Raw genomic sequence first — 144,179 nt, 5'->3', positions numbered from 1 at the left:
TCCCTGCTTCTGGCTTCCGTTGTCTGTTCTAACAACAGAAGCATCGGGAAGATGGTTGGATGATGCTCCCCCCCCACCCCGTGGATGTCCTCATCATAGTGAAAGACCTAACCCTTCAGGCTTGCACCCTCAAGCTCCAGGAAATGAGAAACTAAAAATCTAGTTCCAAGGGCAAGCTGACTCAATCATTATTCAACCACCCCTATAACAATGTAAAAAGATTTCTGTTAAGAGATGTGCTCAACTGTGACTGGGATAGTTGCAAGTGTTCCAGGAAGGACCTTTGTGTAAACTCCACTCCTGCCCTGATACCCCCCTTGAGGTTTCAGGAAGAATGTACATGTGGACGTGACTGTACCCACTCTGTGATCAGACCATGATCTTGTGAAACGAAATTGTATGGGAATTGTAATCTTGTGGCTTTTGTGGGTTTTTCCTTTAAAAGCCCCCATGTGATTGCGATAGGCACGACTCTTGCTTTCTGGAGCTGAGTTTGCCTGACTGTACAGCCGCAACAATAAACACCTCTTGCTGTTGCATCAGCTGGATCAGAGTCTGGGTTCTTGGGGAGCTCCCTTGAGAAGGTAGTACCCTGGGTCTGGGGTCTATCAATAGTAACGTCTGTGATCTGCTGGATCACATGACCCTGTTGGACTCATCTCCTATGAATCTCACTCTCCTTGGCTCTTCTCCAGCCTTCTTTCTTCCTGTTCTCTCCTCCACCTCACCAGCTGCAGGACTTCTCTCTGCCTTGTTTCAGCTCCCAGGTACCCTCAGGGTTCACACCTCACTTTCTACTTACTGTCTGAGTTTAAACATCTTTAGTGAGCTCTTATAAGCTCTTATAAGGCTCCAGTGCCAGGAGAAGAGGAGAGTCACAGGAGAGACTAGAGAGATTGAGAGGAGCAGGGAACAGATACATATGCTCTATTCATCAGCATACAGGTGTTATGGAATATTACTTTAACTAGGAAAAAGTGTGTTACATTTGTTTATGCTTGATTTATTTAACTATGCAAAGAAGTGTTACATTTGTGTATGCAGTATTTGCTTAACTATTTGCCCAAGGCACCTGATTGGTTTAAGAAAAAGCTGAATAGCCAATAGCTAGGCAGTAGAGGGATAGGTGAGCTTGGCGGGCAGAGGGAATAAGTAGGAGGACAGAGGAGAAAAGAGAAGAGAGAATGAGGGGGAAAGAGAGGGAGATACCCAGGGACAGGCAGTCACCAGCCAACCAGACACGGAGAAGGAAGAACAGAATGGAAGAAAGGTAAGAAGCCTCGAGGCAAAAGCTAGCCAGAAATGAGCAAAAGCTAAGGCCGAGCATTCATAACTAATAATAAGTGTCAGAGTCACGATCTGGGAGCTGGTTGTGGCCCAAAAGAAAGCCTGCTACACACAAGCCACTAGGCAGACAGCTAATGCCTCGGCAGATTCTCAGATATATGCCAACACACATGGGCTGCACACACTGACCAGCATACCAACTATACAAAGTAGGTGCACAGCCCTACACACACACACACACACACACACACACACACACACACACACACACACACACCCATAGTCTCAGTGGTAGAAAGACAGAGACAGGAGGATTTTGGGGCTTGGTAGGCAACCAATCTAGCACATGAGTAAACTCCAGGCCAGTGAGAGACCCCCATCTCAAAAACTAAGGTGGGCAGTGATGAGGAAGGCACCTAAGGTTGGCCTCAGGCATACAGACACAATACATACACCTGTCCACACACACGCGCGCACACGCACGCACACACACACACACACACACACACACACACACACAGCTGTGTGCCCACACATGCATACACTATGCACATATAAAATAAATATAAGATAAAATACCAACACACAACACCTCTGCTCCCCTACCCCGACTTTTCTCTCCTCAGCCTGTATCACTGTCTAAACTAGTACAGGTCTGACTTACCATCATCCCCTGCAGGTGACCTCGAAGAAGCTGCAAGTCTGTTTCACTCACAGCTCCCTTGTCCTGAGGTTCGGTACAGTGCCTGGCACTTAGTAGGTGCTCTATAAATGATTTTGGAATTAATGAATAAGGAAACATAGCCTCAAAGAGATGGCGGAATTGCCCTCGCTTCAAGAGGTCAAAGCAGGCAGGCTTATTGACAGGCCGAGGTTCATATCTGTGAGGCGGAGGAAGAGGGGTTCAGACACTGCCTCTGAGCCCCTCATTCCTGAAAGTCCCCGAAGGGCTGTTCTTGCCAAAAAACCAAAACCAGACCAAACAAACCTAGTTTCTCAGAACTCTCAGGGAGATGCCCCAGCCTGGGAAGCTGGAGCAGGAGGAGCTGACACCACTACCTCCTGGAGTTCTGAGGCTAACCCACATTCATAGCCCTTGACACTGCCTGTCAGACGCCACTGCCTTCCTGGCTAGGTTTGTATTATCTTAGCATAATTAGCCCCGTTTTTGTCATTCCACAGCTGCTAAGTATGCAGGGGCTGTGTCGTGGTATGGCTCCTCTCGAAAGCAGATGACATATCATGAAATATTTATTATGGAAAAAAAACAAGTGCGGGCTTTCTTAATTATTACCACTGACGGCTTCCCCCTGGAAGTCCCAGAGAGCAGACTGCTTGAAGGCGCCCCCTCCCTCTGGGTCTTTGACTTCTCATGCATTTGGGTGCGTTTTATGACTTCCCTCAAAAGCTCCACTCAGCTGGGCTGGCTGCTTACCTGCTTGTTTTGCCCACTCTGTAGAGCCTTCTGTTCCAGCATTTCCATTTCATAGGCTGTTCCAGATGAATAATATTGCCCCAAAAGCTGTAGCTTCATAAAACTATTATTGCTCATTGTCTCTCCTGGCTAGAATTAGCAGGAAACTATACACTGGGGTTCTTTCCTGGTTTGTGTGTTAATATGAAAAAGTAATTTCTTTCCCAGGGACTCGTAGAGTGTATCCAAAGGGAGTGGGGAAAGAGGTCTTGGGGCATGGGTTAATGACTTTGTGTCATTGCGAAAGAGGAGCGACTTGTTGCTGAAGAAAATTGCTGGTTAGTTCTTGGGTGGGCAAGTCAGTTGGGAAGTGTGCTGTGGCTCTTTGTGGCCCTGGAAGCTCTTGGAAGGGAGTAAACCTAGCAGGTCACACTCCGCTGACTCCCTCTGTCTTTTTCTGTTTCTCCTCTCTTTGTTGTCTTGGCCCTCCTGGGCCCTCCTGGGTGAATATGAGGGAGTCTCATAATGAATTGTTGCAGTAACAATGCCCAGGGTGTCACAGCTCCAGCAGTGGTTCCAGAGGGAAGATGGAAAGTCTTAAGTGTGAGAAGTCCATCAGAGGGTTAACTAGGTAGCCATGTCGCAAAAGGAATGCAGCAATCTTGGGCTCTCTACACTCCTGAGTCTGTGTCGTCAGAGAAACCAGGGAACTGGAAGCTTTTCTCATTCCTCCCCTTCATTTCTGACAGACTCTTGCTACATAGCCTGGGCTGGACTCTAACTCATGATCCTTCAGACTGCTGGTGTGTGCCACCATGCGTGGGCAGCAGCTGAGGACTCCGTTTTAAGTCTGAGTCCAACCCTGTGAGCAACACAAGACTCTTAAAACAACACCAGGAATTCAGGAATAACCGGGATGTTCTCTCACATCTGTAAATGGGCGTGTCAGCAAGAGTACATTGTAACTTTTGCCTTTAAAAGTCCTCCTTCCCTTTAAATTTCTTTTGTTATTTCTTTTCTTGTGGGGATTATAATAAAGTCACATCATTTCCCCCTTCCCTTTCTTCCTTTGCTTATTTGATCTAGATGCTCTTCTTTATCCTGAGCCCTGCTCTTCCATCTTCTTGATTCCTTTGAATTTTCTAGTTGAGTTATTGGGACTTCTTAAGGTCCATCTACATTTCAGCTTGCGCTCTCTTCAATGTTTCTTTATTACATCTATTATCAAATCCTAGATTGTCTTGGTCATTCCCAACAGTCTTCTGTTTGTGTTTTGTTGGACCTCACTCAAGTGTTAATTTTCCTTGGTTCCACTGAGTTGTTTCTTTGTGTCTTCTTTAAATTCCATGGATTTTTTGATGGCGTTTATGATTGTTCTTTTAAACCATCTGGTTCCTTTGGGTGATTCTCATCAGTAAACATTCTATAGGACTGGTAGGTTCTGGAGAGAAGATGCTGGCTTGATCATTCATTCTGTTGTTATTTTTGTGATGAGATCTAGACGTGTGAACCTCTGTTAGTTCAAAGTCTGATATGGACAGAGCAGGTTGTGCAGGAAGAGAGGATGTTGCAGCAAGTCGGAACTAGAGGTTGGAAATAGCTTTGGTGGAATGAAGTCAGGTGGACTGAAAAGATTGGCCCAGTGTCCAGGATGCTCCTCCAGATTCAAGCCTGGGATATTGGGGGTAGATCTAGCTGGGTAGTAAGGTTGGATGTGTTGTGGGAGGGCCTGTGGGTTGGTGGCAGGTAGGGTGGGTCCTGGAAAAGGCTTAGAGATTGGTTGCAGATCAGGCAGGGGTGGCTGGGCTAGGCTGGGGCACTGGATATGGGACCTTGGCTAGATGTGGTGGATTGGGAATGGTACACTACAACCCGTGCAGGTGATCCACAACATTTCAACTCATAAAAGGCAAATCCAGATTTTTTTTTCCAGGTAAGTGAAATGATGACCAGTGATCTGTAAGTGAGTTGGGTAAAAGCTGGAGGTGGGAATACACGGTTCCAAGCCACCCTGGTCGTTAGCACTCCTGGATGGTGGCTGCACATGTGGAATACCGGAGGGGACAGTTCTGAAACATATGTCAACGCTGGGAGAGTGATCAACCAGAGTTAACTAGCCTTGACTGGATTGTCACAAGCAAGTTCCGAGGCCACAGTGAGTTGAATTGTTTTGAGCATCTAGTTTGTGTTAGCCTTATCAGCACAGGCCTTTTCTATTCCAAATGACATTTTTCCTCTCCATATTTGTGCATTCTCTCTTTTTCCCTGGATTTGCATAGTAGCTAGAGATAGATTGATGTGTGTGTGTGTGTGTGCAGGTGTGTATGCATGTGAGTGCATGGGTGTGGAGGCCAGAGGTAATGTCATGTGTCTTCTTCACTTGTTTTTCCACATTGATTTTTGAAACATGATGTCTCACTGAACCTAGATCTGACCAATTCAATTAGACTGGCTGGCCAGTAGGCCTGGAGAGCTGCCTTTTCTGCCTTCTCATGACTGGGGGACACGTGATAGTGTACCATGACTTTTTTTCCCATGGGTTCTGAGGGCTCTAACTTTGTTGCTTGTGTTTGAACAGCAAGCATGTTACCCCATGATCCATCTTCCCTGACCATTAGTAATCCTTTGAAAGGCCTGACTTTGGGCCTTAGAAATAATTTCTATTTTGCTGCTGTTGTTTTTGTTTTGTTTTTATTTCACTTAAAATGTCCTTCCACTTTGAATTTGGTTGTGGTGTTCTATTTTGCTTGTTTGTTTAGTAATTCCCTCAGTTATTTGCTTGGTTCTCAGATCTCCAAGCATCTCTCATTTTCTCACATGGACACCAAATACCACGAACTTCCTGCAAGTGCCGGTTTTGATCTCTTCTTGACTCCTTAAATCCGTCAGTGTGGTCTGAGAACGCTGCTGTAATAATAACAGCTCCAGTTTCTCTGCTGATGAAAACAGCAAAGATTACTGTGAACAAGTTCCCAGCTGATGCTACCAATAGTTGTTCATGTGCCACACTGTATAAAGCATCCCTTTTGTTCATATTTTCCTTTAAGATAATAAGCCTTAACCTAAGTAGTTATCCTTCAACACCAAAGTCACTTAGTCCTTTTGTTATCTTTTTAGGAGCTCTCTGAAGGCTTGTTTTTATTCAATCTTCCTTTTCAGGCAGGGAGTTTTCTTACTAAGGCACTATTGTGAATTTGACTCTGGATACTGACCTGGCGTGGTCTTATTGAACTGCCAGAACACATGGAAAAACATTTCGGAGAGATCATCTACTATGCCATTCCAACAGGCCTCATTATTCTTCCTTGAAAGTGCTCAACAGATTGAAATTCTAACGTATAGGATAACCTTCACTATAGCTGCTACACCAACCTTCTACTTCAGCAAAGTTCCTCCCATATGAGTCACCAGCAAGGCATGCCACACAGAGAGAGCTGCCCCACCACTTTCTAGGCAAGAGTTAGACAGCCTACTGGGAAAGCTCCATTCAACAAGAGTGGTGAAGATTACTTGCACCAAGCAGATGCTCATCCCATGAAGTCGGACTGTTAGAGTTCCCATTTTTCTCATGATACCAGGTTATAAGGCTCTTCGTGAACAAGAGGTTGAAATGCTTCTGTGGCAAGAGGGAGTTAATAAAAGTGAATGTGCCTTTTAAAGCAGGTCTTAGAGCACTTGATTCCTCAAAAGATGCCAGATGCTAGAAAGGGAAGTGGGAACAATTCACACCAGGCAGGGTGACCAGAAGAAGTAGGTTTGGAAGTTTAATTACTATTTTCAGGTTTTCTGTAGCTGAGCCAACCTCCAAGCACCTGTATCTGGAACCTGTACCTCTCACCAGCCATCCTGGGTGTGTTTCTGTCAAAAAGCCAGGCTCCCAAAGGTTGAGAGTTAGAGTCTTATGAACCAGTTCTAGGCTGCCCGTCACTAGGATTAGAGGCGAGGGAGCAAAGCCTCCACACCAGCACCATGGCAGCAAGTGTGTGTATAGCAAGTGAGAACTGTGTGCTGACCACTGGAAGCCAGATCCGACAGGAAGCACATGTCATGAGCATCTTGGAATGGATTTTAAAGATTGACTCAGTGGAAATCAAGGCATGGGATGGTTCTTATATCTTCGAGTCTAGAACCCAAACTGTACCTATTAAGCCACCATACTAATTTCCATCTTGATTTTTGTAACAACCACCAATGGCCTAAGGAAACTTGAGTGGGCCTTCATTGATTGCAAGAAGAAAACAAAAGAATGAAACTGTCCCAGAAACATATTTCAAAATGAGTCTTTGCCCAAACAGTTGTTCTCTGCTTCCAAATAAAGGAGATGCTGTAGAATATTTATTTAACTTTGCAAAGATGTGTTGTATTAGTTTAACTATGTAAAGATGTGTTGCATTTGTTTATGTTGTGGAATATTTGTTTAACTATGTAAAGATGTGTTGCTGTTTTACCTTGACCTGCCTAAGGCATCTGACTGGTCTAGTAAAAAGCTGAATGGCCAATAGAGAGGGAGAAGGCCGAGGTGGGAATTCTGGGCATGGAATGTAAGTAGGAAAAGTAATTTAGGCTGGTGGGAGGAATTCAAGGGAGGAGAAGAGAAGAAAAAGGGACACCAGGGAGACATCAGAGGAGAGCCAGCCAGACATGGAGGAAGCAGGAAAGTAGGACCTATAGAATGAAAGAAAGGTAAAAAGCCCTGAGGCAAAAATGTAGATGAATAGAAACAGGTTAAATTAAGTTAAAAGAACTAGTGGGACAATCCTAAACTAAGGCCAGGCATTCATCATTAATAATAAGTCTCTGTGTCTTTATTTGGGAGCTGGTTGGTGGCCCAAAGAAAATTCCAACTAAAAAGGGGCTTGGAGATTTCTCTTCTAACACAGAAGGGAAATCATCGAGTATGGTGGGCATGATCCCTGAATGATGCCAAACTCATTCAGGCCACTAATGAAAAGATCTCAATGCTCACCCCCTTCACCAGTGTGTTTGATCCACAGGATGGAGATTTAACTGCAGCCTAGATGACTCAGACAATCACTTAGACAGGATTGAGAAGTATTTCCAGAACTCATGTTTTTAAAGAAGGTTCCTTTGGTGCAAATGCTGTCTGTTTCCAACGGGACAATGAGACAACTCACTCCCTATGCTGACCTTAACCTTTCAGAAATGCTTTCTTCCCCAAAGACACATTGACAGTATTGGGGTGACCCCCACAATGCTGGTACCCATTTAAGAATAGATGTTTACTTATTATTTCCATCCAACCAAACGATACTGACTCAAAATAGCAATGAAGAGGGGACCAGGCATACAGTTCTCATTTGTATCCTCATTCAGTTTCAGTCCTTGTTATGGTTTGGGGGTGGGGGACACAGCAATCTGAAGGATAGACTGCCATGGAAAGATCTGTTTCCAAAATGACATGGTCACTTGCCTAGCAACATGGAGCCAGTCCTCAGCTGGGGGCTCCACATCCTCTCACAGAGCTGCTTAAGTGTCACGTCTTTTCATGGACATGAGTGGGTGTTCCGTGTGCAGGGAAGCTGGATTCCCTAGATCCTACCTGGATCCACGAGAAAGGTAAAAGTTGCAGGGATTTTATGATCTAGTATCAAGGTTCCCTCTGCTTTCACCGTGTTCTATTGGTTAAGGCAATGAAAGTCCAGCCAGGTTCAAGGGGAGAGAGAGAGACTATCTCTCGTTCTGATGGAGTATGTGGGATGGGATGTATTTCCTCACAGCCAGTTGTGGAAAGCAGAGTCTGACATAGTAGCTGGTAGACATTCATCGAGTATCCCAGAGGTCATTGTTAGGAACTGGGTTTCCTAGATTTCTGAGCGTTCACAACCCTCTCACGAAGTCTGAATATATAAAGGCAGAAAAGTTACCCCTTGAAGAAGGATCTAGGGCAGCAGATGTCAGCTGCACGTGAGGTGTTCAAAAGTGAGCAACATGGAGCACCTGACTTGAGAGCTATCTCCCGTGTGAAAAACGCAAAATCGGGTAGTGCTTAAGGACTCTCTCCTTCTGCACAAGAGACTTCTAACCTCCCCAGACTGATCTTTGAGCCTTCACAGATAGAGCTTGGTGATTAGGCTTGACGGGGAGGTGAGTGGGGATGTAGAGTCCAGCGGAAAGCAGGAACAATGCAGAACCACCGATGTGAGCTTGTGAAGCTGAGCCCAGAGGAGAACACGTGTCCTTCAACCTGAGAAGAAGGAAGCACTGGAAATGCAGTGTCACAGCTGTCACCGGGCAGCTGTGGAAGGTAGATGCAAGTAGAAATTCTAGTTTCCTGCCCTGGGATTCTTGATGGTTTTGAACAAAGAAGGGGGTTCCCTATAAGTCAATTCCTTCCATTAAACTTGAATTCATCTCCTTAACAGGACTACTGGGGTATTGGGATTCAAGACCACAAAAATGAGAGATGTAACTGAAAGTGAAATCACTAATAGAACACAGTGGTTTATACCTGGAATCCCAGTATTTGGGGTGGAGTCAGGAGGATCAGAAATTCAAGGTCATCCTTGTTATGGAATATTCCTTTACACTGTGTGAAGATATTTCACTGTGATTGGTTCAATAAAAAGCTAAATGTACAATTGCTAGGCAGGATTTGGGGGGCACAGAGGACACTGAGGAGAAGGATAGAGTCACAAGGAGATGCCAGGGCTCAGAGGAAGCCACATGGGCAATACAGAGTAAAGGTAATAAAGCCACGAGGCAGAAAGTAAATTAATAGAATTGGGTTAATTCAAGCTATAAGAGCTAGTTAAAAACAAGCCTAAGCTATCAGCTGAACTTTTATAATTAATAAGTCTCTGTGTCATTATTGGGGAGCCAGTAGTCCAGACAAAAAGGTCTGACTACACATCCTTGACTACATACCAAGTTTGATACATGAGGCTCTCTCTAAAAAATAAACAAAATAAAACAGAGCTGCAATGTCTGAAGTCACCTGGGTCAGTGGTCAAACCCTCCCCTGGGACACAGTCACAGTGGGAATCAGAACAAATCACTCACAAGCTCTTTCCCCAGTCAAATGAGGTAATGCAGTTCCGAGCTTCCTCTTCGGAACGCCAAGTCCTCAGCAGCATTTTAAATACAAAACCTGACGCTGTAGACTCAGCTCCCAGTCATATGGCTTCCTATAGTTTGGCATCCGGGCAAAATCAGAGCTTTGCAAAAGTTTCTGAAACAGAATAATAAGAGGAGCTGCTTAAAATAGAGGTCCGCCAGTGAATCCGGGCCACAAGACTCCGCTTAAGACAATTAGAGTGTCTTTGCCTTTGTTGAGGAAACTGGGGCATCTACCTGGTTCTTCTGCCTCTGTTTGACACAGTTCGAACATCAGGGAGGAAAATAAGGTGTGAAAGAATCAACTAGAACTTTGCTGACATCGTAATTCTTTCTAAAGCATCCAATTTGGGTTGGACTTTAACTCTTCTTTAGAGCTGTTTAAAGGGAAATTGGAAACTGAGGCACTTATCAATGCCCCCCTTATATCATTTTTCCTTTTTATGGAGGCTTAGATGCAGCTTTGAGCTTTTCTCATGATTTTTTGTTATGAAAAGGGAGGAATTTCAACAGGGTTCACCTGCCACTGGAGCTTCATTTGCCTTCACTTTTCCCAACCTGTGCGGTTGGACTTGACTCTGGAGTGGTAGGTGGAGGAGCTAATGATAGTAATTGGAATGCCAGATGTCTACAGTGTTCCTCTAGTAATTCTCATCTGTCCTCCTCTTGTTTATTTATTCCTGCCCCCACTCCTTAGTCATTCCCTGTCTGCTCATCTATCATGCTGTTTGGTTAGTTGTTTTTTTTGTTTGTTTGTTTGTTTTTGTTTTTGTTTTTAACCACTAGAACTTTCCACGTATTCTCTCATTTAACTCATAACAATCCTTAGGGTCTTTGTTGTTGTTGTTGTTAAAAAAAACTATTTCTAGCTCTGAGAAAACACAAACCCAGATCTTAACCTCTGTAAGACTCTGTGGCCATTCAGATGGCAGACAGAGTTTCCAGGTTGCCAGTCCTTTTCTTATAACGTGAAGTAGGCCTCACCATGTTCTTGCCTCACTAGCCCTTCAGATAGCTTTTGCCCCCACAGCACAAGAATAACACTTTTCAAGAGGTAGTATACAAAAAGGACCAAGAGTAAGTAATAATTGTTCTATAAATCTTTTCTTTTGTTTTTGGGGAAAAAAAAGGCCAGGAAATTTTAGTTTAACAGGAAACCTCTTCACACTTGCCTGTTCTCTTGGTAGCGGCTGTGTCCAGGTGGCTGCTGAGCCAGTACCAACTCATCACTATTAACTTGTGTCCTTATTCTACATTAAGGTTCAGTGCTGTGTACTTCTTTGGATTCATGACTCCACACTTAAAGCATAATATATACTATTTTCATCACCCTAAAAATATCCTGTCTTTATCTCATCATTCCTGGCCCCACTCCTGAAAGAACTTCTGGTATCTCTACTACTTCTGGTATCTCTACTACTTCTGGTATCTCTGCTGCCTCTGGTCTCACCTTTTCCAGAACCTCTTGTCCACAGTAAGCTGACAGGCTGGAGACCTGTTGAAGGATGGATGGGGACAGATGAGCAGTTCAAGTACAAAGGCAGTCTGCTGGAAAATTCTCTCTTCTTCATAGGAGACTACTCTTCATTTTTTCTGCTCCTCCACTACTTAGATGGGCTCCACCCCCACTACAGAGGGTAACCTGCTTCAGCCAAAATCTACTGACCTAAATGCTAATTTCATTTAAGTAGGGCCTGACTAAATATCTAGAATAATGATTGTCTGGGCTTCATGCCTGTTCAGGTTAACCCATGAAGTTAATCGTTGCATTTAATAACGTGAACTTGACACACCACATCTTTTGGGGACTTGATAGCTCACTTCTTTTCAATTTTGTAGAAGAATAATGTTGCATTGTGTGGACCTGTCATAGTTTCTGTATCCATTCACATATTGAAGGACATCCCAGTTCCCTTCAGTTTTTGACAGTTGAATGTTGGGCATGGAAGCATTCTATAAATATCCATGCCTAGGTTTTGTCCTACAATGGGTTTTGAAGTCAAGTGGGTGGATACTTAGGGTTTTGAGTACTTGATGTTTGCTAAGACTTTGTAGAGTTTAAAAAAAAAAACAACTAAACAAACAAAAAATGGCTAGGCTGTCATCCCATGTGCTCGTGACACCCTCCATCCCTATTCCTATGAACAATGCCTACATTTCCCTAATGTGCCTGTGCTGTGGATATCACTCTATATAAATAAAACACTGATGGCCAGTGACCAGGCAGGAAGTATAGGCGGGACAAGGAGAGAGGAGAATTGGGGAAACAGGAAGAAGGGGGAGAGACACTGCAGCCACTGCCAGGACAAGCAACATGTAAAGACACCGGTAAGCCACCAGCCACGTGACAAGGTATAGATTTATAGAAATGGGTTAATTTAAGATAAAAGAACAGTTAGCAAGAAGCCTGCCACGGCCATACCGTTTGTAAGCAATATAAGTCTCTGTGTTTACTTGGTTGGGTCTGAGCAACTGTGGGACTGGCGGGTAACAGAGATTTGTCCTGACTGTGAGCAAGGCAGGAAAACTCTAGCTACATGCCCGTCATCCATAGAGACTGTTGTCAATGTTTCCAATCATTCTTTTCAAGTTGTGGTTGCATCTCATGGCTGCTTTAAATTACAATTCTTTAATCATGTCTGATGCTGATTTTCTTATTTGTTTGTTCACTGTTTGTGTATAATATTTAGTGAAAGGACCTAGAGTTCACTGTTTCACCCATTTTTAAACTGAGTTGTTTGTTTTCTTGTTGAGTTTTATTTGCATAGTATAAATACAAGACATATATCAGACATATATTATGCAAGTGTTGTCTCCTAAGTACATGTTAATATGTGAAGCCCAAGCTTTAGTCTTCAGTACTGAAAAGAAAAATCTTTTTAACAAATGTTTGCAGTTCAAAAAAATTTTTTAAACTAGTAATAAAAATACCTGCCAAACTTTTGAAGCCTATGTTCAAACCCATTGCTTCATCCACATAAACTGATATTGGTCTTTGAAGATTGTGCGTCCCCCTACCACCTGCTCTCACTCCACAATTACTAAAGAATTCCCAATATGTATATGGAGTCTAGGCTACAGTCTACTGAATAAATAGGCCCTTGACCATTGTTCATGAAGGTAGTCTGTAGCAGGAATCTTAACAGTTCTTATTAATAAAATCAAACCTGAGCCAGGTATTGGGGTGAACACTGGAAGATCAGAGAGACAGAACAGGCCACAGCTACCTCACCTCACCAGTTCCTCAGTTGGTGGAACTGTTTCTTCTTTCCTCAGACTGGAAGCCTCTGAGTCCTCATCCAGAATGGATCTCAGTTGAACTGTGCTGCTCCAAAGCCTGAAAGCTTAACCAGTCAAATGCTTAACCAGCCAAATGCTTAACCAGGCCAAAAGCTTCTAGTTTCTGGTCCTCACGCCTTATATACCTTTCTGCTTACTACCATCCCTCCCTAGGATTAAAGGCTCGCTTTCTGGGATTAAAGGCATGTGTCACCATGCCTGGTTGTTTCCAATGTGGCCTTGAACTCACAGATATCCCAGATGGATTTCTGCCTCTGGAGTGCTAGGATTAAAGGAATGTGCTATCACTGCCTAACTAGTGGCTTTTCTGTTCTCTGACCCCAGATAAGGTACACAATATTTTGGGGAACACAATACCACCACAGTAGTCCTCAAGCTTGCTCCCTGCTCTCTCTAAACAAATGTCAGAGACTCCCAGTTCTCAGTTAATGAGTTACTGTCTCTCCTTTTTAGATAAGGCAAGTCTGACATCCTTCTAGTTCACTGTAGTGGGTAGCTGTCCCAGCTTTGACCCAGAGGTACTACCCTCATTGAGGCTTCTGGTAACTGTCATACCTATGAGGTGGGGCCGAGACAGTAGTCCTTAAGACCTGAGATCTGCATCGGCCAGCTCTCTTGGTTCCTGGATCCTAGACGCTGGAGGAAGACCCAGCAGAATCCTCCAGAGAACACCACTGGACTGTGCTTCACCTCTCCCAGACTCTTTAACCTATCCCTTCACTTGTAAGTTACCCCACAAAATAAACCTCCTTTTTAACTACATGGAGTAGCCTTAATACTTCCACCAATAGTACACTGTATGGAAGGGGTTATCTTAGGAACCCTTCAATGTTCTGACATTCACCTATGCCCTTTTATTATTCCATCTAGGTTAGATGAGAGTGCAGAGACAGAAGTCTCAAAAGTTCTAAAGTTATCTGTCATCCTCAATATCTTCCATGCCCACCAACAAACCGTATCTCCAATAGTGAAAGCTGGTGAGGTTTGAGCCATCGGAAACATTGGCAAAAGCAATGGGAATATGGAAATGAGACACTTTTCCTAAAGTGTTCAACCCACTCACCTCCAACTTTCATGACAAAGAAAATGGAAATGGCAACCTAATCCATGCCTTGCATGAATTATTCATAGTGGCCCTTTATACCCTCAAAAAGGACAATCCAGGTGCCACATCATTGTGATATGTAAAAAGCCAGCATCTAAGAGTCACTAAGACAGTGGTTCTCAACCTGTGAGTCATGACCCCCAAGGAGGTTGAACAACCCTTTCACAGGGGTCTTCCTACGACCATCAGAAAACACAAATTGTAGTGGGCAGCTGTTCCAGCTTTGACCTGGAAGTACTACCCCTAACAAGGCTTCCGGTAACTGCCACGCCTACCTATGACTTGCCTCTGGAGCAGGTTCGAGACGGGAGTCCTTAAGACCCAGGATCTGGATGTGCCGGCTGTCTTGGTTCCTTGTGATCCTGGATGCTGGATGGTAGATTGAGTGGAGTTCTCCAGAGAACCCTGCTGGACTGTATCTCAACTCTCCTAGATCCTGTAACCAACCCCTTTACTGGCTATAAGTTACCCCAAAATAAACCTCCTTTTAACTGCGTGGAGTTGCCTTAATAAATTCCCCAATAACAAATATTTACAATTCATAACATTAGCAAAATTAGAGTTATGAAGTAGCAATGAAAATAATTTTATGGTTGAGGGTCACCATGACATGAGGAACTGTATTAAAGGGTCACAGCATTGGGAAGGTTGAAAAGGACTGTACTGAGACAATCTTAGTAACCCCAATGGAGTGCCACCTCAGAGAGCTGAGCTGGGGAACACTTCAGGAACTTGCTTCTCAGACAGGCCAGCTTTGACAGTTCATGGCACCAAATGTGAAGTTCTTCCTTCCTTCCTTCCTTCCTTCCTTCCTTCCTTCCTTCCTTCCTTCCTTCCTTCCTTCCTTCCTTCCTTCCTCCTCCCTCCCTCCCTTCCCTCTTTCTTTCTTTCTTTCTTTCTTTCTTTCTTTCTTTCTTTCTTTCTTTCTTTTCCTTCTTCCTTCTTCCTTCCTTCCTTTTCCTTCTTTCTTTCTTTCTTTCTTTCTTTCTTTCTTTCTTTCTTTCTTGGTTTTCCAAGTGTAGTTTCTCTGTGTAGACCTGGCTGTCTTGAAACTCACTCTATAGACCAGGCTGGCTTTGAACTCAGAGATCTGCCTGTCTCTGCCTCCCTAGTGCTGGAATTTAAGGTGTGTACCACCACTGCCTGTTGTGAAGTTCTTATTTATTTATTTATTTATTTATTTACTTACTTACTTAAACCTCAGTGAATCAAGTCTGTGAAATCAGATCTGTTCCCTATAATAAAGACAGCCCATATTGTTATAGAGATTTCTCACATAAAAAAAAAAAAATGCTTTTATAGCTTCCCCCCACCCCACCCCCGCTCCTTACTGATCCTGTTAGCAGCCTGGGAGGTATATAAGGGCAAATACTGTTTTTTCATATCTTACATGAAGAAACCAAGGGTTCCAGTGTCTAGGAGACATATGGTCAGTGAGTGGCTCTAACAATGCCTGGTGTCCAGATTGTCTGAGTTGCTTAATGTTCCTTTGATTGGCATGATGCATTAAGACCACAGCTTGAGAATTCAGATACTTTGCTGACAGGAAGGGAAGGTGGATTCGAAGGAACTTTGACAACCAGGTACAGAATAAGGTAAAAATGAAAGTGTTGCTCATGGTGGAATCTTTGATCTAAATGCATGCAAATCCCCCGGGTGTTTCTCTTTTAAAATCCAGACCTTTTGGCTCTGAATTTCAAGGCATGTGGCTCAACATCCTGCAGTTTAACAAAGTACTTCATTTGAATGGATGGGTCAAGGACACTGAGCCTTCACAATTCTGTAGCAACCTTTTATCTACATAGGACTTGCTGGGAGTGGGCCACAGTTTTCTAATTTTTTTGAAAATATTACTATAGAATCCTACAACTATGCAGGAAGTCATGTTGGATTCCTGAGACAATAAGGTCAACTTCCAGACAGCTGCTTCTGCTCCTGTCCTGCCTTCCCTCTGGCTGGCTGTACTGAGACCTTTGAATTTAGCAAAGGTGTTACTCTCTCCTGTCTGAGGAAAATAAAAGATTAAAACTAAACAGATGCCAGAGCCAGGCAACTTAACCCAGGTTAGGTAACGCTCATCTTACAGTCCTACAAAGGCATCAACACATTGCTTTGACAGGATGCTGTTGACAACCTGATTTAGATCTCAGTAACTTATTATCTATAACTGTCTCTCTTTCCTCAGTTTTGTGCTCAGAAGAAGCATCCAGGTTCTCTCCTGTCATAGGCTCAGTGTGAGGAGAATATGGGATGTGATGTGTTGGCCATTTTTGATTGAGACTGTGCAGTATCAGAGGTGGGAGAGGGCTTGGTCAGGGAGGGGCTGAACAGCCTGCCCAGGCCCTCCCCTTGCCTTTCTTCTGAAATATCCATTCAGATCCACATCCCGCCCCCTCTAGCCCCTTCCTACCCTTAGCCTCAACATTTTGCAGGCTATAAATCATCTTCTGTGTCTTGATAGAGGTGGCTTAGCAGGAGGCTATAGCTGCAGAGGAGCTAGAAAAGCTGAGCAAAAACAGTGGGAAGGGGAGGTAACTGGAGACTTTAACAGGTATAAGAGGCTATGATTACTGACAGGTTTGGAGGGGCAAGAGAGATCTAGAAAGATCTTGAAGCCTAGAGGCAGTTTTAGCTAAGAGTCTGAAGCTGTGACAGACAAGAGTCCTGAAGACAGCTGCTCAGAAGTAGCTAGAGGAGCAATTGTCCAGAGGGAGTAAGGAAAGTGGGGAAGTAGGAGTCCAGCAAGGGTAGAGGGAATGCAAGAGACACAGTCCCTGGCGGGACGCTGCCTGGGTAGGAGAAAGAGGAGCAAATACCATCCCCAGGTTCTTTCCTCCTCCTGCTTCTTTTCACTGCCACCTTCCATTGACTGAACTTAGCTGAACCAGTTCGTGAAGGAGCTGGGAATTGCAGCATTCAGTGATCCGGAGCAGAATGGGAAAAGTTAGTTGTGGATCTGACAGAGCCAAACAGAAAGGGAAGTGACTTCTAAGTGACATCATGCTTACTGAGGAGCCAGAAACCTGGAAACAGAATATGCACAGGATGGCTTTCAGATATAACATTATGCTGCATATGTGTCCATTGCCATTTAAATATGTTCAGTACCTTGCCCCTGTTTAGTAGATCATGCCCTGTGGGAATTGCTGTGATAATTGTGCATGAATGGATTCCATCAGTCCTTGCACAGCCACCTGAAAACTGTTGCTTACTATGATCTGAGACTGCTTTAACAGTGCATACCATCTGTGTGTGTGTGTGTTTGTGTATGTGTCTGTGTGTATATGTCTGTATGTGTGTATGTGTCCCTCTGTGTATTTGTGTGTCTCTGTCTCTGTGTGTGTCTATGTCTATGTGTCTGTGTGTATCTGTATGTGTGTATGTCTCTGTGTGTGTGTCTATGTGTATGTGTCTGTAGTGTGTCTCTCTGTGTGTATTTGTGTATTTGTGTATTTGTGTGTGTGTGCGCGCGTGCGTGCGCGCGCATGCGTGTGTGTGTGCGTGCTTGTTAGTTTAGAGAGATGGCTTCAGTGATTAAGAGACTGGCTGCTCTTCCAGAGGACCCAGATTCAATTTCCATCAAGCACGTTGTGGCTCATCGCCATCTGTAACTATAGTTCCTGGGAATCTGGCTTTTGCAGGCCCCAGCCATGCATAATAGCACACAGACATACATACAGGCAAAACACCCATACATATAAAATAAAAATAAATAAGTCTTTCAAAATGTCTATTTTTGAAAGTGTTAAGTCTATAAAGAACATGTCTTTCTGTTAACTTATTTAATTATGTACTCTTGGAAATCAAATTTAGTGCAGAGAGGAAAATCAAGGAGAAATTATGGCCGAGTAAACTTCCATCCTCACATGCCAAGTTCATGGCCAGCTATGGAGGCTCTAGTCCTCAGCCTGAGTGAGAGAAATAAACCAGACAGAAATGAAGGCTCGAAGTTTGCCTAGAAACAAGGACATGATGTTTATTTCTCTCTGGCCAGTAAGGAAGAATGCCATCAGGTTGTCAATCACAAGCTGACCTAAGAGCTGTCCCAGAATGCACACTCTCTCCTCTACCCTCTAAGTTACAAGTCTCGGCAGCCACTGGGTGGCTGTGCTGTCAATCATAGGCTCTCCTTAGCTCCTTTGCCTCACACTTTCTCCCACACAAGTCCTGTACATTCTCTTTAGACCCTTTCCTTCCACCTAACTTGCTGATCGCAAAGAGCATCACTTCATTTTAAGTGCACGTTTTACACCCTGTCCTCTGCACGAGTTTCTCACTCACTGGCTTCCCGACTTAGGTGTGTTCTCAATTCAACAAGTCTCTCGTCTACATGTCCACATGACTGCTGGAGTGACGGCTCTAAAATGCTGGTCTAATTGTATAATGCTGGCAAAATCTATAGAAATCAGTTTTGCTATTAGGCGCAGTCTGTTAAAACTTGTAAAAAGGAAGCTCTTTAGCAGGCAATCTCAAGAAAGTTTAATCAGTCTTCTTTTCCAGGCCTCTTCTGCAACCTTCCTCCACTCAAAGCTTGTTGTAATTCTGGGGACCAGACCCAGGTTGGGTCAGTGCGGATACAGGTTTTTAGCATGTCTTTCAGTACATAATGTTACACTGTTTGCCAACGTGTGTTGGCTTCTTTGCCTTGCCGACTTAGTGGGACTGTCTTCCCTCCGTGCTTGTGGCAGGCTGTGTGAGGAGTCCTGGGGATGAGCTTCCAGACTGCTGCATCTCCTTGCTGGTGCAGGGCCTGCTGGAGGCCTTTGCTTATGGTAAGGGGGAACGGTGTTGAGCATGGTGGCTGCTCTTGGTCTCCTTGATGAGGAGGTCGGCAGAGCCTGAAGATCACAGGCATGTGAGTGAGTGGCACAGGAGCCTTTGCCCCATGGGCTGTAAGTGGCTAAGATTCAGTCATAGTTGCTGTGGGATGATTTGTATGTCCTGTGGGAGCCCTTCTTGGGTTCTTTGTGGCGTTACCCAGCAGGTCCGTATAGAGGATGATTAGGACCATGGGCCTGAGTGCAGGTGTTTGAGATGGTCTGCACTTGGCTGTGCTGGGGGATGGTCTGTATGTCAAGTTGTTCTGATTGGTTAATAAATAAAACCTGATCGGCCGTGGCTAGGCAGGAAAGATAGGCGGGACTAGCAGAGAGGAGAAATAAAAGGCCCAGGAAGGCAGAAGGACTTGCTGCAGCCGCCGCCATGACCAGAGACACTGCAGCTGCCGCCATGACAAGAAGCATGTGAAGTCGCTGGTAAGCCACCAGCCACGTGGCGAGGCATAGATAAAAAGAAATGGTTAATTTAAGATAAAGGAACAGTTAGCAAGAAGCCTGCCACGGCCATACAGTTTGAAAGCAATATAAGTGTCTGTGTTTACTTGGTTGGGTCTGAGCGGCTGTGGGACTGGCGGGTGGCAGAGGTTTGTCCTGACCGTGGGCAAGGCAGGAAAACTCAAGCTACACATAGTTGTTTTTCCCTGGGGATTTATTTATTAATGTATGATTGATGAATTAATTTTTTTTATATTGAGGGTACACAACATGGTATTCTCGTATATGCCTACATTCTATAAGGTTTTACCTCAATCAAATTAAGATATATGTCACTTCTCATAATTAATTGTGTGTATATATGGGCATGTATGTGCATATATGTGTACATATGAATGTGTGTAGTGTGTATATATGTGTGCATGTTGTATATGCATGCATGTGTGTGTGGTATATGTATATGTGTGTGTGTGTACTGTATGTGTATGTGGATATATGTGTGATGTGTGTGTATGGGGGGTACATGTATGTGTGTGCATGTATATGTTGCATGCACGATTTCTGGCATATAAGACACCACTATTACCCAGAACCACTGTTCTCTGAATTAGGTCTCGGTGACTTATTCCTCTTATAACTAAAGGTTTATACCTTTGACTGAGATCTGCACTTCAAACCTATTCCCAGGTAACTGCCATTCTCCTGTTACTATGAATTCAACCTAGTTTTAGGTTTCCCGTGTAAGCCTTCTTGTTAAAAGCGAAACAATGTTCCTCTGCCCCCCCCCCATCTCTATGTGTGTCTGCTTCCCTGTTTATATCGCACTCTCCTTACTGATCCATCTGCCAACAGACACTCGGATCTCTTCAGAACTTGGGTCTTTTGCATAGTACTGCTAAGAACATGGGACGATAGGTTTCTCTTCAAAGCAGTGATTTTCTTCTCTTTAGATTTAGACTGAGACGTGAGATCGCTGGATCGCATCATGGTTCTATTTTTCACTTTTCGAGAAACATCCATATGGTTTTCCATAAGGGCAGGACCAGTTTACACTTCTGTCGACACTGAAACTGGGCGCCTTTCCTCCACGTTGTTAGTGGAGCTGGTCTCCTCTTGATGTTCTGATAAAGGTCACCACAGCAAGGGTGAGGCGACCCCTCCTGGTGGCTTTGACTTGCAAAACCATGCATGTTTTCATATACCGCTGGTCATGGCATGGCTTCCTAGGAGAGAAAGGAGCATGCAGGAGCTTTGTCCTCTGCGGTCGGCCACTGAGTTGTTGCCTGGCATGAGTCCCTCAGATGTTCTGAATATTACTCCTTACCAGGGACAGGACCCACAACTACTTTTTACCATTTCGTCGGTTGCCTTTTCATTTTGCTGACTGCTTCCTCTGCTGCACAGAAACTTTAATTCAACGTGGTCCCACTTGTTTAGTTTTTGTTTTAGTGCCTATAATTTACATATTAATTTGCAGAGGTTTTTTTTCACAAATATAGAAAAATTTGAAAATTCATATGGAAGTTTAAAATACCCCTGTAACTAAAGCAATCTTGAATAGCAAAAACAAAGCTAGAATACTTCTTCTTTCAAACCACATTGCAAACCTACGGGAGTGGAAGCAGTCTGCTCCTGGCCTCAAGACACATGGCATCCATCAGGACAGAACAGAGAGTTCAGAAATAAACACTCACACACAACTCTCTTTGCAGTAGAGGTGCTATGGTGCTTAACCTTTCCGACTAGGACCACATTTAGAATCACCTAGGGGATACACCCCCGAGTGTCAGAGGAAATTTCCAAAGAGATTTGACTGGGGAGGGGAAACCCACCCTGACAATGAGTGGCATCATCTTGTGGACTCACTGATGCAAAGAGAGAAAGGATAAAGCCAGCTGAACACTAGCATTCAGCTCCCTGCTTCTTGGTCGTGGATGGACTGTGAGCACTGCCTGCACCACACCTTCTCTTATGCGATGGACTCCTGCCCTCAGACTGTGAGCCGACACACATCTTTTCTTCCCAGTGTTGCTCCTGCCAGGTAGTTCGTTATGGCAGCAGGAAGAGTAACACAAGAGTCAAGAACACAGAATTGGATGAAGAAGGGCGATTTACTGAAGTGCTTGGGGGAGGTAGGCATCTCTGTGCAGAGTAGGGGGTGAGGTTGGACCCTTCTTTTATATAGTACATGAAAGTCAACTCCAAATGAACTACAGACTTGAACCTGAGATCTGAAACCATAACAAAGAAACAGGAAAGTAAAGCTCAGCTACTGGCGGTCATTGTTACTACATCACAGCCATTGGCACACGTTTTCTATAATAGCTTTGAAGGCGGGATAGGTCTCTGGCCTTCCTCCTCATCTGTGACTCTTAAGGCTGTGTGAACAATCCTTCACTCAGGATGAGCACAAAGCAGCCATAAACTGGATCCTCCCTAGGACCACAGTTTGCCATCCCATATACAGTGTAACTTGATGGACTGTGATTAACTCAACAACCCACCAGGCAACAGAGTGCCGGTAGTCTCTTTCTTCAGGGTCCTTTCAGCAAATCTGGTAAGGTCCTGTTTATACCTGGCTCAGCACCCCCTGTTTTGTTATTCTGAGGATGACCCAGTATAGACACCACAGAAGGGTCAGTTCTCAAATGGTTAGCCAAAGACCCTTCTGATTTGCCAGTTCGATTTCCCTCAGGACAGTCTCACTGGCTCATCAATAACCAGTGCAGTAGGTCAGGTATCCATCCTTAATCCAGTCAGCAACCATGGAGCAGGGGGCAGATTCACTGTTGCCACTTTTAGAAGCTGGGTCTCACTTGCCAGTCCTCTGAAAGGGACCGTATCCTGGGAAGATGTGTAGACTTTTCTAATAGAACACCCTCACATTTTGTTCACATGCATCCTTCTTCCCTCCTTCTTGTTTTTTACATAATGTAAACATGTCACTGCCTTCATCTGGAACTCTCCAATCTTTAAGACTTGACCTAAGCCTCATGTCTTCTATGAGGTGTTTTAGTGTCTAAGCTTAACAATTACACACATAGCTCTTTAAAGGAGTTCAGTGTAAGAGAATAGGCCACATGGCATTCATGGTCAGGACAGTTTTCTTTGCTGCTGGTGAGCTCCCTCTTCAGTCCTCCGTGGCCCCACTCAAATTTCCTCTCATTTGTTGTTGACATTTGTCTTTGCCACACCATATCTAAGGACATCGATTGTCAAAATGAATGTGCATTCAATGAATTTACACTTTTCTCTAGTAAAACACAATCTTGGTCTTATGGGGAGTTCATTTTCAGAAGCATAGAAATTGCAAAATCTATAGACAGCCATGAATAAAACTTAGCTCCCGAATGAAATTCTAGCCTGAAGGGTAACAAGAGTTAAATAACCGCGGCTCACAGCTCAGATTCACAGGATGGCTCTTTAGCCTCGAGTACTGCAGTGCTGTGTGCAGACTTTGTAGTGAGTTGAGGTATAGCTTCAGTTACCAAGTCCCTACCAGCTGGACCAGCTGTAATAAAACACTAAAGTGTTAAATATACCATGCCTGTTTGCTTCCAGCCTTGATTATGTGGACTGACTGACTACAGTTTCTAGATTGCAGAACAATGTAAATAAAGCAGTTTGTCAAAACACTAACGTATTTTGAATTACTACCTGGCAACATTTGAACCCCATAATGTTTTTTTAAATCCTTAAGAACTCTTTCATCAATACATAGTGGTATATTAAAGGTAGAGTTTGCACTCTTAAAAAATCATGGAAATTTTTTAAATGCTAAAGTTCATACATCAAAATTCCTTTTAGTTTGTCAGAGAATGGTGAAGAAGTTTTGATTAATGGCAAATCCATTTTGAATGTGGATTAGAATATATCTTTATTTGGCTCTCAGATGGGCAGGAAGATAGTCTATTAGAAAAAATTTATTTTGCTATTGTTGTTGCTGCTACTGCTGCTGCTGCTGCAGCTCAGAAGGGAGACAGGTTGGTGGGCAGTGGAACAGCCTAGAACTGGGGGAATCCACCAATGAAGGGCCCTGCAGAGTCTACTGAAAGAATAAGTGGGAAAGAGGGGAAAGCCAGTATTTAGAGGCAAAGGTTATGAGGAAGAGACTCCAGAGAAAGATTAGAAGTTAAGTAGAAATTGGTGGTCCATGAATATGCTGGACAGTCATCAAGTGGTAATTGGACCTGAGGTGATATGTGTTGGTCCCATGGGGAAAAGTCATACTAATTCTGCCTTGGGACAGCCACCCATTTTCCCGTGATTCATCACAAGAGCTAGATTTCTGAGGACAGTAATCAGTGTCTGGGTGACTAGGTATTTCTATGGTTGTGCCTAACACTGAGGAAGAGTTTTTATAAGAGAGATTGTCCCCGTTGAAGTTTGCTCTATTGGAAGCCAATTAAGATAAATCACCCTTAGATATAGCAAGTTGTAAAGATGGTCTAGCTCCAGAAGTGCTTGAGGTAAGACTCTACATCGATGAAATAAGGGATGCCCTGTGTCTCCCAGCTTTAGCCTTAGCTGGTCTGGATCCCTTCCCAAGCCACCTCAGAGGAAAGAAAGACCATCTAAGAGGACATTGGGATTCCAGGCCACTCTGGAATAGTGCTAGTCTCTTACCATCCCCCTGTGAAACAAAGAAAAGAGGGAAGAGCCATGCCCACGTAGACATGACCTTTCTCCCTCTGAAAGCCGTACCTTCCAACATCCATACACGCCAGCCACCAATACTAGGAACTCTGAATCAGGTTAGGTGAAGAAGGAAGAGAACAATCTTGATTTGCCCTAGGGAGCAACATTGCCTCACTTTATTCTCTGAACATACTGTGTACAGAATAGAATCATGTACTGAATACCAATATCCAAATACAACCAACGGTCAAGGCATCCCAGATTTTTGGAGTTGCCATTGAACAAGATGTGATAGTTTTGTGTATCAACCTGTAGCCTTTGGATCCTAAAAATTAGCACTATGTTATATTTTTACAGTGTTCCTAGTCCTGATACCATCATTCTTATATCCAGACTTTGTCTCTTAGTAAAGATGTCTTCTTTTAGAATATTGCCAGTCTTCTTGACCATGTGAAGATAGGGACCACATATTTAACTCAATATTCTGACTCTTAACTTTGAAGAGTATAGGCATTTGAATAGCTCATATTTTCCTGTTGGAAAGCTTTCTTTCTTTCTTTCCTTCCTTCCTTCCTTCCTTCCTTCCTTCATTCCTCCTTCCTTCCTTTTTTAAACAACTAAAGGGCTGTTTACAAGGGAACCAATTTAGCAACATTCATCTCCAAAGTAATTTTCTTTTTATAGGCTGTAAATATATTTGCAAAGTCATGTAACTTCATGGTAATAACATGACCTGGAAATTACAAGGTAATTAAACTCAAAGCATCTAAGTATAGTGCTCTAAGAATAATTTACTTCTTGTTGCCAAGAGTCAAGATTTTCCGCTGCTAAGCACTAATGCAAAATGAATTAGTACTGAATGTTCCAAGCTGCTGGGTGCTAGGAATGATGGGAGGCTGCTTCTGGAGCTGCAAAGTGTAAGTGATGGCTGCATGAAATGGAAACAATGGTGTTATATGTACGCCAGGAAGTAATGATGGAAACGTTGACTATGGGTTTTTATTTTTGTCTGTGCTGGGAATTTATGTGTTGGTATGAGTATGGGTTAGTGTTTGTATGTGTGTGGGTGTGTAAATGCATAGGAATGTATGTGTGTAAACGCATAGGAAGCCAGAGGTTGATATCCTGTGTCTTCCTCAAACACTCCCACCTTATTGTTTGAGACAGTCTTTCACTGGAGCCAGAACTCACCAATTGGCAAGGCTGGCTGGCCAGCAAGTCCTGTGGCTCCTCCTGTCTCTACCTCCTCAGTGCTCAGATTACCCTCAGAGCAGCCATGCTCATCTTTCTAAGTGGGGACTATGGATCCAGACCAGTGCTTCCATGGGAGCACTTGACTGACTGAGCCTTCTCCCCAGGCCCCTATTGTAAAGTATAGCAACTTCTGTGCTCCTTGGAGAAGGTGAACACAGGTTATCTGTGGCTTATCCAGGTGAGCATTGCCCTAGGAGTCAGTTTAGCTGAATCTGTATGAATGGAAGGTTTGAAAATAAAGGTAAAGGAGTCTGATGGTGTAACTTGACTATTCATGGTATTATAGGAAAGGCCTGGAAGGGAATTTTCCCCTAAGATAAAATGGAAATTATTCACATCATAGCTTAGACTATCTTATCCTGGAGGGGAAAATCTAAAGCCAAGTATTTACCCGCAACCCAGATGCCAACATGCGTCTGCCCTAGATGCAGTTGCCTAAGAGAAGTGTAGCAGCTCTGTTCTCCTAGATCAGTGCTTCTCAGCCTTCCTCACGCCGCAGCCCTCTTGTACAGTTCCTCATGTTGTAGCGACCCCAACCATAAATTATTTTGTTGAAGTCACAATGGCAATTTTACCACTGTTATGAATCATACTGTAAATATCTGATACACAACCCTAATGGATCATGACCCACAGGTCGAGAGCCACTGTTTTAGATTATCCTTATCAACCTCTTCAAACATCAGAAAATGTCTCTCTGTTTGCTGGAAAGAGGGAGGGAAGGAGGAAGGAAGAGGGAAAGAATGAGAAGGAGAGGGGAAGACATATGAGAAGACAATTAAGTTTACCTTCATATTGTCTGCCAAAACCTGATGAGAGGCAATGGGGAGATAGCTTTCCTCTAGCCTTCCAAAGAGCCATGGTGGTGGTTTTCTGTTGCATATTTGTGACTTAGTTGCTAATTAGCTGCAAATGGGTCAGAAAGGATCAATGTGGCCAACTCTTTAGGGCTTAAGGTTTGTGCCCTCAGCCAGGTCCTTTCTCTTCTCCAAATGCTCCCCCCCACCAAGACTCCTTTTTTCTCATGCTCACTATGCTTCAGAGTCTTGGAGTAGTAACTACACCCATACTCAGAGGATCTAAACTACCCTTTGAGGTCTTTCTCTGTCTGCCTACAATTTATAAAAAACCCTCCTTTGAAGTTTTCTTAGATAATTCAGATTTAAATGAACCACCTGCTGCCCGTTGTGAGCCTGATATTCATACTAATGTGTCTGTATGGACATTTTAGTTAAACATTTATCTTTGATATCTTTTTCAATTATTAGGAGCATGTAATCTGTGGGAGATTATTTCTTTGAGCTTTTTGAAAAATGATTTTTATGATTTGTGACCTAGAAGTATGGTTCATTTTTAAGAATGATCCCTGAGTATTTAAAAACAAACAATAATCTTGATGTGAAGTGCAGATTTCTATATGGATTATATTAATCTTTATTATTTATTTATTAATCTAAATGAGAATTACTAACAGTCATAATAAGAGATATCCTTGAAGAAACCTCAATTTGTAGTATTCTCAGAACACAAAAATTCTCTCATGAAATGCAGTGATCTGCATGCATTGGAAATTGTAACTCAATCTTCCCACCCTAACCCTGGTCCCCAAAGACAGAGATTATAAACTATAGTGAAGGGAGAATGGGGCTGGTGGACAGTTAGGCTCTGAAGAGTTGGTTTAGTTCAGAGGTTGGTGCACCTGGGTCAGGACTTGAGAAAAAGCTCACAGAGAAGTGCCACAGAACCTCCCAGAACTCAAGTAATAAGATATGCAAGTGTCAGACTAAGGAATACTAAATGACCTGTGTCCTCTGTCATAGCTGTGACTTGGGCATGGTCACTGCTCCCCAACCATAGGTAGTGCTGCTGTGACATACCTCTGTGTGACATGCACATGAGAGTAATTGGTCTGTAGGCTGCAGGCTCTGTCGGTGACACCTCTGGAGCAAGCCTCCAGGGAGAGGACACCTATGCAAGTGTAAACCACAGAGGAGCAGAAGGTGAGGAATTCACAGATTTCCATATCTGCAGTTCTTTATGCCTAGTGTCTAAAGAAACAAGAAAGGTTAAACTTTTTATTATGCTTGGATCTTTATACATTTTAATCATTTTGTCAGCTTGATTTACTAGTGTCCAGAGGAGAGGGGATAAAAATGTCTTCCTATGATGCTGCTCACCAGCTTCTACCTTAGGATTCTTCATCGACCTACCTGTCTTGTTTCCCATTTCCTTGATCTTGGTTTTCCAAGGTGACAGTTATTGTCTCAGTTAATTTACCCTAAAACATTATTGATTTAGAGTGAATTAATATTTTTCAGGATCCATAGGCTATATCTAGAAAGCTCGACTACTTGCAAATAGCTTCAGTTGTTTTTTTTAAATTCTATTTGCAATTCCAAGAGACCACTAATGCCTTTGCGGCCATCTTTAATGTGCTGCTGGTATGGCCTGTATGTCTGTTTGTATTTATGGCAGTTTTCATGAGTGAGGGTTCCACTGCTGAAAGCCTGTCATTAGAGGTTCTTCTGGATTAATTCAAACCCATATCTGCTTCACCAGGAGGGAAGAACTGAAGGCACATTGTGGGTCATGGCATCGGGGTGAGGTGCAGATCTCTTTTGAAGAAAACTGCAAGACGTGGTGCACAGTTAGGTGATAGCTTCCAACTGTTGCCTCATTCTGGGCCACCCTACCTTTTAGTCAAGGTCACCTTCTTTCTGAGGTAGCACTACTCAGTAACCGACCAACACAGTGGCTATGGGTTAGCCTTCCTGCTTAATGCAGGACTCTTCCAAAGGGCAGCCAGCATCTGCAGACATTCCCTCCACCTTAGGTCTCTTCCCTGTTTCTCTCTCAGAACTTACTTTCTGGTCAGCCTCTGTACCTCTAACCCAGGCTAACCATATGCTTCCCAGAGGAGCAAACAGACACCAGACTTAACAGAAAATGTCAATTCTGATCTCATTCCATACTTCCTCTCCAGGCTGCTTCTGTCACCCTTTCAAAAAGATGAATGATTTGGGGTGGTGAGAAGCAAAACGTTTGTTGTACAAGCCTGAGCATGTGTACCCCACCAAAGGTTGAAGGAGAGAACTAACTCCATTAAGTTGCTCTCTGACTTCCATGCCCATTCCATGGCACACATGTACCTACCACCTCTCTCTCTCTCTCTCTCTCTCTCTCTCTCTCTCTCTCTCTCTCTCTCTCTCTCTCTCTCATATGCATGCATGCACACACACACACACTCAATACATGTTTTAAAGATGAAGATTTTGTTTCAACACAAGAATCAGATTTTATTTCAGCTTATGAATTAATGGATCTAGCAGATTCATCACTAGGGTCATGATGCCCTCGATGCCCAGTACTCTTCAGATATCATAGAGCCCCACTTGGTTGAGCCCAACACCACTGAGCACAGTGTTCTAACACAGGTGCCAGCCACTTCTCTCCCAAGCCACTGCAATGAAACAACTCACCAGTTCCACAGGGTACCCATCTGTCCTCTGTTCAAGGAGAGACCACGCAAGGGGAAGCAGTATTTTCATCAGGCTGATTGCAGATGGAAGCATTTTCGAGTTTGGACTCAGTCTGCGCGTTTGTCACTTGTGACTATGCATGAAGATTTCAAAAAGCCTACTGAGGCTGAGAATGAGTGATAAGATGGGATGAGGTTATGTCCAAGCCAATAAACACCTCAATTATTATAATTAGAGAAGATAATAATGATCACAACAGCTAAATCTGTCCTTAAATCATTTGCATTGTTCAGAGGAGTGACCTAATATGTCCAAAATGCCATCATCCATTTCATGCATACCTCCAGACTTAGAATTTGAAGTCTTAGTCTGGTAGCCATATCCTAACATCACTCCGGCCACACCGTGCATATACCAGCAGGCACATGTCTTACAAGAGGATATCAGTAATGGTCCCAAGGAAAGATGACATCCTAGTGAGCCCCAGCCAGTGTTTTAAGGCCTGGAGTTTCTAAGAAGTAGATTGATTTGTTGCTCCCCACAACCTATCCCCATGGTGATGACCAGTGAAGCCAATTAGATCCATTTTCTTTAAGCCTTCTCAGTGTCTATGTTAAGGTAGCAACAGCCTGGCTGTGGTTCCTTCCCAGTTGGGAGCAGTGTGCACAGGAGGGATGTTTGGAGAGATGCTACACTGGTGTTCCTAACAGAAAGTAGTGAATTCAACAAGCAGGGATTCATTGACTTTGGGGACTCTGTTAAGATGTCCACTGGCCCTAGGTGATTTGAAGCTTGTCTCCTTCTCTCTCCATATGTCCTATAGATAATTCCAGATGCCCAGGTGGAGAAGTGCCTGGGAGAGGTGAGCAGGTCATCATGCTGTCATTAATCACTTGCAGACAGCTGGTCCTCGAGTTCTTCCAGCCCTGCCCTGCCCTGCCCTGCCCTTCCATGATCTACAGCATCTCACTGCAACAAGGTGGGAGAAAGCTCAGCTCTTCTTGGGTACCTTTCTTCTCCAGATGTCAATGTCAGACTGCTTTCCTGGGGGAGGAAAACACATCCATTGCTGTTCCTTTAAAACTAAAAAGCATCCTTTCCATGTGTGCCTTTTGAAAAAAGGACTATGGAATTACCACCTTTTTACTTAGAATATCCACTTGATGTGGTAGGGAGGACACAAAAGAGAGATAATGCATGAAAAAGATAGTGTATATTTTTATATTTATCTCCCTTACCTCCAAGGGTATATTGCCATTACACATCATGCCTTATACATCAGCATTTGCCCAAATGAGTTCTGTAGAATACTACTCTCCTTTAAGATTCATGTAAAACAAGTTTGTGTCAGTCCGGTTCTGGAGGTGCCATCCATCAAACCTCATAGGAGACTCACAGCATGGGAGGAATCTGGCCACCAAACAAGCCTACTTACCTTAGTTGAATGGGGTATTATTTGGTGATGGACTCCTTCATTGATATCCCTAATGCAGAATGTGCTCTCAGGACCTGTATCATAGTAGTAAAGCCTTCCCTGAGGACTTGGGTTTGAATTCATTTACTGGACAAGTCCATTTTCCTTTCTCTGCCTCATATTTCTCATCTAAACAATGAGAATGATACATCAGAAATGCTGGGTGTCTCAAACACATCACTATACATAATGAGCTCAGTACAGTACCTGCTGTATAGTGAGCATACCTAAGTTTCCTGTTAGTGTTTTGGCTTTCTGTCTTCAAACAACAGCTTGGGTCTGATAATAACAATACACGAGAATTAAATATTATGGTAATTAAGATAATAGTGAATATATTTTAGTCTGATAAAATTTTTCATAAATCCATACTTTGTTTTCATGAGTCTTATGTGGCAGGTATTGTAGGTATTATTGGTTTTTACCTAACTATTGATCAGAAGAGAAGACTAAGAAATTCGAGCATGTTTTAATGAGTAAACAATAAGGGAAAGACCTAAGGAGCAAACAGGAACCTTCCACATCAGAGTTGGAGCCTTCCCACAAATTGTATTTGATTTTCCTTAGACTCCAAGTTAAAATGTGAGGAAACATTCATTTGTAATAGCTGTGATCTGTCTCTCCTAGGAGCGTAAGTGCAGTGCAGGGGGTTAAATGCAGATGTTAATAATTAAACTCACCAAGGACAATGAGGCACAAGACAGGGTGACAATTGCCTTCAAGGTTACAAAGCTCCTGGCAAAGCCTTGTGGAGGACTGAGAAGCATGAAGCCAGGACCACACCATCCGATGGAAGACCTTGATGCTTCTTCTACATCAGGGACAAACCTGAGTTTCCTTGACAGCTGAATAGTAATGGGGGCCACACAAGGGAAGCTTTGAAATCTTGTTGTAGAGGGATTATGGTTACTGGTTCAGCATCATATGTGAACTCCACATAGTATTTGCAAATCAGGAAAACCCACTTTGGGGACTTAAAGTTACTTAGAAAAACAGAACGGTTTGTGTGTTAGCTCCAGACTCCTTGGACTCACCTGCTGGCCCTTCTTTGGGCCTTTGGTCAGCACCAGAGTGACAGGGAATCTTGGAGCATCTTGCCAGGATGACTTTACAGATGTGGTGTCAGACTCACCTAATGCTTTTTAAAAAGGCAATAGCAGAGGGTGGGAATAGACCCAGGATCCTGCTGGTTCGACACTTACTATCTTCATACCCAAGATAAAGTAATCATGATTTATACTCCAGGCTAAAAACATTAACAAAACAACAATAAAAACCCAGATGAGAAGAGAGGGGGAATATTTCCTCTCTCATATCACAGCCATCAAGTATTGTCACTACAGTTTACTGTCCCATCACACTCCAAAAACAAAGTGTGTCTTTCTCTTCAAACCATTTCTATATAGGAAAGAGGCATCTGTCTTTCCATTTGCTCTGCCAGCCAGGGAGAGCCGAGTCTGTCTTGATTGCACTTCTCCGAAGCTGAATTCAGCCATGGAGGCCAACAGTAAATTCTCTACTTTACCTTGGCATATCTGAGTGCTAACACATGTGTGGTCCCCACCCTCTCTCTCTCTCTCTCTCTCTCTCTCTCTCTCTCTCTCTCTCTCTCTCTCTCTCTCTCTCTCTGACTTCTTTTTCTCTAGAAAACTTACAGACCTGAGGAGGCAAAGTGCTTGCTGTATAAACACGGGACTCCAGGTCAGCCCCTAGAACCTGAAGAACAAACAAATAAATAGACAAAAACCCAAATCAACCAAATAACAAAACCTGAGGATGGCACTGCATCTATCATCCCAGTACTGGGGAGGCAGAGACAGGAGGACTCCTGGGGTCTCACTGGCCAGCCAGCCTAGCTTAAGCAATGAGCCCCAAGACCTTGTTTCCTTAAGGAACAACACCTAAGGCTGACCTATGACATCCACATAGATGCAAGGATACATGCATTCACATATGCACATACACATAAGAAAAGGAAATTTTAAAAAGGAAAAAGAAGGGAGAGTGGAGTGGAGGGAAGGGGAGGAGACTCAGAGCACTCCCCACCCCCAACACTTGACTCACAAGGCTCTGGCTGCAATTATCCTTTGAGTCCCACACTGGGAGAGAGCTAAGCATTGATGCTCCCATGGGAGATTAGGAAGGATGGGAAGGATGAGCCTCATCAACCCTCCTCACTTATTAAACCTCCAAATGCAACAGAGACCAAGCTTAAGCTTCCATCAGAGTCTGAACAGCCCTCTTCTTCCATCTAGCTGAGCCAAGGCAGAAAGGCAGACAGTTGAAGAGTGAGTTTGTGGGTGAAGGCACTTACATTACACATGTGCACATGGATGTCACTCTCCTGGTCACAGCTTTCTGAGACACTTTTCCTGGTTCTCAGAGCACTGCACATATTCGGGTGCATTTCAGCATGAAAAGTCTTGGGAGACATTTCCAGAGAGAATGACTATTTCTAAGAAATTAGCATCAGAAGCCAATCTGGGCTCACTGGGGCCCCTCTCAAATAACCTCAGCCCATAATAACCCCATGTTAGAGTTTGATTGATTAAGCAGCAATAAAAGGGGAAGATGAGCAACGTAGCCAGGTTTCCAATTTCCTCTAGGGTGGGGCATGCTGACCTGCCCCTTCCCAGTCCATGCTTCCTAATGCTGATGGTGTTTGGGTATTGGTATTTTGTCATTGTTTTGTTGGTGGTGTTTCGTTTTGTTTTTAACTCAGATCAGTTTGCAAGCTTGCATCTTTCTGAAGACCAGTAATTAACTATCCATAAGCCTCAAGTGTGTACATGTAGGCAAGTGGAATTGCTGTTGAATGCATGTGGTGAGTTGATTCACACCTACAATTTACATTTATTCTTGGGTATGTTTGGCATTAATGTTATGGCTGAAGGACTGTGATGAAGATTAAATGCATAAACATTTTTTTTGCTGATTTTGTAAGCAGCCATGTTGGTTGTCTGATTTGAATTTTCAAGCTTCATGTCTAATAGTATGATGGGGAGCATTTCTTTTTTTCCCAGCAATTTCATAGAGGAAGTATCCCAAAGCAATTTTACTTAATAAACTTTTGGGGCAAGGTGTCTGCTAACCTAGCTAAATAGACTGTGAAGCTAGAGGCCAAAGACCATTCAACTCAGTTTCAGGAATTTCATAAACATCTGGATTTGGGCAGGACTCCCCTGAATAAAATAAAAATTGAGCACATCTAAGACAGGATAATTTGTCTAGATTTTCTTGTTCAACTATTGATGTTGGCTTTGAATTTAGAGTTTAGATTACCAAAGGTTCTGTCTCCTTTGTAAGTGAGACTTGGTTCTGGTCTCTGCCTCCCTGCGCACTAGGGGCTACTCACCAGCATATCACTGGGACACAAGAAAAGTACATATTAGGTGCCCTAGGACAACACAAAATCTGTCACTGGAATGGCGCTTGGGATAGCTGATCATGGCATATGGGAACCTCCACTTTCCTTGAAGTTTCAGGGAAATCCTGGGGAGTTGTTGCATGGTCATGGTTCTTAAAAATGTCATTGTTCCCGCTGTTGGATTTACTGTCTGTGCCCAGAAACAGGGTATCTGTGCCCACACATCTCTGCACCTGCTGCATCTCATCCTGGCTGCTAATCACCATACATCATTTTAGATTTCAGCCCTTGTTGAGACTCAGCCATTCTATTTTATTCTAAATATAGACTTGTTAATGACACAGTGGCTAGATCAGGGGTATATGGGGACAGGGGTGTCCGACCTTCAACCTCAAGAGGGAATGTTGTCATCTACAAAGCTCACAATAGAGAACTGAGCAGTCCAATTATAAAAAAAAATTGCAAAAATATGTCATAATATTTTAATTACATCTGTGATTCTATGTTGGATGACATTCATAGCTACTCAGGGCATGCAGACACCAGCCAGCACTAGGCCAGACCCAAACCATTATTTTGTAAATAAAGTTTTATTGGCTCACAGCTGAGCTCATTTGTTTACATTTTGCAGTCTCTACTCTCCCATTGCAACAGCAGGTCAAGAAGTTTTGTGGCCAGCAGAGCCAAACACATTTATTATTTGGCCCTCCTAAAAAATTTTACAGCACTCCGAGCTGGAACACAGGGACAGAGTGGAGGCCAGTAGATCCAGTCTGTCTACTTAAGGTACATATGGTTGGGTCAGGGAGACTGACTGACAGGTACCTTAGAGCTCTCAACAAGAAATGCCAGCATGTCACGTGGGAAACCAAGGTGCTTTTGTGACTTCACATCTTTCAGAAAGGCATCTGTTTCCGCATAATTCAGGATTTGTTTTACCTGGAAGCAATAGAATGGAGCTTGGCATGTAAAGCAATATATGAATGAGAAGCAGGGCAAGAATAATTTACCAGTGTGCATTCTCCGGAATGTGTAGATGCTGAACTGGCACACAAGCCCACATCCCAGGCTCTGCAGAGGTCCCTGCAGTTCTTATAATAGTATGTCATCTTGCCTGTCTACCTGCAAGCAATAGGCTGGAACAGGCTTCCTCTCTTTCAACACACAGGGACCTCCTCTACCACAGCTGCCTACTGTGAATTTTGCTTCCCCGTGAGTAGCCATACATGATCCCAATGGAGAATGCCCCAGACTGGAGCTGCAGGTGGGGGCTTCCATTTAACATTGCTGGGCAGGGTTTGATTTCCCATGAGCTCCTGAGCAATTTGCAGAGGCTCAACATTTGGGCACGTCTATGAAGGAGGAAACATGCAGTGCCTTTCCTCCCTCGAATTGTTGATGGATTAAAGACCTGCGGGGTGAGGCGAGCAAAGAGAAGCTGGGGGTGGGAGGTGGAAAGACATTGGTAGAAAGAATCCCAGCCTTTGGGCTTACCTGGGGCGATCTCTGGGGCTTATGTGCTTTTGCTGGAACGCTGGTGGTTTCCTTTGAGCTATTTTCTCATCCCTGGCGGACATTTCAGTACTTCTGTCCTGTTGAGTTCATTTGCAGTTCTACAAGGCTCATCTCTACAGCTGGCTGTAGGGACAATTCTCTCAAAGCCTTCCAGATCACAGGCCTTTGAGCTTTGAGCTTCTGCTGGTGCCTCCAACCGCAGAACATGACTTTCTCTTTCTGAGCTGTTTGCTAAAAGGAACAATTTGGGGCATGGTGGTTTTTGTTTTGCCCAGAACAACAAACCTCAGAAAGATTGAGAATACTCCCAAGAACATATTCTACGTATGTTTAAGAAATGGGGACATATTCTGCATGTTTTCCAGAAACAAGGGCATCTTCCAAACAGCATAGGTCAAACCTCCAGACATAGTTCTGGGCACACAACTCAAACGTGTGCACATCTCAATAACCAGTTACCACATTCCTCTCTGCTAAGCCTGAACAAGTCTCAGGATCATTCTGAATGCTGTCTTCTGTCCACACTTCCAGAAAGTAAAACACAGCCCTAAACGGATTTGTGACTTCCAACACAAGTAGTCACTTTTGAGGAAAAAACAGATTATGAATAATAATAGCTGCCACGGATTGAGTTTTATTATATGTCAGACATTGTTCTGTTTGACAAGGCATCACTTCGTATACACCACATAAGTACAGGCTTTGTTTGGATTATTGTTCTATCACCAATGTTCATAAGAGTCTCTGGTGCAAGGTGGTTGTTTAAAAATGCTTATTTAGTAAGTGCGTGCAGCCATTAAACATATATTTTGAATGTAGAAACAGTGGGCCCAGAGAGTTCAAAATCACCTAGGTGAGTAAAGAAGGCTAGAGCCATGACTGCCTACAGCATCATGTTTTTCTTACACCACAGCTTCCCATGGCAATGGTTCTTATGTCCAAATGTCCAGCATCTAAGCTGTTCAGTCTCGTGGGCCTCTTCAGTGTTTTGACGTCCATCCTGCCTCAAAGTTCAGAGTGCTTTCTTTATCTAAGAGAAAAAAAAGACCGCACTAGAATTGAAATCCACATGCCTGTGGGTTTTATCAGAAACTGCACTGGAAAAGGAGACCAGGTGGGCACAGGGTAGGGGTGGAGAGAGTGTCAGAGAGTGTCTACTCCGGCAGCTGCTCCTCGGCTCCAGCAACTGCAGCTGTGGCTGATTCAAGCCAATACTGCCAGTTCCTCTCATTTTCCAAGGGAGTCTGGATTTGGTATGGAAGTACTTACATAAAATGGCTCATGTTTAAAATATTGACACTCAAGGGAAGTTAAAAAAAAAAAAAAAACCCAAACATTACATGCCAAATAAAACAGCTGTGTGGGGTCGTCTACCCCATTGATCTGTGCTGAGCCACCTGTGGAAGATATTACAGAAATGGGAGCAAGTCAAAGTGGCTTTGGGTAATTGGCCCTGTAGTTCTAGGCAGAGGAGAACCATGGGAGACAGGCCATAACTGTTTACATTAAATTAAAGGTCTTAGATTAAAGGCCTCTGGGGATTAGAGCTACAGTGATCACTCTTGACACTTGGCACAGTGCTTTCTATTTTTCACTTCACACACACACACACACACACACACACACACACACACACACACACACACTTGAATTTTCCCGCAGATCACGTTGATTGATGGGTGGATAACTCAGGCAGTATTCAGCAATACTGTCCCAGAGCAGATCCCGATCTTCCAGTGCTCCCCTTGCTTTTCTTTAGCTACACGAACCGTCAACAGTAATGACTAGTCACCGCTATTTGCTGTTCTCACGGGCCTGCACCGTTTCATCTCTTATAAACATGAAGTACAGCAGACAGAGCGGGTGCCCAATTACGGATGACTATTCAGAAAGGGGAAAAACAGGACCGTCGCTGGAGGATGCAGCATAATGGCTTAGGCTTTTTATTCTTGGCAGATGGAGGTTGTTGATTTTCACTTGGTCCTCACCAAATTGTCCCTAATTACCAAGATCTAAACCTAGCAAAGGCCAAATAAATCATATAATTGTGTCCTAATCAGTGGGCACATGCCCAGGCTCTCACTTATGACTACTAGTTCAGGGCTGTCGTTACTCTACACATAGCCGTGGCCTGTCCGAGCTGAAAGCTACATGCTTCCCATGCTCCAGAGAACCCAGTTAAAATTAAGCAGATTTGAAAAATCATTAGGTGGAGGGAGAATTTTCTGATCACTGGGTTTGTGTGGGCCTCTCAAGTATCAGTCCTGGGTGGGAAGGGTTGTTGGCATTTGATACCAGCCTGCCAGGTTGTGTATTTGACAGCTGGGATGTCTTTTTCTCAGCCACTGGCCTGACTACTGTCATAAAGCCAATTAGAGTCTCAGGCAATTAATGTTATTTTCCTCAAGGGCTGCTGGCAAGACTTCTATCATGTAGCCCTTCACATGACATCTGTGACCTTTGGAAATGGATGCCCAAGAGCCACCAAGAAACCTGGTTGTGCAGCCACTGTGCTCCATTAAATGACAAAGAATATGAGAATAAATGGTACTTGCTCTGTGTGGAGATTTCTGCAAAGCTCTTTATATCCTAGGATCCTAAGCAATGAAGATGTATGTCTACACCAAAACCCAGATAAACCATAAAAAACAGTAGATATACTGAACAGCAGTGTGTTTACATATGTTCAGCAAATTATTTGACAAAATTTATGAATTGGAACATGTTTAGAATTGGGCTTCATAACTTATAGTTTATACTTGTCTTAGCACATTTTAAAGGGGGATATTAACAAACTGAAAACAGTAGGATGTGGTGGTATTGTGTTCCCCAAAACACTGTGCACCCTAATTTTATCTGGGGTCAGAGACAGAACAGCCACTAGATACAAAGGCTAGAAAATGGTGGCACTCACACCTTTAATCCTAGCACTCCAGAGGTAGAAGTCCGTCTGGATCTCTGTGAGTTCAAGGCCACATTGGAAACAGCCAGGCATGGTGACACATGCCTTTAATCCTAGGGAGGGATGGTAGAAAGCAGAAAGATATATAAGGCATGAGGACCAGAAACTAGAAGCTTTTTGGCCTGGTGAAGCATTTGGCTGGTTAAGCATTTGACCAGTTAAGCTTTCAGGCTTTGGAGCAACATAGTTCAGCTGAGACCCATTCTGGATGAGGACTCAGAGGCTTCCAGTCTGAGGAAACAGGACCAGCTGAGATTAAATGTGACTCAGCCTTTAATCCCAGAAAGCGAGCCTTTAATCCCAGAGAGTGATGGTAGAAAACAGAAAGGTATATAAGGTGTGAAGATCAGAAACTAGAAGCATTTGGCCTGGTTAAGCTTTTAGACTTTGAGCAGCGCAGTTCAGCTGAGAGGCATCTAGTCTGAGGAAACGTGATCACCTGAGGAATTGGCCAGGTGAGAAAGCTGTGGCTTGTTCTGTCTCTCTGATCTTCCAGCATTTCACCCCAATAACTGACCTCAGGTTTGATTTTATTAATAAGACTCTCTAAGATTCCTGCTACAGTAGGAGGCGCTGACATTTTTGGAGGAATAGGAGAGAATGGAAGTGTTTAATCCACACAGACAAGACTCTGGGATACACACAGGGGACTTGTCCTGCAACCGATAAAATGAACTGTTTGCAAAGAAAGTTGTCTCTAGATCCTCCCCAGGGATTCCACATGCCCCTTGCTTGAGAAGAACACAATGGGCATAGTATATGCTTAATTAAAATGGCTGGAGTTTGTAAAATAAATAAATATAGAATCCAGCTAGGGCAGCAAGTCAGAGCCTTGCTCAGGCATCATCAGAGAAGCTTCCTCCTGAAGCAGGGGAGAATCCAGGGACTCACAGCCAGGCATTATATGGAGAGTGAACACTCAATCCTAAACAGGTTGTCTCCATCAAATTCCTCCCTCAGGGCTCAGGAAACCCTGTGGAAAAGGACACAAAAGGAGTGTAAGAGCCAGAGGTGATGGAGGACACCAAGGAAACAAGGCCTTCTAAATCAACAGGATCAACACACATATGATGAACTCATAGAGACTGAGGTAGCATGCACAGGGCCTGCCTGGGTCTGCACCGGATAGAGTTCTAGACCTGAAAGAAGTAGACACATGCCCCCATCCCTAACCTGGAAGCTATCACCAGTTGATAACCACTTGCAAATGAGCAAACTACTCTTAAGGTTAGGCTCCATGTCCAACAGTAGATGGCCAACAGAAAATGAACCCAGTGGCATTTTTGGAGGTTCCTTGTCTCATAGTGTCATGTCATGGATTTTCCCTTTTTAAAAAAGTTATCTTATTTTTTATTTTAACATATATATGTGTGTGTGTGTGCGCGCGCACACACGCACACACACACACACACACACACACACACACACACACAGAGTCTCTCCTTTTACCCTGTAGGTCCATTGCATATAGAATATGGTTTCCAGTTTTGTTTTTTAATGGGAATTCTCAGTGTATCTGAGTCTGTATCTGCTTCTTGTGCCTTTTCTTTGGCTCCTTCCCTTCCATTTGTTTGTTTTGTCCTATTCCGATGTGTTAGCTTTTGTTTTATCTTATTTTATTTTCCCTTAGAAGCCTATTTCTTTTATAATGAAAGGCAGAAAGGGGGTGGATCCAGATGGGAGGGGAGGTGGGGAGGAACTGGGAGGAGTAGAGGGAGGGGAAACGTAATCAAAATACGTTATGTGAGAAAAAAAATCTATTTTTGATAAAAGGGGAAAAAGAAAAATACATAATTACATAACTGAATGGGACCAATAGTGCAGGATGACTTGAAAAGAGATGAATACGATGAGGAAGCCATGAGACACACACATCAGGTGGCACTGTAAAGGTTCCTACCATCACAGGAACCAGGACTGCAAACTGGTAGCTCTGGGAAGTTTCACAGAGATGGGATCATTTATCCATTCAGTACTCTTTGAATTCTTGTTAATTTATGCACGTGCGTGTACACACACACACACACACACACACACACACACACACACACACACATTCCCCTCTGACTGCAGCTGCAAAGCTGGGCATTTACACCTTGGTTTTCCTCAGCCCCAACTATCTGCTATTTCAGACATAGCTCCATTGACTTCTTGCCTCTTGCAGTGTTTGAATGTAACATGTTTGTTTAAAGAAGCAGCAACAGCAGCCTCCTGTCCTGAGAGGAAGAGGCAGCTCTAGGTTGGAAGGAGAAATGACCTGTCAGCTCTCCAGCCCTTCAGTTCTAGGATGGTGTGAGTCAGTGACTAACCACGTCTGTTCACCACAGTCAGAACTGCACTGATGGCCAGTTTCTACCAACCCCAAAACTTCCTTTCAACGTGGCAAATCCCTGTTTCCTGGGTCTCTGCGGGTCCAAATGACACTCAGTATGCTCAGAAGCCCATTTTGTCTCTCCCAAGCCGAGTTACATCTTCATCTCACCTCCTCTTTTCTTTCTCCTTTCTCAACTGCACACCCAGAACTACCTCTCCAGGAACCAATCACGGGACTTCGGAGTAGAGTGCAGCACCTGATGGAGATCAATTGCGTCGCCAATTAATGACATGAGTGTTGAGAGAAGCTGGAATGGAGCAAGTTTGTGGGGAGCTGGGATCAGGGGCTCGCTAGGATTTGAAGGTTGCCATGGTTTTGCTAAGTGCTAATCACTTTCCGTCACCCTGGCCAACGGGTGCAGAATATTTGGCTCCATTACTTCCCAGCTATTCCAGGCTAGCTCCTCAGAGAGCTGCAGAATTCTGGCTCCAGCTGGGTCTTTTCCTTGTTGCACCTTTTAAAGAACATGAATTATTCTTAAATTTGGCTCCCTAAAATTTAGGTAATGACTCACAAGAGAGAGAAGGAGGCAGCTAGAACAGAAAACAAACCACCTGCTTAGGATTCAAGGCCCAATCATTGACAGCGCACCTAATCAGATTGAATTGGTACTAAAATGCTGCGTGTAAGTGCCTTCAGTACCTTACAGATGCTGCAGAGCCAGATTGGAAAAGGCCAAATTGTCTTATTACTCATCGGAGAATGGGAGACAGGGAAATTTCTCAGGTGAATGTAATTTGCATCCACCAAGCAAATGCTGAAGAAACACCAGCAATTCTGGAGAGGCCATTCTCGTGGATCCCAGAGGGTGGGTGTTCATGTGGGTTGAGACTTCTGTGCTTTCGCTGTCCCTCGGGTGCCATAAGCCAGTAGCCGAATGGTGTCCTTGGGCCACATACCTGTTGGTGCTCAAGTCAGTGTCCAATATGTCGGGCCATCGAGGCAGATGGTGAGTCAGACAATGACAGTGAACTTTGGAAAATATACCACTTGACAGCCCAGCTGGGGAAATGCCTGAAATTGGAAAATAATGTAATAGAATATTTGATTTGCCACAGAAGACCTTAACTGGGAAGATTGCCACATTGAAATGATAGGGCAGCTCGGCTGATTTCGATCTGGGTAGTAACTGCCTGTCAGCACACTGGGTCCTGGGCTCCCATTGTATCCTCAAAGTGGATTGCTTCACCTCTCCACCCCCATATGCTACATATCCACAAGCACACACCTGGAATAAGGCTTCTGGCTGCATCTGCTAAATTGAACCATTATTTATTAGCTAAGGTTTGGGTCTGCTTCACTCGTTAATTTCTTTAGAACACTAGTAGGTGGCCATCAGAGTAGATGGCCAAGTAAATGAAATGTCATTTCCGTTTAATTCATTTGCTGTGTCTCCAGGCCTTCAGCTACTGACCTGGCCTCTTGGAAGCAAACTTGGTTTTCTGTAATTTGCCAGAAGCTCTCTGGATAAGAATATCTTGGTCTTCCACGGGTTAGCTTCATTGACATGCTAAGAAGGATGGTCCCATGTCCAGGTAAGCCAGCGCTCATTTTCATATCTTCCTGTGGAAAGGTACTCAGTTTGAAACACCAGCAATTCTCTGCCCCTGACCTTCCCAACTAAAAGACCATAGGTGGCAAGTCTAAGCCTGTGGGTTGATGACTCCAAAAGCTGCCTTCAGCCAGAGAGAAGGCAGAAGGCCAGTAACAAATGCTACAGTGTCTTTGCCACCCACTGGGACAAGTCTCGGAATCTGGTTCTGCACATAGTGCTCATGAGTGCACATAAACTCATAGATGAGTAAGTTTCAGTTGTCCACAGTGATATCTGACCTGAGAACCCTTCAATGGGCAAGAGACAGGAAACATTTGTAGTAGACATCCTGCTCTCTACATCTGCTTGAGTGTAACCCAAATGAAACCAGACTCCATGCAGCAGAAAGGGTATGCAAGTTAGATTGTAAGATTGCACTTTGGGGGACCTTCATTTGGCCCCAGATCTGACATTATCAGGAAGCCTTGACTTCCCCTAATCCTCACACAACAACTAGAGATGTAATTGATAAGTGAACATAGGAAGAAGAAAGGTGGATGTTGATATGCAAGGCCAGCCAACCTCTCTGTGGTTGGTTAATGGCTATTTTCAACAGCAAAGTGTAAGTCCCGAGAGGACAAGTGTAGTGATGCCTTTGTTCAGCTCTGTGTTCCCATGAAATGGACAATGACATCAAGCAGTTCTCTTGCGACTGCAATGCCACTGGTTGATTGTTTCTGTGTTAGCAAGTTCATTCGTGCATCAAAGCTCCAGCTTTGGGTACCAGAGCTCTATCAGCTAAAGGTATGCTTTTAATTGGAGGAAAATGTTTGGGATTCATTTCTTATTGATCCCATTCTTTTTTGGTTTTGGTTTTGAATTTTGGTTTTTTGAGACAAGGTTTCTCTGTATAACAGCCCTGGCTGTCCTGGAACTCACTTTGTAGACCAAGCTAGCTTCGAACTCACAGAGATCCACCTGCCTCTGCCTCCCAAGTGCTGGGATTAAAGGCTTGTGCTACGATACTTGGCAACCCCACCCATTTTGTTCTATACTCCATGTGGACAAGTAAATGATTTCATTGTATCTACACCATCACTGCAGTCCCATCTTGAAAGGCTTCTATCACTCTACATCCATTTTACTTATCTTGTAACTAATCTTTGTTCCCTTTAAGTAATTACTGATGTTATTGCTCTACATATTTCCCCTTTCTGGATACTACAGATAAGTAAAATCATATAAATATGTTGGCTGACTGTTTTTTAACTTACAATATTTTTGGAATCGCAGCCATATTGCAGCATGCACTTGTACTTTATTAATTCTACTTTATTTTTTGACTGATTCTGGTTGTGTCTGTGTTCCTATTATCTATCCACTCATCACTGACTGATATAAAAACTGTCTTCTCCTTTTGGAAATGTAAATATTCTGAGTATTCACATAGAAGTCTTTACTCAGGCATGCATTCTCTCTAAGAATGGATTTGCTGAGTCACAGGGCAGCTGTATGTTTTCCTTTACGAACTCACTAAATGGTTTTCTACAGTGGATGCAAGGTTCTCCTCCCATCAGCAATGCATGAGGAGCCTCTCCACATCTCTATCACCACTCACTGTGGTCTGTTTTTGTGACTATTAATGTCCTCGAGGCTGTGTTTAGATTGTCACCTCCCCAGTTCCTGATGGTGCTGAGCATTTTTCCTGTGTTCATTAGCCATTTAAATATCTTACTTGGTGAAATATCTATTCATATCATTTGCTTATCTTGACACTCTTTGGTTGTAAGAGTTCTTCATATATTCTGGACATACCTTTTGTCAGATATGTATCTTTGAGATGTCTCTCATTTTCTGTGCATTTTCCCAATGATATTTTCTGAAGCATAAAGGGTTTGGATTTTGACAAAGTCCTGTTTATGCTAATTTTCTTTTGTAGTTTGTACTTTTGGTATTATATTTAACAGTTCTTTGCCTACATAAAGCTACAATGATTTTCCTGTCTTCTTATAAATAATGTTCTGTAGTTTCAGCTCTAACACTGAGAATCACAATGAATTGAACTCATGTTCATATATTTTCTTTCCTATTAACTTACCCTTCCATCTTTGCCTGAAATCATGTTATCACTTACACACTAGTTCAGGGTTCCCAGTTCTATTCTTTGTACCTACCCACATTGCCTCAGGCCAGTGTTACACTGCCTAATTAGAGTATTTCTTGGGAAGCAAAGTTTAGGGGCTGCCAAGACTGAGAATTGTGGTGATATATTGTGTATCAAATAAAGCTTCCCTGAGGGTCAGAGACAAAGGAACAAGCCCCAGCCACTTTCACCTCCCTTATTCCACCAATCCTCTGACTGAATGCCTGAGTTCTCAGCCAAAAAGGCCTCAAGTTCCTGTTCCTTCCTGCCTTATATACCTTTCACTGCCCAGCCACATCACTTCCTTCCTAGTGCTTGGAGTGATGATCATGTGACTCCCCAGTACTAGGATTAAAGGTGTGTGCCACACTGTGGGGCTCTGTTTCTCTCCTAGACTGATTCATTCCCATGTGGTCCAGGGTGGCTTTGAGCTCTCAAGTGCTAGGATGAAAGGTGTGTGCCATACTGCCTGGCCCCTACATTTAATCTAGTGGCCCCACATTGGGCACCAGATTTAACATGAATCGTGAAAGGTCTTATCCAACCTCATCTTGCAACTTCTCAGCTGATCTTGTCTCTTCAAACTGGAAGCTTCTGAGTCCTCATCCAAATAGATCTCAGCTGAACTGCTGCTGAAAGCCTAAAAGCTTAAAAAGTCTTTAGTTCCTGGTCCTCATGCCTTATATATCTTTCTGCTTCCTGCCTTCACTTCCAGGAATTAAAGGCATGTGTCTTTCCCAAGCAAGACATGAGATCTCAAGTGCTGGGATTAAAGGTGTGTGCCACCATGCCTGGCTCTGTTTCCAGTATGGCCTTGAACTCACAGAGATCCAGATGGATCTCTGCCTCCAGAATGCTAGGATAAAAGGTATGTGCTACTACTGCCTAACCTCTATGTTTAATATAGTGGCCGTTCTGTTCTCTGACCCCCAGATGAGTTTATTGGGGTGCATAATATATCAATCACAGAGAATAATTTAGAGACTGGAGCAGTGAGAGTGCCTTAGATATGGTGATTGGTTACAGCTTGACAGGAGTCATGTTCCAGTTCAGGACAAGCAGAAGAGTGTAGTACCTATGAGCCAGTCAAGAGACACTTTGCAAGGTGAAGATAGAGTTCTCTAGTCTCATCTCTAGAAAGTGATGAATCTGGAGTTTTCAACCCATGATACATCAAGTTTCCCACTTCATGCTATCAGTCAATAACTTTCAAACTAGTAGGGTAGCTTCAGAGTTATTTATTGTCGTAGCACAGGATACTCCATAGCATAGCCAAGCAGGATTCACTGGCTCATCCTTTCACTCATTCATTAAATATTTGACGGTATATCCTGTGTATAAAGCATTATACTGGAAGAACATATACTGAATGAAACTCTTGGTTTCATGGAATTTATAGGGCTCTTCCCTTGAATATTACTTGTATACATCATCTCTCATACTCACTTGCAAGATGTAAGTGCAGTGGTGCCAGAAGAAGGAATGAATGAACGAACACACAATCCACTACCAGGATTCTCAATTACTTACTTTTTAAAAAAGGCAGAATAAACAAAGGTATTCTCAAAGAAATAAGCATCATAGAGTGCTATTTTTTTAACAATTATTTGTCATGTGTATGTGTGTGGGTTTATACATGCCACACAATGCATGTGTGGAGGTCAGAGGACAATTTGTTTGAGTTAGGACCTGAAGATCAAACTTTGAGCATCACGCTTATAGCAATCAAGCATCTTCATCAGCTGAGCTACCTCACTGGCTCACAGTGCTGAATATTATACATGGCCCCTCAGCTTCAGATACATGCAGGTACTTGTTAACACTTTATTTTCTCTCAGCTCCAACATCGTCTGCACACTGCTTCTTGTGATACGCTTGCTGAGTCCTGTAAACATTTCTCTCAGCTAGCTGGCAGAATATAAGACATTATCAAAGCAAGGGGCTGGAATGATCCTGAAAAAAAAAATAGAGAGAGGAGGTAAGAAGATATTTCATTCTGGGTTTTGGTTTTCCATTACTGCTGAGCAATCTTGGAGAGCCCAACTCCCAGGCATCCTCGGATCAGACATGACTGTAGCTGATTCTGAGCAATGTTCATCCTCTTGAACCTCTCAGTGACACGCCAGGCTTAGAGATCATTCTAGTCTGTGCCTCGTAGCAAGATACTTTTCTGGAACCCATTGTGTTAGTGGCTTTTCTTGTTGCTCTGACAGAATACCTGACAGCCACAGCTTGGAGAAGGAAGGGTTTGCTTGAGGACACCGTCATCATGGTAGGGAAAGAATGGCGGCAGGAGCCCGAGGCTTCTGCACTCAGGAAGCGGCAAGTGATGGATGCGCCTTGGCTTCCTGTCTACTTTTATTCAGTCTGGGGCCTAAAACTAGGTCAGGTCTACACCCCACCCCTTTAAACTTTTCTGAAAACAGCTTTATAAACTAGTCTAATGGTATATTCCCATGGTGAGTTTAAATCCCACCAAGTAGACAGTCAAGATCAATCTTATATCTCCCAGGAGTCTGCCATGGCCTCCTTACCAGTCTTTCCACCCTGCCAGCCTCCTGTACCAGGTTTTCCTATAACCTCAGAAACCTGTTCCAGAACCCAATCCCATGCCTCCTACCACCTATAACCTCCAGAAACCCTGTTCCAGGAACCCAATCCCCATGGCCTGCTCTATCAGGCTTTCCTATAACCTCCAGAAATCCTGCTCCAGAAGCCCAATCCCCATGGCCTCCTACAGCAAGTAGGAGGTTCCAGATTCCCTTGCCTAGGCCTTTCTAGATGCTCCACTCCGGAACTTTCTGCACCAACCCCACAGAAGAAAATGTCATCTCAACCCTGCTATAACTTAGTCCTCCCCTGAACATAAACACCTCCACTAAAGAAGAAAGGCAGCTTGAGAAAAAAAACCTCAAGCAACAACAAACTACTCTAGATGTTCAAGTCCCAGCACAGCAACAAAAGAGCCAAGACAGTAGTATGTCTCCTATACATATGACTAACCCCATATTAGTGGTACCTAATAGAAATTACCTAGAAGAGCTACAAGACAAAGAATTCAAAAGAATGATTACATCCATGTTCAAAAAATTCTGAACAATAAAAGAACTGCTAGAGGTATCACCATATCTGATTTTGACTTCTACTACAGAGCTATAACAACATAAATAGCATGGTACTGGTATAAAAACAAATATAGTGATCAATGGAGTTAAGTTGAGGACCCAGGTATAAGTCCACTCACCTATGCTCTCCTATTTTTTTTTTTTTTTTGACAAAGAAGCCAAAAATATACATTGGAGAAAAGGCAGCATCTTTAACAAATGATGCTGGATAGCTACATGTAGAAGAATGAAACTCAATCCTTATCTGACTGACTTAGTTAATCCTTAACTGACTTAGTTAGGGCTTTTATTGCTGTGAAGAGATCATGACCACAGCAACTCTTAAAAAGGAAGACATTTCATTGGGGTGGCTCACTTACAGTCAGAGGTTCAGTCCATTATCATCATGGCAGGGAGCATGGTGGTGTGCAGGCAGCCATGGTGCTGGCTGCATCTTGATCAGAAGGCAAAAGGAAGTGACTCATGACATTGAGCGAAGCTTAAGTAAAAGAGACATCAAAGTCCGCCTCCACATGACACACTTCCTTCAACAAGGCCACACCTACTTCAACAAGGCCACACCTCCCAATAGTGCCAGCCCTAAGAGCTTATGGGGGCAATGACATTCAACCTACCCCACTTACCTTGCACAAAATTCCAAGTGGATCAAAGACTTCCACATAAGACCTGAAGTGATGAATCTTACCTTTTGGCCAAGAAACAAAGGATGAAGACAGTGTCATTGTACATCCCACAATCCCCTTTAAGGGCATGACACACATGACGTAAAGATCTCCACCAGGCCCACCTGTGAAAGGCTGCACCCACTCCCAACCACTCCATCCTGAAGATCTAGCCCCCAGCACAAGGGCCTCTGGAGGACCTTCAAACCTAGAAATAGATCTACCAGAGGACCCAGCTATCCCACTCCTGGGGATAGCTATGACCCAAAGATTGTTCTTGGGGGGCACGGGTATTCAGGCTGAGGCCCAGATATGCAAGACTCTGACAGTGTAGTATGATGGAGCCACAGAGGACTGTTATCTGAACCCCTGTCCTGGGTTCCAGACTTTAAAGCATGCTTCTTAAATCCTCAACACTTAAGAGACATCATATTCTCCTTTACTCATTCATTCTCTTATTTTTTCATTTGTTCATCAAATATTTCTTGAATACTAACTACACCAAACTTTGAGGAGAAAGTAGGGACTGTGTTTCAACTTACAGGCGAAGGAAAAGACTTTCAGAATAGGATCATAATAGTGCAGGAATTAGATCAACAATTGACAAATGAGACCCTATGAAACTAAAAATCTTCTAAATAGCAAAGGCCACATTACTGAAGTGAAGAGGCAACCTTCAGGATGGGAAAGAAATCTTTGCCAATTATGTATCTGACAGCAGGTTAATGTCTATAATATACAAAGAAGTAAAAAAATTTTTAAACATCAATAAAAGAAACAACCCAATTAAAAATTAGAGCATGGAACTAAACAGAGTTCTTGAAAAATAATTACAAATAGCTGAAAAATATCTTAAAAAATTATTCACATCCTTATCCATCAGGAAGATGCAAACTAAAACTAGAGAATTTATCTCATCCTAGTCATAATGGCTAAGATTTTTTTAAGACAACAAATGCTGGCTTGGATATGAGGGAAGGGGAAAACTCGTTCCTTGGTGGTGGGAATGCAAACTGGGCAGCTACTTTGGAAACCAGTGTGGAAGTTTCTCAAAAGCCTAGAAATAGATCTACCATATGAGCAAGCTATACCACTCCTGGGCATAGTCCCAAAGTTCTCTATATCCTACTACAGAGATACTTCTTCATTCAATTGCATTGCCACAATAGTAATGGAAACAGCCTAGATATTCATCATCTGATGAATGGATAATATGTGGTGTATATATCCAATGACATATTATTCAGCAATAAAGAAAAACAAAATGATGAAAATTTCAGGTAAATAGATGGAGCTAGAAATAATCATTCTGAGTGAGGTAACCCATACCTAGAAAGATAAATGCTTTTGGTAAGATTCCTTTTTTTAGTATGTTGCTCCTACCTATCCATGAGCATGGGAGATCTTTCCATTTCCTGATATCTTCAATTTCTTTCTTCAGAGATTTAAAGTTCTTGTCATACAGGTCTTTCACTTGCTTAGTTAGGGTTCCCCAAGATATTTTATATTATTAGTGGCTATGGTAAAGGGTGATGTTTCTCTTATTTCTTTCTTAGCCCATTTATCATTTGTATAATCGAGAGCTACTGATTTTTTCTTTTTAGTTAATCTTGTATCCTGCCACATTACTGAAGCTGTTCATCAGCTGTAGGAGATCCCCAGCTTAGACTACTAGCCATAGTGGAGAGAGTGTCTGAACTGGTCAGGTCCGTGAATACTCTGTCATCATATAGCCATCATCTAGTAACTGATAGAAGCAGATGCAGAGATCCACAGCCAAGCACAGGGCCAAACTCTAGAAGTCCGGTCGAAGAGAGAGAAGAAGGATTCTATGAGCAAGGGGCATCAAGATCATGATGGGAAAACCTACAGAGACAACCGAACCAAACTAGTGGGAACTCATGAACCCTAGACCAACAGCTGTGGAGCCTCCATGAGACTAGACTAGGCCCTCTGCATAAGTGAGACAGTTGTGTAGCCTGATCTACTTAAGGAGACCCCTGGCAGTAGGATCAGGATCCATCCCTGGTGCATGAGCTGGCTTTTTGGAGCCTATTACCTATGGTAGGACACCTTGCACAGCCTTGATGCAGTTGGGGTGGTGGTGGCTTGGACCTGCCTCTACTGAATGTACAAGGCTCTGTTGACTCCACATGGGAGGCTATACCTTGTTGGAGGAGTGAATGGGGAGAGGGTTGAGGTGGGGAAAGACTGAAGGGGTGGGAGGAGAGAAGAGAGGGGGATCTGTGGTCGGTATGTAAAATGAATAAAAATATTCCTTAATTAAAAAAAGATAAATGCTGTATGTTCTTCCTCACATGTGGCTGCTCACATGTGTTTGGAGTACCCATAGTACTCAGAAAACTAGTAAGAGTCCATTGGAGAGCAGTTCAAGGGAAGGGGGTACAGTGCAGCTGATGGCTTCTAAATGAAGAAAGGAAACACAGGATGGAGGGAGAAGAGGAGGAGGAGCACTTGGCAAGGAGGAACAATCAGCTCACATTGGTTCGTATTCCGAAATCCCAGACTCGTTTCACAGCCTGTGTCCTATAAGGAGCCCACAACTAATCAACACTTCCCAAAGCTCCACAACTCCGACGGTCAGTGACAGTTCTGATGAAAAACTGATGCTGTGGTCTCCAAGAGCTGACTTCATTTTCCTCTCAGCTCATGTTCGCTTTAGAGTTGAGATGATTGGACTGGATAGAAGAAGATCCAAAGCAAAATCTTTGCCCCGGGGACTTATCCACACAAAAGACGCTCCTAACAGAGTCAATGGCATGATGTTCCCTTTCCACAGCTTACACCTGGGAGCTGTTGCGATGTGTAAGAGATCTTTTAGGCTCCTGGCTTTTAAATTTTCCCATTCTTCCCTCCTACCTTGTTTGTAAAGGGAAAAATCTGGCCTGGTTAGTTAGGTGCCTGGTTCAAAGTCCTGGCTTAGCCACTTTCTAAACGTGATATTGACAAAACACTTAACAAGCTTCAGTCCCATAATCTACACAATGGGTATACTAAGGAGAATCAAATGAGTTAGTGCATAAAATGCTTGGATACATACTTACCTCATAGTGTGCTTTCTGTCATCTGTTATAACAACAACAACAGAAATTATGATACATGTTTAAATGCTGCAAGGAATAATGGTGGGCACAATAATAACCATGATGATAAATACAATATAATGTTATTATATATCATGATCCATATACTTATATGACAAATCTCAGCTAGCTGTTTAATCATATGGGTATTATTTCCATGACACAGATGAGGACAAGGAAGCTTATGCAGGTTAACCCCCAAGTCATAGTTAGCCAGTTGCAGAGCTAGCATTTTATGTGTGTCTGGGTACCAGAAACTTATAGTGCTTCTGGTTTACACATCCTTCTGTATGCCCCCATGTTGCAAGGCATTATTGCAGAACTGCATTTCATGTGTTTTCTTTATGCTCCTGCTTCTCTTTCCAGCCTTAGACTGCACAAAGAAAGCTCTTCTTGTTCTCTGCACTTAAGATGAAACAGTCTTCCCTAGTTCTAATGTTCTCATGCTTACACCCCTCCCAGGATGGGGGAAGATGTTTACCCCTCTGTCTGGAAAATTCCTTTCCTCCTCCTCTTCCTCCTCCTTTTCTTCAGCTTGTTACTTCCTCCTTCAGACAAGGCTGCTGCTTAAAGAGAATGTAGTCTGCACTTCTTACTAATTCAAGTGTCCTGGTTTGGAGATGGACCTTCTTGGTGGAACATATCTCCTTCAAGTTCCTACAAGATGGCTTATGAAGTGGCAATCCACAGGGCTGTAAACCCTGAAACCACAGGGAATTGACTCAATGCCATCTTACTCATTCCCACTAAGGTTCCCAGTGGTTTGGTAGTCACCCCACCTCCTTTTTCTGGGACGCATTCTCTTGTTCTAGTATCTCATCGTCTCATAGATAATAGAGCACTTACCACTGTCGGAATCATTCCAATTTTTTATTATTACAGTTTTCATAGATCTGTGTGTCTTTTTCTGTGTCAGTACCATGCTGGTTTTGTTCCTATGGCTCTAGAGTGTAGCTTGAAATCAGCTATGGTGAGAGCACCACCTTTGTTCCTTTTGCTTTGGTTATCTGGGGTCCTTTGTGCTTCCTTATGAATTTTAGGATTTTTTTCTTTTATTTCTGTGAAGAATAGCACTGGTTAATCCCAGTTAGTATTGGGATTGCCTTGAATCAATAGACCATTTGGTAATATAACCATTTTCACTATGTAGATGCATAAAGCCATTTGTGATATAAAAGCAAATAGGAGACTGGGGAAGAGGGATACTAGCAGGAGAGGTGAAGGAGAGGAGAAGAGAAAGGTGAAGGCATGAGTATGAATATGGTCAAAGTATATGATATACTAATAATAAATTGTTATTATGAAATCTGCCATTATGCACAATGAATATAAACCAATAAAAAATTAGTCTGGTATGGAAGCACACACCGTTAATTCCAGCACTTGTGAAGCAGAGGCAGGTGGATCTCAATGCGTTTAAGGAACAACTGGTATATATAGCAAGTTCCAGGCCAACCAGGTTGGCATAGTGAGACCCTGCCTACAAAAATAAAACCAAAATAAAAAACCTAATGTGTCAGGTACACTCTTACCTTTACTGTCTGGTTCCCCCAACTGTCAAACTTACCACTTGTTTTACTTTCTTCCTGCTTACCCTTTGTCAAAGTACAGAACAAGTGGAAAAGAACATGCCTGTTTTGGGAGATATCACTTCCCATTGCACCCTCTGCTCTGGAAGGCAAGCTATAGAGCAGAGAAAGACACGCATGCTATACACAAGCCACTCCATGATCCCAAAAACCACCTCTGCCCAAGAGATCAGGCCCTGCCTGATGGCCTCCTTCCCCAGGTTTGTTTCCCAAAGACGAAATAAACTTGGTCAAGCTGTGAACTGGAGGTCGCTGTTGGCAAGGCATAGATATTCAGACTGAAGTCCATATACCTATGAATGACTATGACAGTGTTGGATGGAGCCACAGTGAACTGTCACCTGAACTCTCCTCCTGGGCTCCAGACCTTGAAGGTTAATCATGCGCCTTGAACTCCCAACGCTTTAGGGACATCATATTCTACCGCACTTATCCATTCTCTTAGTCTTTCATTCATTCCTTAGGTAGTTCCTGAATGCTAACTACACCAAACTCTTAGGCCCAGAAAGTCTTCCCAACAACATATAAATATACTTAGATAAGATTCAAATTGATTCTGGCATCTGAGTCCTGATTGAACACCATAGTGTTTTATAGAATATGAAGCCAAAACAGTGAAAAATATATAAAATAACTGAATTATAATCTCTTCTGTATACTTACTCCTACTGCTTCCATCCCCATCCTAACTATATCTAACAGAGCAATTAGGCATGCACATAGCAAAATCTACATATGAGGCATCCATGATAGATGGATGGTATATGACCATGTAGATGAAGAGCCACTAGGGACTGTAAGCTGGTTAAGGGGAGCTGAAGGAATGAGATCTTACTGGAGCTGGAAAGGTGGTAGACACCTAAACCAACAAAATAGCACTCAACTCCAGTGTCCCACTCCAGGTGGTCCCAGCTCCTGCACCTGTTGCATGAGATACTTTTGAGATACGAGGTCTATACTAACTCCAAGTTCCCCAGAGGAATTAATTCCCTGATTGAATGTAACTGGCTCAATAGCACATGCTTTGTTGGCTTCCTTCTCTTCCTTGTCTTGCTTTATCTTCCTGCTCTCACTGATGTTTCCTAGTCTCACCTCCCAAGCAATGAACTTGCATTCAGTTCTTTGTCTTAGGGTCTATGTTCTGAAGATAGCAAACCCAGAATCTTTGTTTATCTTTCATGTTATAGAACATGGCATTTCAGTTTCCAATCTGTAGTAGAAAGTTTTCCTGTGTCCCACCCAGTCCTGCAACTGCTCAGAGCCAAGTAAACACACAGAGGCTTATATTATTTACGAACTGTGTAGTCTATGGCAGACCTCTTGCTAACTAGCTCTTGTATCTTAAATTAATCCATAACTATTAATTTAAGTATCACTACATGTTCTGTGGCTTTACCTGCGTCCCAGTACATGTTGCTCCTTGGGCAACTGATCGTATCTCTTCCCTTCTGCCTTTCTTCTTCCTGTCTATCTGCTTATATTTCTTGCCTGCCCCTAAGTGGCCTTGCCAAAGGCCAGTACAGCTTTACTTTTCAACCAGTCAGAGGAACACATATTCACAGCATACAGAAAGACATCCCACAGCACCAATCAAACATTTAAAGATCTTAAGTAAAAGATAAAGCAATGCAACTGTTTTCCCTTGAGCAAATGTTGGGGAATTCTGCTTGTTTTCATTTAGAGTTAATTGTCTATGAACTTGTTTAGAGTGTTTACTACTCAGGCTCTTTTAGCTGTAATTAATACAAACCCAGTAAAGATAGAATGGGTCTTTAAAAGGATTGCACACCTGTTGCATGTCTTCTAAAGACCCTTGTGCTGGGAGCTGGGTCTTCTGTATGGAACTGTTGGGAGTGGGTGGAGCCTTTAAAGACATAGAACCTTGTGGAGATCTTTATGTCATGTGTGCCAGGCCCTCAGAGTGGATTATGGGACCCACTATGATGCTTCCTTAATCCTTTTGTCTGCTTCTTGGCCAATAGATAAGCCCCTATTGGGTGCTGCCACAGACCCAAAGCCATGGGGCCAAGCAATCATGGATTGGAAACTCTAAAATCGTGCACCAGAATTCTTTTTTCTTTGATCAGTTGATTTTTCTCAAGTATTTATATATATAGTGAAAGGGAGTTGATTGATAATACTGAATTGTCTTCGAAGGCCTAGATTGTTCCCCAGAGATAGGATTTGGAACCACAAAGTGTATAACTATCTTTCTCATCTCAGGCTACAGCTCTGATATTTTTACTTTGATTGATTGTCTCAGCTTTAATCAAATAAGAGCAGCAGTGGTAATAATATGTATACATGGGGACCAGATAGTTTTTGCCCAGCTGTTGAAGGGGTTATGTCTGGGAAGCACACAGAAGTCATACAAATTGGACATAGCCTCTAATTTGTACATTTAAATGATACTGCCTATTTCTTTCTTTTTTTTTTTTTTTTTTCTTTCTTTTTTTTTTTTTGGTTTTTCGAGACAGGGTTTCTCTGTGTAGCTTTGTGTCTTTCCTGGAACTCACTTTGTAGATCAGGCTGGCCTCGAACTCACAGAGATTCGCCTGCCTCTGCCTCCCAAGTGCTGGAATTAAAGGCATGTACCACCACCGCCTGGCGATACTGCTTATTTCTAAGGGAGTCAGCTTCCAAATAGATACAACAAAAGTTCTGACAAATAATTTATATCATAAAAATGCCACCACCTAGTACCAATTGGAGGAGAGAGGTAGCTTGTGAAATGCTTTAACCTAGGGAAAGGGCAAAAAATAGGAATTTTAACATTCACCTGCCATTCCTGATGACTATTGCCTCTGTGGAGCAGGCAGAAATGCTGGCCCATTTTGGATGACCTTGAAAGTTTAGCTTCAGTATGTATTATCTTTGAGGATGCATAGGTAGAGTGCCAGCTTTCCCATATTTTACCAGGAGATATTAGACCATTAATTGATAAAATACTGAGAAACTGCCCACCATATCAAAGGAGACATTTAACCAGGGTGGGATGCTAACTAACCATTATTGTTGTTGTTCTTACTAATCCACTGTGTGCTGGTTTTCATTAAAATAATCAGCATGGCAAAGTTGTGGAGATGCCTCAATAGGTTACTTACCCTGTAAGCATGAGGACCTGAGGTCAGTCCTCTAGAATCCACATAAAAAGCCAGGAGTGTAGTTATGCCTTTATAACCCTAGCCCTGGGGAGGCTGAGAAAGATGTTTTCCAGGAGCTTGCTGGCGAGTCAACCTAGCCGAAGTAGTGAGCCCCAGACCAGAAAGAGGGTGGTCCTTATAGAAATACACATAAATACTCGTGATTCACACCTGCGCTGTCACTAGGCTTATCTTAGTTGAAAGGATATCCCAATAGAATGAGGTTAAATCCCAGTTATTAGCAGTGAGGCCTAGTATCAAATATCTTATTTCTTCCTGAAGGTAAAAATTAGGACTGCTTTAAACAAAAAGCACCCAGCAGAGGCCAGATTCCCAAGCTTGGAGGAAATATTCCAAACTGAGAGCTTCATGAATCTGTATTTCAGCCAGTTCACTTGTAAGATGCAGTTAGAGGGATGCTCATTTAATCCCATTTCTGTGCATTAGGCAAGCCACGGCTTTGAACTAGCCTGCCTGCTTCCTCAGTGGAATTCGTGTTTGTTTCTGTGATGCTTGTAAACTCGGTGACAAGCCCTTACCTTACCATCATCATTACACAAGTAATAAAGATCTTGGATCAAGTCGGTGCAGGCCTTGGGACCAGCCCACCAAGCGATTCTGAGGTGGAGCCAGGTTATGAACAAAAGACTGGACTTCAGGTTCCCAGGCCCTCAGTTTCCAGCTACGGATGACCCTGGCTCACTAATTACACATCATCCTTCCCTTCCTTCATTTACAGAACACAGGCCTTGATGGTGTCACCTTTGTGGGATTTCAGTAGGACAGTAAGTAAAAACACAGAGAAAGCACTCCAGGGATTCTAACAGGGCCCAAGGAGATAGCTCAGTTGATAACGTGCTTGTGGTGCAAGCAAGGGGACCCGAGTTCAAGCCCTAGTACCCCATAAAAGTCAGGTACAGTGCACATCTATGATCTCAGTATTGGGAAGGCAGACCCAAGAGGGTCCTTAGGGATTACTGCCTGGCAGTCTAGCAAAATGGGTGAGGTCCAGATTCATGAGAGATCTTGTCTCCAAAAATAAGGAGCTGAGTGATTAAGGAAGATATCCAATATTGACCTCTGACCTCTACCAATGTGCACACACACACACACACACACACACACACACACACGTCAACACACACAAGCACATACATACACAGCACTATTGCAATGGCCAATCCCACTTCACAGATGAGAACACTGAAGACAAGATGCTGAGCAGGAGCGAAGATCTACTGACTGAAGGGAGGTTTATCTTAGAGCTTGTGACCACCATGTCTCCAGAACATTCAGAAAACGAATGAGGCTGTACTTGGGTCATTTAGAATGAGCACATACTCCCAAGCAGAAATAGAATCTAAGAGTTTGTATCTGTTTTCTACATGATGTAATTCAGTGAAACGAGCCGAAAGATCCGTGGGACCACAAGCGTTGGTTCTTAGCTGACTCTTCTCTCACTTTGCTCCCTTTGGGAGCCCTGGGAGATGGGAGGTCATTGCTCAGCTCACACAAGTAAGTACACATTTAGAATTTATGATATTTGAAAAACAAATCTTAAAAAAAAATGAACACAGGGCCTTAGAACTCTGCAAAAGAGGGAGCAGTAACAGAATCTGCCTCTCAGGACTGCCTTAAGGATCAAATAAGACAACATAGACAGTGTTTCTGAGTACAGACAGGCTGCCAGCAGAGAAAGGACATGGTAAGTGGCTGCTATGTAGGAAGAAAAGCAACCCAGAGCAGCTGGGGAAAACCTAGTCCAACAGAGAACGGGCACACACACACACACACACACACACACACACACACACACACACACGCAGGCAGACTCTACTTGCTTGTTAAGAGGCAAAATAAACTCATTTTGTGTGTCCCTTTAAGACTGAGGCCTGGCACAGGTCAGTCTTGGACAGAGGTCAAGCCACTATTAATTTAAGAGCTTGCAGGCTGTGCCTGTTGACCAGAAGTTGCTCAGATTGTAGAGCCAGAATAAAATAAGAAGCCACTGGTGTCCAAGCCATTCCGCAGCTTGCTTTGCTTCAAAGAGTCTCCTTTGAAGTGTTTTCTGCCACGTGCTCTTTGGTTAAGTTTTTTTCTCAAGAGCCCTCTAGGTGGGTGAGGGTCTGGTGTGTGTAGATGGAGTTTCAGACCTGCAAAAGGTCTGGTTTGCATAGGGGTCTCAGACCTGCTGAAGTTCTGGCTTGAATTAGATGGGGTATCAAATCGGCTGCAAATTCTTTCTGCAATTTACCAGCTTCCTGCAAATTACTCATCCTCCCCGACTCTTTAATTGCCTTGTCTGAAAGATGCTGCTGATGACGACGACAACAAAGGCCATGATGATGGTGGTGGTGGTCATGCCTAGCCACAGGGCTGTCTTAGAAAACTTCTAGATGGAGACTGCATTCAGCTCTTTAAGTGAACAGACACACGGTAGGTGATCATGAACCATGTAATACTACCTTTTCATCATTGCCAATTACATTTTTAAATGTTTGACCAGGAGATGAGGACTAGGCCTCCAGCCTAAGTTAAAATAAAATGACCAGGTGGAAAAACTACCATAGTTGGGCAGTAGAAAGAGCCAGTGGCTGAGGAGGATATAAAGGTTTGCAAGGTAGGAATTCATGTTCATCTTCTAGGTCCCATTTGATGGATTGTTTTAAGATGGCTATTATTGTCACACTGGAAAAAAAAAATCACCAATGTGCAACAAGGGAAGGATATTTGGGGCAGGTTAGAGCATCCACAGTGCTTTGCCCCAGACACCCCCAATGTGCTGCTATTCCTTATCAGTCCTACCAGGAGCACCACAAATCACTGTAAATTGACCATTATGTCATCTTGGGCATTGGGATGACAAATACCCTGCGGTAACCTCATGGATTCTAAGCAGAAAGTTTTCTTGCTTGTGTCAACCCATATAGAAATACTTATGAGTAGTGCTGAATTGATGTCCTATCTTTATAAGCCCTTGTCTCTTTCACAAAACGAGAGCATTGCAAGGAGTTAGTTTCTGTTCCCCCACAAGTGGTAGTATGGGAACATGACTGGATCCAAGCTGTGAACAAAAAAGCCATAGATCCCGAGCTATGAACAAGCCATGGGTCCCGAGCTGTCCTTGTTGTCTTCGGCTCTTTTGAAGCTATGTCTAGGGAATAAAGAAACATTAACTATCAGTGAATATACACATTTAGAAGTGTCTGTTGGAGATCCCAGGAAGCCAAGACAATGCAGAGATGAGCACCCGAGGGGCCCTGTGGAGACTTATAAATGTGCTAATGCCAGGTTTCAAGAGTGATCTTATTGTGACTTTCAGTCCCTCCAGCTAATCCTCTGAGCAGGTGGGGAATGAAAAGTTATTCAAGGGTAGTGTTATGTACCCTTTATGAATTATGCATCTTAAACAAACTTGAACAAACCAGAGCACTCAAGTGGAAGGCTTTTAGCTAGAGAACCCACTGAACAGCTCTGCTATCAGTCTCTTAGGGGTTGTTCAACAGCACATCTTGTCCTGAGTTATTAGGGCCGAGAATGAGAGTGTCTAGCAATGCTCCTACTCATATTTAGCGCCATCTACTCCCATTCCCTTGTGGATAGCCAGAGTCCCAGCTTTTCCATCTTGGAGCTTTCAAAAGGCTGCACTCCTTGGAATGGGAATGACAAGGGTCACTGATTTCTTGTTTGAGGGGTTTTGTAACAGGGCTATGTAAAGCTCTATAGTCTCCTAGACAGCCATGCACCCTGGGCATTGATCCAAAAGATAAACCGAAGAGGAATTAGAAGTACAGCATTTGTTCATCAGGAGGATGCTGGCAAAGAGAAACAGCAAAGAAGAAAAGTATATTTTGAGGACTGTAAGATGCCACTGAGGGATAAGTAGGATGCTAGTCTTATCAGCTGTTTGCCTCAATGAAAGACAGTGGGTTTCAGTGATGGATAAGTTAGGAAGTTTAATGAGAAATTCACAAGCTGTTGAGTTTATCGATATGTCCTTAGAACATGTAGCATATCGGATACCTAAGAATCAGTAGCTAAAATAAATTGAGTTGGATGGGACTGGATTGAAGTTAAGTCACTTTGACCTCAGAGTTATTATCAGCTCATTGACTGAGGGCATTGCTACTAAAATCTAGCATGTAGCATATGGCTGAGGTTTTAACTTGGTGCATAAATTGTGTCACTTAAGCCTCTTAGTCACTCCATGGGGCAGACACTGTATTGTTTCCATTCTGTAAGTGAGAGAATTAAGGCCCGGAAGAGGCTAAGCACTTTTGATGGACATCAAGCCAGAAAGTTACAAAACTGAGTTGAACAAAATGCCTGGTTTTTGTTCTGGTAACACATTACCTGAGACGTAGCATTTATGAAAGAGAGAGGTTTGTTTCATTCACAATTCTGGAGGTCCAAAGGTGTGGGTGGCACCGACAGCTGCCTGACTCTAAGGAAGACCTCCTGGGAGGGTGTGTGGAGGCAAAACCAGAGGAAGTGAGTCAGGAATGAAGAAACAGCGGGCTCCGCAAGTACTTACCAGGCTCCTGTAAGAAACACCTGAATCGCTTTGGAGAGCGTGACCTCAGTTTAAGTTCTAAGTCCCACACAACACCGTCACCCAGGGACATGGCTCTCAACCCAGGTGGCTTGGGGGAGACAACATCTCAACCACTAGCCCTCCTTTGGCTAAAAGCTGTGGGATATTGTCCAACACAAGTCTTAGCTTGTCAGAGACTACCCACAAGCCAGGCCTTCCCCACCTCAAGGTCACCTCTGGGTTGGAAAAATAATACCAAGGCTCAAAGTGAGTGTCAGCATGCTGTCAAAATGAAGGCTCCATTGTTTGCTGAGATCATTCTGTACGCACAGGCTTTGAAGCAAGGCAGCCAGTTGTGGATTCAAGTTTCTATTTTCTCCCTTACTAGCTCCGTGACTGGGACAAAATACTTAATGTTCCTGTATCTCACTTACCTACCTTTTAAACTAGGGTAGTATTGGCTCTGTCTCCTAAGGGCGTCTTGAAGTTCACATGAGCTAATTTCTGGAAAAGGTTAAGCATGGTGCCTTGGACCTGGTAAGCATTCACCAAGGGGTGACTTGTATTAGGATTATGTTTCTGCCCTTGACAATTAATTCTCTTCAGATGCCAGCTAGGCCCTGGTGTAGAAACCCAGTAGCTCAAGGTTACTCGGCTTGTCCTTGAGCAACTGATGTACTGCAATCACTGTGATTGCACGCCAGGACCAGTGGGGACAGCTCCCTGAGAATCAGTGTGCAGCACCTCTCGGTGACCGGCATGATAGGCACGTGGAGTGCTGAGCTCTCATAATCAGCCCTCTCTCATCCTTGTCTGATTCACCAAGCTGATGAGCTATGGAGTTCTCCCTTCTGAGTTAGACTAGCTACCTCTATCTGTGGGAGAAATTTGGTGCCGCCTCTTCTGGGATCATTTTATTCCCCTGTGAATCCAATGCAATCAGCGGCTTCACATTGATTACTGAAAAAGAAAAATCTCCAGCGTTATGGTATGGCATGTGTTTAGTCCTTCTTACTCTGCCTGCCTTCATCCTTGTCCCATCCTCTGTGGTCAGTGTGGGCAAGGTGGAGTTTCCATCAGCAGAGTATCCGTCGTGGTCCCCATCCCACATGGCAGGTGCTCATAGGCTTTGTACCCTGCATGTGCATGAATATTCTGACTCACCCCCACACTCAAGGGCCCCACACACAGCAGAGACTGGCCTCTTCGGACTGTCACCAGACTGGAAGGTCCTGTCTTACTTGGCAGTGGCTTTCGTATCCATCTGCCTTCCACATTATACCCAGGCTAGCAGTACAATAGGAGAAGAATGATGAAAGAAATACAAACCTCATGATCTCCACCCATATATTATTATGCTCCCAATATCCACATAGTGATGCTAATGACAAGAAAATCTAATATTTTTTTCCAATACTTGAAGTGTTCTGAGATTTAAGGGACTCAAACAAGGTCAGTCAGCTAAAATGGCAGGGTTTGGGTCTTGGGGTTTGAGGCAAGGCTTTAAGAGCTGTATGAATCTTGAGTTGTCGGTCCGTAGCCTCTGACTTTGATTTGGAAAAGTTAAGATGTGATGAGAAACCAGCCTCCGCTGCCCATGAGTGAAAGCAATGTTTGTCTGGAGATTTCAGTTTCGGTACATAGAGGGACAGTTTTTCCATCTTCAACTCCAATGAACATTTTAAAAAAAAGTATTAGTGTATATTTGAGAAAATCTGATGCACACATTGATCTAGAGAAACAGTAGACACCAAAGAACTAAAATTTCCTTGGGAATCCCATGCTAAGGGAAGGGAAAAGCTAAAATTTGGTGCCTCAGAGGAACCTACCTCCCAGAAAGAGATGCCATACATTTCCAACAACATATCAACATATCAGACTCTCTTGCAGGAGAGACAGGGCTGTGTCAATGATGGGTAGACATTGGGCAGAAGCACACCTTGACTAGGGCTGTTTAGTTATGCATGCCTTTTGCCTCTGCTTAGACATAAACCCCTGAAGATGGGCTTGAGAGTGGCTCAACCCCTTCATCTGTTCACCTTCTCAGTGTGACTACATTGAATGAATCTCTTTCTCTGCTTTTATCACTCTTTATGTAATTGACACAGGGGGACAAATAGCCAAGCCTACCCTGTTGGGGTGGCTGGAGCTTTAACCCTGGAAACTGGGATAGCATGATTAGCTTCCTAGTCTCAAATTTCCTGCTTGAAAATACAGGACATTAGGCCAAATTATGTGAATGTTATGCTCAGACCGGCTTTGCCTCTCATGAGTGCTGTGCATGGAGGTGTACAGTGAGTGTGTAACTGTACTCTGCCCTGTGTCTATCCCAAATGCTGGAGTAAATGAAGCCTGGGGAGACTTGCTCATGAGGCTTCCATGAAGTTTATACTTAGTGACATCCTATGACTTCAAACAGCCTGAACGTTGAGTGTAGAAGGTTAAGAGGGAATTATTCCTACTGAGCTAGGCAAATACATATTTAATTGCTAACATTTCCTCGTACAAAAATGTCTGAATTGGGTGATTTTTAAAAGTTTGACCCTTGGCAGTCCCTTTTAATCATTCCTTTGATCAGAATTTCCCCAGAGGGACTCTGCCAACTTCTCAGAATGTCTTCCTGAGCTCATACCTGCCTCTGTGCTGATGGAGCATGGCTGCCTGTCAGGTGCTCAGCTCTGGAGAGCATGTTTAAATTATTAAATTATTCATTATCACTGGGCCAACCTATCTTCTCTGGCTCACTGCGTTCTTCTCCTCTAGGCTGGAATTTCCTCCCTTGTTGGCTCTCTGGTGAAAAGGTCATTATGTTGGAGAAATACGTAGCAATTTACATGCTTATAAATCCCATGACTTCCACTGGATCCACCTGCATGTCAGAGGAGAACATTCTGTCTTGACAGAGAATGCCAGTGCACCTGGTAATGTATTTCTACCCCAGTCTGTATTCTCTGTACAGGATGCTGTGGAATTTATGTCTTTCTAAAAACAAGAGCATGTGTTTGTAGCTGTAGCTTACATTCTTTGAAAAGCAAAGTAGGTGTCTTCTTGTCTATGAATTACAAGCTTTACATTTTCATCAATGTCACTATTTGCCTTTGTTTTTATGTATCATCTGTGCAGCACAGGGGACATACTATGAATGAATAAATGAATGAATGAATGAATGAATGAATGAAGTGTGTGAAGCCAGTAACTATACAGAATATATGAAGTGTATAGTATACCATGGTGTGATTCTATGTTTCTTGAAAAGTTCAGTATAAAAACATCAGTACATAAAAGATTATGACCCTGCAGGATAAAATTTTTTTGTTTGCTTGGTTTTTGTTTTTTTGAGGCAGGATTTCTCTGTGTAACAGCCTTGGCTGTCCTGGAACTCATATTGTAGACTAGGCTGTGCTGGGGATGCTGTGATTGTGTTGCTCTGATTGATTGATAAATAAAACGCTGATTGGCCAGTAGCCAGGCAGGAAGTATAGCATAGGTGGAATAAGAAGAGAGGAGAATTCTGGGCAGTGGAAGGCTGAGGCAGAGAGACGCTGCCATGAGGAGAAGCATGATGTAAGATACCAGCAAGCCACAAGCCACGTGGCAAGATATAGATAATAGAAATGAGTTAATTTAAGACAGAAGATTAGATAGCAAGACACCTGCCATGCCATACAGTTTATAAGTAATATAAGTCTCTGTGTATTTACTTGGGGGATGCAAGTGGGAGAGATTTGTCCCAGCTGCTGGCAGGCCAGGACACAGGAAAACTATAAGGCTGGCCTTGAATTCACAGAAATCTGCCCACCTCTGCCTCAGAGTTCTGAGATTAAAGGTATGCATTATCACCACCTGGTTAGGATAAAACTTCTTATTTCTTAATTCTGCAATCCATTTTAATGAGAAATGTAAATGGAATGGGCCCAAAATGTTCTAGTCATTTTAAAATTTAAGAAAACCTAGATATTGAGTTCATTTTCCCAACTAAGGAACAGCTCATTGCAAAAGGCTGTGGGTTCCATCCCCAGTATTGCACCAAATGAACAAGAATAGCAATGGTAACAAAGCTAATTTGCAAAAGAAAATTTTTTTACATAATGTGATCGTTACAGATAGGGTCCCCCACAGCCACCACCAGATTCAACAGTGACAAACTTTTAGGTGGAAGAGGGAAGACTTATGTGGCTATGTCAGACATGCAGTCCTCTCTTCCTGCCTCAACTTCCCAAGTAGCTGGGACTATAAGTATGCACTACCAGCAGGCATGTGCCACCAGCCCATCTCTCTCTCTCTCTCTCTCTCTCTCTCTCTCTCTTCTCTCTCTCTCTCTCTCTCTGTCTCTCTCTCTCTCTCTCTCTCTCTCTCTCTCGTATGTGGTGTGTGTGTTGCATGCACATCAATGTGTGCATCCCTGCCGACTGTCTTGAGGCAGTGTCTGTGGAAGCTCACCTTTCTGTGTAGCCTAGCTGGCCGGTGAACTCCTAGGATCTGCTTGTCTTCATCTACTAATGTTATGGTTACAGGTACTCAGCCAAGACTGACTTCATTTGTGGGTGCTGGGCATTTGAACTCAGGTGTTGGTGCTTCTCTCCAAACTACCTCCTTAATGATATTTCAATTGATAATGTTCTGGTGTATAATCAATAGAAAACATTGTATTAGCTATCATCTTAAAAATGTTACTCTATAATGCTAGCTGTTAACCTATAGATTTTCTAAATCTAAGGTTTCCTTGGGACTTTCTTGAGATCTTTGTGTACATGTCTCAATTTCACCTTTAGAAGTAGCTGTCATTTAAAAAGTGTAAAACTCAAATATGTCTTCATTCTCTCCCTAACTCTTCCTCTCAAGCCTCTCCCAATCTAGTGAGGTAGATGGATTACTTGTCCATCTATCTGTCCTTCCAACAAAAAGTTAACGAGTCACTGTAATGTTAGCCATATGCTAGATTCTGAGGATAAGCTCAGGACTGTCCAGACTTTCCGATGTCTTTAGCAGCCTAAGGTGGTGCCAGCTCAGTGACAGGGAATTCATAATGGAGATATATGTCTTCATAATTGATCAGAGGGAAGAAACACTGGGCTGGATAAGTCCAAGAGGATTTCTTAGGAGGTGCATCTGAATTGCAGTAGATGGTTGTTTAGGATTCAGATAAGCAATATGGAAAAGGAAATGCAAAAACATCAGACAACACAGTCCATAAAACAATACTGGCTGCCTCACAAGCTTGTGGTAAGGAGGTGGATAAAAGTTCAGAAAGGACTGCCACCTGTGTGTGCAAGGCAATATACAGTAGAATGGGTGATCACATTAACAGGTTTGGCTAAGCATGACAAATAAATGCTGAATTCTTTAAAACTATACAAGTAAGTTTATTCTCATTAATAAAATAGAATGAGCGCCACAACTCAATTTTTCTGTTCAGATATGTTTCAATAGAGCAAAGTCAATGTTAAATGCTTATTTCATTCATGTTGACTAGAATCTGGAATTAAACAAATTACATTGTCTTCATACATTTTCTGCTACTGTAACAAAATGCTTGAGAATAGGTGGTTTATAAAGACTAGGTGGTTCTGGAGGCTAGAAAGTCTAAGATCATAATACTGGCATATGTTTGCAAGATACTGAAAAGACTCATAGTAGAAACATGTAAGGGCAAGCAGTCATGCACTAAAGACCAAGACATAAGGAGAGTTGCAGCCTTGTTTTATAACAACATGCTTTTTGGTAATCAAATCAATCGCAAGAACACTAATTTTAGAAATCAAGTTTTAAGGGCTCTTTTTCATGACCCAAACACCTACTGGACATTCTTCCAGATGACTGCTGTCTTGAGGAATTAACCTCAGTGTGGACTTTGATGTGGATAGATCATACTCAGTCCAGAGCACACATTAAGCCCAAAACAAAAATCAAGTAGAATCTAAAACAGAAAACTCACAGAGACAGAAAGAATGCATACATGTAGATTGAGTGAGAGTTGTCCTCCATAGGCTCATGGAGCACTTGGTCCCCAATGGGTGGCACTGTTGGGAAGGCTATGGAGCCTTTAGAAGCTGGAGCCCTGCAAAGGAAGTGAGTCATCCGGTCAAGCCTTAATTAAAGCTTCATAGCCTACCTACTTCCTGTCTACTCTCTACTTCCTGACTACTACCAGCAGCCTCACACTCTGCTGACATGCCTTCCTCTCCATGATGGTTTGAATCCTTTGAACTGTGGGCCAATAACCTTCTTCTTTTAAATTGCTTGTCAGATATTTGGTTAAAGCAACACAAAAAGTGACTAATACAAGACTTGAAGGTACATATTGAAAGTTGTAAGTCTAAATATTTTCATTAGTGTGTGTGTGCAGTGTGTACAGTGTGTATGTGCAGTGAGTGTAGTGTGCATGTGTGTATGTACTGTGTGTGTGCAGTGTGTGTGCAGTGTGTGTGCAGTGTGTGTGCAGTGTGCGTGCAGTGTGTGTGTGTGTGTGTGTGTGTGTGTGTGTACATGTGTACCACGTGGAGGCCAGAGAACAATCTTGGGTATCATTCATCACTTTTCACCTAGTATGAGGCACAGACTCTCTTTTGTTGTTGATCACCACATGTGCTAGTCTAGTGGGGCTATGGACTTCTAGGGGTTCTCTTGTCTCTGCCTCCCATGTCACCACAGGAGCACTGGGTTGCTTTATGTGGACTCTATGGATTTGAATTCAGGTCCCCAGCCTTTCACCATAAGTGTTTTATCCAGTGAGCCATCTCCCCAGCCCCTTGTAATTTATCATTTGAAAGGCTAAAGTCTTTAAGAGATTGAAACTAAAAAGATTATGAGTGATTTAACTTTCTGGACCAATGTCACTAAATAAGAAATGTTCAATTAGTGTTGGCGCATATCAGAGTGGAAAAGGAGCTTTGTTAAAGCTACATTCTTCCCTCTAGAAAGTTCATGTCTTTTATTAATTGAGACAAGTTTTATATTTTCCCCTTCACAAAGGATAAGTGACAATGCTAACAATAAACATACTTAAAGAGATTGTCCTCCAAATTACCAGCATGAGGTTTTTCAGCCATTTCCAATGTTAATCAGAAAAAACAAGTATAACCATTTGGGGCACACACACACACACACACACACACACACACACACACACACATACACACACACACACACACTTTCTTCTTCTGGAGGCACTGATACACTATTATGCTACAATTAATGAAGTAGACTCAATTAAAGAATCACTCTTTCTCTATGGAAACCTAAAAAGAATTTAGAGCTCATGAATCTTGCTTCAAAAAGCAAATTCTTGGTGTCTCCCCTCAGTGTATTCTCTGGGCATCACAAGCTACAATGCAAGGGCTAACTATATCATACTACATAGTCTTGTAAATCAAATACAGCCTATGCTTTCCACCATAATGTTCCTGCTCACCACAGGTCCAAAGTGAAGGGTCAAATAACCATGACCTCCTCTCAGATAACTCTAACCTGTGTCAAGATGACATAAAATTAGTCAACACAGTGTTCTTATAGAAACAGCATGCTTTTTTAGTTCTACATGTGCTTATTTGCTTTGCTTTCATGTGGTCACTTTTAGCTTTTCTATAGACCTCCTATGGTTTCTATACCTTACAAATTAACTCATAAGATTTTATTAATTTCAAGGTTCCTCTGTGTAGCCCTGGCTGTCCCTGAACTCACTCTGTAGACCAGGCTGGCCTCGAACTCACAGAGATCCACCTGCCTCTGCCTCTTAAGTGCTGGGATTAAGAGCCCCAGTTGCCACTGCCCAGATTTTCAAGCTCTTTCTAAATGCCGGCTCTTCTTCCATCATCTCCATTCCATTCCTCCTTCCTTCATGATCCCTACTCTCTTCGGTAGGCATTCATGTCTTCAGTGGACAGGCACACTGCATATCTGGAAGATACTAAGTCAGTGTCTCACAGGCCAATGAGGCTTAGATGAGTTATATTGCATGTTCACCCTAAGACTTGCATTTGCCTTGCCTTCAACAGTTCACAAAGTGGAATGAGAACTGATGAGTAACTAACAAAAGCATTAGAAACAAATTACATGAGAAGAATCAAGCACATCTCCCTCCCTCTAAAGTGGGCCTATCTGTCAGTTGGTAACTCTTATTGCTAGGGAACTTTCTAGAAGGAGAGAGAGAGAGACATAGCACAAGCTTACATGTCAAGGAAGACAATTCCAGATGTTGTAAGAGTCCTTTAAGACCTAAAGTGGTATGTAGTGGAGAGAGAATACAGAGGGCATAGTGGAGCGAGAATGTGGAGGGCTAGCTTAGTGGCCCCTGAAAGAACACAGTGAAATGACATTTGAGTTTAAAACCGGCGCTGTCACATGCTGCTAGTGACATAAGAATTGGTTCAGCCCTCTAGGAAAGTAATTTGTCAATATATGTCAGGAGTTATAACATGTCCATTTCTGCCAGTCACTTAACAACTACAGGACAGCTCAGAAACTAACAAAAGGAACATTCAAAATTCTATGCAAACCACCCTGCTGCCACAAATACTTACAAATAATATTGGTTGGGAAGAACTCTTAAGAGTTATAAAATATGTCTTTTTTTTTTTTTTTTTTTTTTTTTTTTTTTTTTTGGTTTTTCGAGACAGGGGTTCTCTGTGCAGTTTTGATGCCTTTTCTGGAACTCACTCTGCAGCCCAGGCTGGCCTCGAACTCACAGAGATCCACCTGCCTCTGCCTCCCAAGTGCTGGGGATTAAAGGTGTGCGCCACCACTGCTCACCAAGGTTGGAAAAAGCACAGGGACAAATAGCCAAATGAATAGAAACACATGAACTATGAACCAATGGCTGAGGGGCCCCTAACTGGATCAGGCCCTCTGAATGGGTGAGACAGTTGATTGGCTTGATCTGTTTGGGAGGCATCCAGGCAGTGGGCCCAGGTCCTGTGTTTATTGCTTGAGTTGACTGTTTGAAACCTGGGGCTTATGCAGGGTTGCTTGGCTCAATCTGGGAGGAGGGACTGGACCTGCCTGGACTGAGTCTACCAGGTTGATCTCAGTCCTCAGGGGAGGCTTTGCCCTGAAGGAGGTGGGAATGGGAAGTGGGCTGGGGGGAAGGGGACGGGGCGGGAGGTGGGGAGAACAAGGGAATCCGTGGCTGATATGTAGAACTGAATTGTATTGTAAAATAAAAAAAAAAAGAATTATAAAATATGTAGACTATCTAAGATACAACCTTAAAATGTCCATTTTTAATGGATTGTTGCACGTAGGACCTGATATGTAAGGAAAAAAATAAATAAATTTAACAGAATGATAACAATCACATAGAAGGTGCCTTTCACTAGGAATGATTTCCTCCTTTTGTTTTCTGATTCATTTTTACATACCTTGTTACAAACTGAGTACCCTGGTCTGAAATGTTAGGACTAGAAGTGCTTGGGGTCTCTGGCTTTTGGAAATACGGAATTCATTCACAGTCTTTACTGGGTGAGACTCCTTAATTGGTAAGTTCAAAACAAAATACTCCTAAACTTTAAGAAGTTTCAGATTTTGCATTTCACAGTTTGGGGTTACAGGTGCTCAACTGTGACTTAATGCCTCAGACTTCTGAGCATGCCTTTTACCTGCTGAAAGGAGACACTGGGATCTTTTTTCAAAACAGCAATAACAATGAGTCGGTGGAGACTGTTTATAAAACTGCGTGCATAGTCAGCAGTTATTTTTATTCCCTAAAAAGCACATGATACACCTCATAAACTGCCCGGCTGGGAAGGCTGTTAAAATCTTTGCATTGAGTTCTGCAGCATGAAATTCTCCTTCCGCTGTCACTGAAGCGACACAGCCACACTGCATGTTCAGAGGGGTGATCTGGCAAGGGAACTGCTCTAATTGCCACACTGGAAAGTTCCTCTGTTGCATATTCTAACTTCTAAGGTAAACTTTGTATATTCTGGACACCTTTACTTTTTCCAACTATGGAGCTCAATTCAAACCCTGATGTTTTTCATCTAAGCATTTTATAGATTTCTGGATGCCTGCAGTTTGAAGTCTGCCATGAGAATCGGAGGCTTTGGCTTCTCCTGAGTGATTGTTAGAAATTTGATATCCCCAGCTCCACCCTGACCTACTGAGTCCCATTCACCTGCTCAATGAGCTCTCCAGATAGCTGGTGTACACACTGAAACCAGCAAATCCCTGCTCTAGACTATATTTTAATCTCTCCATCATTAGGATTTGTCTACAGATAAGACTTTTCCACAGTTAGAAGAGTGCTATTAGGCAATTCTTCATTGTCTTTGCTTTGTTTGGGGCAGATAAAAATAACGACAACCAGGCAGGTTGATTCTGAATTCTGGGTCTTGTTTGGTTTTTCTGGATCTGTCCATAACTTAGAGACAGTGCCCTAGACAGCAGGATGGATGGCACAAAGAAGTCTTGTGCCCATTAAATAAATCACGAAGCCAATAAAGAAATGTATGGTACAACTAAAGAACTCTTGAGAAATGACTTAAAGCCAACCTAAATATGATCTAATTTTAGAACAACAGGAAAGTTTCCAGTCTCAGGGAGGACAAAGAAGGTGACAGACAGAAGCTATTCTCCTTAAACCTGGGCATTCTCGACCACCTTCCTAAAAGAGTCTACCACACTAATGTAACTCTAAGTAAATATTCCAATGGATAAGAACAAACAACCCCATGACACTTGAAGACAAAATATTCACTCTTCCTTTGCCCCAACCTCCCACATGCTTGTTTCACAAAGGAATTCAACCATATTTATGGCTCCTGAGCAAACAGAAGGGTAAGAACACTCTATGGATGTAAAACATTTCTTCCCAGGGGTTCAAACTGCTTTCTAGACATTAGCTCATTAATTGCTCCTTTAAATCTTTCTCATTGATTTTTATATTTCTTGAAACAACAAATTCACTGTTTTTTGCATATGAAGGAAAGAGTTCGCATCAATGAGAAAGTAAGGTCTTAAATATCTTCTAAAACAGACATCATAATTTAACTGATAATGAGTTACTGGATAGGCTTAAAAGGGGGCTGAACATCGTTATTTATTTATGAACTCACACAAAAGTTCCAGAATATCTTGGGAATATTGCATCAGCAATGTAAATACTTGAGTAAGAACCTTTCCTATTCCAGTCAGAAAAGATGGTTCTAAAGTGCAGAGATGGCTAAGTCTCTCCATTGGGAAAGGAATATAAAATGCTGGTGTATATTATTAAACAAGCTGCAAGATCAGTGATGCAGTGATTATAGTAACCAGGGGAGGACTGCTAAAGTCAAGGTCATCCCAAACTAGCTACAGTCACAAGTGATGCTATTTAGTAGCTTCCAGTCTTTAGCAAGCCCCTAAACTGTTGGGAGGTGGGTGCTGAGTCTACCATCCCTAACCACATTTCATCACTTATTTTGAGTATTAGACTAGTTAGCTCACATCAAGCACTAATGTTCCCTGCACATAGAGTATACACTGCATATCAGCTGTAACTAGGATCTTCAGGTGCAGGGACAGAGGTCTTTTTTTTTTCAAGTATTATATTAAAATAAGTAAATTGGAGAACCAAGTATGGATACTTTTATGCATTTAAACTATAGTCATGTAAATAAATACAAAGATGCAGTGTGGAATGATGAACCTTTCTTTGTGGTAACTTGAGGGGAAAGTGGAGTGGGTTAAGAATCAGGAGACAGACCAGGCGATGGTAGCATATGTCCTTAATCCCAGCACTCAGGAGACAAAGGCAGGAGGATCTCTGTGAGTTCGAGGCCAGCATGATCTACAGAGTGAGTTCTAGGACAGCCAGGGGCACACAAAGAAGCCCTGTCTCAGAAAAACAAAAAGCATCAAGAGACATGTATGAAGGGAGTTTTCACCCTTCCTACATAACATTTTCTGCATGTTTCAATTCATACAGTGGTTATATATTTCTGTGCTTTGTTTAGAATTGAAAAATGAAAACAGTATTTACTTAATGTTGAGGGACAGAGAGATAGCATGGATAATAGGCCACTTCTCCCTCCAATTGAGAATCACGGAGGCAATACATGCAAAGGGCTCTCCTTGCACCGTATATGCATGCACCTTGCCCTTTTAATCTTCAGAGGCACAGCACACATGATACCACTCTTTAGCTTGGTCACTGACTAGTCCTGATCATAGGTCTAAATCTGATCTTCCTGTCTTATTTCAGTGGCTAGCCAATCATCAGTGATTGGAAGACAGCCTTTTTACTCCTCCAAGATGGTCATATTGACTACGAAGGAGGGATCAATATACTAACAGAAACTAGAAAAGATTCTCAGGCAGCAGGAACTGGACAATTTTGAGCTGCTCTCCTCTGGACATCCTGTTGTTGTCATTCCACTCATGTCTATTGCAGGGAGTCCACAGTCAAGATGTGCGACAGTCACACAGTCAGAGTGAGGGAGAGTCCCAGGCAGTCTTTACCGTTTAGATACTCCTGGGGAGAGGGCCCTAGTTAATCTGGTTGGTTTCAGGAACTTCCTGGAGCAATTTTGAGTTGTTGGCTTCCTGTCTTACTCAGCGTCCCCGCAGAACAGAGTATTTCAGATCCCCTTAGAAAATCCTGTTGTTTCACCACTTTTTTCATACCCTGTGTCTTAGAAAGTTTCCCTCCAAGATGGAAGGTTTTAGTCTCATAGGAAGCTGCTGTACACGCGTGGAAAGGTGGTCCTGTGTTCCAGCACATGTGCTTGCCCTATGTGCTTCTAAGGCTCTTCTCCTTCAGATTGAAGGGCTTCCTGCCCTAAGGTAGCCATGGACAGACTCTGCCAACATTAACACAACATTAACAAATAAGGATTTGTTCTGTGTGTCTTTATTACAGCAGGTCTTCTAGCTTAGGCTGCATTTGAGTCTAGAGAGAAGAAGAAAGAAAACCTAACGGGGAGGGAGATCTATAAAACCCACTTCACTTTGCCATTAGATGGTGGACTCTCTGGTTCCCTTTTGGCTGCCTGTGTCAGACACACTGGGACTGGAAGCTCCCAAAAGTAGATGAAAGCTGAGGCTACCTGGGAAATGGTTTGTTCCAATTCTCCTCCATCACTCAAAACAGGACTCCAGCAAAGGAGCTAGTTCTTCCAATGATGCTCATCTCTGTGCCGTTGTTCCATGATCCAGGCTTAGTAGCTCTTGTTCAACATACCTTTCAGGACCAGGGAGATGGCTCAGTCAGTAAATACTTGACCTTATTGAGTTTTGAAACCCCAGAACCCACATAAAAAGCTGCTCAAGGTGGCACACCACTTGTAATCCCAGTACTAGGAAGGCAGAGACAAATGGATCTCTAAGACCCACTGGCAGCCAGCCTAGTTGAATTGGTGAGTCCCAGGCCAATGAGAAGCTCTGTCTCAAAAAAATATGGTGGAGAACAATTGGGGGTGATACTCAAGGTTGACCAAGTCTTGCCTCCCCATGCATGAGCATACATGCACATGCGCTCACACAATACAACACCTGCATGTACACATATGCAGACAAAAAGAAGCAGACATCCCAAACTTGATTCTACACAGTCCTCAGTGTGATGTGGTTCGTGTGTTTTCCCTGTTATCAGTATGTTCAAGCTTACTCCTGATTTACAAGGAGAGATGCTTCCTACCACTTCCCCAGCCCACTTCACAAGGTGGGTTTCACCACTCCATCTGCCGGCAGGGCCGCCTGCCCCAGCTTAGAGTGAAGACATAACACTTTGATGCATGTTTGCTGTGGTTTATTGATCCTATTAACATTAACTCTCAGGAAAATCAATGCTTCAGTCTTGCAGGAGATGTATAAATAAAGTGATAAAAATAAATCAAGGTCAATTGTTTCCTGATGGAAAAATGAGAGGTAAATTATGACAGCCTGTGATCAAGAGCAGGGGGATATTTTGACGCACGTGAAGATTTAGGAGTGTGTAACAGGGCTCTGCTTAGCCATTCAGTGGTGCTGCTATTTAGCCTACTTGAACAGCATTCTTATCCCAAGTATCTGGCTGCTGTTGACCCTGGATATCATACTTTGCTCTAATTGGAACTAACATGGTTTCTTCAATTTTCCTATCCATTTTATCTGATTGAATAACTAAAACTCTGTGCCTCATCATCTGCTGATGAAAGAGGAAACTGATAATCATTGTGTATGGGTTACTTTCCAATTCCTGTGACAAAATACTGTGACCAAGGCTACTTAGAAAAGACTATTTAATTTGGGGCTCATGGTCCCAGAGGGTTAGAGTCCACAACCATCATGTGAGGAGCATGGAAGAAGGCAGGGAGGCATGGCTTTACAGCAGTAGCTGAGGGCTTACATCTTGATCCACAAGCACAGGCGGAGAGAGCTAACAGAATGGTATGGGTGTTTGAAAACTTAAAGCCTTTCCCCAATGACATACCTTTTCCAACAAAGCCATATATATCTCCTAATCCTTCCCAAACAGTTCCACCAACTAGGGACCAAGTATTCAAGCATATGACCTATGGGGCCATTCTCATTTACCATACATTTTAAGGATGAGAATACTAAACTATTACTGGAAGGTCCTGTGTGCCCATTCACTTATGCAGGAATAGATTTTTGAATACCTGTGCTGTCATCGGTAATGCTAATTTGTGGTGATACCTGCAGTACAGTGGCCGCCAAGATAAACACATCCTCCTGACTTCACAAAATTTACCAATTGTGTGAATGTACAGTCAGCAAGCAGTCAAGTGAAATATGATGTCAAAAATGATTAATGTAGTGAAAAGAACATGGTAGAGGAAAAGGCTAGCCAGGGACTATTGTGCAAGAATACAGGGGCACTCAGGGAGCGTTTCTGTTAGTTGACACCTGAGCAGAGACCCATGTCTGAGGCAGAAAAGACCCTCTTCAGACATTCCCAGTATTGAATGCATGAGGGATACTAGAGATATCCTAGAAAATTCTGACCTCTGGAAATAGGAATCTGATTCTGCTGCACTTGGGACCAGTTCTGTGACTTTGGGGAACCAAGCATCCTCTCTGTGTTCTGATTGCTCTAGAGAGACAAAATGCCCCTGTGTCCTTTACAAGATGTTTTTGGAGACCCAAATAAGAGTAAAGAGTTTCAAACACAGGAACAAAACACGGGACGCTCTCAGAAAATGATAGTTCCCTTCTGCAATGCCAGGGCTGCTGTGAGATCACACAGCAGGTTCCAAGCCAGTATTAGTCCACAGAGGCAAGCTATTTGCATATATTCAGTCAGTCAGAATGTAAGTGAGCACCTTCTGTATGCTAAACACACCCAGGAGACCTCAGTAGACAAGGCAGGTATTGTATCTGCCCCTATGCAGTTTGTTACTAAAATGCAGACTGTAGAGCAGAACTGTGAGGGTACCAATCCCATAGTCTTCCACTCGGGAGCTATATCAAATTGGCAAATTATTTATATCTTTATTTATCATCTGTAAAATGGGATAACAGTAGCAATTTATTTGAGTCCTAGTAATTCAATGAGTTACTACTGAGAAATATCTAGAATGGGGTCTTATACATGACAAGTATTAATCATGTTTTTCAAGATTGAAATTAAACACAATGCCATGTGAGGTGTGGTTATAGAAGATGCAGTCTAAGCCCCCAGCTTATGATGCCCCAAGATGTGCTACAGCACTGTCCCCTCGTTCACTTTGCAGCTGAAGAGACTGGAATGAGGCAGCATCAAATCCTTGTCTAGTCACACTCACCCCTCCCATGTTCCCTTAGGGTGCCTGAGTGAAAACACTAGAGATGAGCAAGATGGTGTCCCTCTCCAAGGAGGCTTTGAAGTCAAGAGAGAGACACACACATTGACAGGCCAAGCAATTTACCTGAGATCTCAGCAGCAACAAATCAAATCTCAAGATTTCCAACCAGAGCATCTGTGCTGGTCCTAGAATCAAATTCAGCAAGCACTGATTAAATGTTTCAAAAAAAAAAAAAGTCTCCCTAGTAAGCCCAGTGGGATGGTGACACATACGGTTCTCTCCAGGGCATGGCAAGGACATCCTCTAAAGTCAATGAACTGGGAAGAAACTGTTCTTCAAGGAAGCTTATCATCTGAGATTAGCTCGATTTGCAGGAGAGTTGTGAGGGGGTACAGTGACTCCCACACTGTTCATCATTTCCTTTACAATAGAAACTTCTCACACAGCCAAGGTGCATTCATCAGAAAGAGGACACTCGCTGAGATCTTACTGTTAACTGGACTCCAGGCTTCATTCAGAGTCCACCATCTTTACCATGAGTGCCTTTTATCTGGATGTACTCCTGGATCCCAGAATGAATTTAGGGAATCCTCTCGGAGGAAATTTGACTTCCCCCTATCTACATATCGTGACTTCTGTTCCTGCCATACAAAGATACTACCCGTCCTTTAGTTAGTCTCCCTGGTCTATTTACGAAAGTGGAGCTGGAGCCACTGGCTTTGGATAGCACTGTCCTTACGTAGAAGTGTTTCCTAGAACAAATAAGAAAGGATTGATCCTGTATAATCTCAGGATTTCTTTTTAAAAGAGTCAAAACTTCAATGGAAATATTAGCCAAGATGTCTTCTTTTTTGATTTATTGAACCTTTATTACAAAACAAAATTTATTTGTAATGTATTGATTTACATATTCCCAATATGTAGATAGCTTTTCAAAAATAATGTGTGTGTGTGTGTGTGTGTGTGTGTGTGTGTGTGTGTGTGTGTGTGTTGTGTAAGTCAAGTACCCACAGAAGCCAGTAGAGGGCATCGGAACTCCTGAAGCTGGATTTACAGGCATTTGTGAGCCACCCAACATGATTGCTCTGAACTTGAACTCAGGTCCTCTGAAAGTGTTCTTTCAGTAAGTGCTCTAAACCACTGAGTATCTCTCAAGCACCCTAGCTCTCGGTTTTAACACACACCTCTTGAAATCATTGCATTTTTCCAGTGTGTGTGCATGTGTGTCTATGTACAAATAAAAATGTATACTTTTCTCAAAGCAAGGAGGATGAGGTGGTTCTAACTAGAAAGAGCACATGAAAGAGTTCTTTGAGTCTCACATCTATTTTTTAAACGTGATTTTGTCTGCAATGTTGAACTGGATGCATAATGGGACCCTTCCTATATTTGCATCTTGCACTGGCTTCTCAGTTTGTTTTTAACCAGAAGTCTTGCTGACCTTGAGGTGCCAGAAACATTGCTCTCACATGGGTGAGTGGTCTGGGTGTATTTCTCCTGTGTATTAGGCAAGTGTGGGTTTGTCTTCGCACCAATACAGTGCCATTCCTCTTTAAACTCTTGTGGGTTGGTGTCAACAAAATTAATTATGAACATTATGGGGGAAAAGTAAAGCACAAAGCAGCTTGGATTCATGCTGAAACTCCTGGGTGTTTTTTCTTGTAGGAGAATGCACAATGGGGGCAGGCGCCATTTGATTATTTCCACAGTCTCTCCCTGGCTCAGTCATTTTTTATTACACTTGTAGGGCTCCTTTTCTCTTCTTCTTCTTCTTCTCCTTCTTCTTCTTCTTCTTCTTCTTCTTCTTCTTCTTCTTCTTCTTCTTCTTCTTCTTCTTCTTCTTCTTCTTCTTCTTCTTCTTCTATTTTTTTTTCTTCTGAGATCTCCAGTTTACCTTGAACTAACTCTGTAGCAGAGAATGGCCTTTGGCTTCCAATTATCCTGCTCTCAACTCTAAGTGCTGGGATTGTGGGTATGGGCCCTAACCCCTGGTTTTGACAGGGCTGAGGATTGAACTCAGGGCTTAATGAGTACCGGACAAGTGTTCTACCAACTGAGCTACATCCTCAGCCCTTTGTGACATGCCTGTTTCTATCCAGTCATTGTTTATCCATGTGACTGAGGTTGTTCTTTATCGTAGGAACTTAGTGGGATTCTTACCTGAACTAATAAAGGTTGTTTGGGTAGACTTATTTTAACTTTTGAGAAGTAAAAAAATAAAGATGAAAAACCAGTTGAGTTGAGCATCATTCGTTTTACCACTACAGCTCCATAATCTTATCTGTCTGCTGGGAATTTGCCGTTTGGTAGCATGTATCCTCTGTGACTGTGGTGCATCCTGAGAGCACGACCAGGGAAATGCAGCCTTTGAAGAGCCCGTCCCTTCATTATCTGCTCCTGGGGCTCCCTTTGTGCTGCTCACTTCTTCATTCACTGATGTTCCTAACAGTCTCCTGCCTCTCCATCTTTCTCCCCACATGCTAAGAAGATCTGGTGCTTTTCCTTCTTTCTCTCTATATGAAGTTGTTTTCATTCTTGCAGGGTTGCTTCAGAATGCTTTCTCAATTCCCTTCATTTATCCATTCTCTGGTTGTATTCATGGTACAAACCACATATTCTCAGTTCAGGAGGGCAGTATCATTCCTGAGTAACAACAACAAAAGATTTGAGGCATGACATAGTCTTTTTATCTTTTCACACACACACACAGAGAGAGAGAGAGAGAGAGAGAGAGAGAGAGAGAGAGAGAGAGAGAGAGAGGGAGGGGGGGGGGGAGAGAGAGAGAGAGAGAGAGAGAGAGAGAGAGAGAGAGAGAGAGAGGAGAGAGAGAGAGAGAGAACAGAGAAAATGGTATGTGTAGCTATTATGTTTTCATGGGGGAATTGGGAAACTGTCACCAAATGCTGCTGAGGGGCATGGTCCTGGGTAAGTTTTAGAGGAAGTGGGATACACTGCTTCATGGTTATTCACTTTTTTCAGCAGCAGGACTCATTCTCCAGCAGCTGTGTCTTCTTAGGGTCCTCAGGAAAGTCAAACAAGGGAAGTGGACAGAGACTAGTCATGCCATGTTGTAGGAAGCAGACAGTGCCTCAGCCCACCTATCTACCCATGTCCGTGGTAGAAAAAAATATCATTGATGCTACCATGTCCAGGTGCCTGGTCTTCTCTATGCCCTGATTTATAAAGCCACCAGCATGTGTTATTGAGCAGAATGGTCGTAGGTTTCCAAACTTTAGTGTCTGTGTGCCCAGAAGTAGGAGGCAAAGTGGAAGTGGAAATGGCATTGTTATGTTTGTGCCACAATGACCACAATACCTGACAAACATAATTTAAAGGGGACAAGACTTATTCTGGCTTCTGGTTTCCTGTCCATCATGGTGGGGAAGGCATGGGGGAGCAGCTTGAATTGGGGTGGTGTGAGTGTGGTGCAGTGACTACTCACATGACTACAAGCTCTGCATATCAGCAGAGGAGGTAGGATGCAGGCTAGAGGCCGGTCCATACCTGCAGCGGCCCATCCCGAGCCACTGCTTCCACCCGCCAGACCTCCCCAAACAGTGCCAGCTGTGTAACAAGAATTCAGGACACAGCCTGTGGGGGAAATTTCAGACTCCAATCAAAATAGAGAAGTCTTACAGCCATTGTGGGAGCAGCTGAAGGAGTAACAGGAAATGAGAGAAAAATGGTCATTCAAATGTCAAAGCTAAGCAAGAAGGAATAAGTTTGGCCAAGAAGAGTCACTTCTAACCCCTCCATCTGTGGGACTCACCCCCATGAAAAACAAGAAGAAAACAAAACAACAACAAAAAAGCCCAGCCACTCTTTAGGTAATTGTGGTGATATTGTGTTCCCCAAAATATTGTGCACCTTAAAAAACTTATCTGGGGTCAGAGAACAGAACAGTCACCAGATACAGAGGCCAGAAAATGGTGGCGCACACACACCTTTAATCCTAGCATTCTGAAGGCAGAGATCCATCTGGATCTCTGCAAGTTCAAACCACACTGGAAACAGCCAGGCATGGTGACACATGCTTTTAATCCCAGGAAGTGATGGCAGAAAGCAGAAAGATATAAGGCGTGAGGACCAGGAAGTAGAGCTTGTTAAGCTTTTAGGCTTTTGAGCAACAGTTCAGCTGAGATCCACTTAGATGAGGACACAGAGGCTTCTAGTCTGAGGAAACAGGATCAGCTGAGGAATTGATAAGGTGAGGTAGCTGTGGCTTGTTCTGTTCCTCTGATCTTCCAGCGTTGACCCCAGTACCTGGCTCCAGGTTTGCTTTTATTAATAAGACCTTTTAAGATTTGTGCTACAGGTAGTGGTTGGCCATATGGCAGATGCTGGATAAAGCTGCTGGTGAAGAGGGCATAGGTCTGTTTGCTTTCTCTCCAAACACGTCAACTACACCCGTCTCTTCCTTTTCATTCTGTCTTTGAATGCAAATACAGTGTTAGGACTGGGCAGCCACCTTGCAGTCATGAGCCAGCAAACGTGAGGACAAATGTCCTGTCTGTCATGGATGGCAGAATGAGAAGGAACAGATTGGGTCTCTGCATAGCTGACAGGCAAACCAAGGTCAAGGGCTACCTTGCTGTCCCACATTGTGTGACGAGTTCCAGTGTGTCAGCCACTCTTATTTGGGTTTGCTTTTTATCAAAGAGAAATGTATGCCCAACTGATGCAGGAAATGATATCAGCTGACATTCAAACAGTCTCTATTCTGCCCTCTAAATCAAAGCGAATTCTAAATTAAGTTATAATCCTCCAACTGATGTGTCTACCATCAGGCCTCTGCAGTCTCTCTAATAGTTGTTGGCAAGGCGCATAGCCCACCTGTTTGCAGTTACTGTGTCTTAAATTTCAAAGCAGATCCAAATCTCCAGGAACTTGGAAGGCCAAGAACACACAAAGAGTTTTCTGATCACTCATTTCACTTGTGACACCCTTAATTCTGTTTAGCATATGTGAAATCTAGGCATCCTTCAATCTCCAAGGCAACAGTTATGCCATCCCTGGCTAAGCCTAGGGAGGAAGAGAAAACTAGTGTCCTCTCACCTGATTTTGTCCTCACGTCTCAGCTAAGTAGAACCCAGGGGCAGTTCAACACAGTGTAACACACACATTACAGCAGACAGGATCCCACAAGTTTCAATTCAGTCCCAGTCAGCCACTTTTACATAATCACAAGTCTCCTGAAGCAGGTGCTATTTGGTGGTGGAGTGCTTGCCCAGCATGTGTTCAAGTCTCTCTGAAGAGGTGACTTTCTTAGAAGTATGATATACATATGTATGTATGTATGTGTGTGTGTGTGTGTGTGTGTGTGTGTGTGTGTGTGTGTGTTTACAACAGTAAACTCAGCTCATCAATTTAATGGCTTTCTTGTCTCTACTTGTGTAAATGAATAACTCAACCATTGAAACATAGCATCATTTTATGATGCTTTCTAAAAAATATTTGGGTATATTTCTCTCTTCTCTCTCTCTCTCTCTCTGTGTGTGTGTGTGTGTGTGTGTGTGTGTGTGTGTGTGTGTGTATGTATCTCTGTGTATGTGTGAGTATTGGCATATCTGTGACACTTGAAAGACAACCTTGGTGTCCGTCCTTACCTTTCACCTTGCCTGAGGCTGCGTCTCTTACTGTCTGCTGCTGTAAGCCCCAGCTGAAGCTTCCAGGTTTTCCTGTTTGGCTCCCATCTCCCTATGGGATGTACTGGGATTGCAGGTGTGTGCTCTACAGGGTCTGGTTTTATGAGGTTTGAGGGATTCAAGCTTAGGTCATCAGGTTTGTATGGCAAACACTTTACCCACTGACCCGTCTTCCCAGCCCTTAGGATGTTTTCAATGCGTATTTAACAAGCCAGTCTTTATTAGCAATGTAATTTGTTTGATGGGTCATGGGTGTGTAAACTGGTAACATTTTGGAAAATCCTTTGTGTGTGTGTGTCATAAGATGTTAATAAACTAAAGAGAACAAAAAGAAAATTTAATTATCTGGGTGCAAAATTTTTCTAGTTTTTGCACATTTACGACTAGAATTGTGTATATAAAAAGACCAGTCATGTGACAATATTTTTATTTATTGTTAACATATCTGTCATTAAATGTTGTGACAACCTGCCTCGAGATAATGTCAAGAGGTTTAAACATGAGTTGTATAAAAAGTCCCAACTGTGGAGAGACCTCAATATTTTTATTTTCAACATAAATATTGCTATGAAGAATATTTCTATGACTTAACCATTGAGCATGTCTTAGGTTCATTTAAAATAATTTTTAGGTTTATAGCTTATTGAAATCTGGAATTAACCAGAATAAATGTGTTTTATCTTCAACTCACATATCAGTAACATGTCACTTTATCCAAGGTTGTGTCCCTTTACTGAAGCCATCAATCTGATTTATTCCAGATGCCAATATGTCTGTTCTTACAGTTTTGAACCTCCAGGGTAAAACATTAGGTGAAACCAGTTTTGCTTTAGGTAAATCCAGTCTAACAGGCCCAAGTTATTCTTTAGTGCCCAGGACACCATGAGTCCTCACAACCGGGTGACCACATGCTGGTCTTAGTGCTGGCCTCTGAGAGGCTGCCTCAAATAAATAAATAAATGAACAAACTATATAGAAGTACTAATTAAAATTTAGGGGAAAAAAACTGTAAATCCATGTAGATACGCTGCTTTCCCTCTGAAGTTTCTCTACAAAATTTAAGCTATGGAACTTTTTAGTTGTTTTACATTTATTGATATATATTCTTTGTTCATAGTGACAGATTTCATAAAAACGTTTGCACACAAGTGCACCATGTCCTTTGACCGTATTGATTCATACATCCTCTCCCCTACTGTCCCCTACTCTGGTCCCCTTTATTCCTCCAGGCACCTCACTTCTACAACCCCCCCCCTTTGCATGTGTGTGTGTGTGTGTGTGTGTGTGTGTATTCTGGTACATGTACACACATTTGCATGTGGAGGCCAGGAAATAATCTTGATTGCTCCTCAGTTGCCATACACCTTGGTTTTGATTTTGTTGTTTTGTTTGTATTGTTTTGTTTTTTGAGACGGGGGTCCCTCATTGGTCAGGTGCCAGCTAATCTATACTGATGTACAAGTGTCACGGCTGGGATTAGAAGCATGCACCACCATGTCTAGCTGTTTGGGATTTTGTTGGTTTGGTTGACTTGTTTGTTGGTTTGTGTTATGTGGGTTCTAGGTCATGGAGCTCAAGTCCTCATACTTGCAAGACAAACAAATAAAGGACTGAGCTTGCTTCCCAGCCTGGTATTTGTTTTTATGGATCTGATTTATTTTAGTTAATGTGATCTTCAGTTGCACTCATTTTCCAACATGATATTTCATTCTTTACAGCTTCACTCTCTCTCGCTCTGTTCTTTTTCCACTCAGCTGTTGATGAGTACCAAACTGACTTCATACTTGGTTATTGCCAATAGTGTTGCTATAAAAATATATATGGAAGTATCAATGTGCTATATTGACTTAGACTCCTTTGGTGTGTTCCCAAGAGGAATACAGCTGCATCTTATGCTAGTTCTATTTTAGTATTTTGAGGAACTTCCATATTGGCTCATTAACATTACAGCTAGCCACATACAAGGTTCTCTTTTGGTTTTTAATTTCTATCCTTAGTGATAACCAATTATATCCATGATGAATTAGAATTTCAATGTAACTCAATTAGCATTTCCATGATAACTAATATTGAACATTTCCATATGTTTATTGACCATTTATATTTTATCTTTTGAGGATAATATCCTCATTTTATTAGCTCATTTATGATTGAATTGATTTTTTTGCTGATTACTATTTAAATTTTTTATCTTATTTATTTATTATGTATGTACACACAAACATGTGTGTGTATATATCTGATATGAGCTTGTATGTGTGCATACCTGTCTGTGTGTACACATGTGTGTACCGGTGTGCGTGTGGAAGTGAGATGACAGCTCTCAGGGGTTAGTTTGTCCCTTTCACTGTGGGTTTTATACATTAAACTCAGGCCATCCGGCTCGATGAGAGGCACCTTTACCACTGAGCCACAGTGTCAGTCCTGGTTTTTAGTTCGTAGTTTTTTATGTATTCGAGAGAGTAATCCTCTGTCAGATGGATAGCTAGCAAATATCTTCTCAGTTCTTTAGACTGTCTCTTTATTCATTTGTTGCCTTGCAATACAGAAGATTTTATGTTTCCTGTAATCCCATTTGTCAGTTCTTAGTTTTATTTCCTCAGTGACTAGGGTCCTTTTCAGAGAGCCATGTCTAGTGCTATTCTATGTCTAGTGCTGTTTTTTTGTACAGAATGGGAAATAAAATCTGCTTTTATTCTTCCTGTTATGAATATCCAAATTTCCCCACACCATTCACTGAAGTCAGCTTTTCCCCAGGGTCATGGTAACCGTGTGGTTTTGCTTCTCAGTCCTCTACTCCATTCGGCTGATACACTTGTCTCTGTGGGTGCCATTACCCTGACTTCTTGATCATAAGAGCTCTGCAGGAGAATTTGAAATCAAGAATTGGGTATCTTCTGCATTGCTCTTTTTGCTCAGAATTGCTTTAACTATTGAGGATCTCTTATGCTTCCATCTGAATTTTAGGCTTGTTTTTCTTAGTTCTATGATAAATGCTGTTCGGATTTTTATGTGAATTACCTTGAATCTGCGGATTACTTTCAATAATATAACAACATATACAATATCAATTCTGTCAATTCATAAGTATGGGATATCTTTTTCCATTTTAAAGTTCCCACAGTGGAGGTCCTTTTCTTCCTTGGTTAGAATTATTCTTTTGAAGATGTTGGGAGTGATTGCTCCCTTGATTTTTTTATTCATTATTGGTAATAGAAGAATATAGGACTTCTTTATTTGATTTTTTATCCTATTACTTTGCAGAAAGCTTTCATCAGCACTAAGGGGTTTCTGACGGAGTCTTTACAGCCCTTACATATAGAATCATATCATCTGCAAATATGGGTAAGCTTTATTTCTTCCTTTCCTAATTATGCCCTTTCTACTTCTCTTTTCTATTCCTCTAGCTGTGGCTTTGACTACTATATCAAATATGAGGAGAGAAACTGGGTTTCCTAGTCTTCACCAAGATTTTACAGAAAATGCTCTCAACTTTTCCTTGTTTACTATAATATTGACTGTATGTTTGTCTCATATAGGTTTTATTATTGCACTGTATTCTCTCTAGTTTCTTCAAGACTTTTCTCATGAAAGGATGTTTTGGGGGAGGGGATGGAGGGGGTGGGCCAGTGGAGGAGGGGAAAGCTGGAAAGGTGTGGGATGAGTGGGGGATCTGTGCTTGTTATGTAAAAATGAGTTAAAATTTCTTAAACTAAAAATAAATAAATAAAATGGGGATTTTATTGCTTGTTATTGCATGGGGAAAAAAGAAAAGGATGTTAGGCTTTGTCAAAAATCTCTTCTGTATCCATTGAAGTGATCATAAGATCTCCATCCTTGAGTCTATCCATGGGATGTTTTATGTTTATTGATTTGTGTATGTTGAACCACCCCTGGCATGAAGTCAGTGTGATCATGGTTAGTCATAATTTGGGTGTATTGATTAATTCAGTTTACAAATATTTTTCCATGTTCTTCAAAGAATTTGGCTTAAATTTTTCACTTCCTGTTTCTCTGTCTGGTGTTGGTTTCTGAGTGATAGTAAACTGAGTTTGGTACATGCCCTCCTTTCTGTTTTGTGGGGTGAGCCGAGGTGTACTGGGATTGGGTCTTCTTTAAGAGTTTGGTAGGGCTCAGTATGAATTATCTGGGCCTGGGCTTGTTTTTAATTGCAATGTCTTTTCAGATTGCTTCAGTGTCTCCTGCTTATTTGGGAGGGAGGCTGCTTGTATCCTCTTGGTTTGTGTGTCTAGAAATTCAGTTACTTCTTTTGACTTTTAAATTTTAATTGGAATATAATTTTTTTAGGTATGCTCTAATTAATTTCATTGTTATCTGTGGTAATGTGTTATTTCATTAATTTGGGTCTTTTATCTCTTCTTTTGGCAAGTTTGGCTGAGTGTTTGTCCATTTTGTTTATCTTTTCAAAGAATCAACTTTTTGTTTCTTTATTTTTCTGTGTTGTCCCTTTCATTTCCATTCATTAATTCATCCCCAATCTTTATAATTTATTTCAATGTGCTGATTCTGTCTCTGGCTTATTCTTCTTTTGTTTTATTTTTTTTTAAAGATACTGAAGACTATCATTAAGTGAGTTTCTGGCCTGTCTGATTATTAACATAGCCATTTGTATATATATTTCCCTCTTATAACTGCTTTCATTGTAGTTCACATACCCTGGAATATTGTGTTTTCATTTTCCTTTGATTTTAGGAATTTTTAAAACCCCTCATGATTTCTTGGATGACCCATTCATTGGCAATAGTGTCTTTTCAGTCCCTACTAGTTTTCATGTTTCCTCTAGTCTCTCTTCCCACTAATTTTTACTTTTATTTCATTGTGATCAATCACATAAAATACAAGATACAATGTTCTTGTATTTATTATGACTGTTTCCTATCCTAAAATGTGGTCTATTTTAGAGAATAGTCTAGGGACTGGGGTTGGCTAGAAGAAGGTATATTCTACAGTGTTTGGGTGGAATAGTCTGTAGGTATCTGGTAAGTTTGACCTAACATCTAACTGTGATTTGTTTTGTTGCTGTTTGTTTGGGGCCTGGACAACATGTCTACCAATAAGAATGAGATACTGATGTCACCCACTATTTTATTAGGATCAACCTGGGTCTTTATATCCAGTTGTATTTGTTTTATGGAATTGGGTGCATTGGCGTCCAGAGTGTATGTGTTTAGAACTGTTAATATCCATTTGTCGTATTTGTTCCCTTAGTTGATATGAAGTGAATTTTATCTCACCAGATTTCCAGTTGAAATGCACTTTTTCCAGTTTCATTGTCCAAAGCTCTGATGTTACAACACCCATGGTTGCTCATGTTCACTCTTGCAGCTAAATATCCATGTCTTACTGGGATGAGCAGCCCCAGGGCCAGAGTCTGCAGTCTTGGTGTAAGTGTGCTTGTGCCACTGAGTTTCAGTTCAGCTTAGCTCCCATGGTACCATGTGACTCTCTAGGTCTCACACTGTCATAGAGTGTATGGGGAATTTCGGGGTTTGAAGACATGATTGTGGGGTTTTCTGCTCCTCCCGCAGAGCAGTTTCATTTCACACGTGTCTCAGGACAATGGGTAGTGATGCAGGTGGCTGGTACTGGGGCTTTGCTAGCCTCTGCTTCATGCTCTGTCATCCAAACTTTTAGTTTTGTGTCATTCTTCCTGGTTCATTTTCCTTCTCTCTTATGTCTGGGACACAGAGAGAAGTCTGGTTCCCCTACTTCCCTCACAGTTGGTTTAGAGCTGCAGGCCAGTCTTTTTCTTTTATTGCCTAATGGCTTATGTTTCTGTATTTTATCTGTGGTGATCTGAATAAGAATGGCCCCTTGGGCTCATGGATTTAATGCTTGGTCATTAGGATTAGGAGGTGTGACTTTTGTTGGAGGAAGTGTGTCACAGGTTTCAAATGCTCAAGCCAGGCCCAGTGTCACTCTCTCTTCCTGCCGCCCGCTGATTCCGATGTAGAACTCTCAGTTATTTCTCTAGCACCCCATCTGCCCGTGTGCTACCATTCTTTCTGCCATCATGATAATGGACTAAACCTCTGCACCTGTAAGCGGACCCTAATTAAATGTTTTCCTTTATGAGAATTACCATGGTCATGGTGTCTCTTCACAGCAATAGAAACCCTAACTAAGACATGATTTCATCTTTCTCCCTTGCCTTTCTACCCTTCTTCCCCTGTGAAGTCATAAATAAGACGTCTCATGTCTGTGGGGACACAACAGAGCGTGTCTTATTTATTTCTACTCCCCCACTCCCTCCTCTGCTAGAGTAATTTTGGCTAAGCCCATTTTTGTAGATATAATACTTCAGGTTTTGTTCAGTCTAGAACCTGTATCATGATTTAATTTAATTTTATGATTTTAATCTCTCCTCAAAATTACAGTAAAAATTCATTCCCATTGGGTCAAAATTGAAATAGAAATCACAACACCATTTTCAAGGAGGTAACTGACAGCATTGTATACTTCCTTTGAGGAGTTTTCCATCCCTACTTGAAATTAAAGCATGTGTATTATTTTTCATTCACTGTTACATTATAACTTCTTATGTATTTTATTAAAGATTCTTGAACACCACTATTGTAATTTTTATGGAATACCCCAATGAACAATATGCCATAATTTAATCAGGGTTTCTAATAAAAATGTCTATGTTTTTTAAAATTACATTTCACTGACAAGAATACTTCTGAAATGAACATCTTTGATCTTCTTTGTCAAAACATTAAACTAATTCCATTAAGATTTCTTAAAATAGAATGATTAGACTGGAGATCATAAATTTTTGTGTGTGTGTGTTTTATAACACATAGCAAAATTGCTTTCCAGAAGATACTTCAGACTTGTTTCTAAAAATAAGAAAATCTCTGTCTCACAGTATCTGTCAGCATGGTTTAAACATTTTTAACTGATTTATAAGTAAAACAGTTTTATTGCAATAGTGTGTCTGTGTGTGTGTGTATGTCTGTGTGTGTGTTCAGATGAGTATGTCCACATATAGACCAAAAGAGGAATAGAGCGTCTTCCTCTATCATTCTCAACTTTATTCCCTTGAAAAAAAGAATCACTCAACCTGACACTCACTGTTTTGGTGGTTGCTGGGATCTGAGCTCAGATCCTTATGCCTGCAAAGAAAGTGCTCTTACTTCTTGAACCATTTCTACCCCTGTGTTACTATAAAAGTGGCTCCATACATTTATCGATTATTTGCGGGTTTTTTTCTGAGCAATATAAAACCACCTGCTTCTGTTATAATAGTCATTGGGACAACAGAGGGCAGTGAACACACTTGAGAACCACAGAGGGTGTGTTCAGTAGGAGTTGTAGACATAATCAGCTACTGTAGAAACAGCTCCAAAACCACTCATACCATGTGGACAAAATTTTTAGTTATTAAAAAGAAAACCAAACAGTTCTGAGGGAGTATTTAGGTAGTTTTTCTTTTCTTTTCTCAAAAAGCTTGGAAAAGAGGAAAAAAAAAAAGCCTTATTGATAAGATACTCAGAAGCTCCAAAGAAAGAAGTGGAGAGACTTGGCTACAGATTCCAAGTAAAAATACTCCCTAACTGTGTAGACCTTGATCATCATGATGCTTTTGCCACTCCTCTGTTGTCATGGAAGCCTATGAACTTGCTCACCAAGTGGCTAGCTCCAGGGACAGGACCTTCTTCTCCAAAGGTCCCGATGACAAAATGAGGCACACACCCACCCAAGTCCAGTCTGGGGGAGGCCATGAGTTTATTAGGCTCCCTTAAAAAGCATAGGAGAGGGAAGCCAGGCAGTGGTGGTGCACACCTTTAATTCCAGCACTCGGGAGGCAGAGCCAAGTGGATCTCTGTGAGTTCAACGCTAGCCTGATCTACAGAGCGAGACTCAGGACAGGCACCAAAACTACATGGAGAGACCCTGTCTCAAACCGCGCCCCCCCTAAAGAAAAAACACAGGTGAGGTGAGGGATTACTTACAGAGATGGTGGTGCTCCTCCCTTTAATAACCTTCGAAAAGCTTTCATCCAGCATGGAACAGGGCTTTCCCATAGCTGCAGAGATGGAGCCACCTCCCCCAGTCCTTCTTGGTCTATACGCTCTAGCCCTTCCCCAGGGCCTCTTGCAATTAAGGCAGCGTTGCGTAGTTGGATAGTAGGAAAGCTGGGTGCTCTGATGAGGGTCTTCTGACCATCCCCGCTCCTCCATGAGGGCTCGTAAACAGTCAACAGTGCTTGGCTGGAGGATGGGCCCAGTTGTCAGAGACTGTCTTTTGATAACATTGGCCCTACTGTCTCCTGGATCCTCATCCACTTGAAAGCCCATTTGTGAACGTGTATGGTAAAGAGAGAGACCTTAGCTACCGCCTAAAAAGAAGACCTGTAAGATTCTCATCTTTCAGAGTGCTGAAATGTACATGTTTCACCATAATGGTGACAGCTGCATTTTGTCACCTAGCCCCCTCCAAGCATTTTCTCTGTCTAATTCAACTCACCCACATATTGTTCATATCTGGCTCTCCATCTCAATGACACTGACCCAAGTACCCGGTCACAGATAAGATTTCTGCTTTTTAAGTAAAGTTCCACCAAGTTATAAATAGGTAATGACTCCGAACTCCTCTGGTTTACAGGCAAAATAATTTAATGAGGCCTCAGATTACTTTGTGTGGCTTCATTAATGTAAATGAGTAATGTGTATTGATTTTTCACAGCTTAAAAATCTTTTTGTTCGTCTTTTGCTAGAAAGTCTGTTAAAGAATTATTAATGATGGCATAATTGCTTTAAGATCTATGCCCTAATTAAAACAGTAAATTCTTTATTACATCTTTATTTTAATTAGATGTACAGAAAGACAATAATTTTTACAAGAAATGCTGTGTAAAATAAAATTACCTCATTTAGAAATGCTTCAAGAAGCTGGTGGGTGCACTACTCAGAGAAACTCAGAGACAAAATATTTAGGCTAGGCCCAACTTCCCGGCCTTGACTAGAAAAGGCAACATGGGATAAAATGTATTAGACCTTTGGTGCATAAGTCACCTATACCGGTAAGTCTGTGCTTATACTTAGAAAAAATCCAATTGTTAAAGGAGAGAAAAAATTAAAGGCTGAAAGGCTGTATTAAAGACAAGGAGGACAATAAATTCATTGTCACAAAAATTACCTCCGACTTCTGCTCCTTTGTTCTGTAGTTGTGCGGACCCTCCTCTCTTCACTCTGTGAGATGACGCTTTTGAATGACTTGTCCTGGGTTGTACGTATGGAAAAAGTGTCATCCAAACCAGCGACAATCTTCTGCCTCTCATGTCTCTGGTGTCTTTTGTTTCTACCTGGTGTGTGTGTGTGTGTGTGTGTGTGTGTGTGTGTGTGTGTGTGTGTTCATGTGTATGGATTCCCATGGGGGGTTGCCTGTGGAGGTTACTCCAGTGCCCTTTCTCAATGGCTATCTAATTTCACTAGCCTGGAACTCACTAAGTAGACTAGGCTAGCTGGCCAGCAAGCCCCAGGGATCTGCTTGCATCTGTCCACCCAGAGCTGAGATTACAAGTGTGCACCACCATGCCTGGCATTTTTAACTTGTTAAGAGGGATCAAACTCAGGCCCTTGCATGGGCAAGGTGAACACTTTAGCAACTGAGCCATCCCCACGAGGTTTGTTGTTTTTTGTCTTTAATTAATATATGCAATTAATTGGAACGGTGATGCTCCTTTGTGGACTGTGATCACTGGATTGATGCGGGGGCAGGGTTAATAGGAGAGTGTAGACCTCATGCTAGCCACTGAACTGGGGCATTTCACAATTCTGATTCAGTCCTCAGAACCAATGAAGTAATGAGTCCCATTGTATCCAGAAGGAAACTGGAGCTTAGAGATCTGCTAAACTGGACGCTCTAAACTGTAAGAGCTAATTCTAAAATCCAGCTCCTGCAGCAGCCTTCTGCCTCGCCCACAGATAGCTCTAGGTTCCTCCCTGAGACACTGTCTGTGAGTCCCTAGCTAACTGACAGTCCCATCCCATGCCAGGATTTCTCACCTGGGAAATAAGTGAACTTCAAAAGGTGTAGATACACATCTGCTCTCTCTTGTAGACAGCTATCCTTTGTGAGGCAGATGTACTTTTTAATTATCTCCCATTACCTTGGAACTTGAACCAAAGGCAGGTTTTGCAGACAGTTAATTTTCTTTAATTGGGTAACAATAAAAGGTAATACTGTGTGTTGAGTGTGTGTAATAGTTAGGCACCTTTGGAGGCATTTTACGTTTAGTAACATACTCCTGTATCTCAGCTACTTGTATTGCTGATGAGGACTCTGGGATATAGAAACAATCGTCCATAGGAACAAGTAGTTAGCTAGTTAGTCGTAGAACCAGGCTTGAACCCAGGCAGCTCTTTATTGACCATTTATTTGGCTGTCCAGTTTCTTAAATACAAATATTTTCAGTGGCTGTTAAGTGTGTCCTCATCCATGTGAACTGCAGGCCAATTTCAATTACAAGCAGTTCCTGAAATGTGTATGTGAGGGACTAGGAGTGAGACAATACCCCTAATTGGCAGACCGTTAGGAAGAAGGACCACAAATACATAGAAAAGATGGAGAACCTCCACCTTCTTCCTCACTCTTGACCAGAGACAAAAGCTTAAAGGCCTGGTGGGTTTTCTCTCTTGTCTGGGGATTGCTTCGACAAGTTCAAAGCAAGACCAGGCCATGTTTACTCCAAAGTTGAGAACATATTGGCTTCCTGTCTCTTTCAAACCCTCGGGGAAGGAGGACTCCTTGAAGACACCGAAAACCCCTAGTCTTCAAGGAGAAACTGGGTTCCAGGCTTGAGTGCCCTCTGCTCTGCAGACACTCTTCCTCTCTACGTGCCTTGCCATGTGTTTCCTCACTCCTAATAAACGCCTTTCTGCCCTGGTGGAATCTGTCTGCTGTGTCTTAGAGTTCGCCACCGCTACTTATTACGAGCAAGAACTTTCCTGCCTGTTAGTTCTTTAATTAGCAGAGAAAGGGAACCAGATCAAGACCTTTAGATTCTGTGGGCTCTGGCCTAAATGCTGAGCCATTGACAAGGGAGAAGAATCCATCCCTAATTACATATTGTTTAGAGCAGTGGTTCTCAACCTTCCTAACGTTGCCACCTTTTAATACAGTTCTTCATGTGGTGATGACCCACAGCCATAAAATTATTTCATTGCTACTTCATAACTGTAATTTTGCTCCTATTATGAATCATAATGTAAATATCTGATATGCATGATATCTGATATATGCCACCCCCCAAAGGGTTGAGAACGACCCACAGGTTGAGAACCACTGGCTTAGGATTTAATAGAGAGATCAAGACAAATAGTAATTTCTGGAGAAGAAAGGAATTGCATTGGAGCATAAGCAGGTGAGCACAGTGATTCAAGGATGACACCAGAAGCAGTGGTCTCTGGGAAAACGAAGTGTGTGTGGTGTTTGTGTTTTCTTAGACATTCTAGATCTGATCTCTTGGGTTTCCAACTCTCGGGATAAAGAAGGAAAGATGTGGATGTGAATTGTGTGCCAGTGCGCCAGGCTTCATCTGTCTGAAGTGTGTAACCCTTAATCACCAGCCAGTGTTGGCTGAAAGATTTCTGAACCACAATGAGTTTTTGTGTGGAGACGTAAAACAAGGCTGAAGCAGGAGACAGTAATCGGTCACAAGTTACACCTTATTTACTGATCTTATTTACACCTTATTTAAATGATCTGCATGGCCTTTTTTTGCTAACAATCAGTATTTCTATTTTCCATGCCTTGCTCAAAGTCTTTGATTTCCTGAAATGTAACAATATAGTGTGTGTGTCAGGAATTCAGTTCTGTTCCGCCCACATAGTCTTAGCTGTTACTGATGGTATCAAAGCCTCCCAACAGTGTGGTATGAGAGAAGGTAACTCTCAGGAGCACAGTGACCATCCAGAAACAAACAAGGTTCAGGGAGCCATGACTGGGATGCTGTGGCTTGGGTTCGTGTGTGTTCTTTTACCATTGCTTTCAGCCAAGCCCCACAGTTATTTGTCCCATGCCCTTCTGATAGATCAGATGGCAAAGGCAGAGAACCTGGGTCTAGAAAGCAGACAAACAACCTACTGTGATACAAATGCTCTAGGTCATTTGGGGCCAGTTCAAATTGCCGACTTTGATGGAAATGTAGAATAAATTAGTGCACTGATTATAGGAATAGATTGATGAACTCAGTCCTGGCATTTGGTGTGTTTTGTGGCTGTTAACTTATGAGTCACTATGGTCTAAAAATTTCCTCAAGAATAATGTGATGAAAGTGTTGGGTTTTCTTTTAATAATAGGTTGGCCTAGAAGTTAAAAAGTAACCAAAAATAAAATTATATGTGGATTCGATTTTCAATCTAATTTGTCTATATATCTAGACTCCTTACATGATAACTTAGCATGCCACTCGCTGTGTATTCAAAGTCATTTAAATAGAAATTTATGTGAAACATAATTATAGGTATCTGTTGGGACCCAGATATTTAACATTCCATAGTTAAATTTAGGGATATTGTTGGTTTGGTTTTTGTTGTTGTTGATTCTTTTTTAGCTTATCTGTTGGGATGGATTATTTAGCCCTCTGCTTTCTGTCTTCAAAAAGGGGGGAGGTCAAGATTTGACTTACTGAAATTCTGAGTCTCTCTTCAAAGTATTCAGCACCCCCACAAACACACCAGTCATATAAATAATCTAATGCACAGCTCCATCCATGTGCACCAGTCCAGCATGCAGTTGCTCTGTATAAAACAAGCTGGGATTCTATTTTCTATGCTATAGGATACTTTCTCTGTAATGTAGAAAAATAAGTTAAATGTGAAATCACTGATTGTATAAATGAAATCTTTTTTCCTTATAAGCCAAGATGATTAAGAAACAGGACTAGAGTTTCTAGTACTTCTTGTTTGAAGTCTCAGTCTATTTATGTTCAACAATGATAATAATTGTAATAGCAATTATCTCTGCTACATAGAGATCAACACACTGTGCTGTTTATTAATATTAACATGTTTACATGTTTAAACACTTTATTAAAACATATCCATTTTATTATTTTCTAATAATACTTAATGAATCTAAATGACCAGACTTTGAGAGAACAACATACCCTTTCTCGTGCATACATTCCTAAGTCATTAAGTATACGCAGACTGAGGTGTTGTCATGCAAATGAGCCAGACTGTGTAGCCATGAATTGTTAATGACCACCGAAAAGGAATCATTTTATTTTGAATGTCAAAAGCATTTCTATGCCAGAAGAAGACAGTGTCTAAATTTATCACTAATGTTCACAGGTGTAATGGAAATTTCAGTGTTGAGTAATACCAAGAGAAGGATGTGGAAGGGAATGTGGCTGTTAGCAGTAAGGCATGTTGGAGACAGCTTAGCAGACACTGGCATAGGATGGCCAGGGACCATCAGAGCAAAGGGCATCTCCTTAGAGGCCAATGAGAAGCAAGACTGGCATGAGACTCAGAAGCATGCTAAATACCCTCTGGCTGTGTTGGGATGGTTGTCCAAAAAGAGAAGGCAGTCCCAAATCCATTAGGTGTTAGTACTAAAGAGATCATTATTTAAATAGGATGGGATTGCATGACATATGATACTTCAAACTGAAAGTAATTAGAAACATTTTTAATTGGAACATTAGTGTGCTTTATACTCATATTCTACCTCCCAATGTGTGTGTACTTTGACTTTGGTCTATATATCTCACAGAGTAACTTGCTATCCCTGAAGCCACTGGCAGGTGACAGTATTGAATTGTGAAGCCTGGGAAGGTTTCTCCACAAACAGGGAATAAGGAAGCACAGATGACTGCTTCATGTACACAGACTCATCTGTCTCCTAAGGAAAGATTTGAACAATGCACATGAGGACACCAAGCCTCTGGCCGCCCAGGAAGCTGCTGACCTCTGCAAGAGCTGAAAGCTTTATTTGTAGTAGCCAGGGTCTTGGTGGGCCTGTTCTTGGCACAGGCTCTGGTGATCACATAGATTCCTTACCTGGAAGGGGTGGGGGAAAGTTTCTAGTGGTCTCTTAGCCCTTTGTTTGGGAGTTTTTTTGTTTTTTTTTTTGTTTTTTTTTTTTTTTTTGTTTGTTTTTAAAGAACTTGTGAATTCTAGCGGAAAAACTCTGAGCGTCCAAGGTGGAAGGCACAGCTGTGAAGTGAATTGCCATCATCCAGGTTCGCACTGCTATTGTATGCAGACTGGAGCTACTGGCTGGTTGAAGGGTGGTCACAAAATGTGATACATGTTTTTGTCACTGAGGGAGCAAACATTCTGGAGCTATGTTTTACAGATAGCTTTGCATTGACGAGGCCACCACTCCTTGTCTGGAGACTTTGTCAGTTTGGCTTCTGAAGCAAGACAGAATAGAGATTAGGTGTGGTCTCCATGTCTGAAATTGCTTTCCCTCTGTCTTACATGCACAAGGAGTCCAATTGTCATATCCTCAGTCATAGCTTCCACCTTACCCCCTTTCTTCCTCAAAATTAAATTCTGTTGTATGTTCTGTTCCTTTGGTGCTTTTGAGTCTTTATGCTTTAGGTAATTTTTATGTTAAATTGTTTTTCTGTATTTGACATATCATACTAGATATTTGGGAAACAAAGTACAAACGTTCTCATGGATTCACATGGTGTCAAATGTATCTACAATATAGTAGAGGAATTCAAAGTAGAATGTCTGATTTAATAAAGCTACTGAAAACTATAATTTTCAAAAAGAATCATCAAAGTAAAGAAGACATTCAAAGACACTGTACATGCCTGGCATACAATCCCCAAAACTACATAAAAATATGAAGTGGTAGCAATCTGTTTTACCAGCACTGGGAAGTAGAGGCAGGAGGATCAGAAGTTCAAAGTCATCCTCAATTGTGTGATGAGTTCATGGCCATCTTTGGGAATATAAATTCCTGTCAACAACAACAATAGAAAAAGATAGAAAATGAAGTGATATGAATAGGCCAGGCACTGAAAGACAGCCATTCTGTTAGCTAGAGTTCTCCAAGTCCTGTGTCTGAAGAGTATGGTGTTTTCAGCAACAGGGTCTTAACTTCAAGTTGTGGGAGGAAACCAAAGGCAATGACAATGTTCTCTATTATTTGAGGAGTCTTTTGGAACCCCTGGCCAACAACTCTCAGGGAGGTTTCCCACGCCTAGCACTGGAATTTTTGTAAAATAGTTTATGACTCTTGTAGGGAGCATTATCATGCTATGTAGCATAACTAAGTTTAAACCAATGTGCATGCAAATATGTACACATAAGTAAGCTAAAAAATGGTTTCCTATGGCTTTTTATCCTTAGGGTTATTTATCTCTCTCTCCTTCTCCTCTTATTCCCCCTCCCTTTCTATTACCTTCCTTGCCTTTCCTAATTAAATCCCCCTCCCCATTTTCTCATTTTCCCCTTTGGAGGCTATTAAAGAGATCTACAATTAGCCAAAATGCAGAGAAGAAGTGACCATAGGGTACTTAACTCCAATGATACATCTACAATATAGGCCCTGTACCTAAGGCTTCGCACATCAAAGAAGAGGGGCAGAGGACCAGGATTTCAGCTACAACATAGTGTCTGCTAAACATGGCAAGTAAGGTAGCTGCACCTGGGGAATGTCAACAATATGTCCACCTAAAGAAGACTCACATAAGGACAATGCCAGTGTTCATGCCAACATGGGTTGGGGGAAATTTCACAAGCTCCTGTCCCTAGATGAAGAGTTATAGGCAATCATTGGTTGAGAGAGGGAGATCAGTTTTTCCATGGATGAGGCTCTCATAGGATATCCAACCCCAAGTGGTCATCCACAGCAGATACTCATATGAGCAACACTAAGTGGACTCAGTAAGTTGTAATTGTATAAGTGTATATGGACGTACATATGGATGTAACAGTAATAATTGAAGAAGAGGTCATGAATGTGAGAGGAGGTGGAGGGCACTGGAGGAGTTGAAGGGGGGAAAGGAAGGGGTGAAAATTTGATATTACATCCTCTGTCCAAAATACTCCTGGTTCCTCATTAGAACAAATATTGGTAGCAAAGAAAACTTACATATGAGCAGGTATAACTCTTTATAATTTATATTATATAAACTTATAATTTATATAATTTTATAATTATAACTCTTTATAGCTTATAATTCTTTAATATAATTTCATCTCATCTCAAAATCTCATAAAAACCTATGTAAATGGGTAGTCGGTTTTAGAGAAATACATAAAGATCAATATGGAGCAAAGTAAGGATATTATAGTAACAACCAGCATCATAACAGGAAGCAATAGGGCTCAATTTTGTGTCCAGAAGAGTTTGTTTATAAAGAAACTGTATACAGAGGCATGAGCAGAAGCTATAGGGCCACAGCAGATGTGAGCCAAGTCACAGAACCCGAACAGGACAAAGGCAGAGATATGTGGGGCTGGCAAGAGAGTCCCACCTGACAACCTGAGTGTGCCGTCCATAACAGCTGGATGCGATGGCTCCTGTTCGTAATCCAGCATTCGGAGATGAGAGGGGATGAAAGGCAGAGGTAAAGAATCAACTAAAAGCTTGCTAACACACATAGCACGGCAGTAGAAAGTGCAAGAGAAACCCTGTGTCAACACAGCAGGAGAAAATCAACCTCTGAAAATTGTCCCATGACCTTCACATATGACTGTGTGTGGCTTGTACACACATGTGCATGTGCACACACACACAGTCTTTGGTTTAAAACTGTAGAGAGTTGTTAGCAAAAGCCCGAAGGTGAGACATGTGAAGGCAAACTTATCTCTAATAGCAGTGATCTTGAGACAAAGGACACAGCCAGTTGCAAAGACATAAACTCTTGACCTCAAAATAGGAGAAGCCAGAGAATAAATACACTCACCCCGCTCCTTGTCTGCAGAATCGGTTTGCACTGCTTCAGTGACGTTTTGTCAAATGTAATTCCAAAACAGGAAACAGAAGAATTAGTTACTTTTCTATTGTTGTGATAAAAACCAGTATGACCAAGTAAACTTAGAGAAGGAACGTTTACTTGGGTTTACAGTTCCAGGGGAAATAAGAAGGATAGCAGGGAGACAACCGGCATGGTGGCTGCATTGGCAAGCTGGGGGCTCACATCTTGAACTGCAAGCAGGGTGCAAAGAGCCTGCACTAAATGTTGGGAAGTTTTGAAACTTCCAAGTCTGCCCCCAGTAACGACTTCTAGCAAGGCCAGACCTCCTCAATCTTCCCAAACAATGCCAACTGGGGACCAAGTTTTCAAAATCTGAGCCTGTGTGGACATTCTCATCCCAACCAGCATACCATTCACACATTTTGAAAACCTTCTCATCAGCATAATGAAACCTGTGTCATTCTGCCCCATCCTACTTAGGCCATGAATCATCCCTTACTTCGGTGTGTCAACCCTGAATACAACACCTTCTCAGCAGTACACTTACCATCTGTCTTGGTTTTCAGATCGACTACCATGGTATCAGTGTTTGTCTGCAAGTCACCATGGTTTTCATAGTGAAAGACCCGAAGTGTGAGCAGTGATGCTGTCAGTTTGGGTCTATCCAAGGGAAGCCCGTGTGCTTCATTTAGGAGAAAAGACAGACGTTTTCAGCTTAGGAAAGAAAGAAATGATAAAAGAAGTTGCAAAGATCTGTAGTTAAGAAGTCTTCCACTTGTAGAATTGAAGAAACTCGGGCCAATTTTGTTATCAGATCTCAAATGGCAAATTCACAGCACATATACGTGTTCAGTGGAGATGGAAAAGGGGTTAAGCTGTGTGGTTCTGTGATGTTTTTCTGTCAGCTTAGCTGCTACTTGTAAATGTATTGATATTTTAATTATCATCTGTGGCCCCACAACTCTACAGTCAGTGCCCTGGCTACTCAGACCATGGCCTGTATTGCCTTCTGTCCTTAGCCCCAGCTTGGCCACAGCCGCAATATGTAGGTTTAAATTAAATCTCTACCATTCTATTTGTCAATAAGACCTGGAAGTCAAAGGCTGTGGTGAAAACCTGCTAGTTCAGAGAGGTTGAGCAGCAAATAGCTGACCTTGTTTTTTGGCCAGAAACAGTGCAAGAGACACATCTTTTCCCTCTTCCCAGAGCCAAAAGGAAGCTCAAACTCAAGTCCCCTCCCTTTCTTTCCTGTGTATCTTCTCTATCCAAATTGCTGGCTTCTCTATGATTACTTTCTAGTTGCTAACTTGACCTCCTGACCCAAGGTTGATTTTATTTAATTAACTTACATGCAAACTTGGGGTTCTCAGTGTGATTGAATATCTCACAACAGTTCTGTACTGTGTGTGGCTTCAAGCATCTACCACGGGGTCTTGGACCATATCCCCTTTGGAGAAGCAGGTGGACTACCAACCCCTGATCTTCTGTTGGGGCTGTCATTGGCCAAAAGGCAGTTAATGGCAGACTACATGTTTCAAGCAGATCAATACTAGGGTAGAAATCAAGTTAAACAAGGGGACAGGAGTGGGCTTGAATAGATAAACAAATGACAAGACAGCCCCTTCAGGTTAGGGATGCATCCATCCGCAATGTGCAGTTCTCAGTATCTCAGGAGGCACAGGGTTCTTCACTGAGTCAATGTGTAATGCCATGCTCTGTTTGTCCACATAATGGATCCCCTGGTGTCAACAGTAGTAGTTCACAGTGACTGGTCTACCTTCCAGAAATCACCTACAAAAGCTAATTAGCGGGGCACTCTTGTTAACACATGCAGATTGGGCATTATTAGTCTAATTGAAAGGGTTTTAACAGTCTCTCCTCCCCCCTACCAACCCCTGTATATCCTAGTGAAAGTAAATTAAACTCATTAATCAAAGTGGTAAAAATGATAGACGGTGCAGGATATGGCAGAGCTGAGAAGAGACTAACAGCTCTCATTATGTTTAATTTTGTTCCTCAGTAAAGGATAATAAATTCCAGTTGTAACATCACAATAAAATATTTAATTATTCAAGAGCAGGGTAAGGCATGTTATAATTAGCTCTTTATTATGTATCTTCATTTAGGTAGCAAAAGATGCAGTCTAGTAGCCCAGCCAGTCTTAAACCAAAGATTTGAAAGGAAATGTCAATCACTTTGTCACCATGGAGAACATCTTCACTATGCAGAGTTGACCTTTGAATGTAGGTACACAGTGACTTGGGTGTGGGGCCCATCCAGTCTTTCTCTTGTCAACAGCTCTTGGTTGAGTCCCAGGTCCCTGCTATCCATAATCTGGGCAATGGAGTCCCAGCAGTGAGTAAGCAGTATCTGATGCTTAATCTTGACACTCTTGAGTGTGTCTCTGGGGGTGTTACCAGAGAACAACATGTATGAGAGCATCTGAATGGAGAGACCTACCCTGAATGTAAGTATGTTTATCTAGAAGGTTGAGGGACTGCATGAAATAAAAGTAGTCTAAGAAAAAGCCAGCCAGTTCACACAAGTTCTATTCTTCATGAGCAAGTGTGTCTAATGCTGCTGATGTCACCATGGGCATCATACTCCAGCTTATTCAGCCTCTCCATGCAGACTCACACCAGTGACTCCATGTAGATTCTGGGCCCTCAATATTGGAGTGGAATTGTGTCAATGGTCTACCTTGTTTTGAAGCTTCCAGCATTATGAACTTCCAGGATGCAGATAGCCATTACTGGATTCCTCAGCTCCCAGTTGTATAAGCTAGTCCAATAAACTGCCCCCATACAGACACTGCTTTTTCTTGGGATGGCCAATATTATTGACAGGATTTAGAATTACCTAGAAGACACACCTCTAGGCATGTCTATGTGTTTCCAGACGGTTTTAACTGATGTAGGAAGACCCACACTGAACACATGGATGACACCATTTCATGGGCAACAATCGCAGACTGAACAAAAGGAAGGAAGTGAGCTGAGCACCAGTGTTCATCTCCCTCTGCTTCCTGACAGTGGATGGCCAGCTGCCTCAAACTCCTGCTGCCATGAATTCCCTGCCATAATTTACTCTTCCAACTTTCTACAACTTCTGCTCCCTCCCTGACAGGCACTCACATAACTTCCCTTTTCATCATTTTCTCTGACAAAGACAGGCCTGTCCTGACAGCACTGGTCTAAGGGAGTTTCTCAAACCTGCTCTTCTATTTTCTTCCTATTCCCTACATTTTTCACTGCCTAATAGTATATTGCTTGCTTCTGTACATGTTTTTTATCTCTCCACTCATCCTCAGTGTGTTGTAAATTCTGCAAGAGAAATATTTGTCTTTCTTCTTTTTAAAAAACTATATTTTATATTTTTTGGTTGTGAGCCTAGCCTTTAACGGCTGAGCCATCTCTTCAGCCCCCCCAAAAAACTATATTTTAATGTGTACTTACATAGCAAGTTCTCAATATGTTTCTGTGACCGACGACGACGACGACAGACCATCATATTTTCTAAACATGACAATGTCAGTAAACCCCATGGCATATGTTTTCCTGGAAGCTAGTCAGATCCACATAAAGAGATGGAGACAAATTCTCTACCACTTTTGTGGCCAGTATCATATGATTGACATGATGTTGCATAACTTTGGAGGCTGACCATGACAGATGTCATGTGTTGCCTTCAGTGTCCTGGTGAATCCTTTTCAGAGACAGTAGAACTACCTGAGAATGAGAGGGATCATCCAGCCTCTAGCTGTTTCAGCCCTGCATTCTCCTGCAGCAAATGAACAAAGTGCAACTTATTGCTTCTAGTCTAGTTCAGAATGGAGACAACATGCAATTAATCAAGGTGGAAAACTGCACTGCAGATTTGCATGTCTAAGTAAAACTCAAATAGTTCAGAAAAATCTATCAACGACTCAAATATAATACAGAGTCATTTTCACTTTGATCCTGTATGTCCTCCCGAGGAGTATAGACACTATGCCACAGTAGAGGCTATCCCCTGTAACAAGTGTGTTAAAGTACCCAAGATGACTTCTAAAGAGAAGTGGTTTGGGGGGTTGGAGAGATGGCTCAGTGGTTAAGAACACTTACTACTCTTTGCTGAGGATCTGGATTCAGTTTCCAGTACCCACATGGCAGCTCACGGCCATCTGCCACTGCAGTTCCGAAGGATCTAACACCCTCTTTTGACACTGCATACATGTAGTGCATTTACATTCATGTAGGGAAAACCCCCATATGTATTTTTTAAAAAAAAGAAAAAAAAAAGAAAAAGAAAAAGAAAGAAGAGGCTTATTTTGACACACAGATTTTGAGTTCATAGTCACATGGTACAGTTTCTTTTGTGCCTAAAGAGGGGCAGCATGTCGCAATGGGTGAATCAAACCAGTTCACCCCATGAATGGGATGTGAAAGAGAAACAAAGGTATCATAATCCACTTCAAAAATTTTTCCTCAGTGACCTAAAGCTGTCTACTAGGCCCCACCTCTTAACAGCTCTATCTGTTCCCAGTGGCACCATTGGCTAGGGACTGACTTCAGCACCTGAGCCTTTAGAAACATTGCAGAGCCAAAGAAAACAGTAAGTCAAGGTGGTTAGTACTACATATTTACAGTGTTCTCTTCTGCTAACTGTGGCTTCATAATCCTTTACAAGCACCCAAGTGTTTGCCATGTCAACCTTAATGAGATCCCCCCAAACATCCTATGAAATCATCACTGAGTATTCTCGCTCCTCACCTCCCACCCCATTATCTGGGATTTCTGTGGAACTGGGAGGGGGTGTCAGGATTTTACAAACTGAAAACATTCATCTTTGAACTCCTTAAATTGTGGAAGACCATCTTTTCCCACGTCTCATTGAAGCATCAGTATTGCTATGGTTACTGTAACTTTGCACTGGTTGATAAGCAGTCATGGGGTTCTCTATTGCTACCAATCTGACAGGGTATTTACTATGTCATGAAGGTCTTGGGATGTGTAGGAAACCCTTTCTGATTGGTTGTACACTCCTTAGCACTGAATCATTGGTTTGAGGTGGTTTTTCTTCTTTTGGAGTTGCGTCATTGATCTGGGGGTTTTGTGCTTGTGTTCACTTTCTGTTTCGTTTTTACTGTGCTGAGGATTAAACTCAGGATCTTACATCTGCTAGGCAAGGACTCAACCCCCCAACTACACCCCAGCCAATATTTGTACCCTGTGTCTCATCTTTATCTATGCCCATATGTGCCATTCTTAGCTATAAAAACAGATAGACATTGCTATTCTTCACTTGGAGCCAAACTGAGGAAGTTTCAGTGCTTTTGGCTAAAGGCATTTATTTATTATACAAATACAGCTTTACCAGGCAGTCTTTCCCAGTTCCCTACATGGCTAATGGTCAGTCTTTCAAAACTACTGTATTGGTTGGAAAGTATTAGAGATGTCTATTGTTCTGTATAATATGATTATTTTGCAACTACTGTAAGTCTTCTGATTATACTAAATCTCCTTGAGGGTAGAACCATTTCTGACTCATCTCAGTGTTCCCCATAGTGCTTAATGAAATGACCCTCCTTATAGATGATTTAGCAGATTCAAAATGTGGCTGTTCAAACCACTTCAAATTTTTTTCTAGCACACATTCACTACTTAGGCATATGTATGCACACACACACACACACACACACACACACACACACACACACCTCTTGTCCATTTGGAACAAGAGAACATACCATATAGGGGAACATTCTAGTTAGTTATGTATGCTTCTCAAGCAGGTATGAACTAAATCAGTTATTCACTACAGGTGGCTTTTGCATGTGCATAGGAGGCAAATTATTTTTCTCAAAAAAATTTGGAGGCATTGAAGCTGGCATTCAGAGTCATGGGTTGAAGAAGGCTAAGCATATTGAAATGTGGGAACAGTCTTATGTAAGATTATCCTGCTGGCAAACATGTCCTTGGTGAGGATGCTACCAGATTGCTTGCCTGCATTGTTCTTGATAGACACCCTCATGATGGTCACTTGCTCTGCACCAGGAACTGACTATAAGATCTTCCTATAAGTGGTTCTCCAAGATTAGTTTATGGCAATCATTAGGAAGGTGAATTAAGATGAAGATCTCAGGGCTCCATCCATAGAGTTTTTCAATCAGTGGCTGTGCAGTGATGTTGAGATCACATAGTACTTTACTTACCAAGATGCTGCTGTTGCTGCTTGCTGTTGTTGTTGCTGGGTAGGGTCCACATTTTCAGGACCACTGATGTGTCAACTAACTTCATGGTTAATACCATCTATACTCTACATTAACCATATTTTTCAGATGAGGAAGCTAAACTGGACATAGCCAAGTCAATCAGTTTTACAGATATTCCATTTTCCTAATTATTTTTCCAAATAATTAGTATTTGAGTACAGATATCAGGAATATTGTGTAGTAGAAGAGTCAGGAAATAATTCATGTCCTTGGACAGTGTGCCTACAGGTTAAAGTGACATTTCTTGGAGGTCTCTTTAGTTAAAATTGTATTGCTATGAAGAAACACCATTACCAAAAGCAATTTGAGGAGGAAATGGCTGATCTCACCTTAAAGGCTGTAGTCCATCAACCAGGGAAGTCAAGGCAGGAACAGATGCAGAGGCCATGAAGGAGTGCTGCTTACTGACTTGTTCTCCATGTCTTGCTCCTCCTGCCTTTTTATATACCCCAGGACCAACTGCCAGGGTTGGCATCACCACAATGGGCTGTGCCCTCACACATCAGTCGCTAATTAAGATAATGCTCCATAGGCTCCTCTTCCCAGATGACTCTAGACTGTGTTAAGTTGACCTAAAAACTAGCTAGTACTGGATCACTATGTCATAACTATATGAGCTTGAGAAATTATTTAAATCCTCTGAGTCTCTGCTTCCTTAACTTAAAATAGTGGTTGTAACAGTCTTTTCCCCATAGGAATATTGTGCAGATAGGATGAGCTAATGTGTGAAAGCCTTTAGAGCATTCTATGCACAGAAGAATAGAGTTCTCCACAAGGTCATATCTCAGAAGAACAGTGGGGAAGAAGTAGAAATGCTGTGAAAGTGTGGGGCAGGAGGATGACGGTGAGAGTGGGAGCAGAGGTGGTGAGATCTGAGGAGCCTGTTCCAGAGAAGATTCTTGAGCTGAGAATGAATGACAAGAATAAGCCAGATAAAGCTGGAAAATGAGTGTCCCAGGAAGGGGAAAGGCCAGTGCAGAGGCATGCTCAGCATGGCAGATGGAAGGAGATGGGAAGTGGAGGATAGAGTAGAAGGAAGGTGCCTCATGAACTGGTAGCAATGCTACAGCTGGCCGTTTAAGTAGCTTACCAGTTAAGGCACAATGAAGAGTGTACGTTGTTGTCCAAGGAAGCCATCAGAAGGCTTTTAGGCAAGGGGCAGCTCGACTGAAGTTTTGCTTCTTTTGCTTTCTATTGTGATAAAACAGAAGAATCAAAAGCAACTTGGAAAGGAAAGAGTTTGCTTCACTTTAAAGCTTATCATCATAAAGGAAAGTCAGAGCAGGAACTCATGGCAGGAACATGGCAGCAGGAACTAAAGCAGAGACCATGGAGGGACAATGCTTACTACCTTGTTCTCCATGGCTTGCTCAAACTTTCTTTTACTACCCAGGATTATCTATCTAGGGGTGGCACTACTTGCCAGTTGGCTGGACCCTTCCACATCGATCATTAATCAAAAAATGCACTACAGACTTGCCTATGGCCAATCTGATAGAAGCATGTTTCTCAATAGGGTTTATCTTCCCAGAGAATTCTAATTTGTGTAAAGTTGACAAGAAAATCAACTAAGACAGATTTGTATTTTGTTTTTTGGAGACAAGGTTTCTCTGTGTAGCTTTGGCCATCTTGGAACTCATTCTGTACACCAGGCTGATCTCGAGCTGACCTGAGATCCACCTGCCTCTGTCTTCTGAGTGCTGGGATTAAAAGTGTGCATCATCACTGCCCAGCACAGATTTGTATCTTAACATGTCAGTGTGCATACTATATCAAGAGTGGATTCTATTCAACAAGGGTGTCAACACAGCTGTAGCCACTCCAAGGTTCATGGTCTAATATTGAAGAGGAAGTGGGATGATTCAGAGTTGTCATACAGCATTTATAGAGGAGTGAGATACTGAGTTTAGCAAGAGGACAGTGACCAATATATTTACTGTAATATGGGTATCTAAGACGGAGACGTATTAAGAGACTGAAATGAATCTGTTTGGTATGTAAAGTTGATTACAATGGGCTACAAGGAAACTTTGGGGGACTTATAGATATTTTCATTTTCATTATATTGTTTGAGTTTCATAAGTGTGTGCACAAGCTAAAAGTCATCATCTTGAATACTTTATATGCACTAAGTCAATGGTCCCCCCGCAAAAAAAAACTGTATTGTGAAAACACTATATTGATCAGCAATGAAAAGTAAGAGAGATGATTTTGAGAGGCCTCTCACAGGCCCCCATGACAAATTCAGTTTAGTCCTTTCCTGCCATCATAGAAGAAACCTTTTCCCAGAGCAATTAAATAACCTAATGCCTATTGTAAAAATCCATATTGCTCGGGGTGATAGAACAGATATAGAAGAGAAAACAAAAAAATCAGGAGAAACCATAAAGTGAATTTTTTGGCAAACTCCTATAAATGAATGAAGACCAAAATTAAAAATATGAATAAATGATGTTCTCGTTGAAGGTCTTATAGACATAGGTGCAGATATAACAATAATTGCACCAGAATCTTGGCATTCAAATTGCCTCTTCAGGAGGTAAATGTTCAGCTTTTAGGCATTGGAATACTACCTCAAGTGACACAGAGCATAAGATGGGTTGAATGTATAGGGCCAGAAGCACAGAGAGGCAGAGCAGCTCGTTCTTACCCCTATGAAATCCTCTGCCAAAAGAGTGTGAGCTCCTCTTTCTACCCCACCTTATCATTTCCTCTCTATACCCAGCTCTATCACTTCCTGTTTGTCTATACAGACCTCCAGACCTCTACGGTTAATTAGTGGCTACCTCCTCTTTCTGATTTTCAGGCAAGCTTTGTTTGTTAGAGCAACAAATAAAATATCACCACATGATTTTCACTAAATCTCACTGCCAAGTTGGAAAGTCAAGTTGGCTGTAGGATAGATATTAGTTTGGAATTTAAATGGAAACATCTCATGAGATTTTCTGGGGCAATTCCCAAAACTCAAAGACTTTTTGTTTCTGACATTTGTTTTATTTTTGAGACTAGTATCTTGCTGTATTGTCCAGGCTGCCCTCAAACTTGTGATCAGCTAGCTGGTATTAAAGATTCAAGTATACAATATAATACTTGGCTAACTTCATCTTTTTCTTTGTTTTTTATTCGATTGACATATAATAGTTTGCACACTCATGCAATGTGATATTTTGATACACGTGCATATACGTTGCACAGAATGGGTAACAATATCCATCACCACCTCTTGTTTATTTGTGGTGAGAACATTCAGAATCTTCTCTCTTGGCTATTTTGAAAGATAAAATTTCAAAAGTTAGCAGTACCAGGGATCACCTGGCCAAAGGAGTGAGGAGTTAGAAACTAGAATGTTTGAATTCTCATTCCTGCCAGATGCTGCATAGCTGTGGACATGTAAATATGCCACTGGATCAGTGTGGTCATATTTTGGATCAGTAAAATAAGGAAGATCTGGGCTGGAAAGATGGCTCTTTCCTTTCAGGGGACCAGAGTTCAGTTCCCAGCACCCATGTAGAACAGCTCATAACCACCTGTAACTCCAGCTCCAGGGGATCCAGATCCTTCTTTGCATCCTCATGTGATACACACACACACACACACACACACACACACACACATAGACACACAGACAGACAGATAGACACACACACACATATACAAGATATACATATACACACATACAGAAAGACACACACGTACACACAGACACATTCAGATAGACAACACACACACAAACACATACAGACAGGTACACACATGCATACACACAGACACACATACAGACACATGCATATACACTGACAAGCAGACAAACACACATAAATAAAAAATAAACCTTAAAAGTTATGATCATATTGACTACTGAGAGGATAAAATGGGTGAATTTGTTGATGTGTCTGGAAAAGGTATGCATGATCTACAAAGTGTAGTGTTATATGATTCAGTGAGAATGCTTTAGGATGTGGTGGTTTAGAGGAAGCATTTGGTCAGAACAGACTGCAAGAAATAAATATAAGTAAAACAGTGTGACAAGAACAGAGAATGAAATCTTACCTTTACTTTATGGCCAGCGCCCAATACTTGTCTCCTCTGTGATCTTGAGGTCCTCTGTGGATTGAAATGTTTCCAAAATCACTGTCTATCTGTAGCAGGAATCTTAAAAGTTCTTATTAATAAAAAAAAAAAAAAAAACCCGGAGCCAGGTATAGGGGTAAATGCTGAAAGATCAGAAAAGCAGAACAAGCCACAGCTTCCTCACCTCACCAGTTTCTCAGCTGATCCTGTTTCCTCAGACTGGAAGCCTCTGTGTCCTCATCTGAATGGATCTCAGCTGAACGGCTTCTCAAAAGCCTGAAAACTTAACCAGCTAAAAGCTTCTAGTTTCTGGTCTTCAGACCTTTGTGCTTTCTGCCATCACTGCCTGGGATTAAAGGCTCACTTTCTGGGATTAAAGGCATGAGTCACCATGCCTGGCTATTTCCAGTGTGGCCTTGAACTCCAGAAGACTAGGATTAAAGGTGTGAGTGCCACCATTTTCTAGCCTCTGTATCAAGTGGCTGTTCTATTCTCTGACCCCAGATAAGTTTACTAGGGTGCACAATATTTTGGGGAACACAATACTACCACAGTCTACCAAATACCATGATCTTGCAGCCTTTAAAACATCACTAAATTATTATTATGAGAATATTGGGATGGGGGTGGGCTCATTGATATTCTAAATGGTCCACATATGTACTTTCCTTACAAAGACTCTCTGCAGGATTTATAGCCTTGTTTAGATGTATCTAAAAATAAATATACACGATAGTGCTGGGTTTCAGAGTTACACACCAGCAGCCAGTCATTTAAAGTCTCATTAATCACTGGCCTAAATCCCAGAGTGCCCAGCCATCTAAATTAATGCCTGATCTCTTGCTTGAAGAAGCAGACTGTCAAGCCAGCCATACTGGCCTTTGCATGATAGAGATGAGATTGGTATTTAAATTTGAATATATACATGTAAGCTTACTGAATCCAAGAAGAAATTATATGTCACAGAGAGAATCTAACACAGAGAGGAAGGAACTTAATGCATTGCTTAGTAAACAGTATCATAAAATTTTTAAGCAATAAAACCAAATTATAGTCACATTTAACTTACACCTGTACCCTGCCCCCAGTGTTATCTTACTCCCTTTAAAGAGTGATCATTTCCAATGCTACCTGGAAAACTAGCTTTTTTGACAAACTAAGAGATAAGGTGGTAGACAAAACATTACCAAGGTTGGGTGGCTGGTTTAAGGAAATCTAAAGGATAACTGAATGTAAGCAATTTTCAACTAACATGCAATCTACACAGTCCATTCTTCATGAGGACTGATGCTACTCTAAATAGCTCATCTGCTTGGTTCTTGCCTTTACCTGTTACTTACTTATTCGTGCATATATGTGTGTTTGGGGAGTGCATATGTATGTTCAGGTGCACATGCATATGTGGGAAAGGACAATCCCAGGTGTCATTTCTCACGTTCCATCTACCTTGTATTTTCTCTCATTGGCCTGTCTCGCCAAGTAGGTTTAGACAACCAGAAAGTCCTGGGGATCCACCAGCTTGCCTCTCCCTCCACAGTGCTGAGATAACAAGTGTGCACCTCCACACTTTGCTCTTTTTAAAAACATGGTGCCTGATGATCTAATTCAGGTCCTCACACTTGCAAGGCAAGCGCTGTAATGACTGAGCCATCTTCTTGGCCCCCTCTATACACGTTTGTATGAGAAGTGCTCAGGGAGTTGAAGGGGCTTTAGTAATAACCACCACAGTAGTCTAGGGATCAGTTGCATAATCCTAGGAATATATGAAACAGCTAAAAAGGTGGTTTTTGAACAAATATTGGGAGTTCTCTGAGGCTAAAATAGAACTCATTTTCATGGTGGTTTAAGGTTTTTAAGTGCCCTAATTAAGGAGTTTGCCTGAATAATTAAGCGGTTTTAGAATCTGGTGTTGATTTCTTTAGAATACTATTCCTCTGGGTGTAATGGATGGTCATTTACAGAGTGATAATGTTTTGTAATGGCAATAGTCTCATCATACTGACATACCACTTTGTGGCTTTGTAAAGCAGAGCCATGAATTTACCCTGCAGATTGTTTAATTATTAATTTTTTCTAGCACAGTTTAAGCAAAGAAGATAATAGAAACTCTAGATTATAGGAAATTTGTAGTTCCTGTCAAATGTTGTGCTGAAGCACAGCTGGAATCTACCCTATATTTTAATAATTTAATTTTTTCATCTAGAACCATTTAGGTTAGTTCTTAGGTGGGAAAGGGGAAATGTCCTTTTTTGTCCTTAGAAGATACAGGGATATTTACAAATGGAGAAGTATATAAATAATTATTTTTTAGACAGAATCTTAATATGTAGCCCCAGCTTGCCTGAAACTCACCTTATAGACTAGGCTGGCCTTTAACTCAGAGATTTGCCTGCCTCTGCCTCCTGAGTTCTAGGATTAAAGGCATGCACCATCATGCCCAGTCTTACAGGTTATTCTTCCACGGTTCCATGCCTGTTTTGTTATACTCAACTGGTTATCAAGTACTTTCATATCCAATATCCTAATCTAGTCACACTTTCATAAATAATACCCTAAGCCAGTAAGTAATGTATTAGTCATGGTTTGCTAAAGGAAGAGAACTGGTAGAGTGGATATAGGTATTTGTGTGGATATATACACATATGCATATATTATTTATTAGGCTGGTTTACAGGATGCAGTGCAACAGTGGCTGTCGAGACCCTGAGATTCTTGATAATCTGACAGCTGCTCAGCCCCTGACATCTCATTCTTTCCAGTCTAGAAAATAAGGACCAGAGGACTATCAGCAAGCTGCTGATCTTCTATGTTAAAAGTCCAAAGAAGTGAGTTCCAACACTGGTGAAGGAATACAGCAGCAGGATAGATGAACTTGCCAGTGAGAGTGAGGGCAAGCAGGCAAAAAGCAAAGCATTCTTCTTCCATGTCTTCTTCCAAGCACCTTCCTGAAGGTGCAGCCCACACTTAGAGAGAGTCTTCCTATTTCAAATAATCAGATCAAGAAAAATCTCTCACAGGAGTGAGTGACCAGTGGCTTGTGTTTTACTTCATTCCTGATTGGGTCAAACCAAAAAACAAGATTTGCTGTCACAGTCGGAATCAAAATGTAGAAAGGTGTGGTGAAAAGAATGCCTTGCCAGGGAAAAGCCAATGTATGTGTCATTTGCTGTCATGGACTAGCATAAGTGTCTGGAACAGAACCACACAGGCAACATCTAAGTACAGAACAAACTGGGGATGAGGTTTCTCTGCCTTTTGCTTCTCTCCCTCCCTCCATCTGTTCCCATTCTTTCTTGGCAACCCCTGCCCTTCAGAACCAGGGGTTGAACCAGAGCAGCCTTACCACTTTGCAGGCTAGTGCAAATGGAATTACACATGATGCCCTTCTGTGCTGGAATTATTTGACCAAATATGCTCTGTATTCATTCAAAAGGAAAGGAAGAAGGAAAGAGGAAGGAGGAATGAAAGGGGGAGAAAGGGGGGGAGAGAAAGGATTACAGTCTTCCTAGTCCTATGATTCACTTTAATAATCACACCACTTCTGGAAATTTTAATGTCATTTTTAAAAAGAGAAAAAATAATAGAGTGAATTGTCCAGAGTTGTGGTTCTTTAGAGGAATTAGATGTGTTCAGGGTGGCGGTACTGTGGTAGACTACACAGTTATTTAGAATTGGAGCCCAGACAAGGACTTGGGTTTTTGTCTACATTTCTAAAGATCTTTCTGTTGCATAACTGTGTAATTATATTCTTATCAAAGATTAAAGAACTATATTATGAAGTATGTAGGAAGGCTATTTGTCAGACAATCTGAATACTTTGCATTCATCCCTGTCACTCATGTGTGTCTGTGTTCCTAGATAAATCAGGGCCACATGTATTTGAAACACTCAGATGTACTGAGCTAATTTAAATGAGCTTCAGAGAGCAAAAGCATTTGGACCATATTTTCAGCCCAACAACTTTGCACTGGAGTGTTTTGTGGTAGTTAGATAATGTCCTGAAAGGCCAAGGGCAGAACATGGGAGTCATACCACCGAGGAGCTAGCCTGTTCTGCAGAGGGTTAAAAAAGAAAGAAAACAAGCTCAGGACAGCTGAGTTCAGAGCTCTGGATACTGATGCAATCAATTTAGAGTTCACACCACTTTCCTGCAGAAGTCGGCAGGGGAAAGCATCAGCTAAGCCGCCATCTATTGAATAAGATGTCCCACTGAGGGGGAAATTAAATGTCTCTTGTCACACACCTCCTGGGTTGGCTCTGATTTACCTATTAAATACAAAACTTTTCCTCTCCAAGTAATAGTTTTGCAGGCAATAAACTGTTGGCAAAGAAAATGTTGAGATTTCTTTCCTCCCACAGTCTTTTACTTTTCCTTATCATGAGTTCAAGGCTCTGCTGATGTCCTGTCCTGCTGAAGGTGTGGCATCAGCAGGGCCTTTGTGTGTCTTTGCTAATTCTTTGATAAAAACATACATTGATAAAAAAAAAAAAAAAAAAAAAAAAAAAAAAAAAAAAAAAAAAAAAAAAAAAAAAACCATACAGTGTTCTTTGACTTTCTGTTCTTGGCCAAGACAACAGAGGACCCTGCTGGTGCCTGTCTTAGTGAGCTGCTGGACTGGGAAGATGGACAAGAGTGCAAGAATTCTGGTCTATTTCAGATTTACATTTTAATGGCCTTTTCACAATTAAGAAGTATTAAGTCTTCTTTTTCTCATCCACCCACCCCACTTTCTCCATCCTATCATCCAGAGATAAGAAAGTGCTTTATGAACCTAGTGGACACACACCTAGCATCTGAGACTCCTGGACTCCTTAAACGGTAAGTTTTACCTTGTTCATCATCAGCACATTTTTCTCAACAGCAGTTGGAATAACACTACCAACTATGATGACATTAGAATGATAACATTTAGCTCTCCAATATTTTTACCATTAACTGTAGCTTTGGCCCCTCTATCAAAATATATTTTATATGAAATAATTCAGAAGATCTAAGTAGATGAGTTTTAGAGTGACTGTTTCCCTCAATGAACACTAGAAATTAGACAGTGGGTGTAAGGATGTACCTTATTATACTCCCATAGAGGGAAGTCTGTGGGCAATTTCTATTGGCTTCTTTGTGATCAGGAAAATGTCCCAATCGATGGGAAGCAGGGACTTGTGTAATTGGTACAGAGAGGGAATTGAACTTTTTCTTTTCCCACTGTGAGCTGTCTATCATGATTCAACAGTAGAATGAGGTCACCCTAAGACTCACCACATCAATTCCAACCAATCACATCAATCAACATACTCATTAAGCTCCCACTGGGCTGTTGAAGTCAGAGAGAGTGTTTTTAATCTGCATCTCTAACAGGTCAGCTTCTCTTTTGGGGCTTAGTGCTCTCTTCTGTAAAATGGATGTCTTGCTCTGACTAGAAAACATTCAATGAATTCTGAACTTTATATTCTCACCTTCTTATTTAAAAAAATCATCCTATTATTGCAAAACATCTACAAAACACAGAAAATTAAAAGAGAAAATTATGAATCACTCATAACTTCCACATTTGAAAACCTATTAACATTGAAAGTAATATTCTTTTAGACTTTTTCTTCTGTATTTGTGTATAAATAATTATATATATATTTGGAGTATGTACTTCAAAAATGTAATATCTATTTTACATAATAAATCATACCTATGTGCCTATATTAGAAAGTTTAAGTATACATAATTCTTAACAGCTGTAGTAAATTCTCTAGTTTTATATACTATAATGTATTTACACAATCCTTTATTGGTAGACATTTTCCAATCTTTGACTAAATGACATATATATATATATATATATATATATATATATATACAATTTTCCTTACCTAAGTAAATCTTTTACCCATGGGTTAAATCAATATGTCAAAGCCTATGAATACTTCTATGCATTTTACATTTCTATTAAGTACACAGGTTCTGAGAACAATGTCAGGGGGATGGGATAGTTCATTGCTCCTGATCCCACAAGATTTACCTATATGCCCTAGGTATTATGGAAAATGAATTTAAATCATCTTTGGGCTGCATATTTTACAACCTTGCTTAGAGTGTTAGGATGGACTTTTGAGGTTTTTTTTTTTTTCATCAATCCCATTCCTTGTATTTCAGTAAGTGTCAGATACCATGCAATAGCCCATTTTGGCAGTGATGATGCATAGACAGGAAATGTCCTCTCAGTTTCCCAGATCCCCGGTGTTTACCTAGCATGAGCAGATCTACTATAAAGCTGAATTGACTGAATTAGCCCTATGATAAATTATCAACACCATCCAGTTTTGATTTTATCCTTCATTTCTTTTTCTTCCTTGCTTTAACTTCAGGTTGAAAAAAAAAGTCAGTTAATGGTAAGTACCATGAAGGGAGCAGAACCTGGTAGGAGCAGAGAGGGTTTCATAATTGGGTCTCTTAGAGGAAGTGCAGTTAGCGTAGGGAAGGCTTCCTGGAAGAGATAGTTTCAAGCAGAGATGGAGTTAAAGGAGAAAGCCAAGCCACGGGAATGTCAGGCAAAGAACATCCAGACAATGGGAAGAGCTAATGAAACTCCCCTAAGTGAGAGGCATTTCTGGCATTTTAGGAGACAGCAGGCTGACTAGAATAAGCAATAGAAGTGGTAGCTTGATATGAGATGTTAAATATGGAGGCGTCAAGTAAAGATGCCGGCTAAACAGTGACATAAGGGCATGCACATTTTAGAGGGAGTTTGGAACATGCTGCATGAAATCTGAATGTCCTATGTGTGTACAGAAGTTCTGCTCTACAAATCATTGTAGGCTACAGCTGAAAAATGGGTCAAATATGAATACACATCCATATATGTGATGTGTATCAATATAAGGAGTGGTGTTTACTTTCTGGTAGACGCAGGTACCAAGATGAGATTAAACATATGTATTAGTTACTTTTCTATTACTATGATAAAATATTATGATCAAAGCAAATGAAGGAAGAAAGATTATTTTAGCTTACAGTTCTAGAGGAAAAGAGTTCATCAGGAGGCGTGGCAGCAAACATAGGTCGGGAAGCAGGATCAAGAACTGAAGAGATCACATCTTTAACCACAAGCAAGAAGCAGAGGGAGTGAACCTCAAGTAAGACAAGGCTGTGAAATCTCAAAGCCCTCTACCAATGATGTACTTCCTCCAACAAGGCTGTACCTCCTTAACCTCCCCCAACCCCACTACCAGTGATGTACTTCCTCCAACAAGGCTGTACCTCCTTAACCTTCCTCCAACAATGCCACCAACTGGAGAACAAGTATTCAAATACCTGAGCCTATGGAAGACATTCCTCATTCAAAACACCACATATACACAAGAGATTTATTGAGGAAAATACCTAGAAGGATAAAAGAGTAATGTAGCAGAATCAGACAAAAGGAACTTCAGGGTGAGTCATTGAAAAGGAGAAAGGAAAAGAATATTGAGTAGGAAAAACAACCCACTATAACAATGTTGTAAGCAGGTCTCAGCCAGATGATAATGAACCCCAATCAAGGCAAAAGGTATGCATTGGAATAGCAGGCTCAACTCCAGATTCTGCTTTGCGCTGAGTACCTCCAAAGAAATGTCATGATGGGTCTGAAGGCTGAGGGAAAAAGCCTCAACAATGTGTCCCTTGGTCACTGAGAGCTCTGTGTCACTGAACATAATCCTCTGGCTTTGGAAAGACTATCAGCAGAGCAGTCTGTTGACTCTGCTTAAAATGCAAACCAGTAAAGATCTCCATTTGGTTTGAAACTTTTCTAATTGACTATTTCATGATATGATAAGATTAAATATGATTGATTTCACATCACTTAGCAGTGGATTAGTGGGTCAATGGATGGATGGATGGATGGGTGGGTGAGTGGGTGGATGGAGGGATGGATAGGTGGATGGGTGGATGAATGGGTGGAAAGATGAATGGATGGATGATGGATGGATGGATGGATGGATTGGTGGGTAGATGAATAGATGAATGGATGGATGGGTGGGTGGTTGGATGGATGGATGGATGGATGGATGGATGGATGGATGAGTGGGTAGATGGATGGGTGGATGGATATATGGGTAGATGGCTACTGTTGAGGTGTAGAAGATAACTGTGGACCAGCCAGACCATAAGCAAAGAAAAATTATATCCATTTCTTTTTCCATTGGTAGAGTATAATGGTCTTTCTTCTTCCACGACCTTGTAACACTTACTATTGTTTGTTTTCTTCTTGATGTCAGCCATTCAGACTAGGATGAAATGTGTCTCAGTGTAATTTTGATGAGCATTTACCCTGATAGCTGAGGATGCTGTAGTTAGAGTTTTCCTACCTTGCCCACAGTCAGGACAAATCTCTATCACCCGCCAGTCCCACAGCCGCTCAGACCCAAACAAGTAAACATAGAGACTTATATTGCTTACAAACTGTATGGCCGTGGCAGGCTTCTTGCTAACCGTTCTTATAGCTTAAATTAATCCATTTCCATAAATCTATACCTTGCCACATGGCTCGTGGCTTACTGGCATCTTCACATGCTTCTTGTCATGGCGGCAGCTGGCAGTGTCTCCCTCCGCCTTCCTGTTCTTTCTTTTCTCCTCTCTGTTAGTTCCACCTATACTTCCTGCCTAGCCACTGGCCAATCAGTGTTTGATTTATTGACCAATCAGAGTAATTTGACATACAGACCATCCCATAGCAGGATGCCAAAGACTTTTTTCCCTTATATTTATGAGTATTTATACTTCTTTTGAGAACTGTCTTTTTAATTCATTTACCCATTTCATGAAGGACCTATTTTTGGTAGAAACATATATTTAAACTAATAATGATAATATTAGGGCTGGAGAAATGACTGAGCAGTTAAAAGCTCATACTGCCCTTGCAGAAGACCTAAGTCTGGTTCCTAGCACACATAATGGACAGCTCCCAACCACCTGCAGCTCTCTGATGCCCTCTTCCACATACTCAGGCACATCATTCATGTGCATATACTCTCATTCATATAATTAAAAACATAAATCTTTTTTTAAAAATTGAAATAAAATGATAATTTTAAAATAAGCATCTGTTCTATTAAAGTCTCTGGATTCCTGGATTTTTGAGGAGAGAGAAGTTTGTGAACATGCAGGAACGCTCTCCCAGGAGTAAGTAACTCTGACAGAGAATGGTAGAGTGTCTCCCTGCTAGAGCAGCTGTGCACCTGCTGCTGAAGAGATGCTCCGCCTGGCAAGCACTCTCTGCCCCGCTCAGTTTCTCTGGGGGACAGCCATCTAATCTCTAAGAAGAGACCATCAATCATTATCCACGGGTCAAAATTTCCAGCTAGGCTGGAGGAAACATTTTGATTAATGCCTGCATGGTGACCTGGGTGATGCCAAGGGCTGGGACTTGTGATGAGAATGAGGTAAGTAATAATTGTTTTTAATAACCTTGGTAACTTTCCTTCTAGTTCTTATCATAAATTTTAAATTTATTCCACACTAGTAAAACCTGATCTAGATATGTTATTATGCTCAACGTCCTGTCTTCTAGGGACCACAGGGGAAGAAGGAATATTTGAGCTGCTGATACATAGTACAATTTAGATATATGTAGTTTGTTTTTTTTTTCCCCTGAGAATTCAAATAAAGCTCATTTCATTTGCCCTGAATAATATAGAAAGCAAGACTTTCTAGGACATTTCAATAGAATTTAAGCACTAAATAGATCCTTATCTAAACAGTCCCGAGATCATAGTGGAACATACGAGAAGATCAGTTAAGAATTAATGAAAATATGTACCAGCTAGGAAGAATCACAAGAGCTGTGGGAGTTTCCTGGACTAAGCTGAGTAGAGTAATGATTCTCTCAGGCAGCAACAGTGTAAACCCTTTAGAATATGAGTGTAAGCAGAGAGAGCATGAATCCTAACCTGCTTGTGCTAATGTGTAAGAATAGTTGATGTCGGGCTAGGGAGTGCAGGCACAAGGGCCTGACTTTGATTCCCAGAACACACAGAAAAGTTAGACTTAGTAGCATACAATTATCACCCGAGCACTGAGGAGGGCAAAATCAGGAGGACCCCTGGGGCTTGCTGTTCAGCCAGTCTAGCTGAGTTGGTGAGCTCCAACTTCAGTGATGAGACCTTGTCTCAAAAATAAGATAGAAAGAAATTGAGAAAGATATCTGACACTGACCTCAGCCTCCACACGCATGAGCACAAATGTGTACCTATACCCCTATACACACATACATACATGCACACACACAACACACACACACACACACACACACACACACATGTACATCCATGAACACAAAGGACCACCATTCAGTGAGAAGGACCCTTCTCTCAGTTATATTTGTTCCCCAGACTAGTCTAACCTGGTAGAAACCAGCAGAAAAAGATGAACTGGGGGAATTTTCTCCAAATCTGAGCTGTCAAGACTAGAGAAGACCTAAGACACTGTCACAAAGGAGCCTAGAAAATGTGACAACGAGGCACAAAGTTGTGTCTGGACTGTATCCTGCAGCAGAGGGGGAAGGAGAGGAAGAGCTGCAGAAATGCAAGTAAAGTCAGGTTTATTAGATAGCAATATGCCTGCATAAGTTTATTATCCTGACAAGTACTCCTTAGCAGTAATAGATTAGAGCAATTGGGAAATTTGGTGATGTGGGACTCTCTCCACTATTTTTTGCAAATTTTTAGTGATTCACAAACTCTTCTAAAGTTGCTAGGCTTAGCTAGAGCTGGTGTGCAGCCATGAGCTGTCATTCCACTGAACCCTCTGCAGATGAAATCCCAGTCATTAGTGGGGTGCCCTGAATCCTCTTATGTGCCAGGACACTTGATTTGTTGGCATATATCTACAAGCACATATTTGTTGAAGTAACAACTGTATTGTCCTGTTTGGGAATACAGTTTGGGCAGCCTAGGGAGACACCCCAGGATCTTTTGCAGGCTAGGTAAGTAAACTCCATTTCTAATGCCTGAATTTCATTTTCTTAAACATACAAGACAGTCATGCTCTGAATTCCCTGAGTTTATCTGTAAGAAATATCTCTAAATAAGGACATTGTCCCCAGTGCTCATGGGGCCATGGCATCCATCTACTTCTCAATCTAAAAGGAAAACAAAAATCCCTCTCTTTTCCCCCCATTTCTGGGCATTTATATATTCCATAATCTTATCAGCTCAAGCTTTTACCCAAAAGGGGAGAGGGAACAGAATTACTGCCTTCCATTTTCTAATTAGAGCATTCAGAATTCTTTAGCACAAAACAGTAGAAAAGTTGTTTGCTTGCTTAGAATGAGCAAAGGATAAATTGCTTCAGAGAAAAGAGTGAGTCTGTACAGAAATAGTCCTGTGTGTGTGTAATTACAAGCCACTTTGCATAGTAACCCTAGTAACAGAATAAGGACCTTTGCATAGTGGGAATTCTCCACACTCTGTGCTCAATGCTCATCTCAGACTTTCATGTGAAAGAAACAGGTGCATAGGCTGCCTTTTGTTTTAAACCTCTGGGTACTTAATTTCCTAAGTCTATAGTAACCAGCATCTTTCCCATGGAAGACAAGCTTGGAGTCTCCCTGCTGCTTCTACCTTGCCCCTTGCCAAGGCAAGAGATTTAATGAGATCATTCAGGGTGTCAGGAAGCCTTCGTGCCAGGCAGAGAACACACCCAGGAGAGCTGGGAAACAGAGCAGGAGCATTTTGATGTTACAGAGGAGGCAGAAATGCAGAGGGGAATTATGGAGAAGAGGCTCTGACAAGAAGCAGAGACTGGTTGTTTTGGAGAGTCAGCAACAGAGCAGCAGGCAACAGGGGGAGGAGGGAGGCTTTGCAAGGCCAGAGACAGATGACCACCACATTCACAAGTGGTGTGTGCAGAAAGAAATTTGAAGTTCCCCAAACCCCAAATTCTTCCAGTGTGTCAAGGTCAATGGCAAAGGGAATCAATGCCAAAGGAGTTTTAGCTATGAAAACAAGAACTGCTTTAAAGGTGGGAGATGTGAGCAGAGTGTCCGTCTCCAAGCATGAGTTCAGATTCCTAGTACCCATGTAAATGCCAGATGGTAGACATATAAATACCCATGGCAGCCAACCTGTAATCCCAACACTTGGGAAATGCAGATAGGGAATCTCCACAGTAGGCTAGCTGTCTTAGACTTGCCAGAACTGCCCAGCTCCAGGGGTTTAAGTGAGAGACCCTAACTCTCTGTAAAGTGGAGAGTGATCATAGGAGATATCTCTCATCAACCTCTGGTTTCTACATGCACAGCACCACATGTGTGCATGTACACCTGCCCTCACACATGTTCCCACATACATGCAAACATGAACACACATGCAGATATGCATGAAAAGGTAACATAAAATGGACTATTTATGCTAAGAGAAAGTTTTAGTTTAAATTTTTAGTAGGAGGCAACACTGGAGATTTTTGTTTTAGATTGTGGCTATAGTCACTGCTCAAGAGACATACACCCTAAACTGTAACTTTGGCAAGAATTCCTCTTTCCTTACATTATTACTCTTTTATCAGTGAGTCCAAAACAAAAGAACAGATAGAACACCACAAGGCCTAAATATAAAAGACATAAGTCCTTCTAACAGGCTACTAAGTAAAATAAATTAATTCCTACTGTGACAAATATATTTTCGTTATGTAAAGTAAGTGTATGTAAAGGCATTTCCCTGTATGAATGGTTGTATGTTAAAGTCAACTGAATTTAATTTTTAACTTCTATTGTGGGTACTAAAATAGTGATATTTAAATAAGCAATATTATAATGAAAATTCTTATGTTGTTACATACTTTCAGCAATACATTGTTTTTCCAGCCTTCATTTTATGGAAATTACTAATTCCATTATTATGTTTATAGTTTTATTTATTTTATGTTCCATTGGCAGTAATAAGCTGATTGATTTTAAAATGATATCTAATAGTCTTCAATGTGTTCACAGTTTTAAAATATTGCATCAAGAATGCAAGTTAAATTCAGTGACAAAAACTGAACTCAGTCATTAATTTTTCATAAAAAGTTATTTTTCTTACTTATCCAGATGTAGTTGTTAAAATTAAAGTCAAAACTACTAATTATGATTATAAATTATAACTTGAAATTGGTCTATTTTCTTACAACTAATTAAATCATCTTGTCTAGGTTTATAAAGAACAGTAGTCTCTGCCAAGCCAGGCTCACCTCCTATGGTATTGCTGATGTAGAGCATCAGTGATCTCGTCCACACATGGTATTTGTAACATAGCCTGATAAACATGCATATTTGAAATTAATATGGGTAATTTAACATTAGAAAACATTCCTCAGCTCTACAGTGATGTGTACCCCATGCTAATTTGTAGATATCTCCCGGCCAGAAATTGGAAACCCAAGACAATCAAGGAAAAGAGTATTCACTCTGGTTGGGAAATGACTTTGTTATAGAAGGACCCAGTCCTTTCTTATAATCTGAGAGAGGAAATTCTAAAGTTGCTCTGACTCTACCTTAAGCATTTCTAGCTCTCAGAGGCTTCCTATGCTCTGTAGCAGTGTCTGTCTCCTGTCTATGGCAGCACAAGCCATATACCCTTCTGGTCTTCAGAAATGATCACCTGCTGTTTGAGTAGATGGGGAATTTGATGGTAATTATATAAGAAGTCTGGGGAACTGGATCCCAAATGACAAAAAGCACATTCTATTTTTTCCCATTATTTTGATATGTGTTACACCTAACATGAGAACACTGCTCATCCAAGTATAAGATCCTTATTGGTTTTTCTTAATGATCTTGAGGTCAATAGTGATTGCTCAAATCTTGTATCATGAATTGTCAATCTTTTACAATACATCTTTCTGTTATAACAGGAGGGATTACATCAGAATTACAGTTTTCAGTTCATAAAATGATTGTGAGGTCCATGCTAGTCTGTGGGAGCAAGTAGAACAGAGTGAATATCATTGTATATTTGTTCTCCATCCACCTTAACATTACAGAAGGTATAGGAATCAAAAACAGTGAAGTGAAGTAGTCTGTTAATGGCAAGTGGAATTCATATGAACAGCTAGTCACTGTAGACTGTTTATTCCCTTGCCCAAACATTTAATAATATGCTAATTGAGTATCTGGTAATACAGCCTTGGTAGATGGATAGTGTCAACATTTGTTCAGGTTCCTGGAACAGAGGAACAAAGGTAGTGACTGTCAATCAGAAGAATTAAAACAACAAAAGAATAAAATAGAAAAATCACCCAAATTCACAGCCTGCCAAACAGAATACCACTCCTTCTTTCCCATGAATCTCCAAGGGCAGACAAGCCTTGTTAAAGACTGCGTGTCACCTGACATTATAGGCAAGATTGTGCAACTAGTGAAATTTGAGCAGTGTCTTAGTTAGGGTTTCTTCTATTGTTGTGAAGAGGCACCATAACCACAGAAACTCATAAAATAAAACACTCAGTTGGGTGGCTTACAGTTTTAGAGGTTCAATCCATCATCCTTATGGTGGGGAGCATGGTGGCATGCAGGCAGAAGCAGTGCTGGAGTAGCTGAGAGTCCTACATCTTGCAGGCAACAGGAAACTGACTGACTGTCACACTGAGGGAAGCTTGAGCAAAAGAGATCTCAAAACCCACCCCCAGAGTAACACACTTCCTCCAACAAGGCCACACCTCCTAATAGTGCTACTCCCTTTGTGACCATTTTCTTTCAAAATAACACAAGCAGAGTGTCATTGAGTTGAGTTTCAGGCTGTCCCTAAGAATAAAGAAGACTTTCAGTGACCAAAGGGAGTGAGATCTCAGGTCATTCTGCATCTTTCCCAGAAGAAAGTCCTGGTACCCACTCCATGTTATGGACCCCAGGATGTCCCTATAGCCAACTGCAAATGAGCTGCAGCTGTAAGCTTCTTATCATCACAGACTAGAGCATCTATCTTGTTTCCTCAGAGGTCCTCAGAATGCCAAATACTTGAGCTTTTGCTTCTACATATTATGTCCCAAGAACCTCCAGAACAGCAAGCTACTGTAACAACAACAAAAAAAATCTTCCTTTTTTAATACTAATACTATAAGCTTAGCATCTGAAAGAATGTTACGCTAACAAAAATCTTGTCAGTTTTAATCCAGACATCTAGATTAATACAACCAGGTCTTGTATGGTTGTTTTCTGCTGAATCACAGGTCTTCACATTGTGCCTGTTGTGATGAACCTTGTATAAATCCAATTATTTTGAAGATATGATGAACCTTACTATACAAATCCACTTGTTTTGAAGACTCAGCTTCAAGAGCCCTGGATACTTGTGTGGACCAGAATTTCCAATTTGCGGACTCGCATTTAACCCACTGTGAAAACACAAGAAACTAGAACTCTGTACATACCTAGTTTGATGTATTCCTTATTCACCTTCAGCAAGAGAGACATGTGGGGGGTCTTAGCCAATATGGTGAACCACAATATGGTGAGACCTTGATGACTTGATACTTAATGTCTTTCTTTGGCTTTGATGGAATGAGATCCATTCAGATGACATAAAGAATATGAAGTATGACTTCTTTGGAAGCCAAAAGAAGAGAAACCTAAGATCCTGGGATTTGTAAATAAGGAAGTCAGGCAGCCTGGGAAAATGCTTGCTTAAAAATAAGAGTACAGACTCTAAGGCCAGACTTCCATGGCTAAAATTCCACTTCAACTGGTAGATAACTCTCTGACCTTGAACAAGATATTTAAATACTCCATGTTCTGGGACTGAGTATAGTAATACAAATAGTCGCTTCTTTGTAGGGTGGTTAGGATTTGCTAAATCAGTACGTGCAAAGATCTTAGTACCACGTTTAGACCTTCCCAGATTCTCATTTATTGATATTTACTATTGGTATCATCACCACTACTGCTACCACCACTCTTAAAGCTGAACCTTGATATTACGTATCTCCAGACCCTGATGTTTGCATAAAATAACACTTAATAAATTCCCTTTGGCTGAACTGGCTCTTGATCCTTGGGTAAGTGTTTTCTGTATAGGAGATACAACCATACCCTTTTGTCCCTAACAGATAAAAAAAAACCCAACTGGCTGGCCTCCACCTTGTCATCTTACTTCTAAAAGCTGTTGTCATCGGTAGACAAGAAAGGTAGAGAGGAACTCCCAAAATGTTACCACGACCTGAGTTCATTCTCAGCCAGGATAAGGGTTCTCAGTCAGACACCAAAAAGGCATAGATAGACACACAACAGACTGACTACAGACAAGCCCCAAATCACAAATTAAGACAAAAGACACAGGAGAGAAGTAGAGAATTAAAAGTCAGGCTCTCTCTTGTTCAAAGAGAAAATGTGTTGTTGTTGCTATTCCTCAATACAACACTGACAACCTCTGAGGCCATCTCTAATATGTTTCACTTATCTATCCAAGCATACTGATAATCACATTAAATATAAATGGTATAAACACCCTAATTAAAATATAATGATTGGGATGGAGAGATGGCTCAGAAGGTAAGCACACTGACTGCTTTTCTGAAGGTCTAGGTTGGTGGCTCACAACTGTTTGTAACTCCAGTTCCAGGGGACCTGATGTCCTCTTTTGGCCTCCACTGGCACCAGGCATGTAAACAGTATGCAGACATACATGCAGGCAAAATACCAATGCTCATAAAATAAAATTTAAATTTAAAATAACTTAATTAAATAAAAATATTGTCAAATGGCATAACATATAAAACTGAATTGTGTTCTGCCTATAAGGAAACCACTTTAAATACAAAATCATGGAGTGGTCAAGATAAAAAGAATGGAAATTTATGTTCCATACAGCTACTAATCAAGAAGAAGGAAAGGGGTACTAGGATCACAGCTCAGTGGACAAAACGCTTGTTTCACAAATGTGAGGAATAGAATTTGGATCCTCAGAACAGGCACAAGCCAGGTGGGTGTGGTGGCTGCCTGTAATCCCAGCATTCAGTGGACAGAAATAGGACCCCTAGCCCGAATCAGCATGCTCTGGATTCAGCAACAGACTTTTGCCTCTGTGAATAAGACAGGGAGAGACTGAGGATGACTCCTGATGTTAACTTCCACATATGGCCACTCACATGTGTATACCCCACATGCAAACCATGTAAACACACACACGCTGAAAGAAAGCAGCAGATAAGATTTGAGATTGAATCTGAGCTCTGGTATTTACTCATTCTGTATTAACCTTGGATAGGCTACTACCTTGTCAGAACTTAATTGTCTTCTATTTATTTAAAATGAAGATAAGAAAATTTCTTTTAAGGTTATGATTCAGTTTACATGAGTTAATGTGAAGTATATAATTTGGTTTCTAATAAGTATTAAGTACATGATCAATATGCTGTTGAACTGTTATTACAGTTTCAGGGTTTGTTGTAGAAACTCTGATCTAAAGAGTCTTTGGAAATAGCTTTCCAAATGCTCATAGTGTCCAAGGTGTTTCCAGTTTGACCTGGGCTGGGATTCTAGCTCATATGCAGAGGACATTTGTGCCTCAGTGTTTGAAAAACAAACACCAGTTCCAATATAGGTCTCTTAGGCAATCTGGGTTGGTGAGCTGCAGAGCCCTTGGCAAGAGTGACTGTGTTTATCTTTAAGCAGAGTGGATCGAGGGCTGTCTGTCATCCCTGAGCCGGCTGGAGGCTGGCTTCACTCTGCCCACAAGGAGAAGGCATGTGCTCCAGCTGATGGGGAGCTAGCTGCAGATGTTCGTGTAGAAAAGATGAAAAGACACCTGGAAGCTGCGGGGCACATTCGCTGTCAGTGGACAAATGAGAAAGGAGCATACTTTCTCCATTTCTATCATGACATCACATAAAGATAATGTAACACAGATGCTTGGGATAAATAATTCAGGAGAAAACAAGAGACATAGAGCCTGAGTGCCCTGAACAGCAGCCAAGGCCTCTGTGGTAGCAACTCTGTGCTCCCTCCTTCTGACAAAGTCTACATTACATCCAGATGCAAATCCGTAATAGGAAGGCAAAAAAAAAAAACATCGCAATTCCAGGGCTGGAAGCTGTACTCAGGAAGCTGTACCCCTGCTTCTGGCACCTGTTTCTAAGCACCTCGCCTTTGGCTCTATAATTTTTTTTTTCTGTACATCAAATTGCCCTCTCTCCTATCTTCCTCTCCAAGCCTTTACCCACTGATGTCCCCATCTCTCCCAAGACAGCGGAGCATCACAGCCTTACTTCATTGAACAGTAATGCTCGGTGATTTCTCTGTCCTAATGCTCAGTGACAGTTATTGAGAGTGTGACACTTTGCTAAGTATGTGCCCTGTTTCACCGTGTTTAATTCTCACAAACACCCCGGCAGGAAGATTCCATTATTATTCCCAAACAGGAGGAAACTGAGTTGAGAGAGGTTAAATGACTCTCCAAAGGCCATATGAATATTAAGTTGTAGAGTAAGAATCAGCTGCCCCTGGAGCTTGTTCCCTTGACCTTTATTACAACTGTTCCATGAACTATACAGCAATTGGGGAAATTATGCAAGCTGGCCAACCCATGTTTGGCTCTTGTATACTAATAAATGACCAGTCTTGCATCATAGTGAATAACAGGCCAGAACGTCTTCTCATCCACCTTCCGCCAGTTCCTAGCTGGATTCCTGTAGGTAAGTCCTTTATCCCCTGGACTTTATTCCTCACCAGAATGTCATGGATCCCTGGAAGAATTAAATAGGTGAATCCATGTACATGACATGGAACAGTGTCTAAGATATACTGGGCACACAGAGTAGGGATTGGTGGATAACTGATGCTGATTAGGTTTTGGTAACTGGTTGCTGATTTTCATATTGGACATGAGAATCAACTACGTAGTTTACCTGGAGAATGCTAACATCACAGATGACGTGAATAAATTAAAGGAAGAGGTCTGTTCTGAACAGTAGTCAGTGACTGTACTTTTAAGAGTTTTATTTCTGGGGTGCTTGGCTGAGGGGGGCATAGAAGACTAGGAACGGTTTTTCTCTTTGAAGCGATATGGTCACACCTGTCCAGGATGGGGCATGGAATCTTGTGATCGGGTGATCTGAAACCAACGTCCCTGGCACTTCCTGGAGTTGTTGGCTTTATCAGAGATAAAGTCCCCCTGAGACAGTGAGCCAGGGGCTTGACCACTGGGACCTTCTGGGTATCAGAGTTCGTGAGCTCCCTGGGTTTAGAGAAGGGGTGATACACGGGCACACAGGGTGGCATTGGTGTCTGGTCACTATCTCTGGCTTGACTGACAATCTTGAGTGGGGGCAGATGGAACGTGTGTGATCTAAGCTGCTATTTGTGGTGGAGTCAAATCTAGAGGCGACCATTTTATCATTAAAATCCTATAGGGAGGGGCTGGGGATAGTTGGTATAGTGCTTGCCTAGCATACCTGAAACCTTGGATTCAATCCCTAGGGCTGCATTAGCTGAGCATGGCGGCTGTCATCTATAATCCCAGCATTAAGGAGGTGGTAATAAGAGGACCAGAAGTACAAGGTCATTCTCGGGTACACAGTGAGTTCAAGGCCAGTTTGAGCTACACACATACACACACACACACACACACACACACACACACACACACAACGACGCGTGCGCACACACACACACACACACTTGTATATATTTGTATAAATTTATTTGTGTGTGTGTATATACACACACACACACACACACATACATATATATATGGAAGGGAAAAGGTCATAGTATCAACTAAATTTCATCACCAAGACCACCAATTAAGGAAGAAACAATTTCACCTCAGCGTTGCCAAGCAGCAGACACTTCAGCTGCTTGCAGATCACACCCATCACTTATTAATCAACAAATAAATCAATAAATAAACATTAATGAAAATATTCCCTAAATAAATGGTGAAGAATAAGGTAATTTCTTATAGTATTTTATCTTCTGTGCTTTCATAATACCTAAGATACTGAACGATAAAAACTTCAGATCCACATGTGGGAATGGTCATCTAATTATAGAGAGGATTTTCTAATGAGTCAAGCTGCCTAGTGGAAGGTCCTTTTCAATACTTCTTCAGTTAATCTCTTAATTCTAAAGTTAGTAGAGTGGCAGGAAGGTTGGGGGGGGGTGCCCCAACACACCTGTCAGTGTCCCTCTAATGTGGCTCATGATTGCATACTTCTTCGAATCTTCATTGTTCTCTGTTTATCTTACCCACCCACTCCAATTACGTTTTAAGCAGCAAAAGTTACATTGTTCTTGTGTCTCCATCCTAAAGGACTAGCAGAGTGCCGTTTTCACATCAAGTTTGTCCTCAGTAAATACTTTCTGAATAAGTAACTGTCCTTATTCTCCCCTTCATGAGTTTATAGACTCCGCATTCAAGAGTAGACACTGACAAGAATAAAAATGGCAAATGACATTTTTCGATGTTGTTATATGGTGGCCCCCTTTGTGAAAAGTTATGTGATCCTCCTTGATCTAATTTACTCCCTTGGAAAATCAATTAATTGTATACATTTCCTTTAGCACTAAAGGGAGGCTGGGGAGATGGCTTTGTGGACAAAACACTTGCCAGGTGGGCATGAGGACCAGAGACCACATAAAACCCAGCAGGCATGACAACTGCCTATAACCCAGAACACAGGAGGCAGAGGCAGAGGCAGGGGATCCTCAAGGCTGCCATCAGTGAGGTCTAGGTGTAGCAAGAAACCCTGCTCCAATAAAGTGAGGAGCTTCGAGCCTCCGCAGCCACACACCCATGCTCACTTACATGAAAAAGGCACATACACATGCATGTATACTGCACATATATTCACATGTTTAAAAACCCTAAGAGAAGGTAGTTGCTACTTAAGACTTATCTAGGCACTGTGACAAGCCCTCTACCTGCTTTATTTAACTCTATTCTTAAAACAGTGGTGTAGAGCTGGAGTGGTCCTGTCTTTGTACCTATTTTACAGATGGAGAAACATGTTCAGAGAGGCCACGCAGCCCTCCAAAGATACCCATCTATGGAGATCATGGGAGAAATTACACAGGTACAATGTATGTTTGGTCATGGTAGTGACCTGTCTTTCTCAGAGCCAATCTAACCATGCAGTCACCTGTGGATGGAGCTCAGGGAGATGAGACAGGCTGCCCACTTTTTCAAAGCAAACACTTAATGATGGAGTCAGGATGAAAGCATGTCAATCCAGCACTCTCCTCCTGTCTCTCAAGAGTGCCTTTGTCCTCTCCCTGATGGCCACAACTCTCTTGGCAGTGATAGGGACTTAATGTGTTCTCCACTTTCACCCTAGCCGCACACACTGGTCATGAGGACAGAGTGCTAGCTTTGGTGAACACTGCTTTGATAAAGGCTATGAGAGGAAGCGGTTCCTCTGGGGGCATTCTGAAGATACAGGACATTCCCTGAGGGCCCCTGCTTGTGGGGCACCAGTTGCTGGCCCTGTCCTGGAAGTCTCCAAGATTGCTGCAGATGTCTTGAGGCACATTGGAGAGCCAAGCCTACTCCCGCATGTGCTGGACCAGATGCCGCTCACTTTGGAGTTCACATCTGGTGCCGTCAGTGTACTTAGCAGTTGCTGAATGGTAAAGAGAGCAGAACATGCTGATCTCTCTCCTCCCAGGCCTTTTAGAGACAGAAAGTGTTTGTGATAGCATTTAAATTTGCTCTTTGTTTTGTTTGTCTATTAAAGTGACCTTAGCGAGGCCGAACATTTTGTGTAATGATCCGCTACCTTCAGTTTCCATCTCCACAGCATAAACACCAAGAGGACAGCGACCTTGTCCGTCACGTGACCTTGTCTGTCATGTCAGGATTGCATTCCCACTATGCAGTACTTGAATCAATCAGGATTTTACCTAAAAGACTAGTTAGATGGTGTGCACATGTATTGAGCTGCCTCATGGACCTCATAAAGATGTAATTTTTGACTTTCCCATTTGAAGTAAGTGTAGAAAAAAAGACAAAGCATGAGGGTGACCAAGAAAAGAACACAAACAAGACTGGATAAATTTTCTGCAGCCAGAAAGTCTTGTCCTGTTGGACTCAGCTTTAGGGTACAATCATTGCTGACACAAGGGATGCTGTTCAGATGTCTGGATTTGAAAGTGTGCTGTGCACACAGAAAAATGGAAACTACAGGTGTGAAATTTGAAAAGCAAATTAGGTCTGCATTGTAGGGGAATTGAGAATGAACCAAATGAATTACAGATAGCAAGCTGGAGGAAACACATCCAAAAGACCTGTCTTCTACAGCAAATTAGGAGCGTCCAAGTGTTTACATAGCTCACTAACACAGAGCATCGCCTGGCACTCTGGTGCTTACACCTAAACCTATGTAGTCATCCTGTTGTACTAGATATGTGCCATGGGGTGGCATCAGGAGAGGGAGGGTAACCTGCATCTGTTGGAAAGTAGAAGGAGGTGCATGTGCAGTCTGACCCAGCAGAGAATTGCACAAGGAATTGCTGACAGTTTTAGACAATCTTGGCAAGTCTCTGGGAGAAGTAGCCTTGTTCAAATTCTCGTGCAAACTCTCAGTCACTAAAGTCAATTGGATTCTTATTGATGCAGGAAATAGAGATTTGAGAGCCATTTGCAAGAACATTCCAGAATTGGATACTGGCGGACTGTCAATGACAGAGTGAGCTCTGTTTGGGAATAAAATTGCAATCAATGGTTTGCATCCTTCCTTAGTGCTATCATTAAGGGTGTGTTGGGATGAAATGATCAAAGGAGTAATGTGGAAAACAGTGACAATAAACAAGTTATCTAAGGTCATTGAGACAGCTCAGAGGGTAAAGGTGACTTGAATTCCACACCTGGAAACCATGCAAAAGTGAAAGAGAGAAGTAACTCTACAAAGTTGGGCTCTGACATCCATACATGTGCAGTGGCATATTCTCTCTCTCTCTCTCTGTGTGTGTGTGTGTGTGTGTGTGTGTGTGTGTCCATGCACATACGCAATGAACAATGACAATATTTTAATAAAAATTATATGGAAAATACAATAATATCCTTTCTTGCCAAATTTTTTTATGGATTTCCTTTAATAAATGAAGCTAGAAGTTTGTATTCACATATAGTACAGTGATATTTGATATGTTTGAGATCTTTCTATTGAGGATTTTATTTTCTAATAGAAAACTGAGATAATTCCATGTTAAAAGTTTAGAGTGTCTTCCCCCTATTTGCACTTATTTTGGTGGAAAACTTGAAGAAAAATGTAGAAATCTAGTTTTGACCTTTTATTCTGGTTAATGGGATATTTTAGTCCAAATATGTTGGCAAAAGAATTCTATACTTTGATTGCACAGTGCTTAAGTATTAGCGTCCGACATGGGCATGACATTTAATGCTTCATGCCTTGCATATTAATAGAGGTGGGAGTTGGAGGGAGATGTCCTGAGGGCAAAGTGAGGCTTCTCTTTCCTTCAAGCATTCATCGCTTTCCTGGTTTCAGCTCCAAGGGAATTGTGAAGCTCAAACAGCTGTAGGCAGGCATCCCTTGCAGCCCCGCAGAGTTCTGAGAAAGTTCAAGCAGTATTTTCTACAGAATTCACATACTCAGAGCTTATATTTTGGGTTGTTTCAAGAAAAATTTAACAGTGAACTCTTTCCCCTTTGTTTGTGTGTGTGTTACCACAACAACCTTAGTCAGATTCTTGTTTATAATTTAACAGAATTGTGTGCGTTCGCACACCAGTGAGTAAAGTATTTATAACCACACCCTTCAAAAATTAATAAAAAAAATTACTAACTACTTATTTCCTGCTCCTTCTTCAAATGAACATGCCGCTTACAGGTTTTTTTTATGGTAATATTTGAGGTGATAATGAGGAGTTACTACTTGCAAACCATTAGGGCAATAGTTAGCTAGAGTTAGTATGATAAAATATTGGGAGAGATCTGCTGGAAATTAATGACTCTGACAGAAGGCAAGCTTATGGTCTGGCATTATTAGTGGCCCTTTGCACCCACACTGATCTCTTCTATTTGGGTGCATGGATTCATCCCATCAGACACTTAGCACTTAGGGTTTGCATCAGTGTTGCTGTGAGAGAGCAGAGAGAGAAGGTGGGGTGTGGAAGATGACACAACCTGGGACAAGAACTCTTCTCCGCCTCCTTAAAGGGGCTTTCCCCCTTCACTCATTTGCAGACCATCACTATCTAGTGGGTTTGTTAAAGTGATTGTGTTACTTACTAGGGTTTGTCTGAAATCCTAGTTACACCTACTAAAAGAAAAAAAAAGTTCTCAAAGTGGCAGGGCCACCAAAGCACCTGGCCTGTTCGCCATCTAACATACCCTGTGCCAGCAGGTTCCTCTCCCTCCCAAAATTATTATTACAGGGAATAAATATCCCATGCACAAAATAAATGCTGAGAGTACAACTGAGGACTGGAGTGTCTTTGTGTGCGAGGCTCGGGCTCCATCTGTGAGGAGACTGAGCTGTCTCCCCATTCTTACCTCTATCTGTAAGGAGATTGACCTGTCTTTCCCCATTCTTATCTCCATTTCAGCTCCTCCATGCATAATGATCGTAAGACTTTCTTTCACAAGGTAACAGGATGAGTCATTTTAACAATAACAGCCCCCCACACATCCCAATATTAGTAATTTTCTTTGAGGGAGGGACTATATATTATCATAGATGAATAAAATATTTGATTTTCCTAGGAAAGGGAGAGGATTGTTGACTTTTTAGGAGAATTAATTGATCTTTCTATATACTTCTGTATCTAGTCTCTCTTCTCTCTCTCTCTCTCTCTCTCTCTTTCTCTCTCTCTGTCATGCACACACACATACACACTCAACTTAACTCACACCTTCAGATATGAAGAAATTCACTTTCAAGCTTCAGATTGTGTAGACAAGCATGCTGACTTGCTTCAGTCAGAGTGGCTGCAACTGGGATGCTGAAGTGTGGCTAGATGTAATGTTCTGCCTCAGGACAGGGTTGCCCATGGGAAAAAAAGAAGTAATGGGTTTCAGTGTGCCCAGGAGGCAGTGGAATCTTGAGGATTCCATGCCTGTCTGCCTGCTGCCATGCTTCCCACCATGATGATTATAGACTTGCCCTCTGAAATTGTAAGCAAGCCCCCAAATAAATGATTTCTTTTATAAGTTGCCATGATTGTGGTGTCTCTTCACAGTAACAGACCAGTAACTAAAACAAAAAATAAGCATTTATATGGCCACCATGGTGAACAGAGACCAGAGACATTTCTCTAAGTTTTCATCAACACCTGAGACAATAGAAAGAAAGGGGGCACACAAGTGTCGCTGTGTGTCGCGATACAGGTGTGTGGGTTTACGTGGATGTGTGGAATGAAGACTCAGAGGCATCTTAAGAATGAATCTAGCCTTTCATGGCTGCAGGGGCATCCAGCCTCAAAGGACTGAACCACTATCCCTTTGCCTAGGGCATTTTTATTTCTCTCCATAATAGTTTAGCCAGTTAATTTCCATATGTTCAAAACAAGCTGAAAGGGGATCCCAAAAATACAATGCCAAGTGCAAATTCCTTGATTTCTCAGGTACCACAGTTTTCCGGGTTTCCTGAACCACGTTTTGCATAGTCCTTTGTATCCTTGGGAAACTCGGAGACAAAATTCACATAGAGGGCAACAACAGAAACCAAAAGGTGTCTGCTAAACAAAAGATGGATTAGGGCCAGGTGCCACTCTCTGGAGCCAGGCCAGGTGCAGCTCAGCAGGAATGCAGCCACACACAAGTACTGACTAGAGTTCAGAGCCAGATTCAATTGATTGAAAATGTGCTTGTACTTGCACCAACCCATGTGATACAAATGTATAGCACTTAGAGTAGTGGCTAGTGTATGAGTGTGCGTGCATTCATTTGTACATCTTAGGGGCCCCAGAAGCTGACTAGAGTGCAGGAGATTTATTTGAGAAAGGAAATCAAGGAAACCCTACCTAGTGGGTGACTAAGCAATGATTCAGAAAATAGGATACAGCTAATAAATTGTAATTTTAAAATCAGATATGACTATGAGTATTGGAACGGAGACTGCCATGGTCTCTAGCCCCAGAATACACTGCCTAGAGAGAGAAGAGCTTGGGACTTTGGACACCAATTTACAGCCCACATTATAGATGGCTGCTTCCAAGAGCCATTAATTCTCTGGGCTCCCAGCCTCTCCAACTCAGCAGCAGTGACTGTAGCCACCTGAGACAGCCACGAGGCCATTACTATCTGAGGTATACTCAGCGGTAATGCATTGACGACGTGGACGGGACCCACAGAGGATCAGTACACAGCCGTAGAGCTTGATGTGCTAGAGGGTGGCTTCGGTGACATGGAAAGCATTCCTAATCACACCTGCAGATTTTCTCAGCAGGGCAGCTTCTCAACATTGTTAAATGTGTTTTAGAAGTAGTCAGGCTTAGAAAGGGCCGGAAATGGCATTGACTTTTTAACTCTAGAAGTCAAGAGAAAGAAAGTGGTATGTCTACGCTTTCCCTTATGATTGGCATAACCTCTATTAGTCAGAAGAGGTTTGGTTTCCTCACATTGTTTAGACCAAATTATTGAGTGTTTTATTGCCTCTTAGCTGTAGGTATAGGTCAAAAAATTCCAAGATTATATCTATATCTATATCTCTAGATATATCTGTATCTCTAGATATATCTCTCTCTATTTCTGTATCTATCTATCTATCTATCTATCTATCTATATCTATATCTATCTATCTATCTAATCTATCTATATATATCTATATATCTATATCTATATATATATATACCTTCTAAATTGGCACACCAGTAAGATTGGTCAGTAAGATTGGTCATGTCACTGGGTGTTTGGCTAACACCTCCTGCCCCCTGTGCTCACTTCTCTGTGGTTCTCGCTGTGCTATGGTGAGTTAGTAAGTCATCTCAGCCCATGCCTCACTTCTGCCTGAATCTGTGACTTCACTGTATCTCCTCTGCTTAGAACAAAGATCTATGTCTTGCCCACATCAAGTATTTTATTTCTCTACTAGAGAAGCTTGCCACTTTCCCAGACCACCAAATACTGCCTTCTTTCTGAGCTCTTCCTCACATCACATCACAGGATCACCGTTTTGCCTTATGTCCCTCTCCAGCTTGCTGACACCTTTACATCAGAGCTGACAAGGCCATTTGTTTGTTGGCTTCCATCCCTGCATTCTAACCTTATAAGGTACTCTGAGACCAGCATACAGCCATTTGAGACAGCATACAGCATTACGTCAGTTAGGACTATGCTAAGGTAGTAAACGTTGATGTCTTCTCTCTCTCTCTCTCTTCTCTCTCTCTCTCTCTCTCTCTCTCTCTCTCTCTCTCAAAATTTTCACTATGTGGCCCAAGCTAGCTTCCCACTCGCCATATAGTACAGGGTAGCCTTATATTCCTGATGATCCCCCATGCTGGGATTATAGACATGATCCACTGCACCTAGCAGAACCATCGATTTCTTGGGCACACCTTATATCCATGAAGAATCAGCTTGGTGTCTTCCCCACACTGTCATCCTTCAAAGTCAGGACTGGTCTGGCAGGACATATGATATCTGAATATTCATTGTTTTCATAGGGAGAAGGTGATATACTGTGATACCTTAGGTGTCCCCTAATGATTTCATAGTAAAAGTGTGATCCCCACAAAGGCACTACTGGTGGGGTGAGATAGAGCCTTTAGGGGATGGGGCCTAGGGTGAGGTCTTCAGATGGCTGTGGACATGTTCTTGAAAGAGACACTAGGAGTCTGGCCCTGACTCAGTTTGTGTCACTTCCCAGCTGTAAGATGAGCAATTTTTCTCTGTCAGATATTCCTACCATGGTGAGTGTACTGGCTGATTTTGTGTGTCAACCTGACACATGCCAAAGCCATCAGAGGAAGGAGCCCCAGTTGAGGAAATGGCTCCATGAGATCCAGGTGTAAGACATTTTTCTCATTTAGTGATCAATGGAGGAGGGCCCAGCCCATGGTAGGTGGTGCCATCCCTGGGCTGGTAATCCTGGATTCTATAAGGTAGGCTGAACATGACATGGGAAGCAAGCTAGTAAGCAGCACCCCTCCGTGGCCTCTGTAGCAGCTCCTGCCTCAGTACCCTACCATTGACTTCCTTCAGTGATGAACAGCAATGTTTAAGTGTAAGCCAAATAAACCCTTTCCTCCCCAACTTGCTTTTTGGTCGTGGTGTTTTGCCGCAGCAACAGAAACCCTAACTAAGATGGTGAGCTACCAAAACAGTAGGGTTGGGACCTCTAAGACCATGAGCCCACATAAACCCCTTCCTTTTACAGATGGATCTTTGTTGGAACTGGCTGTGGCACTGGAAAGCTGGCCAGCATGGAAAGCAAGCTCAAACGAGCTTTCCAACATGCCATCTGGCAATGTTGCACACTGTTGCTCTCATTGCATTGGCTGGAGCAATCCTAAGCTAGGGCCAGAATATCTGCTAGTTGTTTTAATAATTAATTTCATAACTTCACACTATAGATGTTTAAAGACCGATCAGTCAATGAACAAGTGTGAGATGGTTACAGACAAGTCTTGGATCTGATTGAGTTGTACACACTCTTTTTGAGCTTCTGCCTCTTGATTCCCAGAGTCCGTTAATCAACATCATGTGGTGCTCATCTAGTCACCATTAAGTGCTGGACCCTGAGCTGTGTGTGTTCAAACACAAGTAATCATGACAATGCTGTAGATCATACGCTATCATTTAGTCCTGTTTTGTTTCTGTCTCATAATTAAGGTCCAGAGACATTGTTGCTTATTTGATGGTGTGTAGTGGAAAAGAGAGAACATCAAATCCAAACTCAGGTCGGTCTGCCCCTAAAGCCCTGTGTGTAACTCTCAAGGAAGGGGGCATGCACTATCCTCCCAGGACTTCCCTTTCTGGCCTTTAAATAGCTTGGGTAAGAATAGCTCCAGGAGTGTTTTCTAGAATGGCCACATAACTGTTCCCAGTTCATGGACAAATATGAAATCGACACACTTTAGTACAGGGGATATGAGGAGCAGCTTCAAGCATGCATCATTCAAAAGCTCCCCAAATACTGAATATTTTGCACTTTTTCTAGCTCTTAACTTCATGGTTTTCAAATGAGAAACCTGAGGTTTTGCTGTCCATTGTCCACTGAATCTTTACAGAGATCTGAAGTCCTGTCTGTGGAAAATTAAAAACTGTTGTCCTCCTCAACCCCCGGAGCTCCCACTTCTCCTTCGAAAATTTGGAGAGTGAGCTTGTTTCAGGTTTGTTAGAGAGCCAGAGTTGGTTTGTAAACGAGTCAAGCTGATTACAGGTCCCTCCAAAGTATGACCACCCTGCCCCCTCGTGGACGGAATGTGTGTCGCTGTCCTTGGTGCTAAAACGCTAGTCGGCCAAGAGTCTCAGACCTTTCTCTTTACCCAAGGGTCTTGAGGGAGGAGCTGGGCAGAGGAGCCTGCAGCCATTCCTCTTGCCTTTATCCCCGTAACAGAACTTATTTCATGTCATTTTTATAGTTCTGTTCTTCCTTATACTCATTCTTTTTCAAAGCTGAAACCACATGTTCTTTCTATATGCCTTCTCATCTTAATATTTATATCCTCTTATTTATATGACTGTAGGTTGTTGCAATCATCACTAAACACCAGAAATAAATACACTAAAGAAGGTGTTGGAGAGAGCTCAGTGGTTAAGAGGCTGCTCTTTCTGAGGACCCAGGTTCAACTCCCAACACTCACTGGGTGGCTCACAACCATTTATAACTCCAGTCCTAGGGAGTTATAGCTTCTATAAGTACTGCATGCACCTGGCTCATAGCTGTACATGCAGGAAAAACACCCATATACATAAAGTTTAAATTAATATATAATAATAAAATAAATATAATAAATAAAACATACAAAAATAAGTAAAATAAAATATAAAATATATAATAAAATATTCTACTTCCTTTAATATATATTTTAAAATATAACATGTATTTATGTAATGTATTGTATATATGTGTGTGTGTGTGTGTGTGTGTGTGTGTGTGTGTGTGTGTGTAAGTAGAATAACCTTAAAGCAGTAGCTAAAATATAGAAACTTTGAAATCAGGTTGACTCTGTTTGAAGCAGAACTTTCTTGTGTACATGCTGAGGAACACTGGAAACTTACCTAAGTTCTCTGAAGCTCAGCTTTCTTATCATTAACATAGAAATACCACGGTGCAGAACTCAGAGTCATGTGGGAATTAAATGGAACAGTACTTGTAAAAAGTTCAGCACAGATCTCAACCCCTGTGAGCCTATGCCACCCGAATTTGTTCTTGTCCAGGTTTTGTTGTTGTTTGTTTTATATTTTTTACCTAACATGGGACAGATTTTGATATAGCACTCGCAAGAAGTTTAATTATTATAATTAATATGGGTAGGGGTTTCTGGAAATGTTAAGTGTATACATTCTGTTCTTTCTCTCATTGAACAAGGTATGCAGAATACAAAATACCTGGACCATATATCTCAGCATTTTCTCCCTACAGATGTATATAGTTCCATGTATGCTGTCATTCATTAAAGAGAGTTGCTTAAAAAAAATCTCTAGCAGAAGTCTGGGCCTCCTGCAAAGTTGAGCTGCTCCGTACTGTGAGCCTCGAAGCTTTTTAAAAGGACTCAGCTATAGGAAACTTCTCTCCAGAAGTTAAAATAAATTTTTTCTGCCTTCTTCTGACCCAAAAAAGTGAATGAATATTATGTAACTTGGTTTGCTTTTCTGTCTACCTTAGCTGCTGGGAACATGAGTAAAATACAGTTCCTGACAGCAGTAAGGAGTTCACCTCGGTGCCTGCTGCTCCTGCACCCCAGCCACCCTCAGTCAGTCTTTATCTGATATTCATCACTGTCTGATTTCATTTTCTTATCTTTACATTCACAACACACACACACACACACACACACACACACACACACACACACACACACAAATAACCAGTCTATTTTGCACCAAATTTTATAAGCTGCTATAAAAATTCTAATATAAATGGAGCACATATTCTAGATATATAAATAGGCCTTATCATTAATTAACTTTACTCCATGTAACAAGTTATATTGGAAAATAAGCAGTTAATCTTTATATTGTTGTGGCTGAAATCAACCAGGACTAGAAAGTTAGGTTAACATGGTTCATCTGGCATCTCTCAAGTAGGACATAATGGGCAGGAGAACTGGAAGAGAAGCAGGATGGCAGGGTTAAGATACTGAACCCTAAGAGTGGCCATTCTTTTCTCCCACTGAGTATGCGATTTGAATGAGTTGTGTGATCTTCTTGTTGGGATTTTTTTCTTTTTATTCTTTATCTGTGAAATACAATGGGTTTAAATGTTAAACGGAATGAACTTCGTGCATGGTGAGGGTGTAGGAAATGTGTGCAATGGGCATACACAATATTAAGAACCACTATTACTGCTGTTATTTCTTTGGAATCCTTCCCTATCTGTTCTCTTTCAAACTTTGTGACAAACAGATGAGCATCCATCACCTCCCTCATCAGATGTTTTCTCTATAAAATATATGGCTCCATCATACATAGTGTGTATTCTACTCATTTGTTAATTTTCTATCCTTCCTACCTTAATGTAAAATGTAGATAGATGGGTGGCATGTTCATTTGTTGTTTCCTTCTGTGTTCTGCATACCTAGTAACAGTTCTATGGCATGTTTGAAGTGCCTAATAAATATCTAATGAATGAATGAATGAATGAATGAATGAATGTCTAATTATGGGTGATGATTTACCTGGTATTTGATGGGAAGTAAGATTAATTAGTATAAAAATGATTTTAGGTCTAGGGGGTACATCACTTCCCTAGCATGTGAAAGTCCCTGGGTTCAATCCTCAGCACAGAAAAAAAAAATAAGAAAAAGTTAAGTGATGACCTAAACCCTAATAATTTGTTATTGACCTAGCATCAGCATGAGTAAACTTCTTTGTCACAACTGTAATTATATATGGTAAGTCTTGGAAATTTTTAGCTCTTCCTTTATTAAACTTTAATTAAAATTTAATTAGATTACATTCCCCTTTCCCTTCCCTTCAACTCCTCCAGTGCCCCCCAATTTCTCCCTTTTCCCTGGCTCCCTCTCAAACTAGTGTCCTCTTTTTCTATGATTACTATTATTACATATACAATAGTCCATAAATATTTAAATACAATTTACTGAGTCTGTTTAGTGTTGTGTGTGTATATGATTTCAGGGCAACCAGTTTGTATTGGATGGCCAAGACAGGGGCTCATCTTGGAGAGACTAATTCTCCCTCTCTCAGCAGTCACTGGCTACCTGCAGCTCTTTGTCTAGGAGTAGGACCCTGTGAGATTTTCCCCTTGTGAGTTAGCATGCCTATTGATACTATCATTGTTCAGGTCTTATTAAGGCAGATTTATCATTGAGGTGTCATACGTGAAGCTTTTCTGTCCTTTCCAGATGAGACAGCCTCACAAGCATCTTCCCTGGTCCGCTGACTCTTACAATCATTTGTTCCCCTCTTCCAACATGCTCATTGAGCCTTAGATACAGGAGCTGGGTTGTACATTGTATCCACTGGGGCTGTGCTCTTCAACATCAGTTGATCTGTGCATAGAGACCAGTAGTGGTTCCCTGTAGTGGTCTCCATTTGCAGCAAAGAGAGACACTTTTCTGGTGTGGGGTGGGAGATACACTTATATTTGTATATGAGATTAAGTATTTAGAATGCAGTTAGGATTTACCCTGGAAGTGGCAGTTATAGGTTTTCTTTTAGGATCTGTGATCTCATTACCTCCAAGGAGTTAGCTAGATTTCCAGTGTCAGACATGATTTCCTTCCTATTGAGTGAGCCTGTTGGTTACTGCCAAAATACAGCTGTTGGTTACTGCCAAAAGGTGAGTGCCACTATTTCATATCCTCCTTTAAAAAAACAAACAATTAAAAATCTATCCAATGTGGCCGAGAGAAGTTCTACCCACATTACAAGTGGGAACCCATGTACTGCAGCCATTTGACAAGGTGGTCCATGCATCTTGCAACACCCGCATTGAAGGTAAAGCCCACTTTGAGGACCTCTTGCTTTATCATCTAATTCCTTCTGGCCTCCTGTAAGTCTTCTTCAGCTCTTCCCAGAAGAAAACTACTCCTTCTATCAGAGTTGCTATTATTCCCCTTATTATACTTCCAGGGCTCACACTCTGTGTTAACTTTACTGAACATCATATTCAGGTGGGCACTGGCCTCGAACCCCATCTGCTTGCCAGTACTCAAGTTACTTACCTCTGTTGGCCTATGTAGTTGTTTGTCAGGTGGGATTTGTGAAAGCTTTTGTGAAGATGACATGCAATAAACCATGTAAAATGCCAAGAAGTTAATAAATGCTCAGTAAATATTCCCAATGACTTATCTCTAATTTGACACAGAGGATCATTTTTGAGGCCTTGGGGGTTTTAGCTTGCCCACTGGCAAAAATATGACAAAAAATTGACAAAAATATGTCTTTAATGCATTTCATCAATGCCACTTTTCTTCTTGCTGAGGCTGTTTCTGCATCCCCTGCCTCTCCTCAAAAGAAAATAAACTAGCTAGAAAGAAGGCTTGACAGTTAAAAGCACTGACTGCTCTTCCAGAGACCAGAGTTCAATTCCCAGTAGGGAAAATGGTGACTCACAACAATCTATAACTCGTGCACATGGCACACAAACATGTGCAGTCAGAATTTCAATATAAATAAAAGTTTCAAAAGAAAACAATGAAGAAACATAACTCACAATTATTCATGTCTTCCTGAAGCTGGATTTTTGGTATTTTTAAGCCTAAGTTATGAAATAGCATTTTTAGAATTCTGCTTCAGTCTTGTCCCATGGTGAATAGTATGTAAATCAACTTGTTTTTCTCCCATATTTTACCTGAGTCAGCCTCTGAGATAATTAATATTCCTATCTTACAAAGGGGACTCACATCCCAGCATGTCCTTCAAGAGCTGCCTGTGACATGAAGAAATACTTCAAAGGGTGAGGACACAGGTGTCCGAATGGTGATACGTCTCTGTCCCCATGACTGACTCTGTCCCCAAAGGCTGAGCTTCTGATTCACCCTTATGGCATACTCCAGGTGGGTAAAGTTTGGGAGGCCCGTTTCTGCAGAACAAGATTTAAGATTGTTTCCCTTTTGTGGAGGATGAGAATGGATGGGTTCTTTGCATTTGGAAATCACAAACTGACAACAAAATCTATGTCATCTGTTGTAAAACTTCATACTGATCAGCTTTGAGATTCAGAGTAGCAGTTATGTGTCTAACAGACCTGACGACCTTGCCCTGGACTCAAAAGTCCCTCTGACTGGAAGCACACTCTCATAAATCAGTCCTGTAACTATGAATAAATAGTATACTTTGTGGGTTTTTTTTAAAACAATTTGTTTATTTTTATTTTATGTGTACATATGAGTGATAAATATGTGTGTGTGTTTGTATACCATACATGTGCAAGTACTCACAGAAGCCAGAAGTTAGCTACTTGATTTGGGTGCTGAGAACTGAATCTGGATCCTATGTAAGAGTAGTATATATTCTTAGCCACTGAGTCCTATCTCCAGCCCATTATTTTGTTTTATGTGTTTGGGTTAGTTGTTGTTGTTGTTCATTTGTTTGAGAGTTCAGGGTCTTGCAACTCTTCATGCTGACCTCGAACTCTCTGTGTAGTCAAGCATGACTCCAAATTTCTGATCCTCTTGCTTCTAGCTCCTGAATTCTGAGATTATAGGTATGTATGGCTACACCTATTTTAAGTGGTACTAGGGAGCCGAACTCGGGGCTTTGTGCCTGCTAGGAAGTACTCTGCTAAGTGAGCTATGTCCCTAGCATCTAAATATCACACGTAGAAACAAGCACACCAGGCTGGGATGCAAAGCTCTGGGTTTACTCTCTAATGCATGGACAAAGAGAAAGAAGAGGGAACATAGCAAGAGAGAGACTGAATCTTTTTTAGGAAGAAATTTTCATTCCTAAGCAATGGCATTCAAGAACCTTCTACTTGGTAGCAATGCCAACCAGGAAACCTGACCTGTCGGACAGAAAGTGTACATTAATAATAAAGCCAGCCCTTTGTACTTGAATTTGGTAATGTACTTGAGGATTTGTGACTTGTTTGGGGGACATGCTATTTTATTCTCTTTTATATCGTTGTAGAGATAAGGGCAAGATTGAACTCTAGTGGTGAAAAGTCCAAACTACAAGCTATTTCAAAATCATACAGATGAAATAATAGGCGTG

This window comes from Peromyscus leucopus, chromosome 3, assembly GCF_004664715.2.
Source record: "Peromyscus leucopus breed LL Stock chromosome 3, UCI_PerLeu_2.1, whole genome shotgun sequence".
NCBI lineage: Eukaryota > Metazoa > Chordata > Mammalia > Rodentia > Cricetidae > Peromyscus > Peromyscus leucopus.
The sequence above is the reverse complement of the archived record's forward strand: the minus strand, read 5'-3'. Positions refer to the sequence as shown.